Below are 139,777 nucleotides of genomic sequence, written 5' to 3'. Positions count from 1 at the left end.
CACCCACAGAGACTCCGTAGACAATCCCTCCACAACGTCCACCTTTTCCGCAGCCGTGACACTATCTCTGATCAACAGTGCCACTCCCCCACCTCTCTTGCCTCCCTCCCTGTCCTTCCTGAAACATCTAAAACCCAGCACTTGAATCAACCATTCCAGCCCCGGAGCCATCCAAGTCTTCGTAATGGCCACCACATCATAGCTCCAAGTATTGATCCAAGCTCTAAGCTCATCCGCCTTGTTCACAACACTCCTTGCATTAAAATAGACACATCTCAAGCCTGTCTGAACACGTCCCTTCTCTATCACCTGCCTATGGTACTTACTCCTAGCCTCCTCTATTTGAGAGTCAAACACCTCAACCCCAGTCTCTCCAGTACGGATCCCACCCCCCAACAATTCTAGTTTAAACTCTCCCCAGTAGCCTTAGCAAACCTCCCCGCCAGTATGTTGGTCCCCCTGGGATTCAAGTGCAACCCGTCCTCTTTGAACAGGTCATACCTGCCCCAAAAGAGGCCCCAGTGATCCAGAAAACTGAATCCCTGCTCCTTACTCCAATCCCTCAACCACGCACTTAACCTCCTCCTCATTCTGTTCCTATACCCACTGTCACTTAGCACAGGCAGTAGTCAGGAAATTACTACCTTTAAGGTCCTGCTTCTCAACTTCCTTCCTAATTCTCTACAGTCTCTTTTCAGGACCTCAGAGACTATAGAGAACTAGGAAGAATGAAGAATGTGGAGGAACCTGAAAACAAAGATGAGAATTTTAAAGCGTATTGTTGTTTAACAAGGAGACGTAGGGGTGCTGGATGGATGGGTCTCAGTGTGGATGAGGAGATAGGCCTCAGCTCTCTGGGGTTCACCATTGACCAGAAATGTATCGGGGCCTGCCATGTGATCCATGAAACTCTGATAATCTGGTACACTTGGGACTTCGGTGGTGCCAGATTAGTAGGATTTCTGGACTATTGGACGTTATACATATAAGACAACTTTATTAGTCACATGTACATCGAAACACACAGTGAAATGCATCTTTTTACGTAGAGTGGTCTGGAAGCAGCCCACAAGTGTCACCACGCTTCCGGCGCCAACATAGAATGCCCACAACTTCCTAACCCATACGTCTTTGGAATGTGGGAGGAAACCAGACCACCCGGAGGAAACCCACGCAGACACAGGGAGAACGTACAAACTCCTTACAGACATTGACTGCATTTGAACCCAGGTCACTGGCGCTGTAAAACGTTGCGCTAACCGCTATGCTACCGTGCCACAACACCACACATACCACAACACATTTTTAAGTGTCATGGAACATTCTCCACTCGATGCATGCATGTAGCTCCAACAACGCTCAAAGCTCAGCTTCATCTGGAACAAAATACCTCCCGAACTTTAAATATTCATTCTTTCCACCACTGCACAAGTTGACTGCAATGCGTACCCACTTACAGATACAATGTTATGACTACTAAGATTTTCTACAGAGCGTCAGTCAAATCCATAACATCTACCACCTAGATTCATACTGTGGGAACTCTTCCATGTTACAATCCGAACCTCGAAGCCAACATATAAAATGAAAATCCCAGCAGCACTTGTACCTAATAAAATGGAGTCAATCTCAAGTATTTAGCAATCTGGTTGCAATCATTTTCCTTTTAACGATTTAGTAATTGGAAAATAAATTTGCCAACTTTACAGAGACACAAGAGACTGCAGATGCTAGAATCTGGAGCAATAAACAAACAGCTAGTGGGGCTCAGTGGGTCAGGCGGCATCTGTGGAGGGAAATGGACAATTGACGTTTCGGGTCGAGACCCTTCACCTGGACTGCCCTGGTAGGCCCATCGTTTCTTCCTGCTCTTGTCCCACTGATCTCTAGTCCAGATGAAGGGCCTTGACTTTACTAGAAGCTTAGGGAAAGTTGGCGTGTCACCAAATATTCTAACTAACCTCTACCGATGCACTGTTGAAAGTATCCTAACCGGTTTCACCACAGTCTGGTAAATCAATTCCAATGTACAGGAATACAAGAGGCTTCAGAGGGTAGTAGACACAGCCCGGTCCATCACGGGCACAGCCCTCCCCACCATTGACAACATCTACAGGAGGCGCCACCTCAAGAAGGCAGCATCTATCATCGATGATCCCTGCTGTCCAGGTCATGCCCCTTTTTCGCTGCTACTGTCAGGTAGGAGGTACAGAAGCCTGAAGTCCAACACCACCAGGTTCAGGAACAGCTACTTTCTTACAGCCATCAGGTTCTTGAACTGACCTGCCCAACCCCACCTCAGCAATGGAACACTACAGGCTACCTCTTGCACTACCATGGATGTCTTCGATTGGGTCTTTGGTTCTTTTGCTCTGTCTTGCTTTTATGTAGTCTTTTTTTTCACTGTATGGTATAGTTTTATCTATAAATTATATTCTTGTGTCGCCTGAATTTGTGCCTGTGATGCTGCTGCAAGTTTTTCATTGTACTGTACCTCACTGTAATTGTGCACATGACAATAAATTCAACTTGACTTGACCTGAAACGTTGACTGTCTATTTCCCTCCACAGGTGCTACCTGCCTTGTTGAGCTCCTCCAGCAGTTTGTTTCTTTGCCAACTTTACAGTTTGTCAATCTGAATACATTATTAATTTCATGGACTATTTTTGATACCTAATGAATAGGTTTACTCTCATTGTCAAATAATCCATGGTTTGATTGATTAAAAGGACAAAGTCAGTTTGCAGTTACTGGTGAAAATTCCAAGGTAATATCCAGATTCAGTTTTCTCATTTTTAAAGTTATGGATATGTAACGTGTACATTTCAGGCAGACAATTCTGCATTTATCTCAGAGACCACACTAGGTGGGAAATTACCATTTTCCTGATTCATTTCCATTCCATTTTTGTATGGTATTGTTTGGTTTAACAAATAATAGACATACCTCTGTACCATAATGAACAAAATACCTGCAAAACTAGAGACAGTTCATTTAACATAATGGTCACTAATTAACAAAATTAATAGGTTATCGTCATAACAACCAGACTCTGCACTGACTGTGCAGAAGGAATATCCTTACTTTCAGTTTTATGAGCCCCTAGACTCTAACTTGAGGATGAAAGCCAGTGTAGATTTTCAGCAATTCACAAAACAGCTCCATTTCAAGATTTTCTCAGCAGCTTTCTTCCTTTCCTTTCCTGGGGGCACAGACTCCTTGTTGAGTTATCAATTTGGAAGAACCAGTCACCTCTGGGTTACGCACTCAAATCAAGTGAACTTTAATAGTGAGCCTGTACTTTCCCCAAAATTATACTCTATTCATAAACCATACAGTTGTTCAAAACAGAAGATTGCATTCACTGTACCAGCATCTCATTACATTTGCTTATGATATTTACACTATGGCAACATATCATCAGCCTGAAACATTAACTGTTTCTCTTTCCACAAATGCTGCCTTTTTCCAGAAGTATTTATATTTTTATTGCAGGCAAAAGCTGTGCCCACCAACAGGAGGGCCAATGACTCGAAGACAGAGATTCTGGAATAATTGGTGATGTGGGGAGATAGGTCAAAATATTGTTGCTTTCTGCAAGTTATTATGATCTGAAACACGCAGTTTGAAAGGGTGGAGGAGGAGATTCAATATTAACTCAGCAAAGGTAATTTAGATAAGTACTTGAAGGAAGTTGATTGCAAGTTAGGAAAGAGGAACAGAGTGTGACTAATTGGATAACTCTTTCAAAGAACCAGTATAAACATAATGGGCCAAATGGCTAGGTTCTGAGCTGTGCGATACTCAGGTCAGACTACCCAATCCAAAGTAGAAGCTGGATTTTCTTTCACTGGATCACTTCCAATATCCAATGTGCCTCCTTTAGAACAATAAATGTTATTGTACCAGTTGCAATGCGTCACTATTTTCACTTTATGAGGCAAGGGTGTTTAAAGCAAATCATGAGTTCTGAGTTAAGACTTCACTCTCACAAGTAACATGATGGCTTGGACAGCTCCAGCATGTAATAGTTTACATATTACACATCAGTCATGTCTGGGAAAAAAGTTGGAATGCTTTTAAGATTGAGTACTTTATTCCTCTGCATTACTACGGTGTTGAAATCAAAGCTCTTCATAAATTCTCCTACTGAAACTCCATGCCCTTGAAAAAATTCATTACCTCCCTCATTTTCCTCCTTTATATAATCTGTTTCAGGTATTTAAATGCTATAAGATTAAACCACAGTTTTCTTTTCAACTTTAGTCACTCTTTCAGCCTTAACTCTGACCTGCCATTTAGACATTTACCTAAGTCAGCCCAAATCAAAATCAATTCGCACTGGCTCTGAAATTATGCCTGAGCTTTACAAAAAGTCTCACATTAATTTATTGCTTTATCATACCAATAAAAATTGTTTCACACAAATTACCTTTGAACATAGAACAGTACAGAACAGAACAGGCCCTTCGGCCCACAATGTTGTGCCGACATAGTTAATCCCTCCTACCTGCAGAATGCCCATATCCCTCCATTTTCCTCTCATTCATGTGCCCATCCAAGCCCCTCTTAAAAGCCCCCAATGAATTTGCCTCCACCACCCTATCAGGCAACGCATTCCAGGCATCCACCACTCTCTGAGTAAAAAACTTACCCTTCACGTCTCTTCTGAACCTACGCCCTCTCACCTTAAATGCATGCCCTCTGGTATTGGATCGCTCAATAATGGGAAAAAGATTTTGCTTGTCCACCCAATCTATGCCCCTCATCATTTTATACACCTCCAACAGATCATCCCTCAGCCTCCACCGCTCCAGAGAAAAGAGCCCAAGTTTGTCCAGCCTCTCCTGATAGCACATGCCCTCTAATCCAGGCAGCATCCTGGTAAACCTCCTCTGCACCCTCTCTAAAGCCTCGACATCCTTCCTATAGTGAGGTGACCAGAATTGCATGCAATACTCTAAATGCGGTCTAACCAGAGTTCTGTAGAGATGCATCATAACTTCTTGACTCCTATACTCACTTGACTTATATACTTTGAAGTGTCATTATTACGTGAGCAACATTGGAAACTGCAGAAAGGAGTAGGTTTGGCAGAGGGGAGCAGGAGCCGATAGTGATTGTTGTGATCCTGTGGGTCTGGTGAAGAATGGCTAAATTAGTTGTTCCCCATGAATGTTGAAATCTGCTTCCCCTAGAGTCTGGCGATCAAAAAGAAGTGGAGCAGGTTGGGAAACAGAGGAGATTTTACAGTAAAGTGACAAGGGAATCAAAGATATGATTGAGTAGCTCTGTAGCTACATAAACCATGCAGAAGGAAAACAAGGGGCAAGCAGCAGTCTTAAAAGTACTGCTGAAAGTGACTTGGAAGGAAGAGGGTTCTTTCTGCTAGGGTGGAGTCTCATTCTCTCAGCAGTGTTAACACTTGCAATGGAGCCATCAGCCAAATTATATTTTGGTACATAAAACATAGAACAGTACAGCTCAGGAACAGGCCCTTCAGCCCACAATGTCTGTGCCGAACATGATGCCAAATGAAACTATCTCTCCTGCCTGCACGAGATCCGTGTCCCTCCATTCCCTGCATACTCACGTCTAAAAGCCTCTTGAATGCCACTATCGTATCTGCTTCCACCACCACCCCTGGCAGCACATTCCGGCACCCCACCACTCACTGTGTAAATACTTGCCCACACGTCTTAAACTTTCCTCCTCTCACCTTAAAGCTGTGCCCTCTAGTACTTGACATTTCTACCCAGGAAGAAGATTCTGGCTGTCTAAATTACAACAAAATTTGATTTTATCCTTTGTCTAGCATTTTTCCATCTGTCATTAGTTCATCATCAAAGCCCAGCAATTTTCATGCCAGACACAGTGGGTGTTTTTATCCCCCTAAGGTAATATCCATCTATCTGGGATTGGCTGGTTTAGCCTTTGTACGCCCTCCTTGCCTGTGGAGGTAGATCTGTTGTTGAAAGTCTGACTCCATGGTGAGTAGTGTGTGTTGCCCCAAAGGCCTTATTTTGACAAAGTCTTGGGAGTCAGTGAAAACTTCCTAAGTAGAGTCACCACGCTTGCTCATTTTGCATACATCACATTACATCACCCAACAAAGCAGATTTCAGATTGCCTTGCTACAATATAAAGAGGTTGGCTCTTTTCAATTGAGGTTATTTGTTGTCCTGGCAACACTGCATTCCAAGATCAGCTGCTAAAGCACAGTGCGTGGCAATGGAACCTTGACAGGCAATCACCATGGGAAAATTCCGGCATAATTTAACGTCAATGGAAATGGGCAATTTTGGTTCTTCTCCTTAAAATAATCTGCATCTGTTATTTCACACAACTTGACTGTATTGAAATTAGCATTAATTTTATTCAATTTATACGTGAAATGTATGCTTCAGTGATCAGCTATTATCAGGTGACAACACCTTGTAGTGGCTGTGTAAGAATCATTATTTTTGTACAAAAAAAGACTTGGTAATCCATGTCCTCTCAACACAGTCCCACTATAAAAGGCAACACACCACAGAATGAATCCAATCAGTCTAACAAACGTGTTAGAAATAGGAATTTCGGAATAAATCATAGAGTTCACATATAGGGTTGGAAGGGAAATTCTCAAATTCATTTTTATGAAACTAATATTGAGGTGGTGGAGGAATGCTGACTGCTAAAGAAAATGTGCATTTTTATTTAATAAAATTCCTTTCAGACAATGTCAGTTCTTGAATCTTTTCATTAGTGACTAAGTGAGTTCATAGTCTGAAAAATTCTAAATAAAGTATAGGCAACCCCCACAGTACAGCAGTTCGAGTAACGGAAATTCTTATTTACGGAATTCTCAAATCACTACCAAAAAATCTGTGGTATAGAATAAAAATTCACCTGCATGAAAGTTATGTGTCAATTTTTATTTTCTTTTCAACTGACATTTCTCGATGCATGTGCAGGTGATGGGGCTTCACATTACGGAAAATTGTGATATGGACGTTTTTCAGGGAATGTAACCCCCTGAAACCTAGGGGATGCCCGTAGTTTCTTATGAAAAGGATAAGACCCTGACAACTTCTTTTTCCAGTCTTTTGGATAAGCAGCCTCAAAGACTGAAGTGCTGTATAATTCTGGTCTTTTATTAGGAGTGATTATTCATAGAGCAACAACTTTGAAACTCCTTTAAAATTACTAAAAAATGACGTCCTAGATTTAACTTTGCAAAAAGCAGGAAACTACTATCAACACACCAGATCCACAAGAGATGAGGCATTATCAAAGTGCCCAGATACTGAGTAAAAACCTTATAGCACCACATGTGTAGTTTTACATCTTCCAAGTTCCTTTATTGAAATTTTGTAGTTGCTATTTTGTCTGTTCCCTGTGTAATCAATAGAATTTGCCCAAACAACACCCTACAGTATTTAATGATAATTTACGATCTGGAGCTCCTCCTTTTGATGTTCTGTTAAATGGAACTTTTAAGACTGAGATTTTTGGATTTTTATTGTGTGAGTATAAGAGAAAGAGGGTGAGAGTGCAGAGCTGTGGTAGAGATCAGCTGGGATCTAACTGAATGGTGGAACAGATGCTAAGTGTTGAGGGTGGTCTGATGGACGGCACGACACGGTGGGCCGAAGGGCCTGTTTTGTGCTGTATGGTTCTATGGTTCTATGGAACATTCTGGTCCCTCCCTTCATTTAGTGAGCACCTGATTAAGCAATTATTTGGCAGTTTTGAACAGTGCATCAGTTCACCTTTTTCTATTAGTTCCTAAGGGGTTGGCTCCATGAGCTGTGGCTCAAGTTCCAAGATAACTCTAGGACGTCTTTAGTTCAGCTGCATTACAAGAAGAGCAATAAGAAGAAGAAGCTGTTGGTGCACATACTTTCTACCCTGATACAAGCAGTAATCCCCAACTGCAGCAAAGGCACCAAGACCTGGTAGCGGTTTCAGTGCATGTATTAGCAGCAGGAACTGTTACTTTCCTGTGAGCGGGTGAGGAGATACTATTTCCAAAGGCAGAAGGATTGGCAACCAGAGCTCAAAAGTGAAAGGTAATTGGAAAAAGAAACAGAAGGTGTGAACACGCTGCCAAATGGCTGGTGTAAGCCAATTCAACAGGATTGGATTAATGCTCAAAGGGGGGAATGTCTGCAGGGTAATGGGAAAAGATCGGGAGACTAGGACACATTGTCTAACTCTCCCAAAGAGCACGTGCACAATGGGCTGAATGGCCTCTTTTGGCACTGCTTTGGTGACTGAATCTACCCCATTATGAGTCAACAATGGCATTAACCAATCAGAGTCAGAGAATCATAGAGCATGGAAATGGGCCCTTCCGTCCACCGAGTCCGTGCTGACCAATTGTGCAGCAGTGTTGACCTTCCTCGCTGTTCAACAAAGTGGGACTAGCTTACGTGGAAATCTTGGTCGGCATAGACCAGTTGGGCTGAAGGGCCTGTTTCTGTGCTGTATGACTCTGATAGTCCAGCATGTGGAAATGAATTTCAGAGTCACAATTTCCAAACAGTTGCAATGTCTATGTGCTGGTGCTGTGGAGTCCATTTTGCAATCTAATTAGATTATACTTAAGGTAAGGTATAAATCCAGGAGCCAAAGCTAATGCATATGGTTAAATAATATAAGCATCTTAAGTGGCACCATAACAGAAGATTGCCTTCTGGGAAGATTCAATATCATCATTGCTCCCAGCAGAATTGTGAAAGGTTATTTATGAGTTTGTTGGAGAATGAGTTTATGATTTTGCAAGAAGTAGTGACTAGAATAAAGATTCCCACTGTGTTCACAACATCACCAAGGCACAGTAACCTGGGGTAATATCCCTGCCGCATTTACACAGTTAATACACAGTGATCCTGGAGAAATCTACCTGTGATGTGTTTGCTCTTCAATTTAAGTAACATAAACAAGGTGATTCAGGGCCATTTCCGTTCTCAGAACAAGGCCTCATTAGAGGAGAGACTGTCTCAGCCCAAACAGGTACTTAAAATTCCCCAAAGTGAGTAACTGCATCTCTTCACAGTGATTAAGAATGATAACAGTTATTTTCTGGTTGCACGAGGTACTGCCAAGTACTCCATGATCATTAAGGAGGCCCGGTGCGCCAATAATTACAAGATTAGGGGGTGGTTATTTAACACTGAGGTGTCTAGGAACTTCTCGCAAAGGGTGGTGAAACTTGGGATTTCCCTACCCTGGAGGGTTGTGGAGGCTGGATCATTGGGGGAATTTAAAGAGGAGGGAGATACATTTTTGAAAGATCAGGGAAATGAGGGCTTTGGGGAACTGACACTGAAGAGAAGATCTGCTCTGGTGTAGATCAGCCATGATCATATTGAAAGGCAGGGCAGGTTTGAGGGGCCGAGTGGTCTTCCACTGCTCTGAATTGGGATGTCCACATGTTTGTACGTTCATAAGGCGATAACCCCTCTCGGAGAACAGGAGAATTATCCCCTGCATCCCAGCCAATCCCTCAACCAACAGAATTAATTCCAGATTATCTGTTCATGTCAGTGCTGGCGTGAGATGCTGCTGTGTGCAAACTAAGCCACACATTTCCTCCAGATCAGATCAGATATCTTTATTAGTCACATGTACATCGAAACAAACAGTGAAATGTACCTTTTGCGTGGAGTGCTCTGGGGGCAGCCCGCAAGTGTCGCTACACTTCCAACATCAACATAGCATGCCCACAACTTCCTAGCCCGTACGTCTTTGGAACGTGGGAGGAAACCGGAGCACTCAGAGGAAACCCACACAGACATTGGGAGAACGTACAAACTCCTGACAGACAGCGGCCAGGTGGTGGGTATATGGAACAAGCTGCCAGAGGAAGTGGTTGAGGCAGGTACAATTACAACATCTAAAAGACATTCGGACAGGTACATGGATAGGAAAGGTTTAGAGGGATATGGGCCAAACACAGGCAAATGGGACTAGCTCAGTTAGGCAACTTGATTGGCATGGACGAGTTGGGCCAAAGGGCCTGTTTTCAGCACAGTGTAGCTCAATCACTCTAAGTCCATAACTCCAAACTCCAATAGGTACAAGATGATTTAAGTCATGCCTGTACCTCCTCAAGGGAAGGTGCTTACGCCTGACTACTAATGGGATGCCATTGTACAGCCTGGGGACCCGTTGGACTAACCATGCCGATTTAGATATGGGAGTGTGCACCCTGTGTCTCAGATGCTGCCCTCAAAATCCTTGTAGAAGACAATGTAACCAGCAGAGCTCCTGCACAGTTAGGGAACACTGGGAGGAATTGCAGGGGGGCAAGGTCCCTAGGGATTGATGTCACAAGACATTTAAAGTCCTCATACATGTAGCCAAGGTTAGTGAGCAAATCAACAAAACTAATCTGCTGTCTACAAACACATAAACACACTGCTCTATCCACCGTTCTTTCATCACTCACCTAGCAACTATCTCCATGAATCAACACTCCTATCTAACCTTCATATAGCCAAATATACACACACATACCGCCACGCTAAACTCACACACACATCTCATTCTTTATACACACTTCCAGTTACTCATCAATGGTGGGCTCTCCTGCAGGGAGCAATAATGGCTCCGTGGAATATAAATTGGCCGCCCCCTCTCAGGACGACAATGTTTGTAATCCCATCACTGCCACCCCAGCGACCATTAGCCAGCTACCTCAGGGTCTTGTTGCTCTCCTGCACATGATCATACTGCCAGGTCTGTGACAGGAAGTGAGTGAACCAACACAGGGGACAAACCCACCTGACCGTCCTCACCAATCCACCTGCAGTGGGTACATTTGTCCATGATGGTATTGGTAGAAATGACCATCACACTGTCCTTGTGGAGATAAGGTCTTATCATCATACCTGGGATGCCTTCCGCTGTGCTGTGTGCTACAATAATGGTGCCAATGGGAAGGACTTGGAAAAGGACTTGCAGTTCAAAAGTGGCCTTGTGGGACATTGGCAGCAGGAGAATGTACACGACCACGATCTGTAATCTCGTAGCCCCACTCAACTGTTACTCACAAGCCAGGGGATCGAACCTGGTTCAGGAGCAGCACTAGCATTCACAAGATCACAAGATCACAAGACAAAGGAGCAGAAATAGGCCATTCGGCCCATCAAGGCTCCTCCATGAGCTAAACTAAAACTATTCCTATCAAGCCCCAATTTCCGGCCTTATCCCCATATCCCTGATACCTTGACTAATTAGATACCTATCAATCTCCTCCTTAAACACCCCCAATGATTGGGCCTCCACAGCTGTACGTGGCAAAGAATTCCATAATTTCACTACCCTCTGGCTGAAGAAATGTCTCCTCATTTCTGTTTTAAACCGGTACCCTCTAATTCTAATATTGTGCCCTCTAGTCCTGGACTCACCCACCAAGGGAAACAGCTTAGCCACATCTACTCTGTCCAGTCCTTTCAACATTCTAAATGTTCCTGAATCTGAGACATCAACCTGGTGAAGTTGCAACACAGGACTCTATGTGTGCATCCTATCCGGATGCACCACAGCTTGGTTTGGCAACTGCTCTGCCCCAGACCACAAAAAATTGCAGAGAGTTGTGAACACAGCCCAGTACATCACACAAACCAGCCTCCCCTCCATGGACTCTTGTCTACACTACTCGCTGCCTCAGGGAAGCAACCAACATAATCAAGGGCTCCTCCCACCCTGGTCATTCTCTCTTCTCCCCCCTCCCATTGGACAGAAGATACAAACGCTTGAGAACATGTACCACCAGGCTCAAGGACAGCTTCTATCCCACTGTTATGAGATTCTTGAATGGACCTCTTATACAATACGGATGAACCATAGAACCATAGAACACTACGGCACAGAAAACAGGCCATTTGGCCCTTCTAGTCTGTGCCAAAACGGCATTCCGGTAGTCCCATTTACCTGCATCCAGTCCATAACCCTCCCGACCTCTCCCCTTCATGTATCTATCCAATTTTTTCTTAAAACCCAAGAGTGAGCCCGCATTTACTACATCAGATGGCAATCCATCCCATACTCCCACCACTCTTTGAGTGAAGAAGTTCCCCCTAATGTTCCCCCTAAACTTTTCCCCTTTCACCCTAAAGCCATGTCCTCTCGTACTTATCTCTCCTAATCTAGGTGGAAAGAGCCTACTCGCATTAACTCTGTCTATACCCCTCATAATTTTGTAAACCTGTATCAAATCTCCCCTCATTCTTCTGCGCTCCAAGGAATAAAGTCTTAACCTGTTCAATCTTTCCCTGTAACTCAACTCCTGAAGACCCGGCAACATTCTAGTAAATCTCCTCTGCACTCTTTCAATCTTACTGATACCCTTCCTATAGTTAGGTGACCAGGACTGCACACAATGCTCCAAATTTGGCCTCACCAATGTCTCATACAACTTCACCATAACATCCCAACTCCTATGCTCAGTACTTTGATTTATGAATGCCAGGATGCCAAAAGCCTTCTTTACAACCCTGTCTACCTGCGACGCCACTTTCAGGGAATTATGTATCTGAACTCCCAGATCCCTTTGTTCCTCCGCACTCCTCAGTGCCCTACCATTTACTGTGTATGTCCTACCTTGATTTGTCCTTCCAAAATGCAACACCTCACACTTGTCTGCATTAAATTCCATCTGCCATTTTCTGGCCCATTCTTCCAGTTGGTTCAGATCCCTCTGCAAGCTTTGAAAGCCTTCCTCATTGTCCACTATGCCTCCGATCTTAGTATCATCAGCAAACTTGCTGATCCAATTTACCACATTATCATCTAGATCATTGATATAGACAACAAACAACAATGGCCCCAGCACAGATCCCTGAGGCACACCACTAGTCACAGGCCTCCAGTCTGAGAAACAATCATCCACTATCACTCTCTGTCTTCTCTCACACAGCCAATTTCGAATCCAGTTTACAACCTTTCCATGGATACCTAGTGTCTGAACCTTCTGAACTAACCTCCCATGTGGGACCTCGTCAAAGGCCTTACTAAAGTCCACGTAGACAACATCCACAGCCTTTCCTTCATCTACTTTCTTGGTAACCTCCTCAAAAAACTCTACAAGATTCGTTAAACACGATCTACACGCACAAAGCCATGCTGACTATCAGCCCTTGGCTATCCAAATACTTGTATATCCAATCTCTCAGAACACCTTCCAATAATTTACCCACTACTGATGTCAGGCTCACTGGCCTGTAGTTATCTGGTTTACTTTTAGATCTTTTTTAAACAACAGAACTACATGAGCTACCTTCCAGTCCTCCAGCACCGCACCCGTGGCTAAGGACATTTTAAATATATCTGCCAGGGCCCCTGCAATTTCTGCACTAGTCTCTCTCAATGTCCGAGGAAATACCTTATCAGGCCCAGGGGATTTATCTACCTTTATTCGCTGTAAAGCAGCAAGCACCTCCTCCTCTTTAATCTCTATATGTTCCATGACACTGTTGCCTGTTTCCCTTTCTTCCATATCCACTATGCCAGTTTCCTGAGTAAATACTAAACTGTTTAAGATCTCCCCCATCTCCTGAGGCTCCACACATAGACGACCACTCTGATCTTCTAGGGGACCAATTTTGTCTCTTACTATCCTTTTACTCTTAATATACTTGTAGAAACCCTTTGGGTTTACCTTCACATTATCTGCCAAAGCAACCTCATGTCTTCTTTTTGCCTTCCTGATTTCCTTTTTCTGTATTTTCTATACTCTTCAAGTACCTCAATTGTTCCTAGTTGCCTATACCTGCTATACACCTCTCTCTTTTTCTTAACCAGATCACCAATATCCCTTGAAAACCAAGGTTCCCTATGCTTGTCAACTTTGTCTTTAATCCTGGCAGGAACATGCAAACTCTGCACTCTCAAAATTTCACCTCTGAAGGCCTTCCACTTACTGAGCACATCCTTGCCAGAAAACAACTTATCCCAATCCACTCTTCCTAGATCCTTTCTCATTTCCGCAAAATTAGCCTTTCTCCAATTTAGAACCTCAACCTGAGGACCAGACCTGTCCTTACCCATAATTAACTTGAAACTAATGACATTATGGTCACTGGACCCAAAATGCTCACCTACACATACTTCGGTCACCTGAACTGCCTGGTTCTCTAATAGGAGATCAAGTATTGCATTCTCTCTCGTTGGTACCTCTATATATTGATTTAGAAAACTTTCCTGAACACATTTGACAAATTCCAAGCCATCCAACCCTTTCGAGTGTGGGAGTCCCAGTGGAATGTGGAAAGTTAAAATCCCCTACTATTACAACTTCCTGTTTTTTACATCGGTCTGCTATCTCACTACAGATTTGTTCCTCCAATTCTCTCTGACTATTGGGCGGTCTATAATACAACCCTATTAGTGTGGCCACACCTTTCCTGTTCCTCAGCTCCACCCATATGGCCTCAGTAGACGAGCCCTCCGGGCTGTCCTGTCTACGCACAGCTGTGATATTTTCCCTGACTAGAAATGCTGCTCCTCCCCCTTTCATCCCTCCCCCTCTGTCACGTCTGAAACTCTTGATCTCTCAATCTACCTCGTCATAGCCCTTACATTTTATTTGTCTACCCAACTGGACTTTCTCTGTAATTGTAACATTATATTGTGCTTTCTGATTTTTTCTTTTGTACTACCTCGATGTACTGATGTATGGAATGATTTATCTGGATGGCATGCAGGCAAAAGCTTTTCACTGTATCTTGGTACATATGACAATAATAAACCAATTCCAATTACCAACTAGTGTGCAAAACACAAAGCAATGCAAAGTAACCCCACAACCAATGGATCATCGCAAAGCTCTGTGGTCCTACCATATCTAGTCATGAATGGTGGTGGACAATTAGAAGGCTAATGGGAAAGGAGGCTTCATATCCATCTTCAATGATGATGGAGCCCAGCATGTGAATACTAAAGACAAGATTAATGACTAAACAAATTCCACTGAACTGGAATAAACTCCCACAGAAAGTACCTAATACTGCTTCAGATGTTTCCTTCACTAAAAGAACTATTGAGGTTCTGGATGGGCTAAGGATTGATAAAGAGGAGGTACTGGAAAGATTAGCTTTAATTAAATCATCTGGTTCAGATGGAATTCATCCTATGTTCCTGAGGGAAGTATGGGAAAAAATTACAGACAACCGCAGCATTATCTTGCAGACATCTATAGATTCAAGGGTGGTGTCTAAAGACCGGATAATTCCAAATGTTGCAACCTCATTCAAGGGTATAGGAATAAACCCAGTTACTACAGAGCAATCAGTTTGACCTTGGTGAGGAGGAAGCACTTGAATTAATAATCAATGGCAGGATAAGATGGCAGTCATTTGGACACCCACCCACTTAACTTCCCCCCCCTCACCTGGCCTCGCCTATCACTTCAACTCACCTGTCACCTGCCAACATGTGCTCCTCCCCTTCCCCTCACCTTGTTATTCCAGCTTCTGCCCTCTTCCTTTCCAGTCCTGATGGAGGGTCTCGACCCAAAGCGTCGACTGTTTATTTCCCTCCATAGATGCTGCCTGACCTGCTGAGTTCCTCCAGCACTTTTTGTGGTTTGCTCCAGATTCCAGCATTTGCAGAATTTCTTGTGTCTGAGTCATTTGGACAAGTGTGGATTGATTAGGGAAAATCTGCATCTTTTTTTTAAGGGCAAATCATATCTAACTTGATAAGCGCTTCTTGATGAAGTAACAGAGAGTACCAGGGAGGGAAATACATTGATGTGGCTGGACACACATCCAAAAGGCATTTGATAAGGTGCCACTTAATAGGCTTGTCATCAAGGTTAAGGACCATGGAATAAAAGAGGCTGTAGCAAATTGTATGCTGTAGCAATGGATAGAAAGTTGATAAAGTGAGAGGAAATAGGGAATGGTAGTGAAAGGCTGCTTTTGTCCAGTGGAATTCCCCAGGCTTTTATTAAAATCTTCAGTGCCTTGGACGTGGGCGAACAGGGAATGAGTTCCAAATTTGTAGATGATAGATAACTTGGAGATGTGGTGAGCTGAGAGGAGGATAGTAATAGACCTCAGGGGGATTATGGACAGGTTGGCGGAATGGCGGATAGCTGGTTAGATGTAACTTAATACCGAGAAATGTGAAGTGTTACATTTTGGATGGAAGAATGAGGAAAACCAATATAAAGTCAGAGAGATACAGCACAGAAACAGGCCCTTTGGCCCACCGACTCTGTGATGACCACCAACCACCTATTTACATTAATCCCAGTTTTCATTCTCCTCACATTCCCATCAATTCCACCCCTTCTGCCCCCCCCCACCCCCCCAGATTCTACCACTCATGCACGCTTGGGGCAATCTGTGGCTCTTTAACCCACCAACCCGGACGTCTTTAGGACGTGGGAGGAAACGGGAGCAATGGGAGGAAATTGCACAGTCACAGGAGTGCAAACTCCACACAGACAGTACCCGAGGTCAGGATTGAACCTAGAGAGAAAATTCTAAAAGGGTTATAAGAGCACAAGTAAATGTGCGTAGTTCATTGAAAGCAGCAGGGCGGGTCGGGAAAGTGGTCATAAAGGTCATAGGATTCTGGGCTTTGTAAAAAGAGGCATAAAGTACAAGAGCAAGGAAGTCATGATAAATCTTTAGAGAACACTGGATTGTCTACAAGTGGAGTATTGTGCCCTGTCCTGGGCACTACACTTTGGGAAAGATGTGATGGGTTTAGAGAGGGTGCTGAAGAGATTTACCAACATGGATAAGGAACTTCAGTTGTGTGGATTGACTGGAGAAGCAGGGATATTTCTCCTTGGAACAAAAGGTTGTGAAGGGATCCAAAAGCAATATTTAAACTGATGATGGAGTTAGATAGAGCAGGTGGAAAGAAACTGTTTCTATCAGCAGGGGTGGGAGGAGGGGGTTTGTGGTCAAGGACACCTAGAATAAAGGTGACTGGCAAAAGAACCAAAAGTGACATGAAGGCACTTCTTACATAGCGACCCTCACCAGTTGCGAGGGGGATGGACTATACTCCCTGCTTCCCTACTTATATACTCCATTCTCTTTGCAAGAAAAAGCAAACCATCTATTTCCCTTTCTAATTACTTGCACCATCTGCATGCTAACTACCTGTGTCTTGTGTACACCCAGGTCTCTCTACACTGTGGTCTCTCAGCAGAAGCTGTTACCATCTGCATTGGAGGGCGGAGGTTGTAGTCGAGAACTACAGGACATAGCGTGAAGCTGACTGGAAAAAGAACCGGTCTGTAGACTTGCTTTCTTTGTTGGTTTGACTGTTGTGACTTTGAATGATCCACAGAGAGACCAGAGCTGTAGATGTTAAAGGTCTTTCTTCAGCAAGCAGCCAGGAGGTGACCTTGGAAGCATCTCTTGGAACAATCACTGAACTCATAAGACATTGAGGTTTTATACTCTTTAAGCACAAAGCTAACAGCAGCTGATTAAATATAGTTTCAATGGTCACAATTACATAGTTTACTTCAACATTCTGGGTGTGGAGAAGTGGTTCGATGAGATTACATCCTTATAATGGGAGCACATCTTAAATGCAAGATGCTTCCTCATAGTCAGTCACCTTTGTTGGGAATCCAGACACCCAAAGCAGCTGACTTTTACCATTGTATTAGGAGATGGTTTTCTCTGCAGACAATGGTGTTTATTCACATAGCTATCTTTGTCCTAGATTGAGGACTTGTCCTAATTTGGGTGAACTGGTTGCCACCCCAAAGAATCCTGAAGGATGTCCCATGCCCAACAATCCCTAACATGGCTCCTCAATCAGAATCATGGCGCCACCAGCACAGAAACAGTCCCTTCAGCCCATTGGATCCATACTGGCCATCAAGCCCCCTTTTACACTAATCCTATATTAATCCCATTTTATTCTCCTAACATCCCCTCAACTCCCTCCAGATCCTACCACTCACCTATGCCCTGGGGAAAATCCACAGTGGCCAATTAACCTACTATCCCAAAAAAACGAGCTACTGGAGGAAATCAGCAGGTCAGGCAGCATCTGTGGAGGGTAACAGACAGTCGACTTTTCAAGTTGAGACCCTTTATCTGGACTGAACCTACTAATCCACGTGTCTTTGGGATGTGGGAAATTATCAGCTATGGCATAGGATATGGAATTGTGTACGTGACTCTGACATTCCTGGAACTGAGGAGCTTACAACCTCAGGACCCGACTGCCTGCTGTCCTGTGACCCATGAACAGTGGTTGACTCTGTGTCAGAAATAGATGCATCATCACACATCACTTCAGGGTCTTTGGGTCTGTCCTCACTAATTTGTTTGGGATGTAGCCAGCCTACAACCTTTCCCTTGAGAATAGTTGGAATGACAGCCCAATGTGCCCACTTTAAACTTCCTTGGCCATTTGATCAGTGATGATAGAAAGGCTGTAAAACTTCATTCAGTCCATGATCTCCATCCTCTCAAAGTGCCTCCACGTACCTGCTTTACTGTCTGACTGAGTCACCTGAGCAAACTCATTGGGTGTTAAAGGGAAATCTTCCCCCACAAGTTGGAGTGTGAGAATCAAACTTTCACTTGCTTTACCTGATGATTCATTTGCTGATCCGGATACCAATCAGCTTAAGCAGTAAATGCTTTTCCCTAATTAATTTCCACTCATGTTAACCAATCTTTGCCCATTATCCCTGGGCACATGAATGTATGAATCAGTAGCTGAGGTGACCAAGTGCTCGCTTGCCCCCCTGACCAAATTTTCAGCCTCTCTCTGGTTTATTGGTTTATTATTGACATGTACCGAGATACAGTGAAAAGCTTTTGCTTGCATTCCATCCAGACAGATCATGCCATACAGAAGATAAGATATCTTTATTAGTCACATGTGCATTGAAACACACAGTGAAATGCATCTTTTTGTGTAGTGTGTTCTGGGGGCAGTCTGCAAGTGTCGCCACGCTTCCGGCGCCAACATAGCATGCCCATAACTTCCTCACTCGTACATCTTTGGAATGTGGGAGGAAACTAGAGCACCCGGAGGAAACCCACACAGTCACGGGGAGAACGTACAAACTCCTTACAGACAGTGGCCGGAATTGAACCCGGGTTGCTGGCGCTGTAATAGCATTAAGCTAACTGCTACACTACCATGCCAGCCCCAAAGTACATCAAGGTAGTAAAAAGAAAGACAGAATGCAGAATATAGTGTTACAGTTACAGAGAAAGTGCAGTGCATGTAGACAAATAAAGTGCAAGGGCCATGGCGAGGTAGATTGGGTGTTTGTACCCAGTAACTGAGTTCCCCAGTAAAGGACATCAGTGAACCAGGTCACCATTACCGTTAATAGATTATGAGAGGCATAGACAGAGTGGACAGCCAGCATCTTTTCCCCAGGGTGGCAATGGCCAATACTAGAGATCACTGTTTAAGGTGCGTGGAGGAAAGTTCAGGGGAGATGTCAGAGGTAAGTTTTTTACACAGAGAGTGGTGGGTGCCTGGAATGCACTGCCGGGGGTGGTGGTAGGGTTTGATACGATAGGGTCATTTAAGACACTGTTAGATAGACACATGGATGAAAGAGAAATAGAGGGTTATGGGAGGTAAAGTAGAGAGGGGGATACATTGAATGGGGACAGGGTTTATATAGGTCGGCACAACATTGGGGGCCGAAGGGTCCGTACTGTGCTGTACTATGTTCTATTATTCCAGATCCATTGAATCTATGACTCCCAGTGATTACCACTGTAACCCACCAAAACGGGACTCATTCCTGGAACTCCCCATTCATCAGCACTCACCAGAAGGCCTGAAATGGTTCAAGTCGGTGGTTCGCCACCATCTGCTCAGGGGGAATGAGGGAAGGGCAAAGCTGGTATTATGAATACCCAAAGGAAAATCTGCACATGTGAATTAGGGGCAGGAGGAGGCCACAGTACCTCAAGCCTGCTCTGCCTTTTACTAAGACCATGGCTGAATTGAATGCAATCTCAACTCTGTTTTCCTATCTACTTGTGGCAGCCTTTCATCTCCTTGTTTGTCAAGTGTCTATCGACCTCTGCCTTAAAAACGTCCAAGGACTCTGCTTCCATTGCCCTCTGAGGTAGAGAATTCCTAAGACCCACGATCCAGTGAGAGAAAAAAAGTTCATCTCTATCTTAAATGGACAAACATTTATTAAAGTCAGTTGTTGGAAGATCTGAACCATACAGTTGACCACAGTAAAATGAGAAGTCATGCTGTCATTCCTCATCACCTGCCCCTCTGCCTTGTCCCACATATGGCGCTGCTGCCTTCTTGCTGCTTCTTGCAAACCAAAGGAAGAATTATGATTGAAACACAAGAGACTGCAGATGCTGGAATCTGGAGCAACACACAAGATGCTGGAGGAACTCAGCGGGTCAGGCAGCATCTGCGGCGGGAAATGGACAGTTGACGTTTTGGGTCGAGATCCTTCATCTGGACTGAAGGTTTAAAGTTTTGGGCAAAAGATACCAACAGAGTGCAAAGAAAAGTATTTTGTTTACCCAGAATATATAAACTCACTGCCTGTCGGGGTAGTGGATACAAAATCAATCAGGGCTTTCAACAGGGAATTGGATATGTGTCTGAGACAGGATAACTTGCAGGCATAGGGGGAAGGAGCAGGGGAATGGGATAGACCGGATGGCTCTATTGAGAGCTGGCATAGGTTTGATGAGCCCAATGGCCTACTTCTTCTGCCTTAATGATCCTTTGAAATTACGTCTGCACAATTCTGCATTTCTCCATTCATTAAAGTCAGCTGCTAGAAGATTCAAAGAGATTGTGTTTGCAATTTCCTGATAAGGAAAGCAAGTGGGTATAGCTCACTTAATAAGTCACCTTCAAGGTAGCACAGTGTCTCAGGAAAAGTTTCTTATTCAGATCTTTTAGTCCTTTAACCCAGATTGTTTCTCTACAATGCTGATGGACCCGTTGATCATTCCCAGCATTTTCTCCTCCCTGTAGATAAATTTCAATGGGGAAGTAGCTGCAAGAATGAACCACTTTATTATCTGAGGGAAGAACTGAACATGTTTAATCTTTCAGGTGCTACAAGCCTAGAAACTTGCCATCAGCCACTGATTGCAGCATTGTTGTACTTTGAGTCAGCAAATATCAGGTTACATTTATTTGTTTGTTACGACCCTAGTGTGGGAAATCTTAATGCTAAAACAACTGGAAGAAGCTGAGTCTCAGTTGTCTTGGTGGCCTGGCTTAGCCACTATAAGAGTCAGTGATCTCATAATTCCTTTTCATTCACCTGTTCATTAAAGGAGGTCTTTAAGCCTTGACACAAAGGTCTAAAAGGTGTATGGAGAGAGTAATAAAACCTTCTTTGTCAGAGCCACACTATTTCAAGATCAAATTACAAAATGGATTGTGTAACAAAGGGTTCACTTTTTTGGGCACAATTCGATGAGGCTGAATCCAACTAAATAACTAAAAATAGCAGGTGGAGTGCTGGGACGACCCAATCCCATGTTGTTGTTCCCAGCAGAAAAGAGAGAACTTGATGAAGGTTTCAAATTAGGGAGGGATGAGGCCAGGTGGGTAGGGTGTGGTGGCATAATGATTGTGTTATTAGACTGATATTGCACAGCGATCCAGTGTGCAATGATCCAGTGTTGTGGGTTCTAATCCAACCATGGCATCTGGAGAATTCAAAGTCAGTTATTAAATAAAACCTGAACTAAAAAGCTGGCATCAGCAATAATAACTAGTAATGTCTTTGTTAAAAATCCTAATGTTCTCAAGGGAAGAAAATCCGTCATCCTTTTCTTCCCCAAAGACATAAACTGTACTGACAAAAATGACTAAAATGCTCCTTACTGCCAAAAATGTGATAGACAAGAATTCCATTTATATTGAAAGATGTGTTATTTACAGCAGGTTGGATCGGAGTCTTGTATAACTGTGTGTTCCCCCAACAGGAAGGAGATCCTAAATCAATCACACGGCAATCCTTTGCTATCCTGGTGTACTACTGCGCACGGGTTATGTAGTTAATCTTTCTATCAGATTGTTACAGAACTTTTTTTCGTATGCTTTATAGAAAATTTACAAATTAACGTCTAGCCAGCCAGCACCTTGCAGCAATTGGGAGCTGTGGATGTTCTTCAGATTCCCAGTGGGAGTGATGAGGAGACTCAGAGGTGATGTGTTCTGTTCTCTGTACCAGATGACAAACTTGGGTTGCTTTCTCTGGAGCGGCGGAGGCTGAGGCTGAGGGGAGATCTGATGGAGGTTTATAAGATTATGAGGGGCATAGATAGGGTGGACAGTCAGAATCTTTTTCCCAGGGTGGAAATGTCAAATACTGGAGGACAAGCATTTAAAAGGAATTTAAAGGAGATGTGTGGGCCAAGTTTTTTTTACACAGAGAGTGGTGGGTGCCTGGAACAGGCTGCCAGGGGTGGTGGTGGAAGCAGATACGATGGTGGTGTTTAAGAGCCTTTTAGATAAACACACGAGTATGCAGGGAATGGAGAGATATGGAGCATGTGCAGGCAGAAAAGATTTAGTTGAATTTGGCATTGTGTTCGGCACAGACATCTGGGTCAAAGGGCCTGTTCATGTGCTGTACTGTTCTATGTTCTATGACCACAGTTATCCACGAGTGTTTGCTTTATTCCGTGATGAAAAACACGATGATGCTGGAGGAACTCAGCAGGTCAGGCAACATCTGTGGAGAAAAGCAGGTGGTCAATGTTTCAGGTCAGGACCCTTCTTCAGGACTGAAGATAGAAAAAGGGGATTTTGCTTCTTTCTGTATCTGAAGGCGTCTGAGGATGTTTGATCTGTGCTGTCTTCCTGATCTGAGTCAAAAGCTGACGGCTCCTTGACAGGATCAATAATAGAATTATTGCTTCCAGTGGTTGTACAAGGCCCTCATCAGAGTCAATGTTGAGTGTGAGGGTCTTGACATGGTTTAATGGAAACTGATGAGATTTTTGTCCAGTAACCAGGGTGTTGTTGGGAGTTTCGGCCTACTATGGAGTGAATCTTTACTTTTACGTGATTTGGTGGAGGCTGATATAGAGGCTGAATGTGCAATAGCCAATCAGCAGGTGTTGATCTGAGTATCTCCAACACCACATGCTTTGCAACATTGTGGTGTGGCTCATGATATTTGGTGTGACTGCAAAGAGAAACCACACTGGCACCAGAATCTACCAAGCATATTGTTGTGGTTGGTTGGAAGAATCCTTGGATCGTAGCCCCATGATCTTCAATCCAACTGAGAGTCCCCAATATCTGACCTTACCTTGACTGTTTTTGATGTTCTAGCCAAAAAGTCAAGCTCTGGCCCACCATAATACTCAGTGTTTGGGATTGGTTTCATGGCTGATGCCCTCACATTGAGGTTGACTGTTGCATTCTGGTGGCAAACAGTCACAATGGGCCTTGATTTGGGTTCGGACAGTGATATGTCTTTGCACCAACAGTGCTGCATTTGAACACATTAACTATAGTTGAGGGGTGGGGCATTTCCAGTGTCCAGTGGAAGTGATGCTGTAAGACATGTGCGATAGCATCTTACTGATTATGCTACTGCTGATATGCTACTGATTATGTGGGCTGGTGCACACGCCCTGTTTACATCAATGGTGCTGAGGTCAAGATGGTTAAGAGCTTCAAGTTCCTAGGAGTGAACATCACCAATAGCCTGTCCTGGTCCAACCACATAGATGCCACAAACAAGAAAGCTCACCAGCGCCTCTGCTTCCTCAGGAGGCTAAAGAAATTTGGCATATCCCCGTTGACCCTTACCAATTTTTATAGGTGCACTTATCCAGATGCATCACAGCTTGCTATGGCAATTGCTCTGCCCAAGATCGCAAGAAACTGGAGAGACTTGAGGACACAGCTCAGCACATCACAAAAACCAGCCTCCCCTCCTTGGAAACTGTCTGCACTTCTTGTTGCCTTGATAAAGCAGCCAACATAATCAAAGACCCCTCCCACCCTGGACATCCCCTCCCATCGGGCAGAAGATACAAAAACCTGAAAGCACATACCACCAGGCTCAAGGACAGCTTCTATCCGGCTTTTAGAAGACAATTGAACGGACCTCTTGTATGTTAAGATGGACTCTTGACCTCACAATCTACCTCATTTTGGCTTTGCACCTTATTGTCTCCCTGCACTGCACTTTCTCTGTAGCTGTGACTCTTTATTCTGCATTCTGTTTTTGCTTTTCCTTTGCACTACGTCGATGTACTGATGTGATGAAATGATCTGTATGGATGGCATGCAATACAAAGTTTCTCACTTTTACCAGACTAGTGATCTAAAGGTCTGGATTAATAACCCAGAGAGTAAAATAGATTGCTGCAAAAATCCAAATAGTTCTCTGTAAGGGACACTGCCCACCTTTGCTACCCAGCGTGCCCTTAAGGGATTCAGCACCACAACAATGTGCTTAAGTCATAATTGACCCAACATGTACTGGGACTGTGGTGCTTGCAGATTTTGTTTTTGCTTAGTTTAGTATCTCATCTGAAAGACCATAGTCCTCTTACTTTTTGCCCTAAGTGCATGGAGTTAATTTCCCTCTATGTCAATTGGCATCAGAACAAATTATTTGACTGACTCCAATTCATTGCACACCTAATGAGTTGATAGACAGAAACCTGTAGATGTAGCATATTTAGATTTCCAAAAGGCATTTGACAAGCTGCCACATAAGAGACTGATGCATAAATTAAGAGCCCAAGGTATTGATGGAAGTGTGTTAGCGAGGATTGAAAACTGGCTGTCACAGAGATTTGTAATATATGGGTCCTTTTCAGGCTGAAGGGATTATAACTAGTGGAGAATGCCAGGGATCAGTCAGAAATGGCCACATATCAGCTTGTGAAAATGGAGAATGAAACAGGTTTTGACAAGGAGAAATGTCTCATTAAACTGCAATTTGAACTGAACCAGCTCTTAATAGATTTGTTCACTTAAATCAGAGATAGCACCAGAAAATCTTAGTCCAATCATTCAATTAGAAAAAACCCAATGATATAGAATTAATCAAAAATCATAGAGACGGACGTTAAAGGTAATTAACAAATGATAGGTATATAAAAGCTGAAAGCATTCACCTATACTTTCTGACATAACATAGGGTTATTGTATACAATATAGTTGTTTAGAAACACCAATATTTATTCAATCCATGGCAACTTCTGTTTGCTTTTCAGTGTCCTGGAACAGGAAGGGGGGAGTGGGTTTGCTGTTTGAGATTCAAAGTGCAGATACGTCAGCCTGCATTGATGAGATAGATTCAGAGATTCATAGCACTTATGTTCCAGCTTTTGCTTTAATTTATTGACCGTTGTTATCTGCTGTAATTTTATTATACGTTAAGATATTTAATATATACAAACATTCACACATTTCGTGCACATGAAATGTTTAAAAAGGCACAATATAAAACAAATTTTTTTTTAAGAAGTCAGCATTCCTGCTTGATTCTGCAGTTTACCTTGAATGGTTACAACTGCATGTTTAACACTCACCCTATATACTGCAATGGATGACTCTGGTGAATGACAATCCTGCAGGTAGGACATGTATTGTTCTCTTCTAGATATTTCACAAGGCAGCTCCTACAAACTGAAGGCAAACCGAAAATTCATCAATACTTTATTGTCTACATTTACTTCCATTTTTTTACTACTTTGGCAAAAATAGTCTGATGCAACAAAGTCCCTGTTTAAGATTTACAGTGACTTTTTCCTCTAAATTAGTAATTGGGGAAATATTTGCTTATGAACAATCCAAAGCCTAATACTTAAAGGTTAAACAGGTACTAGGACCCAGGAGGTAGAATGGCAGATGCCTGAGCCCTTGGCCATGTCAAGAAGTACAATTTGCCTGTATTGATGAGAATAATAAATGCACGGTAGTGTAGCGGTTAGCGCAATGCTATTACAGCACCAGCAATCGGGGTTCGATTCCCGTCGCTGTCTGTAAGGAGTTTGTGCATTCTCCCGTGTCTGCGTGGGTTTCCTTCAGGTGCTTCAGTTTCCTCCCACATTCTAAAGACGTACGGGTAGGTTAATTTGGGAGTTTAAAATGGGCGGCGCAGATTCGTTGGGCCGGAAGGGCCTGTACCACGCTGTAAATAAAAATTTAAAAAATTTATATTAATGATCTGGAGGCGGGAATAAAATGTAAGGTTTCCAAGTTTGCCAATGTTATGAAAATAGGTGGACAGGCATATTGTGGTGAGGACATTGTGATTCCGCAACAGCTCATAGATAGATTGAATGGGTGAAACCCTGGCAATGGAGTTTAATGGGGGGAAGTGTGAGGTCATGCACATTGGTAAGAGGAATCAAAAGGCAGATTATTATCTAAATGAAGAGAGACTGCAAGTGAGTGAGGTTCAGAGGGATCTAATTGTTCTGGTGCATGAGTCATAAGAGGTTAACAGGCAGGTCCAACAAGTAGTTAAGAAGGCAAATGGCATGCTGGCCTTTATTATGAAGGGGTTGGACTTAAAGAATAGGGAGGTTTTGTCATCACGTACAGAGTGTGGGTGAGGCCACACCTGGACTGTGGTGCACAGCTTTGGTCCCCTTACCTAAGAGTGGAGATGGTAGTACTGGGGGCAGTCCAATGGAGATTTACCAGGCTCATTCCTGGAATGAGAGGGTTGTCCTGTCAAGAGAGGCGAGACAGTTGGGTCTGTATTCCAGGGTGTTTAGAAGAAAGAAGGTGACCTTATTCAAACATATAAGATTCAAAGGGTAGACGTTGAGATGTTTTCACTAGTGGGAGGATCATGAACAAGAGGACACAGCAACAAATAAGGGACCACTCACTTAAAACTGAGGTGCGTAGAAACGTCTTTTCTCTGGAATTCTCTGCCCACGAGGGTGGTGGAGGCCAGATCATTAGATGTATTTAAGGTGGAGAATATATATATATGTATAGGTAAATATTTGAAAGATTAAGAAATTAAGGGTTATGGGGAACTGGCACAAAAGAGGAGTTGAGGCCAGCATAGATCAGCCATGAACATTTTGAATGGCGGGGCAGGCTTGAAGGAGCCGTGTGGCCTACTCCTGCTCCTATTTTCTTATAGGTAGTTCTAACCTACTCTTTAGTTTAGTGATTATGAAACACGTGTTCTTTTTTAAATAGGTTATAATATGCAGCAAGGTCATGTTAAATAGTTAACCACTTGAACTGGCAGACAAGGTGGAGGATCCAAGAGGTTTCTATATACCTATGTTAAGAACAAAAGGATAGCATGGGACAAAATTGGTCCTTTTGAAGATCAGTGTGGTCATCTATGTGTGGAGCCGAAAGAGATGGGGGAGATCTTGAACGGATTTTTTGCATCTATGTTTACTTGGGAGATGGACACAGAGACTATAGAACTGAGGAAAAAGAGTAGTGAGGTCATGGACTGTATCCGGAATACGAAAGAGGAGGTGCTGGCTGTCTTGAGGTGAATTAAGGTGGATAAATCCCCAGGGACTGACGGCGTCCCCTCGGACCTTGTGGGAGGCTAGTGCAGAAATTGCAGGGGCCCTGGCAGAGATATTTAAAACGTCCTTAGTGTCACGAACCAGCAACAAAAGAAACACACTGAGCATGATTCAGTGTTAAAAACTATTTTATTAATCACTACTTATGATAATACGTAAAATAAAAGTAAAAATGTTAGTATGTTAGAATTCAAGAATGTTAAACCTCGAACGTTAACCCCAAAACTAAACTCTTCGTGTGTGTGTGTGTGACAAAGTCCAAACCTCCCAGTTCCTGAATGGTTCTTAAAGTTCAGTTCCGCAAGCCATAAGGTGAAACATGAGCAAGGGCTTCTTCAACAACCACCGTTGTCTGAAGATAAGATGTAGATGTAGAAAAACATAGAGAGAGTACATACGAAATCCAAATGTTCCACGATGGAACCCAAACGACACTTCAGTGTTTACTCGGTAGTGACTTGCTCACCCCGAAAAGCATCCGAACCGTGGTCGTCCACACACAAATACCTGTTTCCTTCTACAGGTCAGCAACAAAGTGAACTCCACCGGATTACTTCCAACTTCCATACATGGATTTCAGTGGCAAACACAGTTATTGTTTCTCATCCATCGATAGAGAAAACAAGCAGGCTGGTGTCTCTCTCCCTTCTCTCTCTCTCTTCTTCTTCTTCTTCAACAACGTCATTACGTCCTTTATCTTCTATTGACGTAAGCACGCCCCACACACACATACACACACACTCTCTATCTTAAAGGGACTTTCACTGAGTCCGTAACACCTCCCACCTAAAAAAAAATTTTCCCAAGAAAATTTTAACCGCGCATAGAGTTAGTAATGTTAATAATTATCATGCTACACAACTACAGACTATTTTTAAAGTTCAGATCCTTTCAATCTTCATCTCCAAGAGCTTCATGGCTTTGACATTGAACACCTTCAGTGCTTGAAACTTTTGCCTGAACAGGAGCTTGCTTGCCTTGACCTACAACATAACCAAGATACGTCACAGTGGCATGGCCAAATTCACTTTTAGCCAAGTTAACTGTAAGGTTAGCCTTGGAAAGTCTTTCTTTATCAAATCATCCTTTTTCGCCACCTCCAATCCCTTTTGGGTTGGTGACTCCAAAAATGCCTTAATATCCATTGCTGCTGGTTTCCACACACACAAGCCAATTAAAAAGAATTTATCAGACCTCCCTCAAAAATCTTTGGATTGAATCTCGAACAAATTTCGTCAATCTGGGGTACAATCCCAGACGACACTCGTTAACCTTGGGAACGATCCCGGACGAGCCCCCAATTTTTGTCACGAACCAGCAACAAAAGAAACACACTGAGCATGATTCAGTGTTAAAAACTATTTTATTAATCACTACTTATGATAATACGTAAAATAAAAGTAAAAATGTTAGTATGTTAGAATTCAAGAATGTTAAACCTCGAACGTTAACCCCAAAACTAAACTCTTCGTGTGTGTGTGTGTGACAAAGTCCAAACCTCCCAGTTCCTGAATGGTTCTTAAAGTTCAGTTCCGCAAGCCATAAGGTGAAACATGAGCAAGGGCTTCTTCAACAACCACCGTTGTCTGAAGATAAGATGTAGATGTAGAAAAACATAGAGAGAGTACATACGAAATCCAAATGTTCCACGATGGAACCCAAACGACACTTCAGTGTTTACTCGGTAGTGACTTGCTCACCCCGAAAAGCATCCGAACCGTGGTCGTCCACACACAAATACCTGTTTCCTTCTACAGGTCAGCAACAAAGTGAACTCCACCGGATTACTTCCAACTTCCATACATGGATTTCAGTGGCAAACACAGTTATTGTTTCTCATCCATCGATAGAGAAAACAAGCAGGCTGGTGTCTCTCTCCCTTCTCTCTCTCTCTTCTTCTTCTTCTTCAACAACGTCATTACGTCCTTTATCTTCTATTGACGTAAGCACGCCCCACACACACATACACACACACTCTCTATCTTAAAGGGACTTTCACTGAGTCCGTAACATTAGTCACGGGTGAAACCATAGGTTTGGGGAGAAAGGTGAAATATTTAAGGGGAATCTGAGGGGGAACTTTTTCACTCAGAGGATGGTACGAGTGTGGAACAAGCTGCCAGCGGAAGTGGTGGATGTGGGTTCAATTGTAACATTTAAGAGAAGTTTGGATAGGTACATGGATGAGAGAGGTATGGAGAGCTATGGTCTGGGTGCAGGTAGATGGGACTAGGCTGGCATGGACTAGATGGGCTGAAGGGCCTGTTTCTGTGCTGTAGTGCTCTATGACTTTAACTTCAAAAACAAAACGCACTGTCCTGATCTTGAAACATTTTTGGCTGTGTGGTTCATGCCCAGCTTGATTAAATGTGTGCATCGTACTTGACGGCTTATAGTCATCCAACATATGCCTGGGCTTTAGTAAGACTGGCATATTCACCGACTGGAAGAAACAGAAGTAACTACTTCACTGCTTTGTTGTAGGAGTTGGAGGGTTCCTCTGTAATTAAAACGTCAGTCCCACTGCCCTTTTTTCAAAGGATCTAACTCTTGCCTACACTCAGTTGGTGGCAAATATTGGTGGTGAGCCTAGCTCACCAATAATGCCTCCACATTCCTTGTCCTGGTGCCTTGCTCCCACTCTCTCTTCCCTTAAGATGCGACTTTACGCTCCCAAGAATTTAATTGGCTGTCAGAATATCTGTTCATGTGGCTTGGTGACAGATTTTTCTCTGATCACACTCCTGAGCAGAGCCTTGAGATATTTAGTTGTGTGAGAGACAGCATATAATTGGAAACTGTGGTTGTAAGCGACAGTTCGAATCAGTTAATGTTTGGAGATATCTGGCATAACAACAGGGTTGGGTTGGGATTTCTATTACCATGTTGTCCGCTGTGTAGACAGATTAGGAGTGATTGGCTGACGTTCTGTGCATTTATTTGGTTTGAAATTACTTTTTGAAATTACATTTATTGGCAAATGGTTCCTCCCAATGTAAGGAGCCTGTGGCAATCTGCAATTAGCTTCCTCCTGGCTCCACCTTCTCAGTTGGTGACAATATGTGTTGCGCTCAGACAACAACCTTTCCCTCAATGTCAGCAAAACAAAAGAGCTGGTCATTGATTTCAGGAAGGGGGGGTGGTGCACATGCTCCTGCCTACATCAACGGTGCTGAGGTCAAGAGGGTTCACAGCTTCAAGTTCCTGGGAGTGAACATCACCAATAGCCTGTCCTGGTCCAACCATCTAGACACCACAGCCAAGAAAGCTCACCAGCGCCTCTACTTCCTCGGAAGCTAAAGAAATTTGATATGTCCCCTTTGACCCTCACCAATTTTTATCAATGCACCACAGAAAGCATCCTATTGAGATGCGTCACGGCTTGGTGTGGCAGCTGCTCTGCCCATGACTGCAAGAAACTGCAGGAAGTTGTGGACAAAGCTCAGCATATCATGGAAACCAGTCTCCTCTCCATGGAGTCTGTCTACACTTCTCACTGTCTCAGTAAAGCAGCCAGCATAATCAAAGACCACACCCACCCTGGACATTCTCCCCCCTCCCATCGAGTAGAAGATACAAAAGCCTGAAAGTACATACCACCAGGCTCAAGGACAGCTTCTATCCCACTGTTATAAGATTATTGAATGGTTCCCTAGTACGATAAAATGGACTCTTGACCTCACAATCTACCTCGTTATGACCTTGAACCTTATTGTCTACCTGCACTGCACTTTCTCTGTATCTGTGACGCTTAACTCTGCATTCTGTATTGTTTTTCCTTGTACTACCTCAATGCACTGTGTAATCATTGGGCAGAACAGTTGCCATACCAAGCCATGGTGCGTCTATAAAAATTGGTGAGGGTCAAAAGGGATCTACCAAATTTCTTTAGCCTCCTGCGGAAGTAGAGGCGCTGGTGTGCTTTCTTGGCCATGGCATCTACATGGTTGGACCAGGACAGGCTATTGGTGATGTTCGCTCCTAGGAACCTGAAGCTGCCAGCCCTGTCAACCTTAGCGCTGTTGATGTAGACAGGTGTATGTGCACTGTCCCCCTTCCTGAAGTCAATGACCAGCTCTTTTGTTTAGCTGACAAAACAAAATTCGATTCTATTTTGAGCTTTGTAACAGGAAACAGATACCAGGCAGACAGAGGAAAAGGAACAAAGCCTCTTTGAAAAATGCAACATCCCCAGTGACTCCTGAGGATCTCTGGCCCATGAGAGATTCAAGTGGAAGCAGGAACATTCGGAATGGTATCGAGATCCTACAGTGAGATGCATACAGAAGCCCATTTAAATGGTGGAAGGAGTCCACCACCTCATAAACTAACCACCTGCCTGCCTTATCAGACACCATCTGTGGAAGAGTCTGTGGTTCCCACATTGGACTCATCCGTCACCTCAGAACCCACCAGATCAGAATGAACGCAAGTCTCCCTTGATCTTGAAGGACTGCTTAAGAAGAAAACCCTTCCCTTGGTCTTTCTACACTTCCCCCAAAGCAGTTCCACTAGACCATGTTTCACAAATTTGACTGAGTTAACCAAGAAGGTCGATGAGGGCAGAGTAGTAGATGTGGTCTATATGGACTTCAGTAAGGCCTTTGATAAGATTCTGCATGGTAGGCTGCTATGGGAAGTTAGATTCCATGGCATCCAGGGAGAGCTGGCTAATTGGATATGCAATTGGCTTGATGTTAGGAAGCAGAGGATGATGGTGGAAGGTTGATTCTCGGACTGGATGCCCATGACTAGTGGTGTTCCCCAGGGCTCTATATAAATGACTTGGATGAGAATGTACAAGGCATGGTTAGTAAGTTTGCAGATGCCACTAAAATAGGTGGTGTTGTTGACAGTGAAGATAGTTATCAGGATTTACAGAGGGATCTTGATCAGCTGGGTAAGTGGGCCAAGGAATGGCAAATGGAGTTTAATTTGGATAAGCACAAGGTCTGGCATTTTGGGAAGACAAATCAGGGTAGGGCTTTCACAGTTAACAGTAGGGCACAGGGGAGTGTTGTAGAACAGAGGGACCTAGGAGTACAAGTACATGGTTTCCTGAAAGTGGGGTCGCAGACTGGGTGATGAAAAGGCTTTTGGCACACTGGCCTTCATCAGTCAGGGCATTGAGTATAGAAGTTGGGATGTTATGTTGCAGTTGTACAAGACATTAGTCAGGCTGCATTTGGAATATTGTGTTCAGTTTTGGTCACCCTGCTATAGGGAAGATGCCATTAGGCTGGAAAGAACGCCGAGGAGATTTACAAGGATGTTGCCAGGACACGAGGGACTGAGTTATGGAGAGAGGTCGAGCAGGTTGGGACTCTTCTCATTGTAGCATAGGAGAATGGGGGGGGGGGGGGGGATCTTACAGAGGTGTATAAAATCATGAGGGTCAGAGAGAGGGTCAACACACTCAGTCTTTTTCCCAGGGTTGGGGAATCAAGAACTGGAGGACATAGGTTTAGGGTGAGAGGGGAGAGATTTAATAGGAACCTGAGGGGCAACTTTTTCACCAAGTGAGTGGTCCATAGATGGAATGAGCTGCCAGAGGAAGTGGTTGAGGCAGCTACATTAACAACATTTAAAAGGTACTTGGGCAGGTACATGGATAGGAAAGGTTTAGAGGGATATGGGCAAACGCGGGCAAGTGGGACTAGCTCAGATGGGAATCTAGGCCAGCATGGACGAGTTGGGCCTAAGGGCCCATTTCCACACTCTATGACTCTATGAACATCAAGAAGACAAGACGTTGACAGATTATTCCACTGCTGTCAACACACCTCCATAATTTATTAATGATGTTGCCCCACTTCAAGGCAACCCCGGTTTTAAGTTGTTTTCCTGGTTGCTGCAACATTCTTCACCTGTGTCAACAGCCTGAAAACTTCCGAAGAGACAAAAGGATGCAGGAACAATGGAATAACTTTCATACTCAAGACGGAAAGATTTTGTGGAAGAGCGTGAAATGAGAGTACAGTATTCACTTTGTTATATTAACAATTGGGGAAGTAATTTTGATTAAAAAGTTATCATGCTGCGGATCTCACAATAGGGAGGATTCACTCACAGTTTTTGATTCTAGATTGTGCGTGGTCATTCCTGTCTGTGCAATGTGAAGATTTGCCCACCTAATAGTGCATGTTATTTAAAAAGTGAACTGTCACTTTGATCTAGCTGATTTCTTTTTTGATGGATTCAGATCTGAGCATGGTATGTAAAGCTGTGACCCATTAAAACTGTACAGACATAAGTACTTAAAAAAAGCACAAGAACAGAATCCTGAGTAGGTCATTCAGCCTGATCCACCTTTCACTGGGACCCCGCCCTTTCCCTGCGTTTCTTGCTTTCTTTAACATTCAAACCTCATCTGTCAGTTGCTGTTCTGAAAACATTTAACAATGGAACACCCACAGCCTTGTGGGTAAAGAATGGCAAAGATTTACAACCTCAGTAACAATTCAGGGTAGGCAGAGGGGTCTAAGTAAGGGCATAGGTTTACGGTGAGAGGGGAAAGTTTTAAAGGGGAGCTGAAGGACAAGTTTTTCACAGGTAAAACTCTTATGACTTTATGATCTTTGAGTAAATTTCTCCTCATTTCGGTACTGAACGGTTAACCCCCCTATCCAGAGTCCACGATCACTCCCCCAGAGAAACTGCCTTCAGCAACTACCTTCTAAGAATTCTAATAGTCATGTTTAGAATTTGACACCATAAGCATCAGGACAGAAGTTTCACTATTGCCGGAGTTGTTAGAAGTGTGGTAGTCTCCCACAGGAAGCACGGCGTGCTTGCTGGAATTAAGATGGTAATCATCCAGGATCTTATCAAGTGGAGGAATAGACGCAAGGGTCCATACAGCTTACTCCTGGTCCAATGATTGGGAGTCAGAAATAACTAATCTGGAGCAACAAACAATCTGCTGGAGAAACTCAGTGGATCGAGCAACATCTGTGTGTGGGTGGGGTGGGGGGTGGAGGTGGGGAGAAGGACTATCGATATTTTGGGTTGAAACCCTGCACCAGGACTGAAAAGATAGCTTGTATCAAGAGGAGAGGGGGAAGTGGTGAGGAAGGGGCCAGTAATGACTAGGTTGCTGAGTTCAGAAAGAAAAAAAACTGCAGATGCTGGAAATTTGAAATAAAAAAACAAAAAATGCTGGGAACACTCAGCAGGACAGACAGCCTCAGTGGAAGGAGAGTTCATGTTTCAGCCCGACGACCATACATCTGAAATGTAAGTTCTACTTCTCGCTTCCCAGATGCTGCCTGGTTGTATATTTTCACCAATCTCTATTTATATTTGAGGCCATTGCATTCACTACCTCTCACCACCAAACCAGTTAAGGTACACAATGGAGCAACATTGCAACACTTTACCTCAAAACACACTAATCATAAAACATAGAACACTACAGCACAGCACAGGCCCTTCAGCCCACAATGTTGTGCCGACATTTTATCCTGCTCTAAGATCTATCTAACCCTTCCCTCCCACATAGCCCCCCATTTCTTTATCATTCATGTGTCTAAGAGTCTCTTAAATGTCCCTAATGTATCTGCCCCCACAACCTCTGCCGGCAGTGCGTTCCACGCACCCACTGCTCTCTGTGTAAAAAACTTACCCCTGACATCCCCCTTATACCTTCCTCCAATCACCTTAAAATTATATCCCCTTGTGTTAGCCATTATCGCCCTGGGAAAAAGTTTCTGACTGTTCACTCGATCTATGCCTCTTATCATCTTGTACACCTCTATCTAGTCACCTCTCATCCTCCTTTTCTCCAAAGAGAAAAGCCCTAGCTTGCTCAACCTATCCTCATAACACATGCTCTCCAATCTAGGCAACATCCTGGTAAATCTCTTCTGCACCCTCTCTAAAGTTCCACGTCCTTCCTATAATGAGGCGACCAGGACTGAACACAATACTCCAAGTGTGGTCTGACCAGAGTTCTATAGAGCTGCAACATCACCTTGCGGCTCTTGAACTCAATACCCTGACTAATGAAGGACAACACTCCATATGCCTTAACAACCCTATCGACCTGCGCGGCAACCTTGAGGGATCTATATACCTGGACCCCAAGATCCCTCTGTTCCTCCACACTGCTAAGAGTCCTGCCATTAACCTTGTATTCTGCCTTCGAATTCAATCTCCCGAAGTGTATCACTTCACACTTCTCCGGGTTGAACTCCATCTGCCACTTCTCAGCCCAGGTCTGCATCCTATCAATGTCCTGTTGTAACCTACAGCAGCCTTCTACACTATCCATTACACCACCAATAATTGAGCTTATTAGCATGGTATTAAACACGTACAAATGACAGTGACGTTACTAAACATACATAAAACCAAGGCCCATGCAGTACAAGTAACATATTATTTTGTCCTGAATACGTAATCATGTGCACTCTTGAGATGATTAATCAACTAGCCAACCGTGAAATTGTCCAGGACCTGTGATATTACAGCCCAAACATCTTACAAGGCAAGAGATACAAAGAAGACAACTGGTAACTCAACCCCTGTAGTGATACCTCCCCAACCTCCCCCAAAACCTTGTTCCAAAATAAACCAGTTTGCCCTACTTGGACTGCAAATTAGAATAATCTCAGGTGAAATCTTACTTTAATACAAAATCAATCCATGAAGAGTAATGAGGGGAAAGAGGTGGATCATATGTTTCATTTATTGTCCTAATTTGTTCGGGAATAAAGTTCACTTGGTCAGAAAAGCTTGAATTTAATTGGCTTGGCCACAACTCTTCCAGAAATTATTTTGTCCGTATATTGCCATCAGTAGTATGTTGTCTGTGTCCTCTCCTCGCCCTCCACCTCCAGCTATGGTTGCTCAAATCCCTATCTGTGACATTATTACCTCAATGACTCATCTCTTTTTTTGACACTCAGTAAAAACGTGACCTCATGAAGGACTCTGCTGCCCACACGCTGTCTCGGACCAGTGACCATTCACGCTTACACCTGTGCTCACTGACCAGAATGGTGGCCAGGCAGAACTTCCTCAATGTTAAAATCTTCACTGCCTACTCCACCTCATCACTGGAACCACCTCCCACTCCTTCTCACACACTCCTTTATGCCTCCTATTGGGTTACCAGAGGTCTTCCAGCACCATTTTACAGTCCTAGAGTAATACAGCATGGAAACAGGCCCTTTAGCCCAAGTCATCTATGCCGACCAGGTTTAAGATCAGAGGTGAGAGATTTAAAAGGGACATCAGGGGCAGCTTCTTCACACAAAGGGTGGTGCGTATTTGGAATGAGCTGCCAGAAGTAGTGGTTGAGGCAGGCACATTGGCAATGTTTAAAAGCCACCTAGATAAGTACATGGATAGGAGAGGTTTAGAGAATTATGGGCCAAATGCAGAAAGATGGGACAAGCTCACTGGGTGACACAGTCGGCATGGACGAGTTGGGCCGAAGGCCCTGTTTCTATGCTGTATGACTCTATGACCAAAATACCCAGTCACACTTGCCCACGTTTGACCCACATCCCTCTAAACCTTTCCTATCCATGTACCTGTCCAAATGTTGTTATTGTACCTGACTCAATCATTTCCTCTGGCAACTCGTTCCATTTTATTTACTCCAGGGACAGTAACAGCAAGGTGCTGATCATCTACAGTCTATTTGGGTAGTAAAGAAGGAGGGGCTGAATGGCCTATATCCATTCCTAAACAAACAGAAGAACCCTGCTCTTAGATGGATGTCTGCGCATGTTCTTGTGTGGAAACTCCCCTGTCCTTCTTTCCTCTTTCTCCCCACCTCTACTTCACTTTTGTCTGCACTTCCTCCCACCCCAAACTACCTCTCTAAGACTCCCTTAACCCCTGCCTCCTTGCTCTTTTTCATTCTCCCACTCAAGGTCTCCTACCTGTGAACTGGACAGAGATCTCTCAGTATATTAATGTTAATATAAGAATCTTGGCATGGTTTTATTTACCTATGATGCTGGATTTCCCAAGGAAAGTACATATTATTCCAGCATAATTACAGTAGTGGAATGGACATTTCCCTGATTAACAAAGCTATAGCATCAGCTTTGGCTCACAGATTAGAAAACCAAGGCGTTTGGAATCTTGTTTCTGCTTCACAGAACATCTGGAATGAGTGCACTTTGGCCTGAGCTTCATAAAGGGATAGGCTTACGGTTCAGTGCACACAAGCCCAACAAAAACCAAATGATACCATCAAATGCCTGGTCACTAAAGAGTTAATTTACAACTTCTGGTGATATGACACTTGTTGTAGTTCTTGGGCAGTACAGCCAACTGGAACTCAAGGATTTGGAGACATCTTAAACATACCCAAAATTTCATGGTCGCAACATTATTTTTCCTTCTTTGTGTACAGCGAAGTGTAAAAATATCTCACCACTGAACAAAACAAAAAGCCACCTACAACAAATCAAGCAGGACAACTTAAGCTGTTCCAGTACACGTTCGTGTTCAATATACCTATAAACCAGCCATTAAACTGGAATTTCAGGTAGTCAGGAATTTATTTTGTGCATAGATTAAACTTTAAAATGAGATTAGATACATTTCCCTTTTACCTGGGATATCTGACCCGTAAAACAAATGTCTCATAGCCTCAGTGTAGACACAAGAAATTCTGCAGATGATGAAATCTGGAGCAATACCCAAAAAGTGCTGGAGGAACTCAGCAGGTCAGGCAGCGTCCATGGAGGGAAATAAACAGTCGACGTCTCGGGCCGAGGCCCTTCATCAGGGCTGGAAAGGAAGAGGGCGGAAGCCAGAATAAGAAGGTGGGGGGAGGGGGAGGAGCTCACGCAGGCAGGGGACAGGTGAGTCCAGGTGATAGGTGAGTCCAGGTGATAGGTGAGTCCAGGTGAGGGGAAAGGTAGTGGACTCGCCTATCACCTGAACTCACCTGTCCCCTGCCTGCGTGTGCTCCTCCCCCACCCCCCACCTTCTTATTCTGGCTTCCGCCCTCTTCCTTTCCAGCCCTGATGAAGGGCCTCGGCCCGAAACGTCGACTGTTTATTTCCCTCCATGGACGCTGCCTGACCTGCTGAGCTCCCCCAGCACTTCTTGTGTATTGCATAGCCTCAATGTTCAGTTTTTCCTGTAAAGGAGTTAAATGCTCAATGATATGGATAATGGAACTCATTTCAGACTTACTTCTAATGGATTCTGTTCATGAATGTTTCTCGTAAGTGTATAAAACATAGAAGTACCTTAATATTCATCGTGTTCTGTTTGCCAAGCAGCCAAAATTGGCATGAGCATAAATGAATTTCACCAGTCGTGCTTAATAGCACAGCAAACCACATACAAGAACAAAAACAATGCAGCTTACTACTTTGAATGTGTATTTAAGCCCAGTGCAAGGTACCTGGTAGCCAAATTCCTTACCAAGTCCAGGACCACGTCTCATATCTTGTTGGCATGAGTGCAGCTCAATGCACTGAGCATAAATTTTCCCTCAGAATTCAGCACGGGGAAACAGTTACATATTGTTGTCTTCTTTCTGCAAATACATCTGATTCCCCTGAAATGTTTATGCAGCAAGGTGATCCACTGAGAGCAGAAAAAGAATCATGGACAGTACAAGCAAAGCAACCACAAAAATGGTCACACTAATGCAGAAACAGCAAGGATAGTCAGGGAGAGCTGTCGCATATCTGAGAGAATGGCGGGGGTGGGACACTGCAACATTTGAAATTATTTAATATCGGTTCACTTATTTCAACTGATATGCTGGCTTTGTCATCCAAACCATTTCCAGGCACTTCATTGAATTAAAGATTGAAGTGTATTGTCTGGAGATAAACTCAACAATTATTCTCTATTGATTATGTCCCACCTGGACTTGTCTCTGATTGTTTTTATTTTGCACTATAGCCTTGCACAATTTTTTTTCAGTGTCTTGATTAACTTGTGTATAGCTTGTGTATAACTTGTTTTGTTGTCTGAGTCTACATGTCTGTGATGCTGCTGCAAGCAAGTTTTTCACTGTACCTGTACCTCACTGTACTTGTGCACATGTCAATAAACTCGACTTGACTTGACAACTGCAATGGGAAGGAATGCCCAGGGTAACTCCCTGTCCTTTGCCAGATTGTAGAATAGGATACTTAACAATATATATGAAGCACCAGAACAAGAAAAAGAGATCAGAGTTTAGTGTCTGGCCCACAAGTTGACATCTCCAACCACACACTGCATCTCCCACTTACTGCATTAATGTCTCAGCTTTATACTCTAAACTTAACTCCAAAGCAAAGCCAAAATACACAGCATTCTAACCTGATATAGAACTAGTTATATACTTTGCTAAACAAAGAACATTTTGAGGGATTACAATCTCACATTCATTACAAAACATGAACCTGTATTTTACTTGTCAGGTGACCTCAGTGTTTCAATAATAATGGCAATAATTCTTGGCTGCTGGATCTGAAGTAGATTGCATTGCATCTTGAATAGATGTGTTTGTTTGAAGTCAGGGATTGAAGGAGATCAGAAGCATATAATACCAATGTAGCGCAGAACACGAGATAGCTTTCTCTTTCATGTATAACCCTTTCTGCAGGCATCAATCAAGATTAGCTTTCATTACCAGGGCCACATTTAAACTAATGACAAGGTCAAACCCCCTCCGCAGAAACAGCGCAGTAACATTATTTTTAAAAACTACATCAGAATAAACATACTTAAAAGGAACAGATGCTAAAGTGGAAGTCAGAATCAGAATCAGGCTTATCATCACTGACATATGTCATGAAGTTTGTTGTTTTGTGGCAGCAGTACAGTGCAAGACATAAAAATTACTCTAAATTACAAAAATAAATAAATTGTGCAAAAAAGGAATAACGAGGCAGTGTTCATGGGTTCATGGACCATTCAGAAATCTGATGGCGGAGGGGATGAAGCTGTTCCTGAAACATTGATTGTGGGTCTTCAGGTTCCGTACCTCCTCCCTGATGGTAGTAGTGAGAAGAGGGCACATCCCATGTAGTAAGGGCCCTTAGTGATGGATGCCGCCTTCTTGAGGCACCGCCTCTTGAAGATGTCCTCGATGGTGGGGAGGGTTGAAGTTAAATAGCAATGGGTGGAAAATATATGGCATAGTTAGTTCATTAAAATGTCACAAGCTCTTCACAGAACTGCAATGGTGTAAAACTTGACATTCAGCCATCAAGAAGGGCAAATAGAGAAATTCCTGATCCATGAATCTTGTGGTCAGTAGATAAGGTGCATTCACTGTCAGGAGAGCCCACCTGATGCATTTATCCATAATGAATGTGGAATTAGCGGAGGCTTATCCAGCAGAGGGGGAGCTGGCTCGGCAATGACAATAAGGACGATAAATAGAAAAGGTTGGATGGTAAAATCAATAAATACAGCAACTTACATCTCATTGAATGGCAGAGCAGGCATAAGTGGCTTATTTCTGCTTCTAATACTCCTCTAAAGAATGAGAACCCAAGAAATTTTTCTCCCCTGAGGCTGCTCTGCCACCTGATGAGACCACAGCTGATCTGATCTTTGGCCTCAATCCCACATTCCTGGCCGATCCTAAAACACATGATGCTTCTGTAGTCAAATATCCATCTCTGCTTTGAATATACTTAATGACCGAGCATTCAAGCTCTCAAGGGTTGAAAATTTCAAAGATTCACAATCTTCTCAAAGAAGTTTTTCCTCCTTTGAGAGTTAGATATCCAATGCTTTATCCTGAGACTATGCCCCTGGTTTTAGACTCCGCCACCAGGGGGTACATGCAGCATCTACCCTGAAGCCCCCTCAAAATGTTCAATGTTTCAATAAGATCAAGTTCAAGTTTATTGTCATAGGCATACATAGCCAGGGTGTAAATGCCATGAAAATTGGCTTCTTGCAGCAACACCATGGCAACGTCTGTCATGGTACTTTACACATCCCCAACTCTGGGTGATAGAGAGACACAGCACAGAAACTGGCCCTTCAGACCACTGAGTCTGTACTGACCATCAACCACCAGTTTACACCAATCCCATTGTGTTCTTCCCACATTCCCTTCAATTCCCCCCAGATTCTACCACACATCTGCACACTAGGGGCAATGTACAGAGGATAATTAACCGACCAATCTGCTCGTCTTTGGGATGTGAGAGGAAACCGGAACACCCAGAGGAAATCCATACAGTCACAGGGTGAGTGTGTAAACTCCACACGGATAGCACCAGAGGCCAAGATTGGACCCGAGTCACAGGAGCTGTGAGGCAGTGGTTTTACTGGTTGCACCTCTATGCTGCACTGGAACAGGAGGAGGCCATTTCACCTGGAGACAATTGCAGCATCCTGTTTGATCAGGCTGATGCATCCAAACACTATTTTCACCCTCCGTCAATGCTCCAGATATACTTGGTACCCGAACTCATTCTGTGGGATCTACCAGTGAATGTCATAGACCCTTTCCATATTCACTTCTGAAAATGGAAGCATTGACACTGTATGCTGCTGGGTGATTTGTGCAAAGAAAGCTTATTCGTAAACAGGATGAGTTAATAGAAATACAGATGGGTCTTACAGTCAATGGCTGTATGGAAGACTTACTCTGGTGAGAGGCAGCAAGAACAGTTTCCACAAGGAAAGGCAAAAAATGAACCAATTTTATTTCTCTTATTCATCACAGACTGAAAACTTGCATTCAATGTGAACCTTTGTTCAAATTTTAAGCTAATCAACACAGAATATACCTCAAGAATTTAAGTATGTTGAAAGAAGTTAGCATAACCTGGGCTTTGCCATTGGTAGCACCACATATTAAAAGGTGTGCAGTTTTGGGTCACCTCATTTCAAAAGGAACATTGATGGAAGGGTGAGAGAATACAACAGATACTTCCAGTGGCTTTGGCTCTAACTTGTAGAAACAAATTATTTTTTTTTCAGTACAGAAGCTGAGAAAGTAACTAGTTCCAAGTTATTCAAATATTTGCATACATTGAGAGAAAACAGATAATTTAACAGTCTCTAACCTCACAGCTACAGATTTTAGGTAAATACCAGATCAAATAATCAGAGCAACACACAAAGTGCTGGAGGAACTCAGCAGGTCAGGCAAAATCTATGGAGGGAAATGGACAGTCAATGCTTCAGGTCGAGACCCTTCACCAGGACTGGAAAGAAAGAGGGGAGAGAGCCAGTATAAAAAGGGCGGGGGGACGGGGTGGAGCAAGAGCTGGTGGCTGACAGGTGGATCCAGGTGAGAGAGGGGTGATAGGCAGGTGTGGGGGGGGGGGGAGAGTGGGAATGATGTAAGAAGCTGGGAGGTGATAGGTGGAAGCGACAAAGGGCTGAAGAAGATGGAATCTGATAGGAGAGGACAGTGGACCATGGAATAAAGGGAAGGAGGTGGGGAATAATTAGATACTAGTCAAGTGTTTCTCTTTACTGGAATAATAATTGAGGTAACAGTTAAAAAATTAGTTCTGTGCTGAAGCCAACATGGTAGAGGTGGGAATGATTCATGGCAAACACACCACTTTGCAGGGAACAAAGCTGATTTACTCAGAAAACAGCCTACTTAAAGAAACAAACTACAGCAACAACTCCCAATAAAAACAAGATAATTGTTCCTGAAAGATAATCAGTGGGAAATAGTTACCTAAATAACTTATAACAATGTCGTTACCATACTCTTGTGACAAGGAAATTACCCAATCATTATCACTCGACTTGACTATAACATAACTATTTGCAACCTTGAGTAAAAGATTAGATTAAAAAAATAATTGGAAGTTGTCCTGACATTGTAAGAACAAGCATTGCAATTCAGGAGCAGACAGAAATGGGCAGTCCTTGGTTAGGGAACAATGAAATTAGAGGTGAGCGGGAAATCTCTGGAACAAATTAGATCAGTATCGAGCTCTGTTGTAATGCAGAGAGCAGTACTGAAAGTTTGCCTAAACAGCAATGTGGTAACGATACCATTTATTTGAGGGATAAGTATTGACCAGAATGTTGGGAAGACCTTCACTGATATTCTTCAAAATGGATTCCACCTAAGAAGGATATAATAGCAAAAAGAAATTCAACATGTCCCCTTTGACCCTCACCAATTTTTACCGACACACCATAGAAAGCATCCTATCTGGATGCACCACGGTTTGGTGCAGCAACTGCTCTGCCTGGGACCGCAAGAAACTGCGGAGAGTTGTGGACACAGCTCAGAACATCACTGAAACCAGCCTCCCCTCCATGGACTCTGTCTACGCTTCTCACTGTCTCAATAAAGCAGCCAACATAATCAAAGACCCTACCCACCCTGGATATTCTCTCTTCTCACCCTCCAATCAGGCAGAAGATACAAAAGCTTGAAAGCACGTACCACCAAGCTCAAGGACAGCTTCTATCCCACTGTAATAAGACTATTGAATGGACAGTGGACGCCATCTCCCTGGCTCTACACTCATCTCTGGAGCATCTAGACAGTAAAGACACCTACGATAAACTATTGTTTATTGACCACAGCTCTGCCTTCAATACTATAATTCCAAGCAACCTTATCACCCGACTACATGGGATTCAACACCTCCCTCTGCAAATGGATCCTTGACTTTCTGACCAACAGACCGCAATCAGTGAGGATAGGCAGCAACACCTCCAGCACGATTATTCTCAACACTGGTGCCCCACAAAGCTGTGTCCTCAGCCCTCTACTCCACTCCCTATACAACTCATATTCTGCTCTAACTCTATCTACAAGTTTGCAGATGACACCACTGTAGTAGGCCGTATCTCAAATAACGATGAGTCAGAGTACAGGAAGGAGATAGAGAGCTTAGTGACATGGTGTCATGACAACAACCTTTCCCTCAATGTCAGCAAAACAAAAGAGCTGGTCATTGACTTCAGGAAAGGGGGCAGTGAACATGCACCTGTCTACATCAATGGTGCTGAGGTCGAGAGGGTTGAGAGCTTCAAGTTCCTTGGAGTGAACATCACCTATAGCCTGTCCTGGTCCAACCATGTAGACACCATGGCCAAGAAAGCTCACCAGTGCCTCTAGTTCCTCTGGAGGCTAAAGAAGTTTGGCATGTCCCCTTCGACACTCACCAATTTGTACTGATGCACCATAGAAAGCATCCTATCTGGATGCATCACGGCTTGGTATGGCAACTGCTCTGTCTGGGACCGCAAGAAACTGCAGGGAGTTGTAAACACAGCCCAGCACATCATGGAAACCAGCCTCCCCTCCTTGGACTCTGTCGATCCTCTCGCTGCCTTGGTGAAGCAGCCAGCATAATCGAAGGCCCCACCCACCCGGGTCATTCTCTCTTCTCTCCTCTCCCATCAGGCAGAAGATACAGGAGTCTGAGGGCACATACCACCAGGCTCAAGGACAGCTTCTACCCCACTGTGATAAGACTATTGAACGGTTTCCTTATACGATGAGATGAACTCTGACCTCACAATCTACCTTGTTATGACTTGCACCTTATTGTCTACCTGCAATGCACTTTGCTGTAGCTGTGACACTTTGTATTCTGTTGTTGTTTTTACCTGTACTACCTTAATACACTGAGTAATGAATTGATCTGTACGAACGGTATGCAATACAAGTACTGTACCTCGGTACAAGTGACAATAATAAACCAATACCAATACCTCTTGTATGATAAGGTGGACTCTTGGCCTCACAATCTACCTCATTATGACCTTGCACCTTATTGTCTGCCTGCACTGCACTTTCTCTGTAACTGTAACACTTCATTCTGCATTCTGTTATTGCTTTTCCCTTGTATTACCTCAATGCACTGATGTGATGAAATGATCTGTATGGATGGCATGCAAAACACATGTGACAATAAACCAATTCACAAATTTACCAAAAGGGTTCGGGTACAGGACTAGCATCCAGAAGACAGGACCACTGACTGGGAAATACCAGTTCAAATTCAACCACAGTTACTAGGTAATTTAAATAAAATAAATAAATAAAATTAAAATCTTATATTGGTAGTGGCTCAAGAAACTGCCAAATTGTTATTAAAACCAATCAGGTTCACTAATGTCCTGCATGGAAGGGAAACAGGTTACCTTTCACATGACTCCACACCCGTAGAAATGAGCAATGCACAAGATTCCTCATGGGTTCATGGATCGTTCAGAAATCCCTGATTGCTCCTATACAGAGTAGCTCACTGGGGCATATCAGAGGGCAATGAAGAGTGAACCTCATTTCCACTACCTTCTGCCCTCCCCACCTCCCTCACTTGATTCCATGCACCTCCTTCCTCTCCTATCAGATTCCTTCATCTTCAGCCCTTTGTCACTTCTACCTATCACCTCCCAGCATCTATCGCTATTCCCACTCGCCCCTCCTCCATCTGCCTATCACCCCCCCCTCACCTGGATCCACCAATCACCCGTCAGCTCTTGCCCCACCTCTTTCCTCCACTGTTTTTATACTGCCCATCTCCCCTCTTTCTGTCCAGTCCTGATGAAGGGTCTCAAACCGAAACGTGAACTGTCCATTTCCCCCCATAGATGCTGCCTGACCCGCGGAGTTCCTCCAGCACTTCGTGTGTTGCTCTGATTATTTGGGCTGGTATTTGCCTAAAATCTGCAGCTGTGAGGTTAGAGACTGTTAAATTATCTGTTTTCTCTCAATGTACACAAATATTTGAATAACTTGGAACTAGTTATTCTCAGCTTCTGTACTTAAAAAAATCAATTTGTTTTCACAAGTTAGAGTCTAAACCACTGGAAATATTCTCTCACCTGTCCAGCGAGAAACCCTTCCCACCCCACCCCACCCCCGCATTATAGATTTTCATGTCTTTGCACTGTACTGCTGCCGCAAAACAACAAATTCACGTCATATGTCAGTGATAATAAATCTGATTCTGATAGGGATGAACACTGATTGTTGGCCTGTGAATAAAAAAAAATCTCAAGTGTAAGGCAAACCTCCATGAGTGCTGCATTCACGCAGTGCCACACAGGAGCATCAGCGTGGGTTTGTCTCATTCCACCAATGATCCCCTGACGTTGAGGTGAAAACGTCTCTCGCTGAAACACTAACTGCTCTCCTAACTGAGGTCAGTGCACTCAGTGCGAACCAACCCTGGGTCTTCTTACTGGAATATCCCTGCCCTGTGCTCCAGTATATCCCAGTAAGAAGGAAGGACAAGGAATGGCAAGATCAGGGAACCTTGGATGTCGAGAGAGGTGGTGAATTTCGTCAACAAAAAAAGGAAGCGTATGTAAGGTTTAGGAAGCTAAAATCAAATGGAGCCCTTGAGGATTATAAAGAAGCTAGAGAAGAACTCAAGAAGGGAATTAGGAGGGGCCATGAAAAGTCCTTGGCAAGTAGGGTTAAAGACAATCCCAAGGCATTCTATACATACGTCAGGAGCAAAAGGATAAATACAGAGAGGGTAGGACCACTCAAGGATAAAAGAGGGAACATGTGCTTGGAGAGGAGGATGTGGGCAAGGTCCTAAATGAGTACTTTGCATCAGTAGTTACCAAGGTAAAGGATGTGGAGGATAGGGAGATCAGTGTGGAGCGTGCTAATATTCTAGGATATTTTGAGATAAAGAAGGAGGTAGTGTTGTGTCTCTTAAAGAGCTTTACTGTGGATAAGTCCTCAGGGATGGGATATACCCCAGGTTATTGAGAGAGGCAAGAGATGAGATTGCTGGGGCCTTGACTAATATCTTCGTGTCCTCTCTAACCACAGGTGAAGTCCTGGAGGATGAGTGGCTAATGTTGTTCCATTATTCAAGAAGGGAAATAGGGATAATCCTGGAAACTATAGACCGGTGAGTCTCACGTCAGTGGTAGAGAAGCTACTGGAGATGATTCTTAGGGATAGGATTTATGAGCATTTGGAAAACCATAGCCTAATTAGGGACTGTCAGCATGGCTTTGTGCGGGGCAAGTCGTGTCTTACTAACCTGATCGAGTTTTTTAAGGAGGTGCCAAAGGTGATTGATGAAGGTAGAGCTGTGGATGTTGTCTACATGAATTTTAGCAAGGTGTTGACAGGGTCCCTCATGGGAGGCTCATCCAGAAGATTAAGATGCATGGGATCCATGGTGAATTGGCTGTTTGGATTCAGAATTGACTTGTCCATAGAAGACAGAGGGTGTGGTCGATGGGACTTATTTTGGCTGGAGGTCCGTGACTAGTGGTGTTCCACAAGGATCTACACTGGGACCTCTGCTGTTTGTGATATACTGTATATATATAAAAAAATATATACACACACATACACAGTATATATAAATGTCCTGGATGAGAATGTAGATGGGTGGGTTAGTAAATTCTCAGATGATACAAAGATCGGTGGTGTTGTGGATAGTGTAGAAGATTGCAAAGGGATAGAGTGGGATATAGATCAGTTGCAGACATGGTTGGAGAAATGGCAGATGGAGTTTAATCCTGCCAAATCCAAGATGTTGCACTTTGGGAGATCAAATGTAAAGGGACAGTACACAGTTAATGGCAAGAGCCTTAACAGAGGAATTTTGGGGTCCAAGTCCATAGCTTCCTGAAAATGGCTGCACAGGTTGATAGGGCGGTAAAGGGATATGGCATGCTTACCTTTATTAGTCGAGGCATTCAGTTCAAGAGTCGGGAAGTTATGTTGCAGCTTTATAAAACTCTAGTTAGGCCGCATCTGCAGTATTGCATTCAGTTCTGGTCACCCCTTTCTAAGAAGGGTGTGGAGGCTTTGGAGAGGGTGCAGGCGAGGTTTACCAGGATGCTGCCTGGATTAGAGGGCATGTGCTATGAGGATAGGTTGGACAAACTTGCGTTGTTCTCTCTGGAGCGGCGGAGGCTGAGGGGAGACCTGATAGAGGTTTATAAGATTATGAGAGGCATAGATAGCCGGTACCTTTTCCCCAGGGTTGAAATGTCTAATACCAGAGGGCATGCATTTAAGGTGAGAGGGGATAAGTTCGAAGGAGATGTGCGGGACAGGTATTTTACACAGAGAGTGGTGGGTGCCTGGAATGCGCTGCCTGGGGTGGTGCTGGAGGTAAATATGATAGAGGCACTTCAGAAGCTCTTAGATAGGCACATGAATGTGCAGAGAATGTAGGAATAGTTTAATTAGGCATTTAATTACTGGTTTAATTAGTTTCGCACAACATTGTGGGATGAAGAGCCTGTTCCTGTGCTGTACTATTCTATAATCTATGTTCTGTCCCAGCGGAGGCATTGTTACACAGTGCAGGACTTTCACCCATTTTGGAACAGCTTGCTTTGATCTTTGGTTTCTGCTGATCACTGCAGGCATTTTGCCAGAGGTTACCTCGTTTATTGAACTTATGATCATTCACACAGTAACAGATAAAGAACTCTGCTGTAGTTCCTACAAAGTTCATGTTCAAGGTTATTGTTATGGGCATACATACCCAGGGTGTAAATGCCATTAAAATTAGCTCTTTGCCGCAGCAGCACAGTACATTACAGACATGGCAAACATCAATTACATAAACTTAAATTAATATCAATTGTACACGATAAAATAAACAAAAATAAAATAATGACATCAGTGCAAGTTAAGGGAAAGTATTTTTCAGGTCGGTTTAAGAACTTGATGGCAGTGGGGAAGAAGCTGTTGTTGAACTGTGAGGTGTGGGTCTTCAGGGCAGAAGAGCAAACGGCCCGAATGGTGGGTATCCTTCATGATGGGTGTCAACTATGTACGATGGATAATGATGGATGTCAAGGTGCGTTGGTCTGGTTCCAGAGGACACCTGTTAAACTCTCGTAACATTGAGGTAAAAATCAGTTGGAACAAGAAGATGAATGAGTCCGTATGCAAATCTGCAACTGGAATGTGGGCTTAGCCACTGCACTTAAATCCTCATGCTGTTTCACTCTGGAATGTGTTGTTATTGAGAAACAGTAAGTTTGAATCACGCAGAAGGTGAATTGCAGATATTCTTATCGTATTTGGCGGATGAGTCAAAGCTATTGTGATTTAGACACAGTTAGTGAGGCAACAAACCTGCTCAACTGGATCCTGCTCCATCAAGTCATCAACACAATGCTTGGCAGGCAGATTATTTTCAATAGAACATGCACATTTACAGCCTCCCAATTAGTATCCTGTGACAAGGAAGTGTAGCCACTTTCAATACATTTTCTTAACCGTTTCGCTGAAGTTCAAAAATGGTACAGAGTGCTGTTGTCGCTATCACCACTGGACATAATGGTGAACATAGAATGATCAGAGGTCCTGTGGTTCAATCTCCAGTCCCAGCTGAGTTTGCTGATCTCAGCGTAACGGTGAGGCTGAGGCAGAGTGAGGTCTAGATCCCCCAATTGACCCCAATGCTCCTGGTTAAGGATAACCTGCTGGAGTTCCCATTCCCGATGGCTTCTTGGAGTCCCTTCTTGAGTCCATTGTTGAGACATGGATGATTCTGGTAAGATCGGCATTTAATGACTGGATTGCCCCACTGAGTGGTTTGCCAGTCCATGACTGCGGACATTAATGATGGTGGGTGCTTGGAATAGTGAATAGCCCAGGCCAGACAAGGATAATTGCATTCCCTTTGCAAAATCCAGCAACTTTGTGGTAACTTTTACTCAGCTCGGTTTTAAAACTGAGCTTGAACCAGCAGCTCTGTAATTACAGCACCAGATCAGATTATATTGGGGATAGAGTGCAAGGTGTCAGGTCATGCCAAGGCATGCCAGTGGCTCCACTTCATTAGGGCTTTGAGGAGATTTGGTATGTCACCAAAGACTGTTACAAATTTCTATAGATGGACGGTGGAGAGCATTCTCACCGCCTGGTGTGGAGGCTCCAATGCAAAGGTTTGCAAGATGCTGCAGAGGGTTATAGACTCAGCCAGCTCCATCACAGGCACAACCCTCCCCACCATCAAGGTCCCTTCAAGAAGGAGTGCCTGAAGAAGGCGGCATCCATCATTAAGGACCCTCACCATCTGGGACATGCCCTCTTCTCATTACCACCATTGGGGAGGAGGTACAGGAGCCTGAAGACCCTCACTCAATGATTCAGGAACAGCTCCTTCCCCTCTGCCATCAGATTTCTGAACGGTCCATGAACACGACTTCATTATTCCTTTTTTTTTTGCAATATTTATTTATTTTGTTGAGATGGACTCTGACCTCACGATCTACCTTGTTGTGACCTTGCACCTTATTGCACTGCACTTTCTCTGTAGCTGTGACACTTTACTCTGTACTGTTATTGTTTTTACCTGTACTACCTCAATGCACTCTGTACTAACTCAATGTAACTGCACTGTGTAATGAACTGACCTGTACGATCGGTATGCAAGACAAGTTTTTCACTGTCCCACGGTACAAGTGACAATAATAAACCAATATCAATACCAATAAATTTTTGAAGGATCGGGTAACTGTGGGCTATGGGGAACTAACACGGGAGGAACTGAGGTCTGGGCAGATCAGCCATGATCGTATTGAATGGTGGGGTAAGCTTCAGAGGACGAATGGCCTTCTCCTGCCCCTATATCTTTGTCACACAAGAGATTCTGCAGCTGCTGCAATGTGGATCAACACACACAAAGCGTGTTGGAGGAACTCAGCAGGTCAGGCAGCGTCTATGGAGGGAAATAAACAGTCGACGTTTCGGGTCGAGACCTTTCATCAAGACTGGAAAGGAAGAGGGCAGAAGCCAGAGTACTTGTCTTATATCCTTGTCTTCTTGCCTATACTCATCGTGTCGACTACACACGACATTTAGAAGCCCGTGAATGCTGCATGGAGGATAAGATCGGGATTGGGCAGGATTTCAGTCCACTCTTTGGCCTCTAAGAGGGAGATAAGGGCAATTTTACATGAAGGGCTCCCCAGTGGTATAATTATAGTCTGATTAAAAGCCAGTCAATGTGAGGGAGAATAATTGAAAAAAGTGAGCCTCAATAAGGGGCAAAAAACAAAATGCTGGAAGGACTCAGTGGGTCGGGCAGCATCTGTGAAGGGAAATGGAGAGTCAGATGAAGGGTCTTGGGCTAAAACATCGACTGTCCATTTCCCTTCACAGATGCTGCCCGAGTTCCTCCAGCATTTTGTGTTTTGCTCCAGATTACAGCATCTTCAGTCTCAATAAAGGACAATTGGTTACCTTTAGATAGAAAAGTAAAGAAGATACATTAGGGACATTTAAGAGACTCTTAGATAGCCACATGAATGATGCAGAAATGGAGGGCTATGTGAGAGGGAAGGGTTAGATAGATATTAGAGCAGGATAAAATGTCGGCATAACATTGTGGGCCAAAGGGCCTGTACTGTGCTATAATGTTCTCTGTTCTAATTCTGGAAATACTCAGCAGGTCAGGCAGCCCCTGTGGAGAGAGAGAAACAGATAAGGTTTTGGGTTGATGACCTTTCATCAGAACTGAGAAAAGTTTAAAAATTGAATATGTTTTAAGTTGCATAGAAGAGGGAGGAATGGAAAGAGCAAGGAATGTCTGTGATGGGGTGGCCTGAGTGTGCTGATGGTGATGGTGCCAGCTGAGAGATAGTGGTGAAGGATTTTAACCACACCTGATCTCTCTGGAGGAGCCATAAATAGAAGCAGACAAATGAAAAGTAAGAAAGAGAAGAATGCCAAACTATGAGACACTGAGAACTGGAGAAGCAAATCTACAGATTCTAGAAATCTGAAATAAAATCAGAGAGTACTGGAAATAGTCAGGGCAGCATCTGTGGGGACTGAATGGTCCAGGTTGATGACCTTTCATTAGACCTGGCTGGTTCTGATGCAAATTGGAAGATCTGCTTATGTGAAATTGTTGAATTCAATGTTTTGTCCAGAAGGACTGTAATGTGCCATATCATTGCATGAGATGCTGTTCCTTGACATGTTGGGGTTCACTGAATCAGTGTAAGGCCAAAGGCAAAGGTCGGAGTGGGAGCGGGGTGCAGAATTAAAGTGACAGTTGTATAAAAGTTCACCCCTGGAAATTGAACGGTGGAGTTCTGCAAAGCAATCGCCCAATCTGCCTCTGTTTTATTCGCCCAATGTGCAGGAGACCACATCATGAGTGCAGAATGCTATACATTAAATAGATAGAGGTACAAGTGAATCACTGTTTCACCTGAAGGGAATGTTTGGTTCAAAGCTTATTTGATTTCTAACTTTTCTCAGTCTGATGAAAGGCCATCAACCTGAAACGTTCTCCCTCCACAGATGCTGTCTGACCAGCTGAGTACATCCAGCATTCTCCGATTTTATTCCAGATTTCCAACATCTGTGGTTTCTTTGACTTTCCTATTGGGGAACAAGTTCCATTTATCATATCTAATTGGGAATAAACTCCTCACATGCACAAAGTTAACTTCAGATGTAGCAAAGGGTTATTATCAGTTTATCAGAGACTCCAGAATGTTTTACATTTGTTATCCCTTGTTGATCTTGAACAGTGGTAGTCAGGTGGAGATCTTGAAAAATTGGTTTTCAACAAAACAACTTTAGAAAAGTTTAGTCATAAATTAATATTTGAAGTGGCCACATGGTGGTGACAAGAAGCTGAGATGTCTTAGTGCTCGTACCTCTCTGGTGGCTGAGCTCATTTCACAGTCATAGAGTCATAGAGAGATACTGCACAGAAACAGGCCCTTCAGCTAACTGAGGCTGTGCTGACAATCAATTACCCATTTACACTAAACCTACGATAATCCCATGTTGTTTAATTCTCTCCACATTCTCATCAACTCCCCCCAAATTCCACCACTCACCTACAGAATAGGTGCCAATAAGACTCTTGAATGGACCTCTTGTACGATAAAGATGAACTCTTGATCTCTCAGTCTACCTCGTCGTGGCCTCTAGCTGTACTGCACTTTCTCGGTAACTGTAACACTATATTCTGCATTCTGTTACTGTATTTCCTTTTGTACTACCTCGATGTACTTATGCATGGAATGATCTGTTTGGATGGCATTCAAACAAAGCTTTTCACAGTATCTTGGTACATGTGACAATAATAAACCAATTACCAATTATTATTATTGGGATGCTGGTAGTCTTCTGTGAAGACTGAAACAAAATATTAGTTCAAAGTCTCTGCCTTGTCCTCATTTCTAATTATTAATCCTCCAGTCTGCCACACTCTCACAACCTATTTTGAGAAACAAAGGACTGCAGATGCTGGAATATCTAGGTGAAAAACACTATGATGCTGGAGGAACTCAGCAGGCCAGGCAGCATCCGTGGAGAAAAGCAGGCGGTCAATATTTTGGGTCAGGACCCTTCTTCAGGACTGAAGATAGGGAAAGGGGAAGCCCAGTATCTAGGACGGAAAAGCAGAGCAGTGATCGGTGGACATAAGAGGGGAGGCGGGGTGGACACAAGGTGGTGATAGGTAGATGCAGGTAAGAGATAGTGATAGGCAGGTGTGGGGGAGGAGGGGAGAACAGATCCACCGGGAGATGGGTCAAAGGAAAGGAGGTAAAGAGGGCAGAAAAAAGAGAGATAGGCTTGGAAAAGAAGAAAAGATGCATGGTTGGGTGTTGGTGTTTGGTGGGGGGGGGGGGGGGGGGGTTGTGGGGATAACTTAAAGTGGGAGAATTCAATGTTCATGCCATTAGGCTGCAAGGTTCCAAGACGGAAAATGAGGTGCTGCTCCTCCAGTTTGCACCTGGAATTCTCCTGCCAGTGGAGGAGGCTGAGAACTGACATATCTGTGGTGGAGTGGGAGGGGGAGTTGAAGTGACCGGCAACCGGGAGATGCAGATCCACTTAATTACTATTGCAGTTATCTTTTACTGCTTTCTAAGATTTTCCCGATCTTCTGACCTACCACTAGTCTCAATAATTGGGGCCCTTTATTCCAATTTACCGTCTTTAGCTTCTTTCTTTGGTCACAGATGGATCATCCTCATAAGAGTCTTCTCTCTTAATGGAAGATGTCCTTATTGAGAATAATCATTAAACTTCTCCCACTAATTATTACCTTTCAATCTGTTTCCCCAGTGTACTTTAGCCAACTCAATCCCCATACATTTGTAATTACCTAGATTTAAGTGTCAGACCTGGTTCAGGACTGGGTTCAGTTTGGTGGAACAGATCCTGGTACCTGACAGACCTTCACACCTGAACTTCCGGGATGGTGTTGCCTTGAAGAAAGATGGCGGCACCACGTGACTCTCAAGGATAACCGGAACTGCTTCGTGAGTCACGTAAATAGTTTCCCACCGGCGCGCTTGTCTATCACAATGAGTTCCGGGGGTGAACGCTGCTGTCCGCCGCCATTTTGGAGCAGCCGGTGACCGAAGGCCGCAAGGAAGGAAGGTGAAGCCCGTGAATACGGACGTTTATTTAATTTTATGCGCAGTTCAGGGTCTTGAGGTGGTTAAAATGAGTCCAGCGTCGGCGTTGCGAGGGATTGCAGCGATTCCCGGCCTCGAACACGCCGGGTAGCGTGTGTGCCACCGATAAAGTGGCCGGAATCCTTGGGCTGAGGCGGGCGGGGAGTCACAAAGATTGGAAAAGTGAAGAGTATGCAAACTGTTTAAAGAGTTTTGGCCTATTTCTCCTCAAAGTGTCCGATGCTCACATTTGTAGCGCATGCTGTATAAACTAAGATATTTTCCCCCTGATATTAGCAACTATAAAGTCAGGTAATCTGACTATGGTAAGATTATTACTGACCACAAGGTCAGTATTCGTAATAAATTCAGATTTCTTGCTGACTATAATTTTCTATTTTGAGGATAGGACTAGATCCGAGAAAAGAATTGCGGTACTTGCTGTAATTTTCTTCCTTTGTGAGACCAGTCTTGACCAGTCCTAAGATCTCTTTATTAGTCACATGTACATCGAAACACACAGTGAAATGCACCTTTTGCGTAGAGTGTTCTGGGGGCAGCCCACAAGTGTCACCACGCTTCCGGCGCCAACATAGCATGCCCACAACTTCCTAACCCGTACGTCTTTGGAATGTGGGAGGAAACCGGAGCACCCGGAGGAAACCCACGCAGACACGGGGAGAACGTACAAACTCCTTACAGACAGTGGCTGGATTTGAACCTGGGTCGCTGACACTGTAAAGCATTATGCTAACTGCTACACTACCTTGTAAAACTGCCCCACATCCCCCTGATATTACCAGATCGTTGGCTGGGATGCATGGATGGGACTTGTTCAATCTCCTTTCCTCTAGCCTAGTCCTTCTGCTTCTTGGGCAGACCCTCAGCCTCGAGGATGACTTGATTTCACTCTGGTTTTGTGGGTTCTAGGGTGGCTAATAAGCCCAGTGTGGGAAGAGCAGACACCCCCTGAGATGGTGCGACAGGTAGCTGAGGGGGTGAGAAGATACGTAGTTTGTGAGGTGGTGTGCTCCTTTTTCTATTTATCCATGGCTTCTGTGTGCTCCCAGTTCAAGGGTTTAAGGTTTTAAATACCATCCAAGTGCTCCTTCTCCACTTTGATCAGTCATGGGTCAGATTCTAGTGATGCTGCTGCACCTCTTCAAGGAAGATTTGAGCACATCCTGGAATCTTCTCATCTGTCCACCAGGTAATCTCATCCCATGACAGAGTTCAGAATCAAGTGTCATGCAAGCAACTGAAAGCAAATAGGACAAAAAAAATGCTGGAAGAACTCAACCTTGCAGAAGATCGGAAAACCTTAGAAGCAGCAAAAGGTGTACGTTGACATTTCGGGCAGTTTAGGTCCCTGGATGATGGTGAGGGAGGAGGTGAAGGGACAGGTGTTACACTTCCTATGGTCTTGTGTGGAAAACTATTTGGTCTCTGACCATGCCTCTAAAGACCCTTACTGAGACAGCCTTGGTTGTATTAACATCATGATCTCTATACGAATTGTTATATTCCTGGTAGAATGACTGCTCCAACAGCAGAGGAGAGGAAGATCTGTTGGGGAGCGAGGGACAAGTACTGGCAGTGTCTGGATCAGACTGATGAAGATTTTGCACAGTGTCAGAAATTCAGAACGGTATTTGAAGGCAGCTGCCCACAGCAGTGGGTGAGTATTAAAACCAAGGTGTCTTAAGCAATGGCAAAGATGAGGAAGACCATCTTGCCCCCTCTTAATACATTCACCCAGAACAACTCCACAGTCTCTCCACCCCAATGTTTCTGTATGTCCACACTGCCAACACTGTCCCTCAAGGGCTATGGTGTCTTACTTGAGGGTGAATCTCAAATCAGAACACCGAGATCGGTTTGCAGCTTCAGAGGTGAACGGTTGAGAAATGAGCGCTCCTCTAATTCTGGCCTCTTGCATATCCCTGAATTTAATTACTCTGTCATTGGCAAACATGCCTCCAGCTGCCAAGCCCCAAACTTCTGGACTCCCTTCCATAATTCTCCCTACCTCTCTGTTCCTTCCCAGTTTCCTTTCTGACCTTTCTAACCGTTGATTATCTGATGTAATATCTCCTATGTGGCTGTATCTCCATTTTGCCCCTCAAGCTGTGCTCCACCATTCAATGAAATCATGGCTAATCCAACTTCCCTTGTCCATTTGCCCACCCTATGCACATAACTCTTGATTCCTTACTATTTAAAAATCTATTTCAGTAGATATTCCAGGATCCAGCTTCCACAGTATCTGGGGAAAAGAATTCCAAAGATTCAATCCTTTGAAAGATTTTCTTTCCCACATCAGTTATATAAGATAACTGCCTCCAGTCATATTTTGAACGGAGACGCTTTGTCAGAAACGCCTGCAGCGCTCTCAGTTTTAATTTTAGGCTTCCTGTTTTCTCAGTTGAATATTTGCTGGAAAATCCTTTATTTTGGTACAAGTGAATTCCAGTACTGCCGTTACTGAAGGTCCAACCCCGGTGCTAAAGGGAAATGCTGCAAGTGCTGGCCACGCTCAGCAGGTCAGGCAGCGTCCGTGGAGAGAAAAACAGTGTTACCGCTTCAGGGTCGGTGGTGACAGATCAGCGAATTGACTGTCTATTGTCCATTTCCCTCCTGACCTGCTTAATTCCTCCAGCAGATGGTTTGTTGCACCAGATTCCAGCATCTGCAGTCTCTGGCATCTCCACCAAACTGAATCATCAGCTCTATTTCCCTCTCTGCTGATCCTAGAGCTTTGATAGAACATGAAATTAAGACCCAGCCTGAGCCATGGCCAATGTAAGGCCAACCCAAGCTAGAGGCCATATAATCTTTTGATACCTGACCAAACCCGACGCACTTGGATCCCATCGGGCTTGGGTCAGGTATCCTGGCTGTAAGCAGGACACGGGGAACCGGAATGGGACTGGAGGTACAACAACAAGCAGCACTTTTTCGGTGAGGAGATTTGTTGGGTCTGTTCTCACCGCCTTTAATTCATGAGGTATCGGTACCCGCAGCAGGGCCAGCAGTTACTGTTCCTGCACTGAGCGCTCGGTGGTCCATTTCTGAGTAAGTCACACCACAGGCTGGGTAAGAGCAAGTTATCTTTCCTGCAGGAGAGCGGTGAACACTATTCTCGGGGCATTTAAGGATGCTCATTAAATTCTGGCCTTGTCCTGACAACTGCACCTGTAAATCTACAAAATATTGGTATTGGTTTATTATTGTCACTTGTACCGAGGTGCAGTGAAAAACTTGTCTTACATACTGATTGTACAGGTCAATTCATTACACAGTGCAGTTACACTGAGTTAGTACAGAGTGCATTGATGTAGTACAGGTAAAAACAGTAACAGTATAAAGTGTCACAGCTACAGAGAAAGTGCAGTGCAATAAGGTGCGAGGTCACAACAAGGTAGATCGTGAAGTCATAGTCCATCTCATCGTATAAAGGAACCATTCAATAGTCTTAGCACAGTGGGTTAGAAGCTGTCCTTGAGTCTACTGGTACGTGCGCTCAGGCTCCTGTATCTTCTACCCGATGGAAGAGGAGAGAAGAGAGAATGTCCTGGGTGGGTGGGGTCTTTGATTATACTTAGCCAGCGATCTGCTCCTTTGTTGTCATTGGATGATCTGTAATGGTCTGCTCTTTACTCACCAGATCAAGTATTTTGACAAACGAAGAGACTATCTGAAATACAAGGCAAAAGTACAAAGTGGAGGATATCAACCGCAGGAGAGCACCGACAAGTTATAACCACCTGCCCGAAGAGACGGCACTCAGCCATCTGTCAGTGACTGTTGATTGGCTGCCACCTTGGGATCTGAGCCTGGCAGCTGAACGCAACAATCTGGAAACGTTTGGCGTTTATTTCGGTCAGTGGTTGAGGGGTTGGGGTTGGCGGTGGTGACTGTGGTCCTTGGGTTTGGCAATGGCATCCTCTTTCAGAATTGTTCACTGAGGAGTTTTGCTGTCTGTTAAGATTCCCCAGTCGAATGTGGAGAAGGGACATTATTCAGAGCTGCTGGTGTTTACGGCAAAGTCACCAACGTGCTTTATAGCAAACATATTGAGTTTCACTTACAGAAGAAGTTGTACCCCCAGAAAATCACTGGTGTACTGCAGTGAATGAAACTGTTGGAGATGTTGAAACGCTCGGGCAGTATCTGTGAAGACAAACAGTTAATGTTCTTGGGTTGATGCCATTTCAGATTTCCAGTATCCACAGCACTTTGCTTTTGTAGTTCTTCCTCCAGAGAGAATGATATTGTGAGCATCATTAACTGTCGCATTTTGCTGTATCATTACTACCATTTGGTTTAGCACTGATTACAATGTGATGTAAGGAGAATTGCAGCCAAAATCAGTACATTATAATGCTGTCTGAGTTGCTCAATTTATTCGCTATAAATTCCAGTGACTGAGCCATGACCATCCTGATGTCACCCTGCTTCAAATGCACTCTTCAGATGTGGCCAAAGTTTGCAAGGATTGAACCCATAATCGTACCTATGGCTACCCACTTTGCACATTTGCTCACTCCCCATTGAGTTTGATGGGCTGAATGGTCTTTCAGCCTTTTGACTTTCTTTTTATTCCCAAAATCCTAAAGCCATTGTTGTGTCTATATTTTAAAAATGATTCTTCACACAGATTAACTTTGTCAAATTAGAGCAATGCAAGGTTAATTGTTGAGGGAGATGTTTCTATGTACAAGTACACTGTGGAGGTTTTGCTCCCTCTGCTGGTGAACCAGTATCACACGAATTGGGTTTCTCCCACAGTACCAGAACCATTTATAGCTAAACTATTTATTTATTTTAAATAGGTACAATTTCTTCTTTAGCTCTGTATTATGTTGAAAACGAATCTGAAAAAGCGTCACTTTTTTGAGAAGTCTCAATTTCACAAGTTATCACTTCAAATGGTTGTCTTTAAATAGTACAAAATAAGCAGCTGGAGAAATGCATATTTATAACATTTAACATGTTTAATTAACTTTCTTCACCGTGTCCCCATAGCAACAGTGCTGGGGCAGAAGCTGGTGATGGAGAGAGTTGTGGGACTTGAGAGGGACAATTTAATTTGTGTATTAATTCTTCTGTACTAAAGAGACACAAACTGCATGCAAACCAACAATGTATGATACTCTTAAATGTCTCTGTTCAACTATGATCACTAATGTATAAAACAATCCCTTTGGAAGGATAGAATCAGCAATTTTTTTGCAGACTGTTCTTGCAAAACTCAAGTGTAAGAACTATATGAAAGCACTTTTACACCTTCCAGACATGCGAACTGTGATGTAAATTGTACTTTTCCCTTTTAGAGACCAAAAAATATCATTGCATAATTAAACTGAAATGTGTGTGCCTGAGCTGTAATTAATGACTGTGCCAACAATGGCCATATGTTAGCAGGTCATGGATTCTGTTTTCCATGAAGCAATTCTAAACAAACATTGTCACAACTTCACTAGAAATAACAGCCAGAGGAAATCTTCCTTGTGTGTGTACCGTGTCACAAGTGCAAAGTGATCAGAGGGAATCGCATAACCATCCCTGGGCTTCAACGCCTCTGAGACTGGCTGCTGTGGTGAGCTTCCACTGCAATACACCTGCTGTTCAGTAGATGCATCATTTTCTCTACTTCACCTTTTTAATTGGCTTACTGATGGAATTATCCGCAAAACCCTCCATATCATAAACAAAAGATATTGCATAATAAAGGTCCAAACAATCATTTCGTTATACTACATAAGGTTGCTGGATGGATTCTGTTGACTGTATAATAAGAAAATGTTGTAATCATGATATAAATAAATGCTGTATTATTCTTGGTGTTGATTTGGATAGATACTTGAGTATTTTCTTTGCTGATCTAAGGGAAGTACCAACCTTGATTCTCTGTCCCTGACATCAATATGGTTCAAATGTAGAGCAGTGCTTCCACTGTTCCGAAAAATGTTCAAAGCACTTCACAATTTACCCCTTTAACTGCAACAGTGGCATATTCTGCATCAAGTCCTGCCAATGTTGTTAGGTTAAATGATTAATTTTGTGGTTTCAGACTTTATTAGGTTTGGGAAGTAAAAGCAATATTGTCTCTTTCATTTTGGAGTGTACAAATGATCACATAACCAAATATTTTCTATCCCGGTGTCAAAAGAATCCCAGTTTGGGGTGACATTTACTGTCAAATTACATATCCATATCCTACATGGTTTGAAATTATGTATTATATGGATATGTTATTTAACTCTTGGTGGTCAATCTATGGAACTTGCTCCATCGGGAAATGCTGTTTGTCTAGTTGCAGATTAGATGGATTTCTTTCAAAAAGTGATGCTGAGATATTGTATATTATTTTGACATGGTATGGAGAGAGTGTGGGGAGGAACAGATGCCTTTGAACCTATAATTCACAAAGTTTGTCACCAGTGTCATTTCTCTGTCTTGTATCTGGGTACCTTGTGGACTCATTGGCCCTCATTTGCCGTTGTAATGACAGCAAAAGTGATTGCATTCACCGCTTTTGCATCACAAAACTAGCATCATACTCTGGAGTACACACACTCATCCAAATGATGCAAACAGTCTTTACCCGCTTCACCTTGAGGTGTGTTGTTTTGCAGTCTTCTCTAGGGTAATGTTCAGAAATCTGAGCTAAGGTGAATTTTAACTATTTAGGAACTTTACTCTTCTCAGTTAATGCAACAAAACACAACGTTTTCAGATATCTAAGTGTAAGCAAAATTTTAAAGGCAAGCAAACTATGGTGATTCATTCATTATTTTAACAGTGTCAATCAACCATATTTTTCTAACAAACGAGGAACCCTGTTGGAATGAATGAAGCCAATATTGAAACCAGGCACCTGGAAAAGAGCACCTTGCAATTAAATCTCTCCTAATAATAGCACAGTGAGAATAGGAATGAAGGAATTCCAAATCATCAGCTTGTGATTTTCCACTTTCTGAAACAGATGGAAAATCGTGGCTTCAGACCTAATATTTCTGGTAACAGTGCTTGTTGCCAGCAATCTTGTCAGCCAATGAACTAGAACTGTGATGAAACACTGCAAAGAATGTATTGCACAGCAAATAGTCAATTTAATTCATAAGCAGTCCATTTAACAGGCAGGAGAAATGCATATAACTTTAGGGGATTTCTCCAGATACATCAACACTTTTCAATCGGCCTGCCCACAGAAATGGAGGCCACTTGGCTCATGGCAGTAAGGAATTGGCAATAAATACTAGTCTTGCCAGCAACATCCACGTCCGTTACCAAATAAGTTCCAAAGAAAATCACTCAGTAGATCATTTGTGGAGCGAATTGCTTCAAGTAAATGATCGTTTGATATTCTGTTTCCTCAGCAGTCTGAGTTATAAGCATCAAATACATCTTGCTTCAGTGTGGCCATTAAGTTGTCTGTACACTATTGCCTTCCTGCTATCAAAGTGTGTACTTTATAATTTAAAAATATGGATTTTTAAAAATAAAATGTCTTATGATTAGCACCTACAGCCCAAAGATTTATAGAAGGAAATATAAACAGTGGATACTGTTTAGTGACTATTTTTGCATCTTAGGGCCCACATAAATCTTTTACCAGTGAGAATTACTAACTCATCTGCATGCAGGGAGAGAGAATTTGTTGTGCTCCTTATCTTGGGTCAGGCTCTTAAGATATCTTTATTAGTCACGTGTACATCGAAACACACAGTGAAATGAATCTTTTGCGTAGAGTGTTCTGGGGGCAGCCCGCAAGTGTCACCACGCTTCCGGTGCCAATAGAGCATGCCCACAACGTCCTAACCCGTATGTCTTTGGAATGTGGGAGGAAACCGGAGCACCCGGAGGAAACCCACGCAGACACGGGGAGAACGTACAAACTCCTTACAGACAGTGGCTGGAATTGAACCTAGGTCGCTGGTGCTGTAAAGCATAATGCTAACCACTACATTGCCGTGCCTAACTGCAAATAGTGACAATGTTTTAACCAGCTAGTGGTAAAATGATGGAGTGATCTCTTGTCAGTCAAGCTTGGAAGTGACTGAGATTGATTTTATGGTTATAATTTGTGTGAAACTCTCTTTTTTACATTTATATGGAGAAATTACCTTTCCTTTACCAGGACAAGTTGTAGTTTATTTCCTCTGCTCTTTTAATAGATAGTTTGAGTAAATTGACCTGTTTGCTTTATAATAACCTTCTTGCCAATGATCGTAGGTTTTGCCCCACCTCCATTTCTTTGACTGATACGACTGTAGTTGACTTCATTTCCTCCTATGACAGTCCTGCCATAACAGGAATCAGTCTGGTGAATCTTTGTCGCACCCCCTCCATGGCAAGTCTGTCCTTTTTTAGATGAAGGGACCGAAACTACACACAATACTCTGGCTGTGGTCTCACCAAGGCCCTGCATAATTGTGGCATGACACCCTTGCTCCTTGTTATTGAAAACCAACATGCTGTTGCCTTCTTAGCTGCTATTAAGTCTTCTGCTTTAGTTTATTGGTCTTACTGTGAGTTCTGCAGACACCACGGTATTCTATTGTTTATTTCCAACTGTAAACTGCCTTAATTATTTTAAAAATTTCATATTACATCCCTTCCAACCCCCATGTCAAGCCTTCGAACTCCCCCAACTCACCCCTTCCTCTTCACTTGCTTTCAGCTCCCCCAGCTCATCCCTTCTAGCTCATCCCCACCCCCCCACTTCACCCCACCCCTCATCCCCATCCCCCTACTTCACCCCACCCAACTCATCGCCACCCAACTCATCCCCACCCCCCCACTTCACCCCACCCAACCCCCACCCCCCCACTTCACTCCACCCAACATCCCCACCCTCCCACTTCACCCCACCCAACATCCCCACCCCCCCACTTCACCCCACCCAAATCATCCCCACCACCCCACCCAACTTATCCCCACCCCCCCACTTCACTCCACCCAACTCATCCCCACCCCCCAACTTCACCCCACCAAAATCATCCCCATCCCCACCCCCCATCACCCCACCCAACTCATCACCACTTCCCAGCTCCTCCACTTCACCCCACCCAACTCCCCTCACTCTTCACCCCTTCCAACTCCTGACCAGTTCATACCTTCCAGCAACTTTCCCCACCCCTGCCACCACCCCCAGCCAAACACCACCCCTTCTTCCAGTCCCACCAATCTCACCCTCTTGGAGCCGGCTGGAACTAAACATAAATAGATGAGAATACATTTGAGAGTGATCTTAAATGCAAGGATTTCAGGCACAGATTATTTCCCATTGATATTGTCTGCCATTTGTTCTTTTAGCTATTAAAATAATTAAGATCATAAAAATTCTCCTTCAGAACCACAAAATTATTACAGGACACCACAAGGCCATTTGGCCCATCAGGTCCGTACTGGCTCTAAGAAAAAAAAATCCAGCATCTCTCTCTTTTGTGCTCTCTGCCCATTGCCCTGCAAACATTTCCCTTTCAATTACTGTAAACTTTCAGTTACCTGTAGATTGCCATGATTGAAACTGTGTGCACTGCTCCCAGTGGCAGTGTGTTGCAGATTCAAACCACTTGGTCCGTAACAAAAAATTTTGCTTATGCCACCTTTGGTTCTTTTGAAAACCACCTTCATTCTGCTGTAAGTCATCCATCTGTGACATTGGCTCAGTTTCCCTCTCTCTATTTGTGCAGCTTGACCTGCTGGGCATGTTCCATAACCTTGCTATTAGCAACACATAAGACCATGAGACAAAGGAGCAGAAGTCGGCCATTCAGCCCATCAAGTCTGCTCCACCGTTCTATCATGAGCTGATCCATTCTCCCATTTAGCCCCACTCCCCTGCCTTCTCACCATAACCTTTGATGCCCTGGCTACTCAGATACCTATTAATCTCTGCCTTAAATACACCCAATGACTTTGCCTCCACAGCCGCCTGTGGCAACAAATTCCACAGATTCACCACTCTCTGGCTAAAGAAATTTCTCCGCATCTCTATTCTGAATTGGCGGCCTTCAATCCTGAAGTTGTGCCCTCCTGTACTAGACTCCCTTACCATGGGAAACAACTTCGCCACATCCACTCTGTCCAGGCCTTTTAACATTCGAAATGTTTCTCTGAGGTCCCCCCTCATTCTTTTGAACTCCAAGGAATACAGCCCAAAAGCCGTCAAACGTTCCTCATATGTTAACCCTCTCATTCCTGGAATCATTCTAGTGAATCTTCTCTGACACATGGTGCTTCTTTGTTTGTATTGTCACATTCTGACTCTCCACATTAAACCATTTAACTGGTTGATCCCTAAACTTATCCTCATGGCAACTCTGGCCTCACCCTATTCCCTTTGTCCTATCCAATCCCTCCCTCCACCTGCTCTATAACATAAAACCACCTCTCTTTTTTTTAATCTTTCCCAGTTCTGACAGAGTGGTTCTCAGCTGATTTATTAATTCTGTTCCTCCTTCCACGGATGCTGCCTGGCCTGCTGAGTGTTCACAGCATATTCTGTTTCTATTTTAGATTTCAAGTAACTGCAATGTTTTATCTTTATTCTATGTCCTCTGGACTTGATTCTTCTGTCAATGAGAACAGTTCATTTCTATCTACTCTGTTACGAGCCAGGTTGCTATTTGAGTGAATGTCCCTTTAAGTCACCCGGACAGTAGAGTAGTGTGTGTGTGTGTGTGTGGTGTTATCAAGACAGCAAGACCATAACAACGTGCTGGCTGTTTTGCTCAGTGAGCTGGGGAGAGTCGGGGAGAGAGAGAGAGAGAGAGAGAGACACTGACTGCTGGTCTCCGTATCAATGGATAAAGAACAATAGCTGTGTCTGTCACTACAATCCATGTATAGATTTTTGGAGCAATCAAGTGTCGTTAACCTGTACTGGAAAACAGGTATTTTCTGTGGGCGGCCACGTATCGAGTGCCTTCGGGGTGGCAGATACTTTGGAACAAAGCAGTGGAGATCATCGGAGATCGAGGTGTCGTATGGGTTCCATCGTGGAACATGTGGATTTCGTAAATTCTCTCTACATTCTCTCTACATTTTCTCTTCAGTCAGTGGTTTTGCAAAAGCCTTTGCTCACGTCTCACCTGATGACTTGTTGAACTGAACTTTGAGAACTATTCCTAGACTTGGAGTTTGGGAATTTGACATACACACACACACACACACACACACACACACACACACACACACACACACACACACACACACACACACACACACACACTCTTTGAGTTTATTAGCTTTGGGGATTATGTTTAATTTCTAATGTTTTTACTTTTATTATCACAAGTAGTCATTAATAAAATAGTTTCTAACACATACTGTACATGGCTCGTTGTGCTTCTATTGTTGCTGGTATGTAACAACTCCATCTATGTCCTCCTTGATTTTAAATATTTCAATCAGATCCCTTCGCAACCTCCAATATTCCAAGAAACACGAGTAAATGTTTCAAGTAAAACATTCATAAACTGCAGGGAAAAAAATAGCCAAACTACCTAACCAATCATAAAATAACCAGTTACAACCAACTGAATTTAAGAAAGTAAGACTTATATTTCTATAACACATGTCACAACCTGTGGTCATTCCCAAGTTCTGTAACAGCCAATGAAATACTGTTTTAAGTTTAATCGCTGGTTTATTGTAGGAACCACGGCAGCTAGGTTCCCACAAACAAAATGATATCAATCCGATACTTTAGTGATACACAAAAGATATTGACCAATGCACCCAGGAGAGATCCTCACGGTTCTTTCATGTCCACCCGGAGAAGCAGCCTGGATCTTATTTATCTCTCATCCAACAAAGGACACCTCCAACAATTCCACACTCGGATGCAGCATAGGTTTTCGTTCTCAAGACTTAACTTTTGATGAACCCATAACCTTTAGACTCAGAGGTGGGAGAGTTACTTACTGAGTATGGTCAGGTATGGTATTTTGATCATTCCAGAATGTTTTAATTTTCATATGAGCTTTATACAGATAAGTGGCCTAACCAGTGATACATAAATTTTGAACAGTAGTTACCGTGAGGCTAGCTTCTCACACTGTCTATTTAAATATCTGTTAAAAGTAGCAGTACGTACTGACTCATCTGGTCAAAATGGGATATTTCTCATGGCACTGATGATGACTAGCATGTTAAGGTGTACTGGAAGGAGTGAGATTTTCATTCTTGGTGGTCTGCTGCTGATTTATTACTGTTGTTACAGACTAGGTTACTATTGGTGAATGTCCCTTTAAGATAGGGCATAGTGGTGTGTGTGTGTGTGTGTGTGTGTGTGTGGCGTGGTTACAACAACAGAAGATAAAGGATGTAATGACGTTTTTGAAGCAGTCAGTTGGAATCAGTCAGAGAAGAGAGAGAGAGAGAGAGAGAGAGAGAGAGAGAGAGAGAGAGAGAGAGAGAGACTAGCCTGCTAATCTCTATCGATGGATGAGAAACAGTAACTGTGCCTGTCACTACAATCCACGTATGGATTTTTGGAGTAATCCGGTGGAGTTCACTTTGTCGTTAACCTGTAGAGGGAAACAGGTATTTGTGTGGACAGCCATGATTCGAGTGCCTTTCGGGGTGAGGCAGATGTGGTGGAGTGGTCACTGCTGAGTAGACACTGAAATGTCGTTTGGGTTCCATCGTGGAACATCTGGATTTCATAATTACTCTCTATTTTCTCTCTACATCTACGTTTTGTCTTCAGTCAACGGTGGTTGTTGAAGAAGCCTTTGCTCACGTCACACCTTATGGCTTGCCGAACTGAACTTTAAGAACCATTCCTGGACTTGGAATTTGGGAATTTGCCACACACACACACTTCGAGTTTAGTTTTTGGGGTTAATGTTTAAGCTCTAACATTTTTACTTCTAACATTTTTATTTTTATTATTATTATAAGTAGTTATTAATAAAATAGCTTTTACCACTTATACATGACTCGGTGTGTTTCTTTTGTTGCTGGTTCGTAACACTGTCATGCTGGAAGTTGTTTGCTTCCTATCTTGAACTTTGGAATTCCCTTCAATGAAAGGCATCGCCTTTTTTCCGTGATTTGCTGCACTCTCATCCCTGCACTATGGCACTATGACTAAGATCACTGGAGATGCAGCTCCTGACCTTTCACCTTTTCCCTTTGAGGGACCAAATAGACTTTTCACTTGCACTTCTTCGCATCTAGTGCCCTGCAATCAACGTCCACAGTGTGGTCTCCTGTACACTGGAGAAACCAAGCATAGACAGGATAATTGCTTGAAGAGCACCTGCGTCAAATCCCCAGGAGTGATCCTGATCTTACGGTTGCCTGCCACTTTAATTCCCCAGCTTGCTGATCTTTCCACTTGTGGCTTCCTGCACTACTACAACAAAACCCTAACCGAGCTCAGGGAACGACACTTCATCTTCTGCCAGGGCATATTGCAGCCTTCTGGACTGGATATTGAATTTCTAACTTTAGGTAGCTCACTCTTTCCATGCCTGTGTCAGAACTGGCCATTTCTGCCATCATGCTCATCATTTTGGTTCAGTTTCTGTTCCCTTTTCTATCGGTATAGTATATTGGTCATGTTCTACAACCTTGCTATTAACACATTATACAGACAAAAAAAAAAGCATAATGCATTTCTAACATCTATTCCAACAGCTTTGTTAACTCACGATGATGATGGAGGAATTCAGCAGGCCAGGCAGCATCCGTGGAGAAAAGCAGGCGGTCTTGTTGGGTCAGGACCCTTATTCAGAAGAAGGGTCCTGACCCAAAACATTGACCGCCTGCTTTTCTCCATGGATGCTGCCTGGCCTGCTGAGTTCCTCCAGCATCGTTGTGTTTCTCATCCAGATTCCAGCATCTGCAGTCCTTTGTTTCTCTGGTACATTAACTCATTTAGTCTTACCCTATCAGAGATATTTCCTTTGTTCTACCCATCCCTCCCCCCCACCACACCCACACCCACACACACACAACACAAATTCTGTGCTATTGCAAACTAACTTGTTTTCTCTCTTTCCAAGTTCTGAAAGTCTGGGACCTGAAGCATCGACTCTGCTTCTCTTTCCACAGGTGCTTCCCAAACTGCGGAACGTTTCCAGCATTTTCTGCTGTTATAAAATGAGAAACCCCACATTCCACCCGTCAAGCCCATTCTATCGCGAGATGGTACCCAACCCACTTAAACTCCAAAAAAAAAATGAAAAACAGTCAAATGGCCACTCTTGAGGTAAAGTCCTCAGGGCAGTAATTCTACAGGGCACTACTTCTACCCTATAACTCTCAACAATCATATATATAGTAACTTCCATGGCATAGCCAGAAATCATTAAAAAATTGGGATAGAATGTAGCTTTTCCCTCTATAATATCCTGTCAGTTAAGTTCAGGTGTATGGCTGTGAGCTTAAAGTAACCAAATAAATGTTTTGCATATTTTATGACATTACAAAACTAAAAGGAAAGCCTTGCATTCTTGGACTCATTTCCAGGAATTCAACCCTGGGAAAAAAGGAATTGTGTGAAATTGTGAATATTGACTTCTCAAAATCCAAATAAATTATAAAGTTTATACTTGAAATCCATGAATAATAGTGTTTTGGTCTGCAACATTGAGAAAATTGGAGCTTAAACCCACCTTTCGGACACCACAAAACCAGACTTCCTTGAGTGCAGCATCCTCCTTTGGGACTTTCAAAGAATGATCCTTGAATTGGTAGATGAAGCTTTCATATGTAATTGCTGAGTGAGTTATGCATTCGTCAGTGTAGTGCAATCACCATTTCTTAAAGGGTCTACTTGTCCTTGATTAATCATAACATTTTCAAGTAGAAGCAGTCCGTTCAGAGAACAAAAGCTCAAATGAAGTGGTAGACTGTATTAGCATATCTGGGAATTTCTCCAGGGAGCTGATCCCAAGACTTTTCAGACCATGGGATACAAATGATACATGGGCAGCCAGGATTCACATAATTGGAGCCTACAGTCTGAGTGACCCACATTCAGATATCCCAGAGTTTTCAACAATAATGCTGGAATTAAACCTGGTAATTTCCATAAATTACCAGAGATGCAAGTTAATCACAAACAATAAATCACTAATACTGAGGGTAATAGATTCTTGAGAACCAAGGGATATGGAGAAAGAGCAAGAATGTGGAATTGATTTTACTCTGTGGCAGAGCAGGATCAAGGAACCTACTCCTGCTTTTGTTTTGCATGTTCATCAAAAGGGTTCTTGTCCAAAAATAATAAAAGAAGCTTTTAGACATTGCCACATTAGTCAAGACTCAGTGGAAGCATCTGAAGTTTTTAAAACAATTTTATTATCAATCAAACCACAATCAACTAAACTGCATATGGTCTCTCCTAACAGGAAAGGCACAGTGAGTTCCTTGAGCAGACACTTTGTGCTGTTGGGCCTAGTAAGCTGCAAGGTTTTGTCTGCTCCCATTTTGAGCCCGTCACCAGCTGACCCAGCTGCCAATGGACCGCAGGCTAATTGTGGAAAAGTTCAGTCATTTTCACTTTATACATTGCAAGTTATAACCTTCTGTGTTCCACGAATCGATCTCATAAGCCATTCAACCCTGAAGCACCTGACCAAGCATCACGTTCAGGCAGAGCAAAGAAACCGTTTTAAATAAAACTCTTGTATGCAAAATATGTTATGTCAACAGCCTGAAATTGTAACAGCGCCTTTAATGTGGAAAATTGATCCAAGGGCCTTGAGGATCAAAACGATGGCAGACGTTGGGAGGAATAACGTTGGGAGAAATGATCAAACTGGACAATGGCATGAGTTTAACTAGGAAAAGGAGAGTCAGCATTAGAACATTGAACACTACAGCACAGTACGGGCCCTTCGGCCCACAATGTAGTGCCGACCTATATAAACTTTATCCACATTCAATCTATCCCCCTCTCTACTTCACCTCCCATAACCCTCTATTTCTCTTTCATCCATGTGCCTATCTAAGAGTCTCTTAAATGACCCTATCATATCAGCCCCTACCACCACCCCTGGCAGTGCATTCCAGGCACTCACCACTCTCTGTGTAAAACACCTACCTCTGACATCTCCCCTGAACTTTTCTCCATGCACCTTAAACAGGTGACCTCTAGTATTGGCCATTGCCACCCCGGGGAAAAGATGCTGGCTGTCCACTCTGTCTATGCCTCTCATAGTCTTATATACCTCTATCAAGTCACCTCTAATTCTCCGTCGCTCAAAAGAGAAAAGCCCTAACTCGAGGCAGCATCCTTGTAAATCTCCTCTGTACCCTCTCCAAAGCTTCCACATCCTTCCTATAATGTAGTGACCAAACTGAACACAATATTCCAAATGTGGTCTAACCAGAGTCTTACAGAGCTGCAACATTACCTCTCGGCTCTTGAATTCAATTCCCTGGCTGATGAAGTCCAGCACACCATATGCTTTCTTAACCACCCTATCAACCTGCATGGCAACTTTGAGGGATCTATGTACTTGGACCCCAAGATCTCCCTGTTCCTCCACACTGCCAAGAATCCTGCCATTAACCATGTACTCTGCCTTTAAGTTTGATCACTTCACACTTCTCTGGATTGAACTCCATCTGCCACTTCTCTGCCCAGCTCTGCATCCTATCAATATCCCATTGCAACCTACGACAACCTTCTGCACCATCTACTACACCACCAACCTTCATGTCATCTGCAAACTTACCAACCCACCCTTCCACTTCTTCATCCAAGTCATTTATAGAAATCACAAAGAACAGGGATTCCAGTACAGATCCCTGCAGAACATCACTAGTCACTGACCTCCAGATCAAATAGTCCCCTTCTACAACTTCTGCCTTCTACAATTCCCCTTCTGCCTTCTGTGGGCAAGCCAATTCCAAATCCACACAGCCAATTTTCCATGGATCGCATATCTCATGACTTTCTGGGTGAGCCTACCATGGGGAAACTTGTCAAACACCTTGCTAAAATCCATATATACCACATCCACCGCACTACCTTCATCAATTTGTCTTGTCACTTCCTCGAAAAACTCTATTAGGCTTGCGAGGCACGACCTGCCCTTCACAAAGCCACGTTGACTATCCCTAATAAGACTATGCTTCTCCAAATGTTCATAAATCCTGTCCCTAAGAATCCCTTCCAATAGATTGCCCACCACTTACATAAGACTCACCCTTCTTGAATAATGGAACAATGTTTGCCATCCTCCAATCCTCCAGTAGCAATCCTGTGGCCAGGGAGGACTTAAAGATCATCATTAGCACTCCAGCAATCTCGTCCCTCGCTCCCCATTCTGATCGATAACCCAGGTAGTCAAAGGTACAGCTAGTAACGGCAGCAAAAAGGATTAGGTGGGGGTGGGGTGGGCAGGTGTGGAGAAATTAGGAGGATACCTAAATGTGGACAGTCACAGAGAAGCAACGTGTTTGGAGATTGTTGAACAAGAAGTGTTTCAGGAAATTGAATGGGGTCTTGCCAGGGGAAGGATTTAAACATCAAGGCAAGAGCTTTGTATTTGTGGGAATGGGAAGCTTGACATAGTAGTGGTTGGAATGTTTGTGATGGGCAGGTGTGCTGATATGGATACCAAAAACCAGGATTTTGAAGGTGCTGAGGTTCATGGCCAATTGAGGATTGTAAACCAGGCTGCATTTCTATGGCACCTTTCACCTTAGCCTGAGGACATGTACCACCAGGCTTAAAGGACAGCTTCTACCCCACTGTGATAAGACTATTGAACAGTTCCCTTATACGATGAGATAGACTCTAACCTCACGATCACACTATTGTTGTGACCTTGCACCTTATCGCACTGCACTTTCTCTGTAGCTGTGACACTTTACTCTGTACTGTTATTCTTTTTACCTGTACTACATCAATGCACTCTGTACTAACTCAATGTGACTGCACTGTGTAATGAATTGACCTGTACGATTGGTGTGCAAGACAAGTTTTTCACTGTACCTCCATACAAGTGACAATAATAAACCAATACCAATACCTTCCTATCATTAAGCACCAAAGTGCTTTGCAGCCAATGAAGTTCATTTGAGGTGTAATGTAATGTCGGAAACGGACACGCCAATAGTAGGTGCAATGAGATATTGATGTAAGCAGTAGTATTGAGGTCGAAGTAGGCAATAATGGGGTTGTTATCCCAGCCAGAGGACAATGCAGAGTGGGCAGATTCAAAGGTGGGGACAAGGTGATGGGGAGAGGGTCAACAGTAGTTAGCACTTTTGTTATTGGAATAAGCGCTGAAGGGGATGTTTTCTGCCTTGTCAGGTCAAGCTGGAGGAAGTTGTAATTCACCAAGACCAGCTGTCAGATTTTCTGACAGCACAGAGGCAGCGCTGGGGTAAGAGGGGAGCCGCAGAGAGTGGATGTTTGCGGGATGACCTTCTGACCATTGTTTTACAATAATCAGACTAACAATGACAGAGGAATGTTGTGCAGTAGGCTAACTAATCTGCTCATTACTGCCTGGTCATAACTGTTTGTACATATCAGCAGGAGTAGACCCTCCAGCCCTTAAAGCCCAGACCCATAAATTTTGACATTTACACTGCAGGTTCTGAAGCAGTCTATGGGCCTGAAGAACTTAACTCACTCATTACACACTAATCTACCAACAACTATAGCAGCATGGAAGGAAGCCATTCGGCCTGTTGAGTTCATACTAACTCTAAAATCATATCAATCCATCTATTCCCACTGCCTCACCCTTTCCCTATAGCCCTGCAAATACTTTCCTTTCAGATACTGAGCCAGCTGCCCTTTGAATGCTGCAGTTGAATCTTCCTTCACTATTACCCCTGGCAGTGCATTCCAGACCTAAGCACCCGCTGTATAAATGTTTGTCCCCTTGTTATTTTTGCTGCTCACCTTCATTCCAATGGGAACAGTTTCTCTCTATCTACCCTGTCCTCACCATTCATAAATTTTAAATTCCTTTATCAAATTCCCCTGGAACCTCCTTCTGTTCCAAGGAGAACAGTTCCAGATTCTCCAGTCTATCCACGTAACTTGAAGTCACTCATTACAGTATCTTCTGCATCATCTCTAAAGCCTTTACTTCTTTCCTAACGGTACACAAAAGTCCAGTTGTGGCCAAACCAGAGCAGGCTTTCTCTAATCCACCCAAACACGTCCAAGTCACAGCTAATTAAGTTCCTGATTATTGTTTCTATAACTTTCCTATCACTGAGGTTAAGCTGATAACTGAAGCCCTCCAGTTCCAGTAACATCCTTGTGAATCCTCTCTTCACCCTTTCCAGGCTAATGACATCCTTCCTGTAGCTGGGTGACCAGAGGTGCACACAATACTCCAAGTCCCAACTCTTGTACTCAGTGCCCTGACCAATGAAGGCAAGTGTGCCAACTGCCTTCTTCACCACCATGTCTACCTGTGGTGCCACTTTCAGGAAACTACGTACTTATACTCCTAGTTCTACAACACTCTTCAGGGCCCTGCCATTTACTGTGCAAGCCCTCCCCTGGTCTAACTTACCAAAATGCAACACTTCCAGCTTGTCACTGTTAAATTGTCCTATGAGGAAAGGTTGGATAGGCGACCTTGTATCTAATGGAGTCCAGAATGAGAACTGATTTGACTGAGACATATAACACTGAGGGGTCTTGACAAAGTGATGCTTCTTCTTAATAGTAGGATATAAGTTTAATGGTCACTGTTTAAAAATAAGTGATCACTCAATTAAGACAGAGAAAAGGCAATTTTTTTTTCTCTCAGATGGTGCGTCTATGGAACTTTCCTTCTGTAAGGAGGGCGGAAGCAGAAACCTTTGGATATTTTAAAGGCAGAGGTGGATGAAATCCTGATGAGGGGTGCAACGTTACCAAGGGAAGTGGGATGGTTGAAATTATGAACAGATCATAAAATCATAAGAACTAGGATCTCTGCGATGACCCCTGGTTCTAGACTTTTCTGCCAGGGGGAAATATCGTCCCTGCATCGACACTGTCAAGCCCTGTAAGAGTTTTGTAAGATTTAATGAAGATCATCTCTCAATATTCTAAACTCTAGAGAATACAAGCCTAGTTGATTCAATATCTCTTTATAAAGCAAACCCATCATCCCAGGAACTAGCCTGATGAATCCTTGCTGCAGTCCGGCTATCGCAAATATTTCCTTTTTCAAGTTAAGGAGACCAATACTATACACAGAACTCCCAAGTGTGCTCTCATCAAGGCCTATGCAAGTGCAGATAATTTTCTCTTTACTCCTGTACTGAAACCCTCTCAGAATAAAGGCCAACATACATTTGCTTTCCTATATGCCTGCTGCACCAACGGTAGCTCTCTGTGACTTGACTACAAGCACATCCACATCCCTTCGAACAGCAACATTTCCTCAACATTTAAAGAATGCTCTGCTTTTTGGTTTTGTGCAACAAAGTGGGTGACCTCAGATTCTTAGCACATAGTATTCCATTACTATCTCACCCTTCCATTTAGCATGTTTGCAGACCCTTGAAGCCACTTTGTACCCCCCTCCCTACTTAGTTGCATTTCCAACAAACCTGGAGAGATGACATTTAGTCGCCCCTGCCAAATCTTTGACCTATGTTGTGAATAACTGGGGACCAAGCACCAATCCCTGCACTCAGCTGGTCATAGCTTGCCACCCTGAGAAAAAACACATTTACTCCCATTCTTTGCTTTCTGTGTGTTAACATGTCCGTATATTGCCCCCAATTCCACATGTTCTAACCTGATTGACCAAACTCCTTTGTGGAACTTCGGAAAACCTAAATACAGCACATTCATTGGTTGCCCCTTACTTATTCTCATAGATTAACATCGCAAAGAATCAGGCCCTTCCACCCGGAGTCGACACCAACCACTCATGTACACTAATCCCATTTTATTCTCCACACTTTTCCTTCAACTCACCCCAGATTTTACCACTTACTTACAAACTTGTGGTAATATACAGTAGCCAATGCAGCTACAGGTCTTCTGTATGTGGAACGACCCACCCGGGGGGGAAACTCACGCGGTCACAGGGAGAAAGTGCAAAGTTCACACAGACAGCACCTGAGGTCAGAATTGAACCCGGGTCACTGGAGCCGTGAGGCACCAGCTCTGCTATCGGGGACTCTCTGGCTTCTGTAACTATCACATTCTCAAAGAACTCCAAGAGATTTTCCTCTCGTACATCCATGCTGATTTTGCTCAATCCTATATTTTTTCCTGGGAATTCTGTTATTACATCCTTTATTACAGATTTCAGTATTTTCCTCTGCTGATGTCAGATTAAGAGGTTGGTGGGTCCAGGTTTTCTCACTTCCTCCTTTATTAGATACTGGGGTCTTATTGATCAGTGGAACAGGCTTGAGGAATTGAGTGACCTACTTTTTTTGTCTAAATGGGGTAGGACATTTGTAATATTCATGTCCTGAATGAATCTTGGAGGCAATAACACAAAGTGATCGAGTCACCTCTATCCCACTGAGCAAAAAGGTGGAGTTTGTCTCCACTTCTTCAATGTCATTTACTCCAACCCACCACGCTTAAAGTGCAAAATACTCCAAGTGTTGGAAATCTGAAATTAAAATTAGAGAAGGTTGAAAATATACAGTGTCAGGCAGCATCTGTGGTCAGTGAAACAGTTTCATCTTATTGATGCTATGTATGAAATGTTAACTGCTTCTCTCTCCACAGATGCTGCCTCACTTGCTGACTGTTTTCAGCATTGTTTTAATTTCAGTCTGTGATACCTTGCAATTTTTTCCATGTTTATGTGACACATAACACTTCTGTTTATCTTTCAAATTTAAATGAATTTTGTTGTCATTTTAAACATCAAATGAAACACAAAATGAGTAGACTTGATTCTTTTTAAAGCCATGCAGAAGGCTGGCGTCACATCATCTTTGGGATGTGCAAAAACCACACTGTTAATGTGCATGGATGGTTCACACCCTTTACCCTTGATTCCTTAACCAAATTCGATGCAGACAGTAAGAGGACGGATATAATTTACCCTTATTGTTCATGTTTTGTCTCTGATCTTTTTGCCTGTAATATGTTTTTGGTGGGGGGCGGGGGGTGGTTGGAACAGCTCAGAGAAGCATTAAGTCAAAATACTGCAATGCTGAGTTAGGGCAAATAGAGAGATGCCTTTTCGCATTAGCAGCTGGTTCAAGGGGCATAGATTTGGCCAAAAGCTACAAGGGGATGAGAGGAAGAACTGTTTATGCAGAGGTTTGCTGTGATGTGGTACTCTGCCAACAAGGGCGGTAAAAGCATTTAGAGCCTTCAAAAGGGAATTTGAACTCGATAGGCACTTTGCACGGCTACGGGGCAAGAGTGGAGGAAGAACAGCAGTGACCGGACTGCTTTGTAAGTGTGGGCATGGACTCAACTGGCTGAACGGCCCTCCACTGTGCGGAAATGATCAACTATCGTGAGTGTGGCTTTTTGTTACACATACAGGCATGTGTGTCGTTTCTTTTCCCCGGCCTCTTCAGTCTCTCCCCTCTGGCTGGAATGAGTCTGTGGCTACGTGTGCCTTCTGCCCTTGGGGAGGAGTGGACTTCCACCCGCACTGGGACTCAGTGTTTTGGCACTTGCATGGACTGAGGGAGCCCAAAGTGCCCGCCATCAGTGGCGTCCGAGGTGACGATGTTAGAAGCAGCTACAGGTCTACTGCATCATTCTCAACCTTAACGATGATGTTCCCAAACACATAGGTGGACGACTGCTTCTCGCCGAAAGTCTGTGATGGCAGCAGCATGGTGTCGGCCTCCGGGGGAAGCTGCGGGACCTTCAGGTACTGTTTGGGCAGGGGTTCACCCTGCTGGTCCCGGCGGCGCTCCGGCGCCCGGCCGCATGGCACGAAGACCAGGGAGCTGGCGGAGGCCGGGCCAGACAGCAGGCCATCCAAGGCCTCGTCGGGCCCGCTGATGGAGAAGACGGAGCAGGAGCGGGCCTGCAGGCCCGGCGGCTGGTGGGGGCTGAGCTGACTGATGTTGGTGGCGTTGGAGCTGCTCCTGCCCCCCTGACCGGCCGCCGGCTTGGGGTGCAAGAGGGCGGAGAGCCCGGCAGCGGCGGCCGGCCCCTCTCGCCGGGACCTCCGCCCCAGGCCCACCTTGGCCTCCAGCCGGCGCTGCCAGTGGCGCAGGGCCTTGCGGAACCGCCTGCTGAGCAGTGCGTACAGCAGTGGGTTGATGTCCGAGTTGAGCAGCGCCAGCCAGTGGGCCGCCGTCACCAGGCCGGGCGGCACGCTGGAGGCCCGCCGGCCACCCACCACCGCTGCCTCGACGGCCTGCACCAGCCCCACCACCTCGTAGGGCACCCAGCAGCAGAAGAAGGCGAAGATGACCATGAAGAGGCGGAAGGCGCCGTGGTGCTCCCCCCGGCCCGGGCTGCCTCCTCCACCGCCGCCCTTGCAGAAGATGTCAGGCCCCCGCGGCTGCAGGCCAGGCCCCCGCCGGCGGCAGCAGCAGCAGCAGCCGCCCCGGGCCTCCTCGCACCGGTGCTCGGAGATGATGGGCGAGTTGACGCTGGAGATGAGCTGAGAGAAAGTGGGCCTGTCGGCGGGGCTGGGACCCCGGGGCTGGGGCCGGCGCTGCAGCTGGTTCTCGATGTCGTGGATCCGCTTGGCATGGCCCCGGGCCACCCCCACGATGCGCACGTAGCAGAAGATCATGACGGAGGCGGGCAGTAGGAAGGAGAAGACGACCACAAAGCCGGTGTAGCTCAGGCTGTCGGCCCACGCCACCGAGCAGCTGCGGAGGGCCGGTGAGTAGCCGAAGCGGCCCCAGCCCAGCAGCGGGGGGCAACTGCTGAGGGCTGACTGCAGCCAGATCCAGACCACGGTGGCGGCCGTGCGGCGCACGGTGCTCTGCGAGTTGTACTGCAGGCAGTCGATGATGGCGTGGTAGCGGTCCAGGGCGATGGCGGCCAGGGTCAGCACCGACGCCGTGCAGTACACCGACGAGGTGTAGCCCACGTAGAGGCACAGGTCCTGCAGCCGGACAGAAACAGACAAGGGAGAGTGACAGCGGCGGAGACACAGGGGCAGGAACAGGGCCGTCACCCCCCCCCCCCCCCGATACCTCACACTCACACCAACCTCCCCCTCCACACACACACACACACACACACACACACCACCACCAGTGAGATACAGGCACACCCATAGGTCAATACCCCCCACACCAAATCAGTGAGACATAGGCACACTCAGAGGACAATGCCACCCACACCACCACCAGTGAGATACAGGCACACACAGAGGACAATACCCCCACTCCACTACCACCAGTGAGGTACAGACACACACATAGGACAATACCACCCCTCACACACACACACACACACACACACCACCACCACCACCACCACCACCACCACCACCACCACCACCACCACCACCACCATCAGTGAGGCATAAGCACACCCACAGTAAAATCACCCACCACCACTAGTGAGATACAGGCACACTCACAGGACAAAATCCCTCTGCCTCACCCACACACCACCATCAGTGAGATACAGGTACATCCAGAGGACAATATCCCACACATGCACACACGAGCATCAATGAGACATAGACACACCCACAGGACAATCCCCCACCACAAATATCAGTGAGATTTAGGTACACCCACAGGACAATCCCCACTGCCAGTGAGATACAGGCACATCCACAGGACAATCCCCCACTGTCAGTGAGATACAGGCACATCCACAGGACAATCCCCCACTGTCAGTGAGATACAGGCACATCCACAGGACAATCCCCCACTGACAGTGAGATACAGGCACATCCACAGGACAATCACCCAACACCACCAATGAGACACAGGCAGACCCACAGGACAATCTCCCACCACTAACACCAATATCAATGAGATACAGGCACATCGATAGGACAACCCACCATCACCAGTGAGATGCAGGCACACCCATAGGACAATCCACCACAACCAACACCATTCAGAAGACACAGGAACAGAAGTGGGATGAACACCCAAAACCGCCACCAACACCATTCATTGAGACACAGGCACACCAGCAGGACAGTCCCCCAACACCATAACCACCACCATTTAGTGAGGCATAGGCATGCCCACAGGGCAACACTGCCTCTCACAACCACAACCATTCAGGAAGACAGGAATACCAGGCGGGCAATCTCCCACCACTACCTTTCAGTGAGGCACAGGAACACCCACAGGGTAATCCCGCACCACACAACATAGTCACCACTGTTGAGTGAGACAGGCATTTCCCCCTCCCCCAGCATGGTAATCCTCCTTCGCCAACTCCCCACCCTCCCACTCAGTCGGACAGTGGCCAGTAGGGTATTCTGGCCCTTCCGCTATTCACTCAGACATTGGAAACTAGACAGGGCACTCCCATTTAATCAGATGCATGAAGTGTCAGTCCTGTGACCACAGCAAAACAGCCAGCAATCACCACCTTAACACAGAGAAGTTGCATTGTTACAGGGAAATAAAGAAGTTGGTTTGGGATTGACTAGATTGTTCTGCTGGGAGCTTGCATGGACCCAATAGGCTGTATTATGTGCACAGGCTCAATTCTGTGGAAATTCAGCGACTGCTGTCACTTATTTTCACAGCATTTGTTGTTTTGCAGCATAATATCCTGAAATCAGAAGCCTAATGAGAACTCCAGGAAACTATTCTTACTGTATTGTACCATGAAAATGATGCACCCTATTGCATAAAATGCATGATTTTTTAATAGCATACTGTGCTATAATGTCTGTTTAATGATCCTCCTGGCCTTAAAAAAAATTGAGTTTATCCTTTTGGTTGTCATCCTTAAATATTTGGTCTCCACAAATGTCTGGTGTATGTCGATGCTTAGTTCAGCGACTAAATCTAGATTTTTTTATTTATTCACTCACAGCATGTGGACATTGCTGGCAGACTCCCTTCCCAGAAAGATGTCAGCGAACCAGATGGTTTTTTTTACAATTCAGTAATTTCATGATTGCCATTACTAATACCAGATTATTTTTACTCCAGATTTATCTAATTACTTGAATTTGTGCTTCCCAGCTACTGGCACTGATTTGAAGATAGTATTCTGCTTTTCAATCCTCTTCAGTTTAATCTAAAATAGCCATAGAGCACAGAAACAGGCTCTTTGGCCCATCTAGTCCATGCTAACCTGATCTTCTGTCTAGTTCCATCTATCTGCACCCGGACCGTATCCCCATCCAAACTTGTCTTAAATGTTACAATTGAACATCCTGTGGGGTGCACTGCAGGTTGGGGCTGAGGTCAGTACTGACAGGGTTAATGTGGCTGTGCAGGGTGACCGGCCTCATAGAAACATTTAAAATGTTGAAAGGACTGGACAGAGTAGATGTGGCCAAGCTGTTTCCCTTGGTGGGTGAGTACAGGACCAGAGGGCACAATCTTAGAATTAGAGGGTACAGGTTTAAAACAGAGATGAGGAGAAATTTCTTTAGCCAGAGGGTGGTGAATTTATGGAATTCCTTGCCACGTACAGCAGTGGAGGCCAGATCATTGGAGGCGTTTAAGGAGGAGATAGATAGATATCTAATTAGTCAAGGTATCAAGGGACTTGGGGATAAGGCCGGAAATTGGGGTTAGAATAGTTTTTTCTTCTGCTCATGGAGCAGACGCCCCCCCCCCCCCACCCATTTCTCATTTCTTTTTTCTTTTTCCCTTTTCTTTGGAGCAGACTCAATGGGCCGAATGGCCTACTTCTATCCCTTGTCTTGTGATCTTGTGAACCCGCATCCACCACTTCTGCTGGCAGCTCGTTCCACACTCGCACCACCCTCTGAGTGAAGAAGTACCCCCTCAGATTCCCCTCAAATATTTCACCTTTCTCCCTAACTGGTCTCACCCAACCCGAGGGGAAAAAGCCTGCATGCATTCACCCTATCTATACCCCTCATAATTTTGTACACTTCTGTAAGACCTCCTCTCATTCTCCTGCACTCCAGGGAATAAAATCCTAACCTTTTCAACCTTTCCCTATAACTCAGGTCCTCAAGTCCTGGCAACATCCGTGTAAATTTTCTCTGCACTCTTTCAAGCTTATTGATATCTTTCCTGTAGGTAGGTAACCAGAACTGCACACAATACTCCAAATTCAGCTTCACCAATCTCTTGAACAACTTCAATATAACATCCCAACTCCTGTACTCAATGCTCTGATTTATGAAGGCCAAAGTGCTAAAAGCTTTACAATCCTATCTACCTGTGATGCCATTTCCAAGGAACTAATGATCTGTATTCCCAGGTCCCTTTGTTCTACCGCACATGTCAGTGCCCTACCATTCACTGTGTGAGTCTTACCCTGGTTTGTCCTCCCAAAGTGCAACACCTCACACTTGTCTGCATTAAATTCCATCTGCCGTTTTTCAGCCCATTTTCCCAGCTGGTCCAGATCACTTTGCAAGCTTTGATAGCCTTCCTCGCTGTCCACTACGCCCCCACTCTTGGTGTCATCCGCAAATTTGCTGATCCAGTCTACCACATTATCATCTAAATCATTAATATAGATGATAAACAACAACGGACCCAGCACCGATCCCTGCGGCACACCACTAGTCGCAGGCCTCCAGTCAGAGAGACAACCATCTACTACCACTCTCTGGCTTCTCCTGCTAAACCAATGTTGAATCCAATTGGCTGCTTCATCCTGATTGCCAAACGACTTAACCTTCCAGACCAGCCTCCCATGCGGGACTTTGTCAAAGACCTTGCTAAAGTCCAAGTATACAACGTCCATTGCCTTTCCCTCATCAACCTTAGAACGTAGAACAGTACAGCACGGAACAGGCCCTTGAGCCCACAATGTTGTGCCGGTCTAATTAAATTAGTAATCAAATGCTCAACTAAACCAATCCCTTCCGCCTAAATAGCTCCACCACCACCCCAGGCAGTGCATTCCAGGCACCCACCACTCTGTGTAAAAAACCCACCCCACACATCTCCTTTGAACTTACCCCCTCACCTTAAATGCGTGTCTTCTGGTATTAGACATTTCAACAGTGGGAAAAAGCTACTGGCTGTCTATCTATGCCTCTCATAATCTTATAAACCTCTATCAGATCTCCTGTCAGCCTCCGCCACTTCAGAGAGAACAACCCAAGTTTGTCCAACCTCTCCTTATAGCACATGCTCTCTAATCCAGGCAGCATCCTGGTAAACCTCTTCTGCACCCTCTCCAAAGCCTCCACATCCTTCCTATAACGGGGCGACCAGAACTGAATGCAATACTCCAGATGCGGCCTAACCAGTTTTTATAAAGCTGCAGCATAACTTCCTTCTTGGTAACCTCCTAGAAAAACTCTATAAGATGGATCAGACATGACCTACCATGCACAAAGTCATGTTGACTATCCCTAATCAGGCTCTGTCTGTCCAAACACTTACATATCCTGTCCCTTAGAATACCTTCAATAATTTCCCCTCTACTGACGTCAGGCTCACTGGCCTATAATTTCCCAGCTTATTCTTAGAGCCTTTCTTGAACAACAGAACAACATTAGCTATCCTCCAGTCCTCCGACACCTCACCCATGGCTAAGGATGTTTTAAGTATCTCAGCCAGGGCCCCTGCAATTTCTGCACTAGCCTCCCACAAGGTCTGAGGGGACACCTTGTCCAGCCCTGGGGATTTATTCATCTTCATTCGCTTCAAGACAGCCAGCACCTCTTCCGGATACAGTCCATGACCTCCCTACTCTTTTGCCTCAGTTCTATAGTCAGTTCTATAGTCTCTGTGTCTAACTCCAGAGTAAATACAGATCCCCCACCTCTTTTGGCTCCATGCGTAGATAACCATGCTGATCTTCAGGAGGACCAATTTTGTCCCTTGCTATCCTTTTGCTCTTAATATAGCTATAGAAACCCCTGGGATTGTCTTTTACCCTGTCTGCCAGAGCAACCTCATGTCCTCTTTTTGCCCTCCTCACTTCTCCCTTAAGTCTTCTCTTGCATTTCTTATACTCCTCAAGCACTTCATTTGATCTTAACTGCCAATCCTAATATGTGCCACCTTTACCAGGGTCTCAATATCCCTCGATAACCAAGGTTCCCTAAACCTGTTAGCCTTGGCTTTTATTCCAACAGGAACATACAGATTCTGTACTCCCAATATTTCACTTTTGAAAGCCTCCCACTTGCCAAGCATCTCTTTGCTGGAAAACAGCCTATCCCAATCTGCGCCTGCCAGATCCCTTCTGATGCCATCAAAATTGACCTTACTCTAATTTAGAACCACAACCCGAGGACCAGTTCTATCCTTTGCCATAATTATCTTGAAATTAATGGAATTATGATCACTAGATCCAAAGTGTTCCCCTACACACACTTCTGTCTCATTCCCTAAGAGGAGATCTCTCCAGTTGGGACCCCTACATATTGATTAAGGAAACTTTTCTGAACACATTTGACAAACTCTATCCCATTCAATCCCTTTACAGTATGGGAGTCCCAGTCAAAATGTGGAAAATTAAAATCATCTACTATCACAGCCTATTACTATCACAGTAAAGACACATACGTTAGACTATTGTGTATTGACTACAGCTCTGCCTTCAATACAATAATTCCAAGCAAGCTTATCACCAAACTCCGAGACCTGGGACTCAACACCTCCCTCTGTAACTGGATCCTTGACTTTCTAACAAACAGACCGCAATCAGTGAAGGTAGGCAGCAATACCTCCGGCATCATTATTCTCGACACTGGTGCCCCACAAGGCTGCGTCCTCAGCCCTCTACTCTACTCCTTATACACTCACGACTGTGTGGCCAGATTCTGCTCTAACTCCATCTACAAGTTTGCAGATGATACCACCGTTGTAGGCCGTATCTCAAACAGCGATGAGTCAGAGTACAGGAAGGAGATAGAGAGCTTAGTGGAATGGTGTCATGACAACAACCTTTCCCTTAATGTCAACAAAACAAAAGAGCTGGTCATTGACTTCAGGAGAGGGGGCGGTGTACATGCACCTGTCTACATCAATGGTGCTGAGGTTGAGAGGGTTGAGAGCTTCAAGTTTCTGGGTGTGACCATCACCAACAGCCTGTCCTGGTCAAATCATGTAGATGCCATGCCCAAGAAAGCTCACCAGCGCCTCTACTTCCTCAGGAGGTTAACGAAATTTGATTTGTCCCCTTTGACTCTCACCAACTTTTACCGATGCACCATAGAAAGCATCCTATCTGGATGTATCATGGCTTGGTATGGCAACTGCTCTGCCCAGGACCGCAAGAAGCTGCAGAGAGTTGTGGACACAGCCCAGCGCATCGCGGACACCAGCCTCCCCTCCTTGAACTCTGTCTTTACCTCTTGTTGTCTTGGTGAAGCAGCCAGCATAAATAAAGACCCCACCCACCCGGGACATTCTCCCTTCTCTCCTCTTCCATCGGGTAGAAGATACAGGTGCCTGAGGGACTTAAGGACAGCTTCTACCCCACTGTGATAAGACTATTGAACGGTTCCTTTATACAATGAGATCGATCTACCTTGTTGTGACCTTGCACCTTATTGCACTGCACTTTCTCTGTAGCTGTGACACTTTACTCTGTACTGTTACTGTTTTTACCTGTACTACATCAATGCACTTTGTACTAACTCAATGTAACTGCACTGTGTAATGAATTGACCTGTACGATCGGTTTGTAAGACAAGCTTTTCACTGTACCTCGGTACAAGTGACGATAATAAACCAAGACCAATACCTTATATTTCTTGCAACTGTCTGCTATCTCTCTACAAATTTGTTCCTCTAAATCCTGCCGACTATTGGGAGGTCTGTAATATAGTCCCATTAACGTGGTCATCCTTTTTTTAATTCCTCAGTTCCACACATATTGCCTCAGTAGACAAGCCCTCCAGTACGTCCTCTCTGAGCACTGCCGTGACATTTTCCCTGATAAGTAATGCCATCCCTCCCCCTTTAATACCTCCCTCTCTATCATGTCGAAAACATCGGAACCCCAGAACATTGAGCTGCCAGTCCCGCCCCTCCTGCAACCACATCTCACTAATGGCTACAACGTCATAATTCCACATGCTGATCCATGCTCTAAGCTCATCTGTCCTTCCTACAATACTCCTTGCATTGAAATAGATGCATCTCAGAATGTTAGTCCCACCATGCTCATCAACCAGTCGATTTCTGTCTTTCCTTGTAGGCTTAACATCTACTTTCCCCACATCCGCTCTACTTGCTGCCCTGCCACTCCCCCCACCCCAAAGCAGCACTAGCAAACCTTCCCACAAGGACGTTGGTCCCCCTCCAGTTCAGGTGCAAATCGTCCCATTTGTACAGCTCCCACCTGCAGTACGAGAGCACATGGCTGTCACATGACAGTAACAACACTGACCCCTCTGGTTGGAGGACAGTATTGCTTATCGGATCGGAAGTGACACCACTGTCAGTCAAGCTTTGGCTCCACCCCACCCATCAGTTGTGGGCATAGGGATTGGCCTTGGAGAGCACCTTTGTTCCCAAACCTGCCTGACCATTGGCCTTGATAAACCCCTTTGTCCTTGACCCCCAAGCCATTGGCCTGTCTAAATTACCTGGCCGGGCTCCACCCAGCCTTCCAGCACTATAAAGAGTGCTGAAAATTCCTGGCCCTTTCTCTCTCAACTGCTCCAGGAATAGTGAGACAACGCTGCAGAGACCACTGGTAATAGTGTGCACCACCATGTGGTTTGGGAGCATCTTAGTCAGATTCCAGGGAGTGTTAGAGCCAATGCTTTTTTGGGTCAAGGTGTTTGGGCATTGAAGTGTTTATCCCTTGATAAGCTGTACCTTGTTTATTGTGTTTGTGTGTGTGTATGTATGTATCTCATCCTTGTTGTGATTCCCCCCTTACGTTCGCAGTCCCATGTGTGTGTGAGTGTGTGAGTGTGCATCCGTTCCCATTCATTCTATTCCTGCGTTTGCCTTTGTGATTAAACTATTTTTAAAATGCAAAGCCTGTGTCCAGAGTCCTCCATCTTTAAGATCCCAAAATAACCTTTTCACACAACACCACCTGCCCTGGAAGAGAGCCCAATGATCCAAAAATCTGAAGCCCTCCCTGCTGCACCATCTCCTTAGCCACATGTTAAACTGCACTATCTTTCTATTTCTTGCCTCACTAGCACGTGGCACAGGTAGCAATCCTGAGGTCACTACCCTGGAGGTCCTGTCTTTAGACTTAGCACCTAACTCCCTGAACTCACTTTGCAGGACCTCGTCACCCTTCCTGCCTATGTCATTGGCACCAATGTGCACCACGACTTCTGGCTGCTCACTCTCCCTCTTAAGAATGCTGTGGATTTGATCCGAGACGTCTCTGATCCTTGCACCTGGGAGGCAACATACCATCTGGGAGTCTCGTTCTCGTCCACAGACTTTCCTATCTGTTCCCATAACCAATGAATCCCCTGTTACTACCACACTCCTCTTTTCCTCCCTTCCCTTCTGAGCTATAGAGCCAGACTCAGTGCCAGAGACCTGGCCACTGTGGCCAAATCAGTGAGCTGACAAGAATTCCAGGAAATTACAAAAGCCTTAAAGTGTCTTGCATGAGATGTGAGATTGCATTGTGTGCTGTAATGTCTCCTTAACAACCTCTAAACTTAAAAATTTTAGTTTTGTGTGGTCTGTCATTCACTTAAAGGTTTCACCTTTGTGCTTTAAAATATGAATGGGTTCTTTCTACATTAAGTTAATTAATGTTTCAGCTCCTACCTCAATGTCGTGTGAATATTTTAACCATCAGCTCACACTTCTGTAAAACTTTTAAATGATTATTAAAAAAATTGTGCCTTTTATTTCCTGGTTTGCTGGTTGCGTGTATTCTTTAATGTTATTGGCTGCTCAGGTGTTTATACACAGGATTACAAAGGGGAGACACCACAGGAAAAGGCCATTCGGGAGAGCCAGTCCACATTGGCGTTTAACTCCACTTGAATCTCCTCCTGTCTTCCCATGACTATCATCTTAACCCTCTATTCCCTTCTTCCTTATTGCTGTCCAGCCTCCCCTCAAACACATCTGTATTTGCTTGACTCAACCACTCCCTACAGTAGTGAGTTCCAGATTCTCACCACTCTTTGGCAAAAAAAAAACTATTTGAATTTGCCAATGGATTTCTTGGAGGCTAAGATAAGATTTCTTTATTAGTCCATGTACATTGACACACACAGTGAAATGCATCTTCTGTGTAGAGGGTTCTGGGGGCAGCCCGCAAGTGTCGCCACGCTTCCAGCACTAACATAGCATGCCCACAACTTCCTAACCCGTATGTCTTTGGAATGTGGGAGGAAACCGGAGCACCCGGAGGAAACCCACACAGACACGTGGAGAACGTACAAACTCCTTACAGACAGCAGTGGGAATTGAACCCGGGTCACTGGTGCTGCAATTCCAACCCTTTTGAAATAAATCCTGGTTCTTGTTTTTTTTTAATTTTACAGCCTTGCTAACCTCTGGTGCAAATTTTAGTGACCCGTGTGTTTAGAACATAGAACAGTTCAGCACAAGAAGCAGCCCTTTGACCCACAATGTTGTGCGGAACTAATTAAGCTAATGGCACTTCTGTCTGCACATGGTCCATATCCCTCCATACTCTGCAGATTCATGTGCAGATACATCTATCATATCTGCCTCCACCACCACCCCTGGCAGTGCATTCAGGCACCCACCACTCTCTGTGTGTAAAAAAAATATCTCCCCCACATATCTCCTTTGAACTTTCCCCCTCACCTTAAATGCTTGCTTTCTACTATTAGACATTTTTACCCTGGGAAGAAGATACCAGCTGTCCATCTATGCCTCTCATAATTTTATTACTATCAGGTCTAATTTGTACCCCAAGAAGTATTTGTTTCCCTACCCTTCCTTTTAGGTAATAAGTGACATCCCTGTTCTTTCAACCAAAATCTACTACCTCACATTTATCTGTGTTGACTTTGTCAGTCCATTACTGAAGATCATTAATGACTTCCAGCAACTTGTTTCAGTCCTCCTCAGTGTGGATATCACCATCCTTCCCGTTCCCCTCCCCTCCCCTCCTCCCCATCACATTTAGAAACTGCTTTTGATTCTGGACCTGACTAATGTAAATTCTGAACAGCAGTTATTCCCTACTCACCATCTTCCACAGAGAAGAGCTACCCTTTACACCCCCTCTGTGCTTTCTGTCTTGGAGCCAGCTAGCTACCCATTCTGTTGCTTGTCCCCGTCTCTGAATTCCCTGGGTACCTTAGTGAAGACCAACACACACAAAAAAAATTATCACCTGTACCACCGTTGTGTGCTCCTTGTTCCCTCCTCAAAAAAACTAACAAGGTTGGTCATGGAATCATAGGGAAACAGGCCATTCAGACCACCACATCCATGCCAACCAGTGGGCACCCACCTTCCAGTACTTGGTCCCTAGCTATCAATGCCTAGGTTATTCAAGTGCTCATCTATACACCTCTTAAATGCTGTCAGTGACTCTGCTTCCACCACTCTCTGAGGCAGAGTATTCCAGGTACTCACTACTCTCTGGGTGAAAAGATTCCCCCTAAAATCCCTTCTAACCCCTAACCCTAAATGTATTCACCTTTCCTAAGGGGGAGAATTCACCTGGACTTAAGGGCTTGAGTTATAAGGGGAGACCAGATAGGCGGAGGGGTGGGGTGGGCGGGGGGTGACCTGATTGAGGATTATAAAATTACGAGGGGCATAGTTGGTCATAAGTCTTCTTCTACACTACCCCTCAGCCTCTGTTGCCCCAGAGAAAATAATCCAAGTTAACTGAAAGAATTTCCAACATTTTCCGTTTTTATTTCAGATTTCCGGCTGCTGCAGTATATTCCGATTGGTATTTCCAATAATGATTCCGATGCTTACAACTACTTACTCCTCTAAACCCTTCTTTTGTTTCTTACCTTGCCCCATTCAAGGAATGGTATAGGTAGAGATACAGATACAGGTAACCAGGGAGGGGGTGATGCCTCTTTAACAAGGGAGGACATAACAGCAGTACTTAAGAGATGACATTCTTGGAGGATCATCCAGTGAGGCCATGAGGGTAGAACTTAGAAACAAGAAGGGGAGGGTCACTGTAGTGAGGCTGTATTATAGACTGCCCAATAGTCAGCAGGAACCTGAGGAGCAGGTGTGTAGAGAAATTGCTCATAGTTGTAAAAATAATGGTGTTGTATTAGTGGAAGATTTTAATTTCCCCAGTATTAATTCAACTACCCCGAGTGTTAAGGGCCTAGGTGGGGTGGAATTTGTGAAATGTGTCCAGGAAAGTTTCCTGAGTCAATATATAGAGGACCCTACTTGGGAGGGTGCAATACTGGACCTCCTCTTAGGGAACGAGGTAGGGCAAGTAACTGAGGTGGCCGTCAGGGAGCACTTTGGCTCGAGTGACCATAATTCTATTAGTTTTAAGATGGAAAAGGATAGGGCAGGTCCACAGGTTAGGGTCCTAAACTGGAGCAGGGCTAATTTTGGGGGAATTAGGCAGGATCTAGCAGAGGTCGATTGGGTGCGCCTGTTTGACGGGAAAGGAACGGATAGCAAGTGGGAGACTTTTAAGAGTGTGATATCAAGAGTCCAGGAGCAGCATGTTCCTGTTAGGGTGAAGGGTAAACCTGGTAAGTTTAGGGAACCCTGGCTGGCGAGAGATATTGAGGCTCTGGTCAAGAAAAAGAAGGAAGCATACATTGGGTTTAGGAGGTCAGGAATGAGCGAACCCCTTGATGACTATAAAAACATCAAGAATACACTTAAGAGGGAAATCAGGAGGGCAAAGAGAGGGTATGAGATGGATCTGGCAGTTAAGGAAAATTCCAAGAGGTCCTATATCTATTTAAAGAGTAAAATGGTGGCTAGGGACAGAGTAGGTCCCCTTAGAGATCAGCAGGGCCACCTATGTCTCGAGCTGCAGGAGATAGGTGGGATTTTTAACGAATATTTCTCCTTGGAGTTTACTGAGGAGAACATCATGGTTGCTCAAGAGATAAGGGAAGCTAGTGGAGATGTTTTGGAGGCAATTAATTTTACCAGGGCGGAGGTATTTGCAGGCTTTCAGCGCATTAAGGCAGATAAATCCCCAGGGCCTGACCGAGTGCATCCTCAGACTTTGTGGGAGGCTAGAGAAGGAATTGCTGAGGCCCTTGTGGAGATATTTGCTTCATCATTAAGCCACTGGTGAAGTTCCTTAAGACTGTGGCTAGTGTTGTTCCATTGTCTAAGTAAGGTAGCAAGGACAAGCCAGGGAACTACAGGCTGGTCAGCCTGACGTCAGTAGTGGGGAAGTTACTGGAGGGAGTTCTGAGGGACAGCATATACCAACATTTGGATAGACAGAGTCTGATTTGAAGGAGTCAGCATGGCTTTGTGCGTGGAAAGTTGTGTTTGATGAATCTTTTAGAGTTTTTTGAAGAGGTAACCAAAAGGGTAGATGAGGGTAGGGCAGTGGATGTTGTTTATTTGGACTTTAGCAAGGCCTTTGACAAGGTCCTGCATGGTGGGCTGGTTTGGAAGGTTAGGTCCCATGGAATCCAGGGAGAGCTAGTTAGGTGGTTCCAAAATTGGCTTGGAGGTAGAAGCAGAGGGTGGTGGTTGAAGGTGGTTTCTCGGAATGGTGACTAGTGGTGTACAGCAGGGGTTGGTGTTCGGACCCCTATTATTCATTATTTATGTAAATGATTTGGATGCAAATGCACAATCAGTGAGGATAGGCAGCAACACCTCCGCCACGGTTATTCTCAACACTGGTGCACCACAAGGCTGTGTCCTCAGCCCTTCTCCCTATACACTCACAACTGCGTGGTCAGACTCTGCTCTAACTCCATGTATAAGTTTGCAGATGATGCCACCATAGTGGGCCATATCTTAAATAACAATGAGTCGGGGTACAGGAAGGAGATAGAGAGCTTAGTGGAATGGTGTCATGACAACAACCTTTCCCTCAATGTCAGCAAAACAAAAGAGCTGGTCATTGACTTCAGGAAGGGGGGGTGGTGCACATGCACCTGTTTACATCAGCGGTGCTGAGGTCGAAAGGGTTGAGAGCTTCAAGTTCCTTGGGGTGAACATCACCAATAGCCTGTCCTGGTCCAACCACATAGATGCCATGGCTAAGAAAGCTCACCAGTGACTCTGCTTCCTCAGGAGGCTAAAGAAATTTGGCATGTCCCCATCAACCCTTACCAATTTTTATCGATGCACCAGAGAAAGCATCCTATCTGGATGCATCACAGCTTGGTATAGCAACTGCTCTGCCTGGGACCATAAGAAACTGCAGAGAGTTGTGGACACAGCTCAGTACATCACAGAAACCAGCCTCCCCTCCGTGGACTCTGTTTACACTTCTTGCTGCCTCAATAAAGCAGCCAACATAATCAAAGGCCCCACCCACCCCAGTCATTCTCTCTTCTCCCCTCTCCCGTCAGGCAGAAGATACAAAAGCCTGAAAGCACTACCACCAGGCTCAAGAACAGCTTCTACTCTGCTGTTGAATAGTTCCCTAGTACGATAAAATGGACTCTTGACCTCACAATCTACCCCATTTCGACCTTGCACCTTATTGTCTACCTACAATGCACTTTCTCTGTAGCTGTGACACTTTATTATGCATTCTGTTGTTGTTTTACCTTGTACTACCTCAATGCACTGTGTAATGAATTGATCTGAATGAACAGTATGTAAGACAAGCTTTTCACTGTACCTCGGTACATGCGACAATAATAAACCAATAAACCAATAAAAAAAAGGCTTGATCATGAAGTTTACAGATGACATGAAATTAGGAGGTGTTGTTGATAGTGAAGAAGTTTAGCACAGGTTACAGGGGGATCTTGATCAGTTAGGGAATTAGGCCGAAGAGTGACAAATGGATTTCAATACAGATAAGTGTGAGGTGATGCATTTTGAAAAGTCAAACCAGCGTAAGACTTGTACTATGAATGGTAGGGAACTAAGGAGAGTAATTGAACAGAAGGACCTAGGAGTACAAGTGCATAGTTTGTTGAAAGCAGCTTTACAGGGAGACAGAGTGGTGAAAAAAGCACCTACCACACTGGCCTTCATCAGTCAGGACACTGAGTACAGGAGTTGGGACATTATGTTGCAGTTGCATAAGTCGTTGGTGAGGCTGCACTTGGAGTACTGTGTACAGTTTTGGTCTCCCTGATATAGGAAAGACATGGTTAAACTGGAAAGAGTGCAGAAAAGATTTACGAGGATGTAGCCAGGACTAGAGGGAGTTATAGGGAGAGGTTGTCCAGACTAGACCCTTATTCCTTGGAACGTAGGAGAATGAGGGGTGAGGTTACACAGACCCTGTTGGCTGAAATGCCAGCTGGCCCAGCACTGTGTATATGCTGACTGAACGGTGCAGTCACATTAAACCATGACAGATAATCAGTGCGGGAAGATGTGCCACTTACCAACATATGCAGTCCTCACACTGCAGAGCAACTCAAACTTTATTGAATAATTCTCAGCACAGCAATCATTCAGACACAACAGCAGATCAACTGTCAGGAGAGAATCCTTCAGCAGGATATGGCACAATGTTACAGAACCTACCTGCAGAGAGAGAGAGAGGAGATGGATGGGAGACAGAGAGGGAGAGAGACGGGAGAGAGAGAGAGACAGAGAGGGGAGAGACAGACAGGAGAGAGAGAGACGGAGAGACGGGAGAGAGAGACAGAGAGAGAGAAGGGAGAGAAAGAGAGATGGAGAGACGGGAGAGAGAGACAGAGAGAGAGATGGGAGAGAAAGAGAGATGGGAGAGAGAGAGGTTCATGAGAAAGTACGTGAAAGTGGGAAGGTACAAGAGGGACTGAAGCAGATTGATGATGGAAAAGCGAAAGTCAGAGCTCTGCGGTCAAAAGGAGGTACAGGAAGCAGCAAGGAAGATGCAGTTGGTGACCCCTGGTTAACCCGCAAAGAAACGTTTCTGGCCTTATTGAAGGCAGGAGTGGAAACCCCAACCAGGATCAGGGGCCCCTGGTGTGGATAGAGGAGTTAGGGTTTCTATAATAAAGGACGAGAGCCGGGCTACTGGGGAGGGGCCACCGATGAAAGCCCGAGTGCTGATAGCTGTGTTACCTGGAATTGGGATGGATGTGCTGCAGGGACAAGCAGTGCAGACTAAATTGGGAAAATTCACACTTGGAATTCTGAAGACAACTATCTTAGTGGGATTAGCGAAGTGGGAGCCTCTCATGACGCCACCTCCTGTGGTCTGAGTGAAGCAGTATGGGATACTGGGAGGACACTGGGAGGTCTTGGACACCATAGCAGAGTTATTAAAACAAGGTGTGATCAGGCATGCAGACCTCAGGGTATAACAGCCCTGTTCGGCCAGTGAGGAAATCAGATGGCAGCCGAAGGATGAGAGTCGATTTTCACTGGAGTTACAGGATCAATCTGCCTTCACATGGGAAGGCAGGCAGTACACCTTCACCAGATTTCCTCAGGAGTATGTGCAGAGCCCTACCCTGTGTCACGGACTGATAGCGCAGGACCTCAATGTATGTACACTTTCACCTGATATACAGGTAGCCCACTATATTGATGACTCCCTGCTAAGAAGACCCACTGAAGAGGGGGTCGTCGAAGCCCTGGTAAGCCATATGAACGACAGAGGATGAATGGACTTCTGAAGCAACAAATCCGTCTGTTAACACAACCCACAACCTACAGGGGTGACACACACAAAATGCTGGAGGAACTCAGCAGGTCAGGCAGCATCTATGGAGGGAAATGAACAGTTGACGCTTATTTCTCTCCATAGGTGCTGCCTGACCTGCTGAGTTCCTCCAGCATTTTGTGTGTGTTGCTCCAGATTCTAGCATCTTGTGTTTCCCTACAGTACTAACTCAATTTCAAGCCTAATAGCAGACCCTTACCCCAAGGATCACCTGCAACTAGTATGATCAAGTGTGGCCCGGAACCTGAGGAGGACGGAGGCACTGCAGAAAAGGTTCCTTCAGTGGGTGGGGGAATACGAGTGCACACGCCGAATTCTCCGGCTTGCAGGGGGAGATTGTGACAAATGGAGATGGTAACACTTACTGGATATCAGTACAAGGGGAAGACCATTTGGTGTGTTTAAACAGGGAGAAATTGATGAAATGAGAGTAATCTTGAAATTTCTGAAAAACTGATAATAACAGATGCTTTGTTTTCTCTCAGGCGGAATTAATCATATCAACGACATGGACCCTCCTTTGGGTAGGAGATACAATCTGGCCATGCAGGAAGAACACACAGGGACCTCACCCCAACATAAAAAGAGGAGATGTCCTCCGATGTGACAACCCTCCAGCGCACCCATGGAACTTAGAGGGAGAAAAAACTTTCTTCAGAGATGAGGTACTTTTGATTTATTGTTTTGTGCTTTGGACTAGTGTGAGGGAATTGCCAAGGAATTTTGAAAGGTGCCAGAAAGTTGCAGAAATTTAGAAAAATTCGTATCTAATGGACTTGAAGTAAGCTGCTTGATGGGAAATAATTAGCGATTGGCCATGACGTGACAGTTTGAGATAGTTCACATGTGGCTGTAATGTTTAAACAGTCAGTAATGTTGTAGTATGGCAGGGTGCGATGGCAATTAGTGGAACAAGTATTACTGTGTGAGTGAGTGCTGAAATGGAGTCTGGAACGTGAGTGTGTATGAGGTACATCTGGCAGGGAGGTAAGAGACTGATGGGCATTTCTCTAATGTACAGATTATTGGATTCAATCAGTGCCATGTGGGGATGAAATTTGTCGCCCCAAGGTTCAATGTCACCACAGCAGGCGCGAAGCTCCAATGCAGTCTGGGGTTGGGACCATCGCCATAACCCGGGAGGGACTGAGGAAACATTCTAATAGCATGGTCTGCAATGGATGAGGATCTGTGGAAACTTGTAGCACCCAAATTATCTCCCATTCCACATTCAGAGGTCAATTTAAACAGGTAATATGGAAGCTTCATTACGATAATCCTGTTGTTTAAACATCTATGTTATAATCAATTTGCATTTAATATAGTGTTTTGTTTTTATATAATGTACCAATGAGGAATCAAGGGGGTGGGGGGTAAGGAAAGAACTAAACCCCGTGTCTGCGTGGGTTTCCTCCGGGTGCTCCGGTTTCCTCCCACATTCCAAAGACGTACGGGTTAGGAAGTTGTGGGCATGCTGTGTTGGCGCCGGAACCGTGGCAACACTTGCGGGCTGCCCCCAGAACACTCTACGCAAAAGGTGCATTTCACTGTGTGTTTCGATGTACATGTGACTAATAAAGATACCTTTTCTTATCTTATCTAAATTTTCCATAAGTCATGTTTGATTCCTTCTTGGTATATGCAAGAGTGTGTAACACAAAATGGTGGTCGTAAGACAAAATGTTGTCAGCTTGGAATGTGGGAACGTTTTGAGAACGTACAGGAGTGCACAGCCTTGAGATTAGATAATGGGGAAAATGTGTTCTTCTGCAAAACATGCTGTGTCTACATATTGTCTCTGGTTTTGAGTTATGTGCCTAGGCCGAAGGTCACAAGGGATAAGAAGATACAGATTGGTACCATGACTGAATGGAAAAATACAAGGAAAGAGGTTTTGAAGAGTATAAAAAGGGGCAAATCCTTTGTGCAAGGGGAGTCTCGCCTTCAGCTGGGGCCACAACCCCAGCCTAAGGGACAGACTGACACAAGGCAGAGAGATGGCTGCAGAAGAGGTTGCTGGATACCTGGGGATCCCCCCAGCATCGTATCAGATTGGTTGATAAGTATTCTTTTATCCCTTCTGTATCTTGTTAAGTATTCCTCTTTCTTTCTGTATTTTATTCTTTATATAACTCTAACAAACTAGTTTTTATAATCTTTAACATGTGTATAGTGCCCCCTTTATTTGCGAATACCTCTTGCTGCTGAATCCGGAAAGAACATGGAATGAATTTCAAAACATTTTGTTACAACAACAGATACTTTAAGCAGTACTTTAAGATTATTCTTTAACCGATTTACCATTGGGAGTGGGGTTATGGATGGAAGTTGAACTAGCCAATGCACTTTAGTCTCATATGATTTACCATGCAACTGACTGCAGCCAATAGCCAATGCACTTCATTATTGGTAACAATATAGCACCTATAAATTCATTAAAAAAATCACAAGGGATTTAACAAAGGGATTATTGGACAAAAATTGCCACACAAAAAGTTTTAATGAGCATCACAAAGAAGGTGGATTTGAGAGCATCTTCCAATGCTTGGGCTCCAGACAGATGAAGGCACAGCTTTCAGCTGTAGTGAACTGAAGGAAATCAAACATAGAACATAGAACAATACAGCACAGAACAGGCCCTTCGGCCCACAATGTTGTACTGACATTGCTAATCCCCCCTACCTACAGAATGCCCATATCCCTCCATTTTCCTCTCATTTATGTGCTCATCCAAGCCCCTCTTGAAAGCCCCAATGAATTTGCCTCCACCACCTGATCGGGCAACACATTCCAGGCATCCACCACTCTCTGAGTAAAAAAAACTTACCCCTCACATCTCTTCTGAACCTACCCTCTCTCACCTTAAATGCATGCCCTCTGGTATTGGATCGCTCAATAATGGGAAAAGATATTGCTTGTCCACCCTATCTATGCCCCTCATAATTTTATACACTTCCAACAGATCACCCCTCAGCCTCTACCACTCCAGAGAAAAGAGCCCAAGTTTGTCCAGCCTCTCCTGATAGCACATGCCCTCTAATCCAGGCAGCATCCTGGTAAACCTCCTCTGCACCCTCTCTAAAGCCTCGACATCCTTCCTATAGTGAGGTGACCAGGACTGCACGCAATACTCTAAATGCAGTCTAGCCAGAGTTCTCTAGAGGATGCTCGAATCAACACCACTCATCCTTAGTCCTTATGTGACATAAAAAGCTAATAATAAGTGCCTGGTTATTAAAAATAAATCCAGTTGAGCATTACAGCTAACCTATATCAAGCTGAACCAGTTTACAATGTGTTAGGACACTGCAATAACCATTCAAGCCACTCGAGGGAGCTAAGGTTATGATTCTGCAACCAAGCCTACATGGGGCTTTCTTACTGAAGCAGGTTCACGTTATTATAGCACACAAAGCACTGGAGGAACTCAGCAGATCAGGCAGCATCTGTGGAGGGAAATGGAGAGTCAATGTTTCGGGTCGGGACCCTTCAACTGGATTGAAAGACAAGGGGGGAGATAATTAGTATAAGAAGGTGGGGGGACGGGGTGGGGGAAGGGCTGGCAGGTGACAGGTGGATCCAGATGAGGGGGGGTGGTAGGCAGGTGAGGACGAGGTGACAGTGGGAATGGCGTTGGAAGCTGGGGGGTGATCGGTGGAAGTGACAAAGGGCTGAAGAAGATGGAATCTGATAGGAGAGGAAGGTGGAGCCTGGAGTAAAGGGAGGGAGGTGGGGAGGGGAACCGGTGGGAGGAGTGAGTGGGTGGGGGAGGGGGAGGAGGCTGGGTGATAGGGGCCGGGTGGGATCAGGAGGAGAGAGAGAAAAGAGAAAGCGATAAGGGACAGGAGGGTTCGGTTACCGGAAGTTTGAGGATTCGATGTTCATGCCGCCAGGTTGGAGAATTCCCAGACAGAATATGAGAGGAACAGCACCTCACCTGCTCCCTGACTCACTGAGTTCCTTCAGCGCTTTGTGCTCCTCCAGACTCCAGCATCAGGAAAAATTTCTTTAGCCAGAAGTTCATAGATTTATGGAATTCGTTGCCACGTACAGCTGTGGAGGCCCCATCATTGGGAGTGTTTAAGGAGGAGATTGATAGGTATCTAATTAGTCAAGGTATCAAGGGATATGGGGAAAAGGCCGGGAATTGGGGCTAAATGGGAGAATAGTTTAGCTCACGGTGAGGTAGCAAAGCAGACTCGATGGGCCAAATAGCCTGCTTCTGCTCCTTTGTCTTGTGATCTTGTGATCTGCCGTCACTTGTGTCTTCATGTTATTATAAGACCCATTTGTGCTCCTGCCTGATCCTCTGAGTCACCTCTGCGGTTTGTGCTACTTGGGGTTGAAAGGACAGGTGAGCTGGTCCTAGGTTGAAGTCATCCATCAGGAAAGGTGCAGACATGACCAGAGGGGAACTCTCCCTCAGGTTTGTCTTTACAATTCCACCCCGCCCCTGATGGAACCAGCCTCATGCTCCCTCACTATCCCCTCAATCTCTGCTCAGTGGTGTGGAACTGATGTGCTCTTCCCCAAGCTGCAACTGGAAGGTATTTTAGTTTAAAACGGCCATTCATTCTCTGTCCTGTCCTCCCTCAGTTGATCAGTCAGTGCCCTTCCAGACTAAAAGCAAACTGCTGGAAGAACTCAGCGGATCAGGCAGCATCAATAGAGGGAAGTGGACGGCTGATGTTTCAGGTACAGGTGCAGGGTCTTGACCCGAAATGTTGACTGTCCATTTCCCTCTATAGATGCTGCCTGACCCGCTGAGTTCCTCCTGCAGTTATCTTCCTGCTCCAGATTCTAGCATCTGCAGTTGGAATTTGCAGTTGGAACGGCACTTGGAGGAGGCATTGTGTATCGGGGGAACAGAATGGGCAAGTTCCATGTCCATCACCAAGAGAGGCTTGTATCATGACCAAACTGGCTGAGTCCTGACCACTAGAATGGGCGTGTGGCAATTGGTGAGGAAACCTGTTATTTGACCTTCCATTGTAGATACATCCACCCATGACATTACTACTAAGAGTGACCATCACATAATTCTTATGGATGTGAAGTCTCTACACTGCTGGCACCCTCCACTATGTTATGTGGCACCGTCATTTGCTAATTGGGATTCAGAATACATCAGGCAATCGAATCAATAAGGCCATGCGGACCAGCTGTGCCAGGAACCCACCCTCAAAAAAGCCCAAGTCCAATATGTGAGTTCAATAAGACTGAAGTAACCGCAATCCTCCTCGACTAACTAACATTCAAGTCCGTGTCAGATCAAGAACTTGCTGAGAGCACTGGACACAATAAAGAGTTTGGTCCCAATAACTTCCCAGCTGCAGTACTGAAGATTGGTGCTTCAGAACTAGCTGCATCCACTAGCCAGGCTGTTCCATACAGTCACACCACTGGCAATGCCCTGGTCTGTCCTGTCCACAGAAGGCAGGTATATTCCAGTCTGGTCAAATACCATCCAATCAGTCACTCTCAATTATCAAAGTAATGGAAGGTGTCATTGACAGTGCTAACAAGTGGCACTTGTTCACCAATAACCTGTTCATTGATACTCACTTTGGGATCTGCCAAGACCACTCGGCTCCAGAACTCATCACAGCCTCGATCCAATGATGGATCCAAGAACTGAGTCCCATAGATGAGGAGAGAGTGACCACCCTGGACATCAAGGTGGCATTTGCCTGATTAAGGTATCAAGAAGCCTTGTAAAATTGTAATGACTGCAGTAAAATCTTGCACAAAGTAAGGTGCTGGTAGTTATTGGAGTCATAGAGTCCTATAGCACAGAAACAGACTTTTGAGTCCACCCTGTCCGTGCAACCTGTCGTCCCTGTCTACACTGATCTCATTTACCCACACTAGGTCCTCAACCTTCAGTGCGTTACTGATCCAAGTACTTGTCTGAATTCTCCTTTAACGTTGCGAGACTATCTGCCTCCACCACCTCTTCAGGAGCACGTTCCAGTCTCCAACCACCTTCTGTGTGAAAAAATTCCCCTTTAGATCACCTCTAAACCTCCTACTTTTCACCATAAACCCATATCCTGTTGTCTTAGACACCCCTACCATGGGAAAATAATTTTTACCATCTGCCCTAAATATCCCATTTAGCTCTATAACATCACAGCAAGAGTTCCTCAGGGAAGTGTCTCTGGTCCAACCATCTTCAGCTACTTCACTAATGCCCTTCCAGCCATCAAAAGATCAGAAGCAGAGATGTTTGCTGATAATTGTAACTCCACAGCAAATTAAACAGCCCATTCCTGCACGTAGGAAGACCTGAGCAACAATCAGGAATGGGCTGAGAAGTGGGAGATAACATTCTCAACACAGAAGTTCCTGGCAATGACAATCTCCAACAACCATCCATCACATCACTGGTATTCAAAACCAAGGGCATCACCGATTCTCTCATCAACATCCTGAGGTTCAACTTTAATAGCAGGCAACAAGAGCAGGTCAGAGTCACCTCCTGACTCCCTGAAGCCTTTCCACCATCTACAAGGCACATAAAAGAAACGTAAAGCCTAATGACATGTTTTTAATTACTCATTGGATCACACAGCACACACGCATCACAGTAACAGACCACTCAACCCAATTAGTCCATTGCTGCACTGAAGCTCCTGTCTTCATCTTAACTGATCCCTACTCCTGCATCACTCGTGTCCAAGCCTCCCCTTAATTGTATCACTGCTGTTTGCTTCAACCACTTCCCATGGTGGTGAGTTCCACATTATCACCACTCACTGGGTAAAGAACCTGCTTCTGAGTTCCCTCTGGGATCTCTCCTTATTGGATGAAGAAAACAAAAACTATCAGGCAGGAGTCAAGGGAAAACAAATGTTCCTCAAACTATGAGGGGGCAGACAGCTCTCCCCGTAACATTTTGACCTCTGTTAGTATTTAAAACTGGAAATGATTTGCATGAAGCGATTGAAGGTATAAACAGTGGGAAAAGGCCGAGCTTCACTGTTGCATCATTGTGGAAAATAACGACTGTGGTTGTATCGGTAAAATGCAGCAGTTTCAACTCTCCAGCACTTTGCCCTGTGGGGCATATGAAAGTGAGCTCAAGGTTATAGCATTCTATTAATCAAAATAAATCTGTTCGCACAGTTAATCTCAGGTTTGTGAAGCAGGGCAGGCGGGGAGTGGAAATGATTTTTTGCTTTGAGTTAAATGGGGTTTGTGTTGTGGAGTTTGATCTGTACAGGGTCTTTGTATGTATTGGTATTGGTTTATTATTGTCACTTGTACCGAGGTACAGTGAAAAACTTGCCTTGCATACCGATCGTACAGGTCAATTCATTACACAGTGCAGGTACATTGGGTTAGTACAGAGTGCATTGATGTAGTACAGGTAAAAACAATGACAGTACAGAGTAAAGTGTCACAGCTACAGAGAAAGTGCAGTGCAATAAGGTGCAAGGTCACAACAGGGTAGATCGTGAGGTCATAGTCCATCTCATCGTATAAGGGAACCATTCAATAGTCTTATCACAGTGGGGTAGAAGCAGTCCTTAAGTCTGGCGGTACGTGCCCTCAGGCTCCTGTAGAGGAGAGAAGAGAGAATGACCTGGGTGGGTGGGGTCTTTGATTATGCTGGCTGCTTCACCAAGACAGCGAGAGGTAAAGACAGAGTCCATGGAGGGGAGGCTGGTGTCCGTGATGCGCTGGGCTGTGTCCACAACTCTCTGCAGTTTCTTGCGGTCCTGGGCAGAGCAGTTGCCGTACCAAGCCGTGATACATCCAGGTAGGATGCTTTCTATGGTGCATCAGTAAAAGTTGGTGAGTGTCAAAGGGGACAAACCTATGTCTGTGGACCTCTGAGCATCTCTTTTAATTGAACATGGTGGCCATCCTGTACACAGCTCCTGCTGATTAAGATCTCAGTGAATGTGGGGCTTTCAATGTGACTTTCTCCACTCCATGTGTTCTTGCGTTCCTGGACTGTCCTTGCATTGTGCCCTCTGGTTGCAGAATCCTCCCTCCCACTAGGCCCCCAGTGACCAAGTCCTCCCTCTTTCAAGTTCACAATTAATCTTTAGTTCTGGACATTCACAGGATGTGGAGACCTCTCAGGCCAGCATTGCTAAATTGAATGGTTTGTTTCACCATTAAGAGTCAAATCACACCACTACTGTCTGGAGTCACAAACAGACCTGGGTAAGGATGACAGGTTTCCTTTGATAAACGACATCAGTGAACCAAGTCACCATTACTGATAAATAGACCTGGAATACAAATTGCTAAGTGACTTCCTGTGATTACCACTGTTCCTTATTAGGATGTAACCCACCTAGGTGGGTTTAAATCTTGGAACTCCCCCTCTCAACAACACCTTCACCAGAACCAGTGACGAAAACCAGTCTCCCTTCCACTGACTCTGTCTACACCTCAGGAAAGCAGTCAACATAACCAAAGACCACTCCTGCCCCAGGCATTCTCTCTTCTCCCTCCTTCCATTGGGCAGAAGATACAAGAGCTTGAGAACACATACCGCCAGGCTTCTATCCCGCTGTTACAAGACTCTTAGATGGACCCCTTGTACAATAAAGATAAGATATCTTTATTAGTCACATGTACATTGAAACACACAGTGAAATGCATCTTTTGCGTAGTGTTCTGGGGGCAGCCCGCAAGTGTCGCCACGCCTCCGGCGCCAACATAGCATGCCCACAACTTCCTAACCCGTACATCTTTGGAATGTGGGAGGAAACCTGAGCACCCGGAGGAAACCCACGCAGACACTGGGAGAATGCACAAACTCCTTACAGACAGTGGATGAACTCTTGATATGTCAATCTACCTCATCATGGCCCTTGCATCTTACTTGTCAACCTGAACTGCACTTTCTCTGTAACTGTAACACTGCGCTCTCCATTCTATTATTACTTTTCCCTTTGTACTACCTCGACGTGCTTATGTATGGAATGATCTGTCTGGATGGCATGCAAGCAAAAGCTTTTCACTGTATCTCAGTACATAGGACAATAATAATCCAATTATCAAGAAGGCTGCCTACCATTACCTTCCCTAGGGTAATTCAACATGAGCAACAATTGCTGGTATCACCAGTAATATCCACAAATTACAAATTAATTTAAAAAAATTGAGCTCTGTTCCTCCAACTTTGACCTCATGCATCTAGCTGCCTGTACCCAAGCTGCAAATTTGTCCCCAGAACTCTTGGCCTCCCACCTTTAAAACCAAAACCTCCCTCTTCACCTGGTCCAAATCTGGTTGAGAAGTGATGTCTTACTGGGTTTAGGGCACTATACAAATGCAGGTTACTGTTGTTTCAATCATGAGATCATGCAGGAAGTTATCCCTGTGGCTTTAGCTGGGATAAGTTCCAGAGAAGGGGATTTACAGCTTTTTCCCACTCTGCATGTTCAGGAAATCCCTGCCCACCCCCGCACTTATTGATCTTGACAAATTAAAATTCTAACTCCTCTGTGTCTGATTGTGTGTGAAGTCCCTGAGAACCTGATTCTTCCCTACAGGCGATCAATACATTCTCAACGACACAGGCACGGCTCAGAATTTTACAGAGAGCTTGTCACTTCCCTTTGTCCTTGCTTCATTTTCCCAAAAGGCACACAAACAGCTGCCTCGCGTTCCGTGAGCCAGCACTGCATTTGTGAAACAGTAAAAACTTTAGAGCTGGAATGGTTTTGTTCCATCTTTAAGTATTTATTTTTTAATGATAGAATGTCTTTGAAAAAAAACAATAAATGTTTATATCATTCTTATATATGATAAACATATTTACATACAATCATTTGCAGTGTGTGAATGATTAATATATAGTGCATATAAAGGTAGTATTGCTTTGCTATAATTAATATGCAGGTATAAAATACATACGGTTAATATGTGCTCAAGTGTGTATCTATCCCATACATAGTTGTTTATGTGTGCACATGTAATTTATTGTGACACATCAGGGCTTACATTGTTGGGTTTATAGCTCACTCAGATGTCTTTCTATGTCAAGGTTTCAAAGGACATCAACATTGATTAAGTTGTTTCTGAGAAAGGGAGATGAAGTTACGTTCCAGTTATGGTGACAGGTTAGTTATGTAGAATATGAAACTAGAATGGGGAGTGCAAATGGACAGTCAATGCAGATCACAGGGACTTGTAACCAGATGACTGGAAAGAACATGCAAGATTGTTTGCATGAAAGTCGTGCTGTCAAGATTCAGTGTCTCTTTTAGAAGAACCCTAATACAGGTGGTCCCCAGGTTACGGCAGGGTTCCATTCCTTCGAACTGTTCATAACCCGAACAGTCTGCAGGTCGGAAATGCAGCCGTGAACCAACTTCCCGGGTGGCAGAAGATGCCCACGGCAGCTGGAAAATCCATACCGCCGGTCACCCAAACACTCGTCCATTTGTGTGGGCCGTACACAAGTCGGGCGTTCATAAGCCTGTTGCAGTTATACAAGTCACTTATGTTGAGGTTGTATAAGTCATTGGTGAGGCCGCACTTGGAGAACTGTGTACAGTTTTGGTCACCCTGTTATTGGAACGACGTGGTTAAACTGGAAAGGGTGCAGAAAAGATTTACGAGGATGTTGCTAGAGGACCTGAGTAAAAGGGAGAGGTGGGCCAGGCTAGGTCTTTATTCCTCGGAACATAGGAGAATGAGGGGCGACCTTATAGGAGAGTTTAAAATTATGAGAAGCATAGATAAGATGGATGGTCACGGTCCTTTTCCCAGTGTAGGGGAGTCCAAAACTAGGGGGCACAGGTTTAGGGTGAGAGGGGAAAGATTTAAAAGGGAGCTGAGGGGCAACGTTTTCACGCAGAGGGTGGTGAGTGTATGGAACGAGCTGCCAGAGGAAGTGGGTGAGGCAGGCACAATAGTATCATTTAAGAAGCACTTGGATAGGTACCTGGAGGGGCGGGTCCTGGAGGGATACGGGCTGAACGCAGGAAATTGGGACTAGCTGGGTCAGCCCCTCCTACTCTGCTCCCTATACACCCATGAACTCGTGGCTAGATTCTGCTCTAACCCCATCTACAAGTTTGCAGATGATACCACCATAGTGGGCTGGATCTCAAATAACAGGAAGGAGATAGAGATCCTAGTAACATGGTGTCATGACAACAATCTTTCCCTCAATGCAAAACAAAAGAGCTGGTCATTGACTTCAGGAAGGGGGGTGGTGCACATGCACCTGTTTTCATCAGTGGTGCTGAGGTCGAGAGGGTTGAGAGCTTCAAGTTCCTAGGAGTGAACATCACCAACAGCCTGTCCTGGTCCAATTACGTAGACGCCATGGCCAAGAAAGCTCACCAGCGCCTCTACTTCCTCAGGAGACTGAAGAAATTTGGCATGTCCCCTTTCACTCTCCACAATTTTTATCAATGCACCTTAGAAAGCATCCTATCTGGATGCATCACGGCTTGGTACGGCAACTGTTCTTCCCAGGACAAGAAACTGCAGAGAGTTGTGGACACAGCTCAGCACATCACAGAAACCAGCCTCCCCTCCATGGACTCCGTCTATACTTCTCGTTGCCTTGGTGAAGCAGCCAGCATAATCAAAGACCCCACCCACCCCAGATATTCTTTCTTCTCCCCTCTCCCATCAGGCAGAAGGTACAAAAGCCTGAAAGCACATACCACCAGGCTCAAGGACAGCTTCTATCCCACTGTTATAAGGCTATTGAACTGTTCCCTAGTACATTAAGATGGATTCTTGACCCCACAATCTACCTCGTTATGACCTTGCACCTTATTGTCTGCCTGAACTGCACTTACTCTGTAACTGTAACGTCTTATTCTGCATTCTGTATTGTTTTACCTTGTACTACCTCAATGTACTGTGTAATGAATTGATCTGCATGAATAGCATGCAAGACGAGTTTTTCACTGTGGCAATAATAAACCAATTTACTTATTTATCGTGGTCAGCATGGACTTGTTGGGCTGAAGGGCCTGTATCTACGCTGTATTGCTCTGTGACTCTCAGCTTGAGAGGACCTGCAGCAATGTTATGTGGTTACCCACCCATTAGTGAATAATAGGCTTTTGGATTTCTCAAGCAAGCCCCCAGAACAAACAGAGTGGGCCAAGTGACCTCCTTTTTGTGCCATAATCATCTATCAGCAGGGTGAAAGCTAAGGTCCCTCTTTTGGAGAATGAAGCCCTCAGACATTGTAAGCATCCCATGATTGCAGTGCAAAGAGCTTTGGGTGAAATTGTTAGTTATTGAAATTATTGGTTATTGTGCAAGTCTCATCCCCCCGCTCCATCCAAATCCCTTCTCAGCCATCAGTCGCCATCTTAAAATTATTGAATCATGAAACACTATGGCCATTCAGCCCATCTGGGGTGAAAGTTTCTGCCTCCACCATCCCCGTCAGGCAGCCAGTTCCAAACCATCATCACTCTTTAGATGAAGAAATATTTGCCGTACCTCACACTTCTCTGGACTGAAGTCCTTTGCCCTTTCTATGCCCAGTTAACCAGTCTAGAGATGTATGAGGGAGAGCAATTGGGGTGGGGGGCAGTGGAAAGCAAGGAAATACATGATACATGGGAGGATGGAGGATATTGAGAGGATGCAGACCACTGGGACTTCATGTCCACATATCCCTGAAGATGGAAGAACCTTCCTCTAATCCAGCTCTTTCTCCCTCACTATCAACTACACTGCCAATCATTGCCATACTTCTTAATTTTGGCCCCTGTGGTTAAGTCCAACTAATATCGCGAGGAGCAGGAGGTAGAAGACCGAGCACTGCCAAACCCACTGCCCATAGCCCTCCAATCACCAAAATCTCCAGTAACACCGTCTACACTTCTCGCTGCCTCGGTAAAGCAGCCAGCATAATCGAAGACCCCACCCACCCCGGACATTCTCTCTTCTCCACCACCCACCACCCCCCCAATCGGGCAGAAGATGCAAAGGCACGTACCACCAGGCTCAAGGACAGCTTCTATCCTGCTGTTATAAGACAATTGAACGGTTCCCTACTATGATAAGATAGACTCTCGACCTTACCATCTACCTCATTATGGCCTTGCACTTTATTGTCTGCCTGCACTGCACTTTCTCTGTAACTGTAACACTTTATTCTGCACTCTGTTATTGTTTTCCCTTGTACTACCTCAATGCACTGCGTAATGAAATGATCTGTAATGGATAGCATGCAAAACAGTTTTTCACTGTACCTTGGTACATGTGGCAATAATAAAGTAATTTACCAATTTAATCACTGCCTTCTGCTTTTCCCCTTAAGGCAAATTTTAATCATTTGCCACTTGCCCAAGGGCTTTTACTTCCCTCTATCTACTTCCTTCTTAAGGCGAGGCCAAGATGGGTTAGAGCCTCTCCATAAAGTTATTTAGCCGTGTGTGATTGACCAGTTATTAAAATATCAACACATTACTTCCTGGAGTGGTTCTTATTTATTACATACATGAGCATCAACCCAAATAAAAATATTTTTAAACAAGATTTAAACAAGAACAACAAGAGTAAAAAAATTAAGACAGCGTCCAGACAAATTATGTTGTAAATATCACCTACATCTTTAGCCAGAGGGTGGTGAATCTGTGGAATTTGTTGCCACAGGCGGCTGTGAAGGCAAAGTCATTGGGTGTATTTAAGGCAGAGATTGATAGGCATCTGAGTAGCCAGGTCATCAAAGGTTATGGTGAGAAGGCGGGGGAGTGGGGCTAAATGGGAGGATGGATCAGCTCATGATAGAATGGTGGAGCAGACTTGATGGGCCAAATGGCTGACTTCTGCTCCTTTGTCTTATGGTCTTATAATATGCTGCAAGCTTAGCTGTACCTTGGTTGCAACTTGTAACATGGTCTGGGACGGCAATTTGAATGAGCAGGAATGTGTAGAAGCTGCAGAGAGTAGTGGACTCAGCCCAATACATCACGGGAGCATCCCTCCCCACCACTGGTGGTATCTACAGGAGGCACTACCTCAAGAAGGCAAGATCTAGATTCCCCAACGTCCGGGCCATGTCATCTTCTCACAGCTACCATCAGACAGGAGGTACAGAAGCCTGAAGTCCCACACCACCAAGTTCAAGAACAGCTACTTCCCTTCAACCATTTGTTTCTTGAACCAACCTGCACAGCCCTAATCACCACTTCAGTATGCAACACCATGACCACTTTACACTACAATGGACTTTTTTTTTGTTCTAGTTGTGTCCTTTCCTGTAAAATTGTGCGTTATGTTTAATTTATGTTTTTCTTGTGAATGCTATTTATCTGATGCTATGTGCCTGCAAGTAAGTTTTTCATTGCACCTGTGCACACATGTACTTGTGCATGTGACAATAAACTTGACTTTCAACTTGTGATTCAAATTGACTCAAGTGAGGTTTTGTGAACTGATCTCTTCTCACACCCAGTATCTCCAGATTATGTTAAGTAATCCAGAGTTGCCAAACTTTGAATCCATGCATCAGCTTATCAGTTCAGTATCACAAGCATTAACAACTCGCTGATTCTGCAGATTAACTTTCTCTCGTGTCCTCACCTCTGATGCTCAGTTTCAAGATTTAGCATGATTTGGATGAGACTAGATCAAGACTTCTTCCACCTTCTAATACGTCCAAATGGATCAGAAAAAAACTTGGCTCTGAGAAGGAGGTAAAGAGCTTTGGCAGCAGGGATCCTTATCCAAGTATTAATGTGTCAACATAGTTTATCATAGTTTATGACCTGAACAACGCTTCAAGTCAGGACCCTTCTTCAGGACTGGAGAAGGACTGGACCCTTCTTGCAGTCCTGAAGAAGGGTCCTGACCCGAAATGTTGACTGCCTGCTTTTCTCCACAGACGCTGCCTGGCCTGCTGAGTTCCTCCAGCAGCATAAGATATAAGATAAGATATCATTTTATTAGTCACATGTACATCAAAACACACAGTGAAATGCATCTTTTTGCATAGGTTCTGGGGGCAGCCCGCAAGTGTTGCCACGCTTACAGCACCAGCATAGCATGCCCACAACTTCCTAACCCGTACGTCTTTGGAATGTGGGAGGAAACCGGAGCACCCGGAGGAAACCCACGCAGACACGGGGAGAACGTACAAACTCCTTACAGACAGTGGCCGGAATTGAACCCGTGTCGCTGGCACTGTAAAGTTTTATGCTAACCGCTACACTACCATGCCTGCCCATAGTGTTTTTCATCTAGATATTCCAGCATCTGCAGCCCTTTGTTTCTCTGCTATAATTCTGCATCCTACTTCCACTCTGACCAGCGTCTGACTGCCTATACTGTTCCAACGAAGTCCAAGATGAACTTAAATGCCATCACATCTTCCAACTTGGCACATCACAGCCCTCAAGGCTGAATTCAACAATTTCAGGTAAGTAGCCTTGTATCAGAACTGTGCCCCCAGTGCATAGATGACTTGTAGAGACTGTGGGGAGTTGATGCGAATGTGGGGAAAATAGGTTACAGGGAAAACTAGTGGGGGGAATAGAATTGCACAGCAAGAGAGCATAGACTTGACTGGCCGAATGGCCTCACCCTATTGTGTGTGGAATATGGAACTTGCAAACAATCCATCCATGCCTCAGCATTGTTGCTTGGGTAACTGAGCCGCATTGCCACCAAATTCCTGCCTCCAAAGTTAACACTCGAGGTTGAACCCAAAAGCTATGTTTCTCGTACTGTGTAGATATTTGTAGTGGTGCACTGAAGATCAATGCAGGCGGCCCCAGTGTCACGGGGGTTGCATTCCTAGAAAAAAGGACCATATCACCATTTTCCATAACACAAAGCTGTACCATCTGTGCATGCATCAAGAAGGTGTTGTAAAAACATAAATTGTGTTGATTTAGTTACTTTTTTGTCCCCTCAGATTCTGTGAGAACGAATTTTATTCGGTATCTCAAATGTTTGGGTAGTGATTTGTGAATTCTGTAAGGGTGAATTTCCATAACCCAAATGGCCGTAACACAGTGGGCGCCTGTACAAATTTATTTCTCAGCAAAGGGAGCTTACACCAAGTCTTGTAAAAATAAATAAAGGGCTAGCATAATCTTCATTTTATGCTGTATGTTTACAGCAGTGAAATGCCTTGCATTTTGGATGTTCTATAAAAATATAGCACCATAATGTACAATAAAGTGGGTAATTTTTACATTGGGCATCAACATCCACTATTGAACCACTAAACCATTGAAAATGAGAGACATGAAAGTTATGTTAATGGAAGGCTGAATCAATAGCATACGCCTCACACTGTTACTCAGAGTTAGAAGGATCCCTGGTTGTTGCAGGAAGAATAAAAAGATAGCACAATCTTGACCACTTATGTCTCACCCACTGGATTGATTCCTGGGATGAGGGGCTGGTCCTACGAGGTGAAACAGAGCAAGTCTACCCTAGACTCACCCATGTTAAAAGCATTGGGTGCTTCCAGTGAAAGGACTGGCAGGGTAGATGCCCAGAAAACTGTCACCTCAGGACGGAGCCAGACTCAGGATAACAGGTCAGCTGGAGTCATAGAACTGTTAAGTCACAGAAGGAACCCATTTGGCCCATTGACCTGTGCCAGCTCCTAACAGAGAAATCAAGTCAGTAATATTTCCTCACTTTTTCCCCCATAGCCTCCAGCATCACTTCATCCTGTGTCCACCACCCTTACAGCAAATCAATATCACCATCTGCATATCCCCCTTTATCTATTTTGCCCTGGTCCTTGAACCATTTGCCAGTGCAAACAGCCTCCCTCCTCTCACCCTTTCTAAACACACCTTTTTGTAATGGGCTGAGAGTTTCTTTATTCAGCTGGCCCCAGACAGCTCAGCCATCGGGTATATTCAAAACTGATGTCAGATTGCACAGAAATCAGAGGGAATAAGGATCCATCAAATCGGACAAGGTGCAAGACTTTCTGCAACCTTCATGAATGCCACCTGAGACTCAAGATGGTGTAGTCTCCTCGTCTTTGTCTTCCAATGTTTCTGAACCCACACAGGGATCAGAGAGCCAGCCGGCCTCCCATTCATAAGTAGTAAGGGACTTCAGTGCACAGAAGCAAAGACTTTACCTGTAGAGGGAGGGCAGAATTGCCTCACACTGAAGGATGAGGTACCTACACTCATGCTCAACAGTTTAAAGAGGAAATGCATAACTGTTGGACGTTGGAAAAATGAACAGGAGCAGGATGTTCAGTCCCCTTTGGTCTGCTTCACTGACAGATTAAACGCATTTAATTTTAAGAAGGTACATATGAATGGGAAGCAGAAGTCGGACACTGGGTCCCTTGAGCCTGCTCCCCCAGTCAACATGAACAAGCCAACTTGTGTATCATCAACACCACGTTCTTCGTGTTTTAACCTTTCACCATCTGTCTACCTCCACCTTAAGAATTATTCAAAGACTCTGTTTCCACCACCCTTTGAGGAAGACATATCCCAGTCTTGAATGGACAACTCTTTATTTTTAAACAGTGACCCCTAGTTCTAGTTACTCCCACAAGAAGAATCTCCACATCCACCATGTCAAGATCTTATGTATTTCAGTCAAATTTTCTCTCACCTTTCTAAACTCCAGCAGATACAACCTAGTCTGTCCAACCTTTCCTCATGAGACAACCCACCCATGTAGACAAGTAAACCTATGAATTGCCTAATGTCGTTCTTTAAATTCGGAGACTGTGCACTGTACCACCGATGTGATCTGACCAATGTCCTATTAAAGGGCACAGGTTTAAGGCAAGGAGTAAGTAGGTTTAGAGGGGATCTAAAGAAGAATATTTTCACTGAAAGGATGGTTGAGCTCTGGAACGCATTGCCTGAAGAGGTGGTGGAGTCAGAGACTCTCCCACATTTAAGAAGCACTTGGATGAGCAGTTGAATTACCAATGCATTGAATATTATCAAGAGCTGGTAAAAGGGATTAATATGGATGGGTATTTGATGGTTAGCATGGACAATGATCTGAAGGGCTTTTCTTTGCTGTATGACACCATTACTGAAGCACATCTTCCCTACCTGGTCTCTATTTCCCTTCCTGCTCTACAAACAAACCTATCAATCTCAGCATTTATTAAATCAAACGACAGGAGGACACACAATCGTAAAAAGTAATTTTGATATTCTCCTTCGCATAAAGAGAGACCCCAGTGTGAAACAGACAAAGCAGTCAGGGCAAAGAAGCAACACAATGACGCAATGAAGAAATTCAATTTTATAAGAGAGGCTTTTAACGAAAATTAAAGGTCATGGAATTGAAGGCAAGTTACTGACCTGATTGGGAGTCTGGTTAGAAATAGGAGACACAGAAAAGAGTTGGAAGGAAGGAGCTTGTGTTACAAGAATCTTTGCTGGGGCCTCAACCGTTCACTATGTTTATTAATGATTTAGATCACAAAACAGAATCACAGATCCACGTTTACAAGTGACACACACTACACTCAGAAGTGTCAAATTTATAAAGAGCGGGTTGGTGAACTAAAGGTGGATATTTCAACTTGGGTTATGTGCGAGATCATCTATGTTGGATATAGAGGGGATAAATAATTATCATCTGGTTCACTAACATCCTTCAGGTAAGACTGTGATCCCTGGTCCTTGACACCAGCCTGCGGAAACATTATCCCTGTATCTACTCTGTCAAGCCTGTGAGAATTTTGTATATTTCAATGAGATCACCTCTCATTCTTCAAAACTATAGAGAGTTGCAATCTACTCTGCTTAATCTTTCCTCATAGATCAATTCATCCAATTTGAGAATCAATCTGGTACAAGTAAATTCTTCCTTAGTGGAGACCCCAGACCTGGAATACACAATAATCCAGATATGGTCTCACCAGGGTGCTATATAGTACCAACAATATATTTTTACTGTTGGACTCAAATCGTCTTGCATAAAGGCCAACATACAGTTTGCCTTTCTATTTGCCTGCTGTATCCGCATTAACTTTCAGTGACTAAGATAAAATATCTTTATTAGTCACATGTACATCAAAACACACAGTGAAATGCATCTTTTGTGCAGAGTGTTCTGGGGGCAGCCCGCAGGTGTTGCCACGCTTCCAGTGCCAACATAGCATGCCCACAACTTCCTAACCCGTACGTCTTTTGGAAAGTGGGAGGAAACTGGAGCACCCAGAGGAAACTCACACAGACACGGGGAGAATGTACAAGCTCCTTACAGAAAGCGGTGGAAGCTGAACCTGGGTCGCTGGTGCTGTAAAGCATTATGCTAACCGCTACACTACCGTGCCTGCTTGTACAAGGACATGCAGCTCCCTCTGAACACAATCTCTCTGCCTTCCTATTTGTACTACCATTGGTCACATTTTTTCCCTACATTATATTCTGTCTGCCGCATCCTCACCCATTCACCTAGCCTGTCTATGTTACCTGAAGACTGCCTGTACCCTCCTTATAACTCACATTGTGCCCAGCTTTGTACCATCAGCCAACATGTACATATTACGCTTGATTCCCTCATCCAGGTAATAATTATAGATTAAGAGCAGATGGGTCCCCCAGCACCACCCTACAGGTCACAGCCTCCAGACCTGAAAATGAACTGTTTATTCCTAATCAACATACAACATGCTGGAGGAACTCAGTAGGTCAGGCAGCATCTATAGAGGGAAATAGACAGTCCACTTCCCTCCATAGATGCTGCCTGACCTATTGAGTTCCTCCAGTGTATTGTGGGTTGCTCCAGATCCCAGCATCTGCAGTCTCTTGTGTCTCCTGTTTATTCCTAATCTCTATTTTCTATCTGTTAGCCAATCCTCAGTCCACATGAGTACATTATGACCAATATCTTTTCCCTAATAATATCAATCAATCACCTTTTCCATAATACCTTATTGAAGGTCTTCTGGAGATCCAACTGCACTGATTACCCGTATTTAACTGCTAGCTACACCCACAAAATAAAAATCCTCACAGATTTGTCAAAAATAATTTTCCTTATGTAAATCCATGCTGACATCGCCCAATCTTGTCATTTCCTTAATAATAGGTTCTGGCGTTTTCACCACAACTGATGTCAATAGACCAGTTCACCCATAACCTTCTCGTGGACTTTAGGAATAACAGCCACTTTATTCGTATGATTGCTTATCCCACAGTGGCACACGTGTAGAAATATAAAGGCCATTCAGCCCCTTGAGTTTGTCCACCATTCAATTACATCATGGCTGACCCATGGTTCGAAACCCCTCTCAACGGCTGACAAAAATCTTAGTTTTGAAATTTCCAATGGAAACCCACTGTCTCAGCAGCAATTTGTTTTTAAAAGAAGTGGGAGGAATGTACAGCGTTCCAGATTTCCTCAACATTGTGCCCTGACGTTAAGCCTGAGCAGCTTTTCTCTATTTTTAAAGATATGTCCCTTTGCTCTGGGCTTCTCCACAAGAGGAAACAGGGGTTTCTCTGGCTATACTGTCAAGGTTGATGGAGGTATAAAAAACCATGATGGGTTTACTTGGGTAAGGAAAGAGAAACTGCTCCCAGGCTCAAGCCTAGGGTAGCCAGTGTACAAGGTGATGGACCAAGGGGGAATAGGCTGAGAAGGGTTATGATCTGGAAGTAAGTTTACTGGAAACAATAAAGATTTTCTTAAAGAGATTGGATGGGCACTGGCGGGAAAATTGTCTGAAAGGTGATGGGGAAAGGTTTGGGGAGGGGACTGATTGGAATGCTCTACAGAGAGCTGGTACAGACTGGATGGGTTAATTGGCTTCTAGCTCTGATGTAACAATGACACAATTCATAAATGCATCTCGGTAGTAAGATAAGATAAGATTTCTTTATTAGTCATATGTACATCGAAACACACAGTGAAATGCATTTTTTGCATAGGGTTTTCTGGGGGCAGCCCGCAAGTGTCGCCATGCTTCCGGTGCCAACATAGCATGCCCACAACTTCCTAACCCGTACGTCTTTGGAATGTTGGAGGAAACCCAAGCACCCGGAGGAAACCCATGCAGACACGGGGAGAATGTACAAACCCCTTACCGACAGTGGCCAGAATTGAACACAGGTCGCCGGCACTGTAAAGCGTTACACAAACCGCTACACTACCGTACCTGCTACGGATTCAGTACTTCACAATGGAACTACAGCCAATGCAATGCTTCTGAACTGTACTCTCTGTTATAATGTAGGAAACAAAAGAGCAGAAAGCTCCCGATAATGGCCACAGAATTGGAATAGTTAAAAATCTATGAAACAGCAGGAGGCTATTTGGTCCGTCGTGTCAATGCTGGCTGAAAATGAGTGGGCCAGCCTAATCCCACCTCTCAACACAACATCCATAGTTCTGCAGCTCTTCAAGTACACAGTCCAGAGCTGGTTAAATATGGCAAAGGTTTCTGCCTCTACCAACCTTTCTAGCAGTGAGTTCTAGACCCCTGGGTGCAGAAATATTTCCTTATTTCCTCTCTAATCCATGAAATATTTTCACATTTGTACTCCTTGATTTTGAACTCTGCAAAAGGCATTATGTTCTTCCTATTTATTCTATCCACACTCATTATCGTTTTATACACCTCAATTAATTACCTCCCCCACTGCTCCCAGCTTCTTCTGATGCAGAGAAAGCAGCCCTAACCCATCCAATCTTTCCTCACAGTTACAATGTTCCAGTCCCGGCAATTGCAATCTCCTCTTTTCTGTAGTGTGATGACTGGAATGGTACACAGTACTCAGCGATTTAATGGATGTTCTAGCATAACCTCCCTACCTTTACTTTCATTCTATGCTTTGACTAATAAAGGAGAGTGTCCCATATTTCTTTTGATCACCTTATTGACCTTATCGCCAAATGATGACAAGGAGGAGTACAGGAGGGAGATAGATGAGCTGGTTGAGTGGTGTCGCAACAACAACCTCACACTCAACGTCAGCAAGAATTGATTACGGACTTCAGGAAGGGGAAGTCGGGAGAACACACACCAGTCCTCATTGAGGGATCAGCGGTGGAAAGGGTGAGCAGCTTCAAGTTCCTGGGCGTCATCATCTCAGAGGATCTATTTTGGGTCCAACACATTGATGCAATCATGAACAAGGCATCACCAGTGGCTCTACTTCATTAGGAGTTTGAGGAGATTTGATACGTCACCAAAGACTCTTGCAAATTTCTACAGATGTACAGTGGAGAGCATCCTGACTGGTTACATCACAGCCTGGTATGGAGGCCCCAGTGCACAGGATTGCAAGAGGCTGCAGAGCGTTGTAGACTCAGCCAGCTCCATCACGGGCACAACCCTCCCCGCCATCGAGGACATCTTCAAGAGGCGGCACCTCAAGAAGGCAGCATCCATCACTAAGGACCCTCACCACCTGGGATGTGCCCTCTTCTCGTTACTACCATCAGGGAGGAGGTACAGGAGCCCGAAAACCCACACTCAACAATTTAAAAACAGCTCCTTCCCCTCTGCCATCAGATTTTTGAATGGTCCATGAACACTACTTCGTTATTCCCTTTTTTGCACTATTTATTTATTTTGTAATTCATAGTAATTTTTATGTCTTTGCACTGTACTGTGTCTGCAAAACAACAAATTTCATGACATGCACGTCAGTGATAATAAACCTGATTCTGAATTCTGTCCTGTCACCTTGAGGGCACGCACTCTGAGGTCCCTCTGCTCCTCCACACCATTCAATATCATTGACTGTATACTCCCTTGCCTTGCTGCACGCTCCAAATGCATTACCTCACACTTCTCTGGATTAAGTTCAAATCTCTCCTCCTCACTGTCACTGCAAGGTCGATTTTTGTATCACACCCAAACTTCTCTTATCACGCCAATTCCATTTTAGGTCTACATCAAAGGTGACACAAAGGTTGGCGGGGTTGTGGATAGTGTAGAAGATTGTCGTAGGTAACAACGGGATATAGACAGGAGGCAGAGTTGGGTGGAGAAGTGGCAGATGGAGTTCAATCGGACAAGTGTGATGTGATACACTTTGGAAGATCCAATTTCAAGGTGGAGTACAAGGTTAATGGCAGGATTCTTAGCAGTGTGGAGGAACAGAGGGATCTTGGAATCCAAGTCCATAGATCACTCAAAGTTGCTGTGCAAGTTAATAAGGTGGTTAAGGAGGCGTACGGTGTACTGGCCTTCATTAGTTGGGGTATTGAGTTCAAGAGCCGCGAGGTAATGTTGCAGCTCTATAGATCTCTGGTTAGACCACACTTGGAATATTGTGTTCAGTTCTGGTCGCCTCATTATAGGAAGGATGTGGAAGCTTTAGAGAGGGTGCAGAGGAGATTTACCAGGATGCTGCCTGGATTGGAGAGTATGTCTAATAAGGATAGGTTGGGCGAGCTAGGGCTTTCCGCTTTCGAGCGACAGAGGTTGAGAGGCAACTTGATAGAGGTGTACTAGATTATGAGAGGCATAGACAGAGTGGACAGCCAGCACCTTTTTCCCAGGGTGGCAATGGCCAATAGCAGAGACATCTGTTTAAGGTGAGTGGAGGAAAGTTTAGGGGAGATGTCAGAGATAGGTTTTTAAACACAGAGAGTGGTGGGTGCCTGGAACACACTGCCGGGGGTGGTAGTAGGGGCTGATACAATGGGGACATTTAAGAGACTTTTAGACAGGCAGACGGATGTAAGAAAAATGGAGGGTTATGGGCTGTGTGGGAGGGAAGAGTTCGATTGATTGTGGAGTAGGTTTGTATAGGTCAGCACAACATTGTGGGCCAAAGGGCTGAACTGTGCTCTACTGTTCTGTGTTCTATAACATACACTGTAAAAACCAGGAAGTTTACTACCAAACCCCACTAGTCTCAAAAATGCCCATCAACCATTATCCTTTTCTCCCTGCCATAGGCTTTTACTTTTTTTTCGATAAGCCTGCGAAGTGGGACCTTCCCAAAAGCCTTGCTAAAATCCACATAGACTACATCAAACACACAGCCCTCATTGACTCTCCTTGTTACCCACTTAAAACTTTCATATTATTAGAACATGACCCTCCCTAAATAAACCCACGTTGACTGTCCCCATCAATCAGCATCTTTCTAAGTGAAGGTTTATTCTGTCTTTTAGAATCGATTGCAATAATTTGCCCACCAACAAAGTTAAACAAGTTGGCCAGTAAGTAAATGATTTGTCCATTCCTCTTTTTTAAAGATTACAGAGTTAGCCATTCTGCAAGCTGTTGGCAGTAAGTGAAAATTAAAAAAAAACTGCACATTTTGGAAATCCAAAACAAAAACAAAAAGTGCTGGAAACACTCAGCAGGTCAGGCAGCATCTGTGGAGAGAAACAGAGTTGGTGTTGCAGGCTGAAGATGTTTTGTCAGAACTGGGAGAGAAAAGGGATTAGTTTTAGTTGCAGAAGAAGTGGAGGAGGAAAGGGATAGGACAAGGAGAATATCTCCGATATGGCGAGGTCACAGTTGCCATGGTAACAAGATAGTTGATAGATTAACGAAGGTAGATAGAAACAGAAAAAAATAGCACAGTGACGTGTAAAATCTGGTTAAAGCTGTAGAAAATGCCCAGCACCATCCAGGGACCCAGTCTCTCACGGTGAAGAAACACTTCTTCTAATTCAGCGTTCTGCATTCAGTGCTCGCAGTGTGGTCTCCCCTACACTGGAGAAACCAAACGTAGATTGGGTGATCACTTTGCAGGGTACCATGTTTAGTCGACGGGGGTGATCCTAAGCTTCCTGTTGCCTGTCACTTTAATTCTCCATCCCACTCCCATTCCCAGTCCTGCTTTATATCCCATTTTCTAAACTAAGTTATTGGTACCAATAAGAACCACAACCTCCAGCTGTTTACTTCCTCTCCAAAATGCTTTGCAGTGCTTGATATCCTTGATCCCAGAACCAGGAAGGAAACTTACCATCCTCAAACCTCGAACGCATGCCTGCTCTCCTCACCATTATATCCCCCGTTGCTCACTTGACCTTCCTCTTGTCTCCCTGTACAGCTGAGCCACCCAAGGTGCTATGATGGCGGCCCTGGTTACAGTCCCCAGGGTAAACCTCTCTCCTGTCTAGCAGTCACCTATCCCACTGTCAGCATGTGTTCTCTTCACCTCCTGAACGGTACCATCCACAAATCACTCAGCCTCATGGATGCACCACTATGATGCCAACTCTTGCTCAACTCAAAGACTCAAGAGCTCGAGCTCCTCCAATTCCAGCAACTTTTTACTTGGCCTTGATCCCCACACCTGGATGCATTTCCTGTACCTGTAGTTTTCAGGCCACTGGAAACATCTGCAGTTCCCACTTGGCACGGGATGTACATTTCACGGGATTGGGGTGCCCCACCTTAACTCATTCTGAACACGGGTGCCACAAGTTCTGAGTCAGCTGACAATAACTTCAATAAACCATTTCTAACTGGGGAGATAGGCAGTCCAATTACGAACTACCTTTTACGACTAGCTTAGCATTCCAAATGAAAACTACAAGGTTAAGAAAAGTTAACAGTGAAACTTAAGTTAAACAGGTACATGTAACTAAGAAAACTGATGAAGGCAGAGCAGTAGATGTGGTTTACATAGACTTCAGTAAGGCTTTTGACAAGGCCCCGCATGGTAGGCTGGTCCAGAAAGTTAAGACACGAAGGATCCAAGGCATGTTGGCAAGCTGGATCTAAAACTGACATGGTGATTGGAAGCAAATGGTAGTGATGTAGGGAGTTTTCTGACTGGAACTCTGTAACAAGTGGTGTACCACAGGGATCGATACTGGGATCTTTGTTGTTTGTAATATATAGAAGAGTACAGCACAGGAACAGGCCCTTCGGCCCACAATGTCTGTGCCAAACACGATGCCAAATTAAACCAAATCTCTTCTGCCTGTACACAATCCATATCCCTCCATTCCCTGCGTGTTCATGTGCCCATCTAAAAGCCCCTTAAATGCCCCTAACATACCTGCTTTCACCACTACCCCTGGCACTGTATTCCAGGCACCAACCACTCTCTCTGTAAAAAACTTGCCCTGTGTAAATTTAACATCCCCTTTAAATTTTTCCCCTCTCACCCTAAATTCATGTCCTCTAGTATTTGGCATTCCTACCCTGGGTAAAAGATTCTGGACTATCTACCCTACCTATGCCTCTCGGAATTCTATCAGGTCTCTCCTCAGCCTCCGACATTCCAGAGAAAACAATCCAAGTTTGTCCAACCTCTCCTTATACTACACACCTTTTAATCCAGGCAGCATCCTGGTAAACCTCTTCTGTACCCTTTCCAAAGCCTCCAGGTAAATGACTTGGACAAGAATGTCAGTGGCTCGATTAGTAAATTTGCAGACAATGTGAAAATTGGTGGTTGTGGACAGTAAAGAAGGTTGTCTAAGGATACAGCAGGATATAGATCATATGGAAAGTTAGGTGGGGTGGTGGCAGGCACAGTAGTGTAGCGGTTAGCATAACACTATAACAGCGCCAGCGACCCAGGTTCAATTCCTGCCACTGCCTTTAAGGAGTTTGTACATTCTCCCCGTGTGTCTGCGTGGGTTTCCTCCGGGTGCTCCGGTTTCCTCCCACGTTCCAAAGACGTACGGGTTAGGAAGCTGTGGGCGTGCTATGTTGGCGCCGGAAGCGTGGCGACACTTGCGGGCTGCCCCCAGAACACTTCACGCAAAAGATGTATTTCACTGTGTGTTTCGATGTACATGTGACTAATAAAGATATCTTATCTTAGGTGGAATTTAATCCAGACAAGTGTGAGGTAATGCACATTGGGAAGTCAAATTCTGGTAGGAGATGTAGAGTAAATGGCAGGGACCTCAGAAGTATTGATGCAAAGAGAGACCTGAGGGTGCAGACCGCAGTCAGTGAGGATAGGCAGCAATACCTCTGGAACGATTACTCTCAACACTGGTGCCCCACAAGTGTGCATCCTCAGCCCCCTACTCTACTCTCTATACACTCATGACTGTGTGGCCAGATTCTGCTCTAACTCCATCTACAAGTTTGCAGATGATACCACCGTTGTAGGCCGTATCTCAAACAGCGATGAGTCGGAGTACAGGAAGGAGATAGAGAGCTTAGTGGAATGGTGTCATGACAACAACCTTTCCTTCAATGTCAACAAAACAAAACAAAAGGTCACTGACTTCAGAAAAGGAGGCAGTATACATGCACCTGTCTACATCAATGGTGCTGAGGTTGAGAGGGTTGAGAGCTACAAGTTCCTGGGAGTGAACATCACCAACAGCCTGTCCTGGTCAAATCACGTAGACGCCACGGCCAAGAAAGCTCACCAGTGCATCTGCTTCCTCAGAAAGCTAAAGAAATTTGGTTTGTCCCCTTTGACTCTCACCAACTTTTACCGATGCACCATAGAAAGCATCCTATCTGGATGTATCACGGCTTGGTACGGCAACTGCTCTGCCCAGGACTGCAAGATACTGCAGAGAGTTGTGGACACAGCCCAGCGCATCACGGACACCAGCCTCCCCTCCTTGGACTCTGTCTTTACCTCTCGTTGTCTTGGTGAAGCAGCCAGCATAATCAAAGACCCCACCCACCCAGGACATTCTCTCTTCTCTCCTCTTCCATTGGGTAGAAGATACAGGTGCCTAAGGGCATGTATCACCAGACCTAAGGACAGCTTCTACCCCACTGTGATAAGACTATTGAATGGTTCCCTTATACAATGAGATGGACTATGACCTCACGACCTACCTTGTTGTGACCTTGCACCTTATTGCACTGCACTTTCTCTGTAGCTGTGACACTTTATTCTACTGTGATTGTTTTTACCTGTACTACATCAATGCACTCTATACTAACTCAATGTATCTGCACTGTGTAATGAATTGACCTGTACGATCGGTTTGTAAGACAAGTTTTTCACTGTACCTCGGTACAAGTGACAATAATGAACCAATACCAATACCAATACCAAGTTCATTGCTCACTGAACATAGCGACACAGGTGAATAGGATAATGAAGGCGGCATCTGGTATGCTTGCCTTCATAGACCGAAGCATTGTGTATAAGAGTCGCAATGTCACGTTGCAGCTGTACAAATCATTGGCTAGGCCGCACTTGGAGCATTGTGTACAGTTCTGGTCACAACACTACAGGAAGGATGTGGTAGAAATAGTGTAGAAGGGATTCACCAGAATATTGCCTGGAATGGAGGGCTGTAGTTATAAGGAGAGATTGGATAGGCTGGGTTATTCTCACTGGAATGTAAAAGACTGAGGGGTGAATTTATAAAATTATGAGGGGCACAGATCGGATAGATAGTCAGAGTCCTTTTCCCAGGGTAGGGAAGTCTCGAACTAGAGGGTACAGATTTAAGGTGAGAGGGGAGAAATTTAAAGAAGATCTGAGGGGCAAGTTTTTCCACACAGAGAGTGGTGGTGATCTCGAATAAGCTGCCAGAAGAGGTGGTAGAGACACATACAATTATAACATTTAAGAGGCATTTGGACGGGTACTTGGATAGGAAAGGAATAGAGGGATCCGGGCCTAATGCAGGCAATGGGGTTTAGCTTAGATAAGGCACCATGGTCAGCATGGACGAGGTGGGCCACAACACCCCATTTCTGTGCCGTACAATTCTATGATAGATACTTAAAACGAAACCACCACCTTGCTAAGCAAAACCCACACTCCGCAGACTCTGCCTTCAGTGGGAGCTGTGCCAAATTACCCCAGAAATACCCACAGCCTCGGCCCTCCATTTTGTAATCATGTGATGAGAGGAGACATGATAGAGGTGTACAAAATATTCCTCTTGATAGAGTAGACAGCCAGTGCCTCTTTCCCAGGGCACCAATGCTCAATACAAGAGGGCATGGCTTTAAAGTAATGGGTGGGAAGTTCAAGGGAAGGATTTTTACCCAGAGAGTGGTTGGGGCATGGAATGCGCTGCCTGGGGCAGTGGTGGAGGCTGATACGTTGGTCAAGTTCAAGAGATTGCTAGATAAACATATGGAGGAATTTAAAATAGAGGGCTATGAGGAAGGAAGGGGTTAGATAGTCTTAGGTGAGGTTTAAAGGTCGGCACAACATTGTGGGCCGAAGGGCCTGTATTCTGCTATACTGTTCTATGTTCTATGTTCTATGAAGGTGAAGTGGGCAAGTATAGCCGGTAAGATCTTGAACCTATGGGAAAATGAAGCTTGTAAATGCACTTTCAAAAATGGTCTGCTCACTCTTTTCCATTAGAATTTAACGTTTCACAGTTGCACTGGGACTAAATAGATCACCACTATGTACCACACAAAAAAAAACAATGAAATGTTTGTACATCCCATTACAATTTTGAATTCTCAGTGCATAATAAATGGTAATTCAACATAAGACACTGCATTTTGTTTACAATGAGCTTAGGTGAAACCTAGTATTTGTGCCCTATATAAATAATTCTTTTAATGAGAAAAAAAATTCCTTTTTTATTGATTAAAAAAAGATACACCCATTTCCTTCACCGCTGCATTGACTACTGCTCCAAAGGACTCCATCAGCTGTAAAGCATTTCGGAACATCCTGAAGGTGGTGAAAGGTGCTACATAAATGCAAGTCTTTCTTGAAACCCTCAGTGAATGAGAGCAGTTATCAGCAAAAGACCCTGCCTGTCAGCATCTCGTTACTGTGCTGCAACCTTTACTGTAGAACAGCTAGGGGGAAGAAATGCTAATTCAATTCTGCCACATTCTTTATTTAGCAAACACATCGGGGAGTTTAAAATAAGTGCTTTTGGATTTGCAAATCAGGAACGATTTCTTTCAAAGATATCCTGATTACTTTAAATGCAGGGTTACAAAAAAGACAGACATTTAAATTCCAATGATTTAATATTCTGAATCTCAGCTCTTTCATGAAGAGAACAGATCAAAGAATGATGACTGGTTTATGGTGATCGAATGAGTTAATTTCCATTTTTATTACCCAAGGCTCCAGGATTTGGGAGGTTTTTTTGCCATGATCCTGCCTCGTTTAAAATCTGGAGTATTAGTTTATAGTGACTGAGTAGAATTATTTTTTTTATTATATGGACTCCTGAATCCTTTACCAGCAACTTGCAGCTTAAAATCTCCAATTCTGTTCATCTTTCTGAAACCACGGATATCCATTACTACCCTATAGCCTTAATACTGTGGGTACAGAAGCAAAAAGGTTCAGCTAATCCATAGGCTTCAGCTACAGGTCTGGAGATACGAGTTCAAATCCCATTGTGGCATCCGGGGAATTTGAATTCAGATAATTAAATAATCTGGAATTAACTCAGCACCAATAACAGTAATCGCGAAACTACCATTGTTATAAAATAAACCATCTGGTTCACAAATGCCCTATAGGGAAAGACATCTGCTACGCTTACCTGTTCTGTATGTGACTCTAAACTGTCCTCTTGAATGGCCTAATAAGCCCTTTAGTTCAAGGACAAGCAAGGTTGTGCAACTCATGCCTTTGCCGTCGATACCTGCATCTTGTGAATGAGTAACAAAAGAATGCCCAATTCCTGCATTATATTGTGGGAATCTAATAGACACGTTGATAAAGAGATAGAACATCTTTATCTTGTTTTTTTTAAAAAAACACCTTCTTTAAAAGTAATTGTTAATCTCTGGGTACAGGTGCCTCCCTGACATTCCAGCACTACCCCTGCCCACCCTGTTCAAACCCTATGGATAATCGGCACTTTGAAAGCTGACTTTCAATGGCCATGCCAAGAATTTTAGCATCGGTTCTGAAATATTCTCAAAATAAACTGAAATAATTCACAATTCAGCTTTGCCTTCAAAACGATCCAGTATATTAAGCGTTTTGAGATGCAATTCTCACGTCCAAGAGTTCTGCTCAGGTCTTTTGTTTAGAATCCAGGCTCGAATCCAGATTCAGCAATTTAACCCTTTTCTAATCTGCTCCAGGCCCACGGCACTCAGATTCCCGAAATCCTTGAATTCTGACCTTCCGCAGAGACTCCCAATTTTAATTTCTCTGCCCCTGTCACCTCCCAAGGCCCCAAAACACTGAAATTCTCTCTCTAAACCCACTTTTTCCTTAATAGTTACTTTAAAACACTGCTTAAAGTTTAATGTCTAGAAATAATCCCTGGTCAATAGCAGAGAATAGCAATGAGTTGCTCCTACAATCAACACAGATGCACCTCAAGGATGCGTGCTTAGCCCACTGCTTTACTCTCTGAACACTCATGACTGTGTGACTAGGCACAGCTCAAACACCATCTATAAATTCGCTGATGACACCACTGTTGTTGGCAGAATCTCAGATGGCGATGAGGAGGCGTACAGGAGTGAGATAGATCGCCTGGTTGAGTGGTGTCGCAACAACAACCTCGCACTCAATGTCAGCAAGACCAAGGAATTGATTGTGGACTTCAGGAAGGGGAAGTTGGGAGAACACACACCAGTCCACATTGAGGGGTCAGCGGTGGAAAGGGTGAGCAGCTTCAAGTTCCTGGACATCAACATCTCAGAGAATCTACCTTGGGTGCAACACATTGATGCAATCAAGAAGAAGGCACACCAATGGCTCTACTTCATTAGGAGTTTGAGGAGATTTGGTGTGTCACCAAAGGCTCTTGCAAATTTCTACAGATGTATGGTGGTGAACATTCTGACTGGTTGCATCACCACCTGGTACGGAGGCTCCAATACGCAGGATCAAAAGAGGCTGCAGAGGGTTGTAGACTCAGCCAGCTCCATCACGGGCACAACCCTCCCCACCATCGAGGACATCTTCAAGAGGTGGTGCCTCAAAAAGGCAGCATCCATCATTAAGGACCCTCACCACCCGGGACATGCCCTCTTCTCGTTACTACCATCGGGGAGAAAGTACAGGAGCCTGAAGACCTGCACTCAACGATTTAGGAACAGCTTCTTCCCCTCTGCCATCAGATCTCTGAATGGTTCATGAACTCATGAACACTACCTCGTTATTCCTCTTTTGCACTATTTATTTATTTTTGTAACTAATAGTAATTTTTATGTCTTTATATCTTGCACTGTACTGCTGCCACAAAACAACAAATTTCATGACATATGCCAGTGATAATGAACCTGATTCTGATTCCTACCATTCTGCACTAATGATTGCTGATGAATTTTTGGGCATATCTTTTTGATCGAGCTTTGGGCCAAATATTTCCTTATGCGATTCTGTATCAAATTTTGCCTTATAAAATTATGACGAATCATCTTATTAACATTAAAGGTGCCACGCAAATACTGGCTGCTGTTTTTGTTTTTATACAACTTAGTTTTTTGTAGAATTGTTAGTTGTTTAATAATTAGCATCAACTGTCAATAGAGGGGTTTCCATGTATCACAATTAACAACTGTACGAACGTTATCCTGGAGTTCTGGTCAGAGGTCAAAGATTATTCCCAAGGTCCCACTGCCTTGGGGAACTGATGGTTTGCTCATATCTACAAGTCCTTTCCGTTAGTTACAGACACATTTCTTTTGAATGCAGGATGAATTAATCTGCTCAAGCATGGATTACTTTCATTCTAGATTGTGATATCTCTATGTAATCTGGTTTTAATCATTGGAAGCAAAACATCTAGTTGGAAATTCAAAGCAATACTCACATTGTATCTGTTCCAGTCCTGGTAAAACACCGACATGGCAACAAACGGCATGACTCCCAGCCCCACCAAACAGTCGCTGACAGCCAGATTGACCAGGAACACCGAGGTTACCGAGTGGAAGTGTTTGGTCACAGCGATAATGGCAATCACCAGAACGTTACCTAAAACAGAACAAATTAATTCAGTAATTTCTCAGAGGTGCAGGAAAGGAATTCCTCTACAATCGAGGACTGAAGATGAATTAGTACACTCAAAGTGGGCCACGCTGTCTTCACTGAGAATAACATTGAGATCCTAATCTGAAGTGATGATGGGGAGGGTTGGCTAGTGGAGTGGGTAAGGGAGATGCCTTGATTAGATCTGTGTGCGCACGCGCGCGCGCGCACACACACACACACACACACGTCTGGACAGGCCTTCTGAAGAAAGGTTCTGGACTAGATCAGAGGGACAGAGCCTCAATCTATTACATCTATCAATATAGGGTATCCAGGGTGGGAGGAGTATGTTAATGCAGGGCTGGAGTGGTGGGATGTATACAGTGGAGGCTGGATTAGACCTGCACAGGTTGAGTATAGGTCTGGAGGGAGGCGTTTCTAGACTCTACACCTTGAATCTGAATATCTTAATTGAACGTTTTGAGACAGTAACAAGGAGGATCAATGAGGACAGTGCCTTTGATATGGTCCAAGTGTCTTTTGCAAGGTTTTTGAAGAGGTCCCACTTGGAAGTCTGGTTAAAAAAATTTAAACCCATGAATATAAGAGAGGCAGGCAAATTAGATCCAAAGCTGAGATTCTGCAGATGCTGGAATCTGGAGCAACACACACAAAATGCTGGAGGAACTCAGCAGGTCAGGGAGCATCTATGGAGGGAACAGTCTCGCACCCAGACTCGCTTCCACAGCTTCATTCCTTCCTGGGCACTTGTCTCCGCCAACTACCACCGGCCTGTGCTCCTCCTCCTCCCCCGACCTTATTCCAGCTTCTGCCCTCTTCCTTTCCAGTCCTGATGAAGGGTTTCGACTCGAAATGTCGACTGTTCATTTCCCTCCATAGATGCTGCCTGACCTGCTGAGTACCTCCAGCATTTTGTGTGTGTTACTCCAAAGCTGGCTCACTGACAGGGAGCAAAGAGTAATGGATGATGAGTATTCTTATGACTGGAAGGCTGTACCAGTGGAGTTCCACAGGGCTCAGTTCTCAGTCTCCTGCATGTTAATATTAATGAGTTAGGCCAAAATTAGCAGACACAATTAAGAAGTTTGCAATGATGCAAAAATTGGCTGTTTGGTCATTTGTGAGGAAGGAAGCTTCCGACTGCAGGAAGATAATCTCGTCACCTGGACAGATAAATGCCAATCTGAATTTTATCTAGAGAATTACAAAGTAATGCATCTGGAGTGGTGCAGAAAAGCAAAGGAATACACAATAAAGGGAAGGGTATCAAGAGATGTGGAGGTCCAGAAGCAAGTTGGAGTTTATATCCACAGGACATTAGAGGTGGATCAGGTCAAAAAAGTGGTTAAAAAGGCATTTGGGCTGCTTTCCCTTATTAGCCAAGCTATAGAAAATAAGAACAAGGGAGTTATGCGAGGGCTGTATACAACACTAATTAGGCCACGGCATGAGTACTGCATACAGTGCTGGTCACACATTACTGGAAAGATGTGACTGCACTGGAGAGAGTGCAGAGCAGATTTATGATGACTTCGCCGGGAATGGAAAATTTTAGCTGGGAGGAGAGACGAGATAAGCTGGGGTTGTTTCCTTTGCGAAGAGGAAGCAGAAGGCAGACTCAGTTGAGGTGTATAAATTTCTGAGGGGCCCAGACCGATTAAACAGGAGGGAGATATTTCCCTTCATGGGGAGGGGGGGGTGGTGTGGTTTAAAAAAAGACAGGAGGCAGAGATTTGGTGGAAATAGTGGGTGTGGTGGGGTGTGGGGTGGAGTGGAGGGATGGGGTGGAGTGGAGTGGGGTCAGGGGGTGGGGTGGAGTGGATTTTGCGGTGGGGTGGGATGGGGTGAGGTGGAGGGTGGAGTGGAGTGGGGTGGAGGGTGGAGTGGAGTGGGGTGGGGGGCTGGGGTGGGGGGCTGGAGTGGGGTGGGGGGATGGGGTGGGTGGATGGAGTAGGGTGGAATGGGGTGGGGGGGGGGGTTGAAATGAATGAAACATTCTCCACCCAGTGGACGGTGGGGGTGAGGAACTCAGCCTGAAAGTAAATAGTTTGGGTGTTGAGAACACAGAACAATACAGCACAGGGACAGGCCCTTTGGCCCATAGTGTCTGTGCCGACCGTGATACCAATCCAAACTAATCCCATCTACCTGCACGTGGTCTATGCCCCTCCATTCCCCGCCCGTTCATGTGTTTGACCCACATACACGTTGGGGAGGGGCACGTAGTTTGCCTTGACTTGGCCAAGGTGGGGAGGGGGCAACTCTGGTGCCAAGGGCGAGGGTTGGGAGCACTTCAGCCATTTGGTAGCTGAATACAGCCGCAATGATAACACCAGTTCTTTCCTCATAAGGTTGGAGTCGTGCAGTTTCTCTTTCTTCACATGAAGTGAAACGAGAAAACCAAACTGAGACCAGCTCACTGGGAGGACAGAATTGGGGGTAGTTGGGGAAGGAATCAGACGGAGAAACCTACAGATCTGAAGCTTTCAAACCTGGAGGGCAAATGCCACCAAACTGATAACAAGATCACCACCCGCATTACACAATAACCACGAAGCAAGCACAATCCCAAGACATTTCTGTTTAAAGCATCTTTGAAAGGATTTACAAAACGAGGCTCTTTGAGATTCTGTGAATTAACCAATCTCTTTTCCAATTGGCACTTAATATTAATTGATCCCATGAATATTTTAGGTTTAATTTTAATCAATAGCTTTGGATATATTGATTAGTATAGTTTTATGCCCATATATAAAATGCACACGTGTGTATGTGTACACATAAGCAGACATTTTATATATAAATACAACATATATTACACATTAACCCATACATAGATAAATCTGCACACACTCCGATTAAAGCCCCTGAAAGGTTGTTTGATGTTGCGGTGGTAGTTTATGATATTTTATTGTTACTCGTCTCACGTTACAAACTATTGTATAATGTTAACCTGCTTGAGTCTAACGCCAATAACCGGTTTCAGTCAGTGATGAAGCGGGGGTAGGGGGTCTCCGTTTACAATGATGCTCACACGCTTTTCCAAGCTAACTCCACAACACGGCAGCGAGTTACTCAGGCCAGACCTGTGATAGCAGCCACACACATCAGGACCATGATGGTTTCCAGCAGGATCTTGACCGGGACGGACGAGGAGCGGATGCCCGCCGTGTGCCCTGTCCCGCCGGCGGACTGGTTAGTGAGCAGCGAGGAGGCGGCGCCCGGGTCCATCCTGCGGAATCAGCGGCTGCGGGTGCCTGGGTTCGAGCCCCGCTCCGCTTCCATGGTCCCGAGCAGCGAGGGCAGCCGGCAGCCGGCGTCTGAGACGGTGCAATGGACTGGTACCGGCTTGCAAGCAAGATCCACACACCCAGACTCAAGACATCCAGAACCTGGCAGTTCTCTGCCTCCGATTGAAACACGCGTTGTTCTAAAACAATTGCGATAGTTGACGGTGGAAAATCTCCAGGAGTCCTGAGCCTCCTGATCGCAGCTTCATCCTCCACGGGTTCCCCGCTCCCTACAAGTCTCTCTTTTCTCCCCCCACCGTTCTCCCTCCTCTTTACACCTTCCACAGGACCAATATTGCAGCGTCTGTGATGGACCAAGCTCCGCCCCGCCGTCCGTCCCTCCCTCCTTCCCTTCTGTCTCTCTCACACACACGCACGCACACAGTTGCACTCAGAAGGTGTTGAGTGCGGGTAAATGGATCAGACCCAGCCCGCCCTTCGCACCGGTGTCAATCACAGGCTGGGGAGCGAGCACCACCGGGCACCGATAGAGGCAGATTTCAGGTAGCGTGTCTGTGCGAGAGTAGGAGGGAAAACGCGGGTTAAAAGTCTCACCTTCCACTGGGACCGCGAAAGGCGGCGAGGGCTAGACCAGGGGACGTGGCAGATCTCAGCCTGCAGCACCTGTGGTGTAGGAAAACGGCCCCCGAAGCACAATTCACCTGCACTTCTTCCAATCCAGTGTTACTGCAGTCCGTGTTCATAGTGCGTGGTCTCCTCGACATCGGAGAAGCCAGACGCAGATTGGGTGATCACTTTGCAGGGCACCTGCGTTCGGTCCACAGCGGTGACCCTAAGCTTCCCTTCTGCCGCCCACTCTAATTCACCACCCCAATCTGATTTATCCGTCCGTGGCCGCTTGCACTGTTGCAAGGAGGCTCCAGGTAGCGCTTGAGGAACACCACCTCAAGCCCAAAACAAGCTGAACAGCACTTCATCTTCTGGACTCAATACTGAATTTCCCAGCACCTGATAACTTGTTTGCTTTGCCTATGTCAGAACTGGTCATTTTTGCTGTGTGTGATATTGGCTCCAACCCCCACCATTACCACACCCTGACCTAAGATATCTTTATTAATCACACGTACATCGAAACACGCAGTGAAATGCACCTTTTACGTAGAGTGTTCTGGGGGCAGCCGCAAGTGTCGCCACACTTCCGGCGCCAATATAGCATGCCCACAACTTCCTAACCCGTACGTCTTTGGAATGTGGGAGGAAACCGGAGCACCCAGAGGAAACCCACGCAGACACGGAGAGGTTGTGCAATCTCCTTACAGACAGCAGCCAGAATTGAACCCGGGTCACTGGCGCTGTAAAGCATTATGCTAACCACTACATACCGTGTCTGCCTACTATTTGTGACCCATCATTTTTCTTTGTCACCCTCTAACTGCCCCATAATAACTTATCCCCACAGCAACCCTGGCCTCACCCTTTCAGGGGTATTTCCTTTGCCCTATCCATCCCTTCCTCACTTTTTTCCTGAAACTTAAAGCTCCCCTTTCCCCCTTCTTTCCCAGTTCTGATAACAGGTCTTCAACCTGAAATATTAACTCTGATTCTCTTTCCAAAGGTGCTATCCGACTTGGAGTATTGTGCACAGCTCTGGTCACCAGGCTATAGGGAGGGAGCTGGAAAGGGTGCAAAAAGGATTCACGAGGATGTTACTGAGACTGGAGGGCTTGAGTTATAAGGAGAGGCTGGATAGGATGGGACTGTTTTCTCTGGAGCACAGAGGCTGAGGGGTGACCTCACAGAGGTATACAAGGTGGATGAAAAACACTATGATGCTGGAGGAACTCAGCAGGGCAGGCAGCATCTGTGGAGAAAAGCAGGCGGTCAACATTTCGGGTCAGGACCCTTCTTCAGTCCTGACCTGAAATGTTGACCGCCTGCTCTTCTCCACAGATGCTACCTGGCCTGCTGAGTTCCTCCAGAATCATCATGTTTTTCATCTAGATTCCAGCATCTGCAGTCCTTTGTTTCTCTGGTATACAAAGTAGATGGTTACAGTCTTTTTTCCAGGGTAGAGGAGTCTAAAACTAGAAGACATAGATTTAAGGTGAAAGGGGAAAGATTTAAAGGGGACCAGAGGAGAAACCTTTTCACACAGAGGATGGTGGGTGTATGGAATGAGCTGTCAGAGAAAGTGTAGAGGCAGGTACAACCACAATACTTTCAAGACATGCATAAGCACTTGGATAGAAAAGATTGATAGGGATATGGGCAAAACGTAGGCAACTGGGACTAGCTCAGATAGACATCTTGGTCGGCATGGACAAGTTGGGCTGAAGGGCCTGTTTCCGTGATGTATCGCTCTAAGATCTGCTGAGTATTTCCAGCATTTTCTGGTTTTGCCACAAGAATATAATTAGACAAAAATTTGACACTGAACCACTTAAGGAGATTCTTGGACAAGGTGACCATTAGCTGGAGATAGGTTTAAATAAATACAGTATAGTAAAGGAGGAAAGAGGGATGAATTCAAAGAGTGAATTCCAGGGCTTAGGATCTCGGTAGTCATTGGTGCAGTGATGGGAATCAATGTGGATGTTCTTGGAAGAGAAATTAGTTCATGAACAAAACTCAAAGGAAAATGCTGCAGAGATAAATCCCAAATCAAACAAGCTGTGGATTGAGAAACAGGGTTAATGTTGCAGTTCCCGTTGGTTCACCAAGATGTTATCGGTTTACTGACAGCTTCAAATGCACAACTTATCTTGAACAAATGTGAATTTAAAAAGTGAACAAAACTGCATTGTTTTAGGAGTTATCTTCTGGAAGGACAATTAGACCTTGTCACTGGAGCAGGCATGTGATCATGTACAGTAACAGAACAGGATAGAGCCCAAGTGTAGCCAATGGCAATAAAGACATCTTTCAGTAAATGTATTTGAGAGGCAAGAGCAAGACTTGCCTTTCTATTTCACAACATCAGGGCATTCCCAAGCCCTTTAAGCTAGTGAAATAATATTGAAGCATTCTCAGTGCTATAATGCTGGAAATGTAGCTGTGAATTTGCACTCAGCAAATTCCCACAAATGTCCATCTCCCTATGTTTTATGTGTTGGCTGAGGGATCAGTATTGGCCAGGATGCCAAGGAGAATTTTATACATCCACGCGGTAGGAAAACTGAGCCCTGAGTTTGGGCAGCGCAGTGGCACAGCTAGTAGAGCCACTGCCTCACGGTGCCAGAGACCCAAGTTCAATCCTGACCTCGGGTGCTGTCTTTGTGGAGTTTGCCCATTCTCTCTGTGACCAGGTGGGCTTCCTCCAGGTGCTCCGGTTTCCTCCGGGTGGTGTGAGTTGGGAGGCTAATTGGAGCCTGTAAGTTTTCCCCCAGTGTGATTGGGTGGTAGAATTGTTGGGAATATGGGGAAAATAGGTCACAGGGATAATTAGTGTGCGGGGAGAATGGGACTTTTGTGAGCTGGCATAGACTCAATGGGCCAAATGGCCTCCACTATGTCAAATTGAAATGTAAGTTACAGGGAAAAGGTGCAAAATGCAGGTTCAAGAGGATTGCAGCTTTGGGCATATCTTCCCTTCCCCTTCCAGCATTTCAAAGGACTGTTCCCTTCACGACTCGCTGGTCCACTCTTGCATCTTCTCAATGGGCAGTAAATGGTATCCTTGCCAACAATGACCAGATCCAAAAAAAACTTATGTTCAACAAGTTCACCACCGTCAACATCCTGGAGGTCAAAGTTGATGAAAAGAATTATTTTTAACCCAAATTTAACACAATTATATGGCGACTTCATCGGCTTTTTCACCTTCTACGATGCACAGTCAGGGGTATGATGGACTACTCCCCACTTGCCATGATAAGCTTAGCTCCAACAACTCTCAAAGCGCTCAACACCATTCAAAATAAAGAAATATAAGATATAGGAGCAGAGTCAGGCCATTCAGCCCATTGAGTCTGCTCTGCCATTCAATTGTGGCTGATTTTTTGCCTTCAACTCCATTCTCCCACTTTCTCCCTGTAACCCTTAACCCCTTTACCAATCAAGAACCTATCAATCTCTGCCTTAAATACACCCAATGACTTGGCCTCCACAGCCCTCTGTGGCAACAAATTCCACAGATTCACCACCCTCTGGCTGGAGAAATTCCTCCTCATCTCAGTTGTAAAGGGACATCCCTTTATTCTGAGGTGTGCCCTCAGATTCTAGACTCTCCCACTGATGGAAACATCCTCTCCACGTCCACTCTATCCAGGCCTTTCAATATCCAGTAGGCTTCAGTGAGATCCCCCACTCATCCTTCTGAACATCAAGTACAGGTCCAGAGACATCAAACACTCCCCATAGTTAAGCCTTTTGTTCCTGGGATCATTCTTACGAACCTCCTCTGGGCCCTCTCTAAGGCCAACACATCTTTACTTGGATATGGGGCTCAAAATTGCTCTTAATATTCTACATGTGGTCTGACCAATGCCTTATAAAATTGCTTATTCGCCTAAATAATGCAACCTATTTGATTAGCACCCAGCCTACAACTCTGAGCTGTCACTCCCTCATCCACCACTTGTACCAGAATTGCTCTTGAATCTCCAAGTTACTCTGCAGCAACTCACTAAGGTTTCTTGGGAAGAGTGATCTCTACCGCAGCAGCTGTATGGGAATGTCACTACTTAGAAGGTCCCCCCCCTCCCCCAGATCATAAACAGCACAGTGGTGCAGCTGTTGGAGCTGCAGCCTCACAGCACCAGTGATCCAGGTTCAACCCTGACCTTGGGTGCTGTCTGTGTGGAGTTTGCGTGTTCTCCCTGTCACTGTGTGGGTTTGCTCCAGCTTCCTCCCCCATCCCAAAGACATGCGGGTTGGTAGGTTAATTGGTCACTGTGAATTGCCCCTAGTGTGTGGCTGAGTGGTAGAATCTGGAGAGAATTGATGCATAATCAAAGACCCCACCCACCTGGGTCATTCTCTCTTCCCTCCTCTGCCATCAGGTAGAAGATACAGGAGCCTGAGGGCACATACCACCAGGCTTAAAGACAGCTTCTACCCCACTGTGGTAAGACCATTGAACGGTTCCCTTATACGATAAGATGGACTCTTGACCTCACGATCTACCTTGTTGTGACCTTGCACCTTATTGCACTCCACTTTCTCTGTAGCTGTGACACTTCACTCTGTACTGTTATTGTTTTTACCTGTACTACCTCAATGCACTCTGTACCAACTCAATGTAACTGCACTGTGTAATGAATTGACCTGTATGATCGGTTTGTAAGACAAGTTTTTCACTGTACCTCGGTACAAGTGACAATAATAAACCAATACCAATACCAAGAATGTAGGCAGAATTTTTTAAAAATGGGATTAATATAGGATTAGAGTAAATGGGTGGTTGATGGTTGGCACGGACTCAGTAGGCTGAAGGGCCTGTTTCCGTACTGTACCTCTCTACCACTTTAAAAGGGAAACAAGCGAAAGGCAATAACAACAAAGTAAATAGGAGCAAGAAGGCTATTCAGGCCCTCGAGCCTGCACCACCACTCAACAAGATCATGACTGATCTTCTATTCCCATTTTCCCATTCTAAACCATTTTCCTGCTTGTCCTCATATCCCTTGATCCCTCGAATATTCAGAAAACTACCGATCTCAGTTTTGAATGAACTCAATGACTGAGCCTTCACAGCCCTCTGTGGTAGGGAATTCCAAAGGTCTGGCATCCTCTGAGTGAAGAAGTTTCTCCTCATCTCAGACCTAAAAGGCCCATCCCTTGTCCTGACATCGTGAGCCTTGGTTCCAGACTCTTCATCCAGGGAAACATCATCCCTGTTTCTACACCACTAAACTTTGAGTATTTTACTAGGTGAGATCAACTCTCATTCTTCTAAACTCTAGAGAATCAAGGCCAAGTTCACTCAGTCTCTCCCCATATAACCGACCCGCTACTGCAGAAACCAGTCTGGTGAGACTTTACTGCACTCCCGCTGTTGCAAGTATATCATTTTTTTTGGTACAGAGACCAAAGGTGTCCACAAAATTCTAGCTTTAGTCTCACAAAGATCCTGTATAATTCTAATGCAATATCTTTACTCTTGTACTGAAACCTTCTTGCAATAAAGGCAAACATACCATTGACCTTCTTGATGACCTGCTGCAGCTCTTGTGTTAACTTTAAGTGACTTATCTACAAGGACACCCAGGTCCTTTTGAACATCAACATTTCCCACGAAGTACTGAGCCTTTCTATCACTGAAGTGGATATCCTTACTTTGTATTCTCTCTGCCATGTTATTCCTCACTCACACAGATCATCTGAATCCCCTTGAAGCCTCTTTGCATCTTCATCACTGCGCACGTTCCCACTTCGTTTCTTGTCATTTGCAAACTTGGAAGCATTACTTTTGATTCCTTCAGACAAATCGCCAATATAGATTGTGAATAACTGGGGCCCAAGCACTGATACCCGCCCTACCCCCATAGTCACAGCCTGCCAATGTGAGAAGGATCAGTTTGTTCCTACTCCTTAGGTTTCTGTTCAACTTGATCCATACTAGAGTATTAAACCCAGTTCCTCCTTGCCCTCCTTGTGAGACCTTATCGAAAGCTCTCCGAAAATCCAAATGCCCCACATCCACTGGCTCTTCCTCATGGACTCCACCAGATACACCTTCAAAAAACTCCAATAGATGAGTCAAGTGTGATTTCCCTTTCATAAATCCCTGTTGACTTAGCTCAATCACATTATTATCCTCTAATATCCCATTCTTTATTATAGATTACAGCATTTTCCCAAGTTCTGATGTCAGGTGAACAGATCTGTAGTTTCTCTCCCTCCTTTTTTTTTAAAATAGTAACAATGTTCACTTTCCATGAATGAATTAAACCAGTTTCTTCCTGGAGTGCCCATTCGCATGTTAAACTCAGTCTCCTTCTCTGCATTTTTCAAAACCTGAAATAAAACTTTTTTTTCAAAAGAAAAAGAAATTGCAGGGCTGTTGTGAACCTACTGTACCTGGGGTGTCTTCTTCGTGTCTTTGTTCTCTCAGTATTCACCAGGATTAAATTTCATGAGACATTCAACCCCAGTACCATTGCTGAAGGTTTTATTTCTTATAAAAGGTAGATGAGGAAGAGCCAGTCGATGTGGATTTTTGAAAGGCTTCCGATAAGGTCTCACACAGGACCGGGAGGAATTGGGGTTAATACTCTAATATGGATCAAAAGTTGAACAGATAGAAAACAAAGGCTCTGTGAGATCAGGTACATTCCCTCTCACTTCTGGTGGATGGAATGGTGAAATATTTGGCATTAAATTGTACATGTTACTATTGCACAGCTGATTTCACCCCATCGTGCTTTTGAATACATCAGAAAGTGTACGAAAAAAAGTGGGTTAGGAACAGAGTAAATAGAATGAGCTAATCTAATAGTGAGTTGGAAATAAGGCTTCAAAATTGTCGAGGTCCTCCTGAAAGTGACATGGATCTACCTTTGAGAGGTGTGGAAAATGTAAACCCTTTATCAGAAGATTAAAGAAATGAAGAAGTGTACATATGGTCTTGTGTTGGGATTAACTGAATGGAATAAATGGTCTTGTTGTGTTTTTTTCTGTTACAATTAAAAGTACATTTAATGTCACCAATAAAATAACTTGGTCCATTTTCCAGATTTGATTTAATGACTTTTCTCTGCTAATCTCAGTAGAGCCAGCAATTAGAATCCTACAGTTAATGACAGCAACACTAGGTCAAGGATGGGGAATCGTAAAAGGTTCAGTTCCTCTTATTCATTCCGAGGAGAAAATGCAGCTGTTTGGGCATGAGGTGGGAATAGGACCGAATCCAGACATGCTGCATACCAGGCGGATCTGCCATCAGAAACACCCTGGGGAGAATTTCGTTCCTGGTTGCTCGTGCAAAAGTTGTGCAAGGTAGCAGCTGCAGGCAGGCAATCAAAGAAAAAGTGCTCTCCTTTATCTTGGTACAGTCCTGAAGAAGTCCACTGGTGGAGTGTGTGGAGGTCATTGGCTACCTGTAGAAGTCTACCTCAGCATTTGGGAAAAGGTACAATTAGGGAAAACCTTACCAAGCCTATCTCAAATGCCTTCAGAGGCAGAATGGTAGGGCAGTTAGTACAAGTTCCTAGTACAGGTGAAAACTTGCATGACATCGCAAAGGAGGTCTGAGCAAAATACAGAAAGCCTCCAAATGTGCACAGAATGACACTTCCAAATTCCTCATTGGCTTCCAGGTGTTTTTATCCTCAGCTTGGACACAAGCCAACACAATGGATACTCAAAGTTCAACTTGCCAGCTGCTTTGGATACGAACTACACAAAAATTTAGTAATAAAATATGTCATTATGTCAGACTTTGCTCTCTGTTCTCAATTGGCACCCTCTAACCCAGTTGTTTCTGGACGCGCTGAGTTTGTTGCAATGTAGACCTTGGCAATTCTTTGTTTAAAGTATCAGTCTTGGAGATGGGGCTTGAATGTCTTTTGACAACAGCACAATTGTGAGTCAAAGATTTGTATCCATTTGAGAACAGGGACCCAAGCACTGACCCAGATGGAAGTGGCAGTGGCAGATTTAAAATACAATGTGCCCACTGGGTTGCATTCTATCCAGACCGTTCACCACACAGTAATCAGGGCTGAACACATTGCATATGGAATAAATTTACATTGAATTACAATTCAGAAGCAAGCTAAGTAGCTCAGCCTGTGTTTGTCGACCGCAGGTCCCATGCTCATAATCCCATGTGCCCCCTTCATTCCCTTTTCCTGAAACAACCTATCTAAACTATTCTAAAACATTGACCTGATTTCTTCCTCAGTCCCAAGCTATCCAGACGTACATTTCATATCCTTCCAGCTGTCTTTAAAAAGTATGTCCTGCTCTATCTTCCAAATCTCCCTAATTTCATCAAACAAATACATTGTACTCCCACTTTACAGTTGTTCAGTTAATGGAAATTCACCCTTATGGAATTCACAAATCTCTACCAAAAGAAACTGAGGTATGGAATAATAATTCACTCTTATGGAATTTATGTGAGGAAAAAAAACTAAATAAGCACAAAATGCGAAAGTAACAAATTTTGTCAATTTTTGTCAAAGGTTTGGGTTACGGAAAATGTTAGTCGGATAGTTTTCTAAGAATGCAACCCCTCCATAACTTGGGGTGTACTGAGCTTGTTCTACATCCCTCGATCTATGGAAAAATCTATTTTAATCTGATCTATCTGGTACCTTTATCATCTTAAACCT

General features: G+C 44.5%; 2 protein-coding genes across 2 annotated transcripts; one reads left to right on the top strand and one right to left on the bottom strand.

Annotated features, from left to right (window-relative positions):
• Positions 1-54,712: 54,712 nt before the first annotated feature.
• On the top strand, positions 54,713-60,651 carry LOC127568938 (cytochrome c oxidase assembly factor 6 homolog). The gene is made up of 3 exons (XM_052013204.1): positions 54,713-54,781; positions 56,332-56,476; positions 58,466-60,651. Exons 2-3 carry the CDS (start codon positions 56,333-56,335, stop codon positions 58,559-58,561), a joined length of 240 nt encoding a protein of 79 aa, XP_051869164.1. The 5' UTR covers positions 54,713-54,781; position 56,332; the 3' UTR covers positions 58,562-60,651.
• Positions 60,652-77,471: 16,820 nt separating this feature from the next.
• On the bottom strand, positions 77,472-130,479 carry LOC127568020 (probable G-protein coupled receptor No9). Its single transcript, XM_052011266.1, has 3 exons — positions 130,335-130,479; positions 127,070-127,230; positions 77,472-78,803 (listed from the first exon to the last, which is right to left on the bottom strand). Exons 1-3 carry the CDS (start codon positions 130,477-130,479, stop codon positions 77,472-77,474), a joined length of 1,638 nt encoding a protein of 545 aa, XP_051867226.1.
• Positions 130,480-139,777: the final 9,298 nt, after the last annotated feature.

Source organism: Pristis pectinata, chromosome 3 (assembly GCF_009764475.1).
Source record: "Pristis pectinata isolate sPriPec2 chromosome 3, sPriPec2.1.pri, whole genome shotgun sequence".
Lineage (NCBI taxonomy): Eukaryota > Metazoa > Chordata > Chondrichthyes > Rhinopristiformes > Pristidae > Pristis > Pristis pectinata.
Note: the sequence above shows the minus strand (reverse complement) of the source record. Positions and strands in the feature narration are given on the sequence as shown.

What these genes read in the sequence shown, in the direction of transcription:
- LOC127568938 (XM_052013204.1), top strand. Translation starts at nt 56,333, where the DNA reads ATGACTGCTCCAACAGCAGAGGAGAGGAAGATCTGTTGGGGAGCGAGG. An exon ending in GCAGCTGCCCACAGCAGTGG is followed by an intron (nt 56,477 to 58,465) that starts GTGAGTATTAAA and finishes TTTACTCACCAG; the next exon opens with ATCAAGTATTTTGACAAACG.
- LOC127568020 (XM_052011266.1), bottom strand. Translation starts at nt 130,479, where the DNA reads ATGGACCCGGGCGCCGCCTCCTCGCTGCTCACTAACCAGTCCGCCGGC. An exon ending in GTGTGTGGCTGCTATCACAG is followed by an intron (nt 127,231 to 130,334) that starts GTCTGGCCTGAG and finishes GTTCTGTTTTAG; the next exon opens with GTAACGTTCTGGTGATTGCC. An exon ending in AGGACTGGAACAGATACAAT is followed by an intron (nt 78,804 to 127,069) that starts GTGAGTATTGCT and finishes GTCCGGCTGCAG; the next exon opens with GACCTGTGCCTCTACGTGGG.